This window comes from Mus musculus, chromosome 2 (genome assembly GCF_000001635.26).
Source record: "Mus musculus strain C57BL/6J chromosome 2, GRCm38.p6 C57BL/6J".
Lineage (NCBI taxonomy): Eukaryota > Metazoa > Chordata > Mammalia > Rodentia > Muridae > Mus > Mus musculus.
In genome coordinates this window covers 51,618,544-51,762,722 of record NC_000068.7, presented here as the reverse complement: position 1 = coordinate 51,762,722, position 144,179 = coordinate 51,618,544, and the positions used below count along the sequence as shown (strand labels likewise).

Below are 144,179 nucleotides of genomic sequence, written 5' to 3'. Positions count from 1 at the left end.
TCTCGCCATCTACCCCTAGTTCACCTGCAAAATTTATCCTATATCCTCTTACCAGGGTGGTTCATACATCCCACATTCCAGTCCTCCTCTCTAACCAAGCTCTCTGTTTCTGTAGACTGTAGCTTGATTATCATTTACTTAACAGCTAATATCCACTTCTAAGTGACTACATACCATATTTTATCTTTCTCTGTCTGAGTTACCTTACTAAGGTTGCTTTTTTTTTCTAGTTTCATTTATTTGCCTGCAAATTTCATGTTTTTTTTAACAGCTGAGTCATACTCCATTGTGTAAATGTGCCACATTTTGTTTATCCATTCTTTAGTTGAAGGACATGCAGGTTGTTTCCAGTTTCTGGTTGTTATGAAAAAAGCTGCTATGAACATAGTTGAGCAAGTATCCTTGTGGTTGGATAGAGGAGTGGGCTTTGGGCATATACCCAAGAGTGATATAGTTGAGTCTTGAGGAAGTTTAATTCCAAATTTTCTGAGAAACTGCCATATTGATTTCCAACATGGTGGTACAAGCTTACACTCCCATAAGCAGTACAGGAGTGTTCCCCTTGCTCCTTATCCTCACCACTGTGAGTTGGCACTTGTGTAATTGATTTTAGCCATTCTGACAGGTGTGAGATAGACTCTCAAAGTAGTTTTGATTTGCACTTAGGGAGCCCATGCCCTACACTGCCTTCATAGTCAGGAACCAAAGACTGGATCATTCAGAGACCTAGAGTAGGGCCAAACACAATTGGAAAAACAACAATGAAATGATTCCCAATGAAATTCTGCTATCTTCATAGACTGGTGCCTTGTCCAGTCATCATCAGAGAGGCTTCCTCCAGCAGAAGATGGGAGCAGGTGCTGAGACCCACACTCATACATCATGTAGAGAAATAGCATTAATTGGAGGTCTCCTTTGGAGTACTTTCCCTTGGAGATTGGGAAATCCCATGAGAGAGGGGGAGGAAATATCATAGGAGTCAGAGGGTGTTGGAGGACACCAGGAGATCATGGCCCACTGAGTCAACCAAGTAGGGCTCACATGGGCTGAGACTGAAGCAGCAAGCACAGGGCCTGTGTGACTCCTCACTGGGTCCTCTGCATATATGTTATGCCTGTTAGATTGGTGTGTTTGTGAGACTCCTACCAAGGGGAATGAGTATATCTCTGACCATTTTGCCTGTTTTGGGGAGTCTTTTCTTCCTGTTGGGTTGGGTTGTCCATCCTTGATATGAGAATTTTTGCCTTGTCTTATTGGATCTTGTTTTGTCCTATTTTGAGGTTGTCTCTATGAGGCCCGCTCTTTTCTCTTTTCTGAAGAGGAAATGGAGGGGGAATGGGTGTGTGTGTATGTGAAAGAGAGAGAGAGAGAGAGAGAGAGAGAGAGAGAGAGAGAGAGAGAGAGAGAGAGAGAGAGAGAGAGAGAGAGAGAGAGAAGAGGTACAGGGGAGCTGGAAGACACGGAGGGAGGAGACACTGTGGTTGGAATGTATTGTATTACAGAAAAATCTATTTAAAAATTAATGAAAAACAAAAAGCAAACCTAACCAAGCCAACCACACACACAATTTTTGTGTTTTAAATTTTCTTCATTTAACTCTCAAATGACTTAAAATGACCAGAGCCATGGATGACACCAAGGAAACAGTGTCCTTCAGATACAATGGGACAGAGGCATATCTGAACTCACAGAGACTGATGGATCGTAGCATGCACAGGGGCCTGCACTGGTCCAAGGCAGATGTTGTTCCAGCACTGAGAAGGAAGTGGGCAGGAGCCACCATTTCTAACCAAGAGGTATCTCCAAAACACAACTGCTTGCAAAGAGTAGGTTTCCACCAATGAAATCTCAGTGGGTATATTAACCTAGAGTAAATATGCAACAAAACCCCCAAATCTCAAATGTAGTTTTGGAGATTATTTTTTTGTCTGGTGTTGCTCTGTTTGGGCTTTTGACCTTACTAATCCTTTGCTTGTATCAATATACAAACTTTGTATATTGATACAAACTTTGGTTTCTAATTTTGTGGGTGTTTGCTTTTCTTCTTTTTTTGGTATGTGCATGTGTGTGTGTCTGTGTGTATGTATTTTCTATGCTTTTTCTTTTGTAAATTCTGGTTTGCTTGGTTTATATTTATTTTTTATTTACCTGTTTATTTTTTAAAGAGGGAGAGAAAGAAGGCAAGGAGTTGGATGGGCGGGCAAGTGGGGAGGATCTGGAGGAGACAAGGGAGTGAAACTGTGATCAGAATCTATTGCCTGGTAAAATATTCTCAATAAAAACTACTCTAAATATATGATTTTAAATATTCTTTTGTCTCTTTCTAACTACTTCCAGACATGAGGAAAGTAAGGTATCCAAAATGTCAAAATGAAGATAATTTCATCTTTTCAGATATCGAACTTCTAATTCCCAAAGAATTAATTATTTTGCTCAGATATGAGGAATCAGCTTAGACCCCCATGGGCAACCAAGGGGATCCTGTTCACATTGTCTTGAATATCAGCTCTGAGACAGTTGTCTTCCTCGAAGCTTCGTGGGGTTTTTGTTATTGTTGTTGTTTTATGTTTTTTTAAATTTCTGTTAGTCTCTACAATGTTTTCTGTACCTTGTAGGATAAACTTTTGCACAACAATCTGCTTTAAAAAGTTTGATGAAGACATTCCCACCCTAAATCTATCAGTGTTGCTCTCCTTTGTAGAGGTTTCTTATTTGAGGATGGAATCATTTTTATTTTTTCAGACAATACCTTTTAAATTTAGAATTCTGCACTCAGTTGCATTAAAACAAAATATGAGGACGCAATAAATGTATTTAAAGACCTACATATGCTGTGTTTCACCAACGAATGTGGTTCAAAGAAAGTATGTGGAACTGTGATATGTAGACAGATCTTTAAAAATACAAACACAGACTCTTTAAGACACAAACCAGATGAAATATATATATTCCTGTGGCATTAAGCACGTTCACATCGTCACATGGTCATGACCACTGTCTATCCCCACAACCCTGCTCGCCTTTCAGTCCGGAGAATACACCTACTAAGCCATCACTCAGTGTTACTCGGCTTTCCAATGTGAAACTCTCTTTCTGTCTCATGCAGGTGACAGCTCTAGGAGCCTCAGTAGGTGTCGTCACACAGTATTTGTCTTCCTGCAACTGTCTTATTTTACTAGCTCTGTACCTATAAGGCTCATTCATGTTATAGAATGCATCAGAGTTTCCTTTTGGAGGCAGGATAATATCCTCTCACACAAATATAACATCTTCTGTTTACCATCTATCCATTGGCAAGCATCTGGCTTGCTTCTCTCTTCTGATGTGTGTGAATAATAGAGCATGTTAATATATATATATATATATATGGTACAAACTTCATACGATCTAGTTTTAAACCAAAGCATCTGACTAATTTATTTAAATATTTTCCAGAGACTTAATTATTTTTATTTGAACATTTATACATGTTTTACTACTGTGTATATATTTGTACCAGGTGCACACAGTGTCTGAAGAGGCAACATGTCTCCAGGCCAACATCTGAATAATTTAGAAACATGGATAGTAGGATGTACCTGTTCATGTGTTGACCAGAGTGTTGTCAACTGTGTATTCCTAACCATATGAAGAAATTTAAGTGATGCACTTTTAGTAGTTTTTTTTTTTTTAAATGTTGTCATTGAAAACCACTTCATTACATTTCTCTGGAGAAAGCCAGTTTCCATGTGCTGAGAAAGCCCTCGTGGCCCCGTGGAAAGTCTGTGATGCAAGTGCCCCGTAGCCAGTTTTAATTAGCAAACAAGACAAGTTAGAATTGAACCTGCAGGTCTGGGATGGGCCCAGGATGGATGTTGCAATAGACCTCATTCTAGTGTTTCACAAGACACTCCACATCAGAATCTCTCAGGTGAGCTGAATTCCTGCCCCTCCATTGCCGTTCTAAGCTGTGAAGCTTTGAGTATATTGTTGTTACTCAGAAATGGGTAAGTTAGATATATTTTAGAAGGAACTGAAGTTCAGAAAGACAAAAAGGCTGTGGCTGGGGGCATCCCTTAGTGGTAATGTACAAGCCTACTATGTTTGAAAAACGAGGAGGACCTGCCAACGGGCTCTTCGCTTAGTAAGTTTGGAGGCGAGCATTGAGTCATGTTTTCTGATTCCAGATTCAAAGCTCTGTTCATTTACAGTGCCAGCGTAACTGCCCCACCCCACGTAAAGTGTGATGATCGCTTTATAGTTTTACTTTGGCAAGTCAGTCTTGATATTGGGAAGTTCATTTTCGAAGTACGTGCCGTTAGAAATCCCAGTGTCCAACCCAGATAGAAACTGCCAACCCAGATAGGAATTGCCCAACTCTCAAGCACTTAGGCTGCTGTTCATGGAGGGCTGTCACCTAAGAAAGACCCTCAGGGGAGGAGTGCTTACACAGTTAAAACAGGAAGAAGTTAAGTACCCTGCGCATGCGCCCACTTGGATCTGACTCACATGCTTGAGTCATTTCTTTCTCGTATTCCTTCATGCACTACTTTCTTATTGATCTGTGCCTTTAAGTGAGAAGCACGTTAAAAATAGCACTCACATTATAGCACTGTAGAGAACATGTCAGAACTAGGCCCCCTCCCCATTCCCGTGCGCTGAGCAGAGATACAACCAACTTCTTGCTGCCTTCATATCATATCTGAATAACTATTTCAATTTGCCTTTCTCTTCATTTCACAGGTTTTTAATTTTCTGTTTCATTTAAGGTCATTAAAGAATATTACTTAAGATGGGAAAAAAGGGCTAGTGTTTAGTCGTTTCTAATTTACTGTGACACACACGTTGCTGATTTGCTGAATGAGTTAAGGTTATAATAATGTGTCGCCTGTGTCCCTTGATGCTTTTGGATTGGGTTTCTGCATGGATGCCTCTTCCAAGCAGGAGGATCTCCTACTCACAGATTCACGACTGTACAACCGCCATGAAGACTTAGTAGCCTGATGTTTGGGAGCCACGAGAGCAGACTTTCATTAGTAATTTAGGGTTCTCCCTGACAAAGGTCAGAATCCATGTCTTGCTCTCAGCTTCTGCACCACCTTTCCTAGTGTCCTAACTCTTGCTAGGAGTTTCCCTCAGCACTTTAAAAATTCTTGAACCATAGTAGGAAAACCTGGATTTGTGGGCCTGGTTTGGATTTGAACTTGAGCCAGGAGAATGTTAACCACCAAAATGTCCAGCAGGGACAGGGAAAGGAGGAGGGTGGCTTTTCATTCCACTTAACAAAAGCATGAGTGTGGATTTGGAAAACATCTGCCTGTCATATTTTTTTTCTTTTGCAGTCATTGCATGGGCCAGTGACAAGTGGGGTCAGCCTAAAGCAAGGAAGCCTCTGCAGGGTTGAGCTACCAGCAACAGTGTCTAACCTCTCACCATTTTTTTTTAACTGCAGATACCAGGGAAGCTAAGTGCGTGTACTCCTAGTTTCTCTTGGTTCTTGGGATGCTGAAGTGGAGAAGCTGTGGCCAGTGACACTCCAGGATCAGTCTTCTCAGATGGTTTGGAATGACCCTGGCTTTCCAAAAAGATAGATTTGGGGTGAATGGCTCAGCCCTGTGCCTTTTTCTTTGTCCTGCCTGTGTGTATGGCTGGAGAAACAGCACGGGTTTTGTGGTCCCATTATGAGCTGACCTACAAAAATGGCTGCATTGACGACAGGATGGCCCCGAGGACATCTTTCAGCCACTATATCTGCCTGCCTGTTGTAAGGCTAAGGGGAATCTAATAGACAAAGTTGGTGTTCTTTATATTGTTGATACTAGGGTAACCTCTCCACCGGATATATCAGTTCTAATTAGCACACCATTCAGCTGGCTCATTTTTGCGGTTAGAGTTGAACAGGATTTCTCAGCCTTGGCAACTGTTGCCATGTGGTGCCAAACCATTACATATCATGGGCAGTTCTGTTCATTACATGATATTTGGTCACATTTCTGGCCTCTACACCTAGGTACCATTAGCATCCCTCCTAAAATATCTTTAGTCATCAGCAAACGTCCTTCGGGGAACAAGTCAACACCTGTCATAGAGAGGGGGACAAAGATATGGGCTTGCACAGGTGCAGGGAGTTGTCTGAGAAATGCAAATCATCAGCCAGGATAGCCTGCCCACCTTACACTCATAAAGGATCTCAGATTTCAGTGACCCACAGTCACCGACATTTGCTTTTTTGCTCAGTGTCCTATCTTCACAAGAACTCGGCTGAGCTTCCACTCCATGTCATTTGCAGTTGGAGACAAGGGATGATAGGGCAGACTCTATTTAAATACTTCTGTAGCTCAGCGGAAGAAGAACATCCCCACTCATTTGCATATTTCCGGGGCAAATCCCAGTTGTATTAATCTGATCACAGTTACTTTTCTCCACTGCTTCTTCTCTGAGCTGTAGTTAGTCTTCGTTGTTTGAGCTGCTATAACAAAACACTAAAGGACTGTGTGAGTTAATCAATGCACACCTGTCCTCATGGCCTGGAGACAGGGAAATTCAAGATCAAAGTACCGGCTGATTCGATTGATGAGAACATCCTTGCTGGCTTATGGACAGCTAGCTACCTTCCTGCTATATTCTTATACTACCTCTTCTTAGTTCATGCTTTCTGGTGTGTGTGTGTGTGTGTGTGTGTGTGTGTATGTATGTGTTTCTATTTTTTTTCATTTTTAATATTTTTATTATGAATTTTCCTCAATTACATTTCCAATGCTATCCCAAAAGTCCCCCATACCCCCCCCCCACTTCCCTACCCACCCATTCCCATTTTTTTGGCCCTGGTGTTCCCCTGTACTGGGGCATATACAGTTTGTGTGTCCAATGGGCCTCTCTTTCCAGTGATGGCCAACTAGGCCATCTTTTGATACATATGCAGCTAGAGTCAAGAGCTCCGGGGTACTGGTTAGTTCATATTGTTGTTCCACCTATAGGGTTGCAGATCCCTTTAGCTCCTTGGGTACTTTCTCTAGCTTCTCCATTGGGAGCCCTGTGATCCATCCAATAGCTGACTGTGAGCATCCACTTCTGTGTTTGCTAGGCCCCGGCATAGCCTCACAAGAGACAGCTATATCTGGGTCCTTTCAGCAAAATCTTGCTAGTGTATGCAATGGTGTCAGCGTTTGGAAGCTGATTATGGGGTGGATCCCCGGATATGGCAGTCTCTAGATGGTCCATCCTTTCGTCACAGCTCCAAACTTTGTCTCTGTAACTCCTTCCATGGGTGTTTTGTTCCCAATTCTAAGAAGGGGCACAGTGTCCAGACTTTGGTCTTCATTCTTCTTGAGTTTCATGCGTTTAGCAAATTGTATCTTATATCTTGGGTATCCTAAGTTTTGGGCTAATATCCACTTATCAGTGAGTACATATTGTGTGAGTTCCTTTGTGATTGTGTTACCTCACTCAGGATGATGCCCTCCAGGTCCATCCATTTGGCTAGGAATTTCATAAATTCATTCTTTTTAATAGCTGAGTAGTACTCCATTGTGTAAATGTACCACATTTTCTGTATCCATTCCTCTGTTGAGTGGCATCTGGGTTCTTTCCAGCTTCTGGCTATTATAAATAAGGCTGCTATGAGCATAGTGGAGCATGTGTCCTTCTTACCGGTTGGGACATCTTCTGGATATATGCCCAGGAGAGGTATTGCTGGATCCTCTGGTAGTACTATGTCCAATTTTCTAAGGAACCGCCAGACTGATTTCCAGAGTGGTTGTACAAGCTTGCAATCCCACCAACAATGGAGGAGTGTTCCTCTTTCTCCACATCCTTGCCAGCATCTGCTGTTACAAAAGTGTTTCTATTTTTTATAAGGGCACTAATTTTATCATGAGGAAGTCACCTAACTAAACCTAATTGCAGAGGTACTATTATTGATTTACTGATTGACCCCGTATGGAGGTCTGGAGTTGCAACATGAATCGCAAGAGGACATATTATATCTGTATCACTGACGCTTATGGCATTTCTTCAGTGTGTGTCCTGGGATTCAAGACCTATCGGCCTTGGTAGCAAGGCATACCTGTGAGTAGAAAGGAGGGACGTATGGTGAGAGAGAGCCGGGGACTGTCTCATGTCCTCCCCTTACTTTCAGAAGCACCATTGGATTCCGCTGCAAACGGTTTGCTAGGGATCACGGAAAGGGTGAAGTGTCACTAAAGACCACGAAAGGCATTGAAAACTTCCCAAAGCAACAGGACGCAGAGGGAAGTCCTTCCAGAAGTTAGATCCTCCCTGAATGCTCCTCTTAGGAGTGTATGGAATCCCTGCTTCTGCCCGCCCGATTGATTTAGGCGTCTATCTCTGAGAATTTCTCTTCAAAGTTCCACAGACAAATCTGTTCTCACACAGTGGGAAAACACTCCACACCCAGGACTCTGCGGTTGAGACAGAAGCGCTTCCATGCTCCAAACCTTTGGGTTTCAAAAGGAAATCTGTGGAGCCTATATTTCCCACAGAGGTCAGAACAGGGTGTCAGATCTCTCAGAAGTGCCCTTTCAGATGGTTGTGAGCTGCCATATGGGTGCTGGAAATTGATCCCTGGTCACCTGGTCTCCTGGAGGAGCAGCGAGCACTCTCAGACACGGAGCCACCTCCATAACACTAGTAGTAGAATCACATTTAGTAGCTTTTGACTTCCTAACCCCTGGCAGAAATTTCTGAAGGCACTCTGAGGAAGAGTCTGGGTATTACATGTCCGGTCCTGCCCTCATCCAGCCCTTTCCTGGGGCATGGTCCAAATGCAATTGTTTTGAATCTTCCTGCGAGTAACAGTGATTATTGGCACACACTGGTGCGTGCAGGACACACCCCTTCCACCCCACCCTGTCTGCACCTGCCTCTGCCACCAGTAAACCACAATTCTTATGGGGAAATGGAGGTGTTGAGACATTCCTACAACTCCCTCGTGGGGTTGTTGGCAAGGTTCTTCTCTGCCAGTGGACTCTGCATGCTCAATTATTATGTTAAATAGAAGCAATTAACTCTCTGCTTTTCAAACAAAGGTCCTTCCCAAATGACAGGAAAAAGAGGGAGGGGAAAACTCAAACCAAGCCCAAATGGGTGCACTTCTGACTTAGACACATCTGTAGCTGTTTCCGTGGGCTGAGAAACGAGCTGTTTGGATCTGCACTCGTCTTAGACAGATCTGTTTCTTCCCTAGCCTCTGGCCTGAATAGAGATGAGTTAGCTGGAGTTTGTTTTTTTCAGTACCGTTGTTACTGACTCCCAAGATGCCACGCTAGTGTGTCATCTATTTCTAACACGTTTGGATATTCCTTACTTCTTAGTTTACATTTAAAAAAGATCATTCGGTGGAACCCTGGGAGACAGTGCAGATGTCAAATAATATTGCCTGACTTTGCATGACAATATCTCATTTTATTCTCTAATTTAGTTTAATTCAAAGCAAGGCTAATGTCTGTGAAATAGCCAAGGCAGAGACCAGCTGGGAAACTGACTGGCATCGCAAGCCTCACTCGGATTAACATTTCAAAAGTGACGCCATATGGTGTAGGACTGTGGGTTTTATGGCAAGGACACTGAATGCTGGATATGGCAAAGGAGCACTGACCACCCTGCGGCACCTGCTGGAGGGGAAAGGAGCAGAAGCCAGCATGGTAGAAATGTGGCTTTCACTCCAGGCTGGCTTTCATGCAGCGCTAGAGCAGACGTCCTTGCCATTTTACGTGCAGGACAAGTGGAGTCTGACGTCAGGGTCCTGTTTTCAGATTGTTTTGAGTGCTGAAACCATCCCCCAGAAACCAAAGTAAGTACCCTGAAAAGGTTCTGGCTGGAAAGATCCAGGCACATTTCAATGTCATTCATGCACCAAAGCATCGAAAAGGTGTCATAAATTGTGCTGAGCATCTCTTCAGTTTTATACTTGTATAAACTAGAAACGTAAGTGTGATCAATACGTTTCCACTCATTTGCTGTTACTTTTTCTCAAGTGTTATTTGTCATAAAGCACAAGATCCACCCAGGGGCCATTTCAGCCGTTTTTGTCAATCTGGTACAGCAGTCTCCCTTCCCAAGCCCAACTTCTTCTTGGTGGGTGGAGCCAGACTATTGTGAAAACTGTGTTAGATCATGCCGAACAAGGGAAGAGCAGGTCTGGAGAGCAGGAGGAGGAAAAGGAAGAGGAAGAGGAGGAGGAAGAGGAGGAAGAGGAGGAGGAGGAAGAGGATGAGGAAGAGGAGGATGAGGAAGAGGAGGAGGAAGAGGAGCAAGAGGGAAAGGAGGAGAGAGCAATTTGGGGAATTAGATATCATGAAGCTTATAAATGAGCTTTTCAATTATCAAGTGAGTTTTGAATTTACTCTAAAGTTCATAGGATTTTAGTTTGTTACTTTATAAAAACCACATTTAATTTACTTATTTAACGTGTGTGGGGTGTGCACATACCACGATGCTGGTGGGAACACTTGTGGGGATCTGTTCTTTCCTTCCCCCTCGTGGGCGGTTGACTGTAGACACTTTAACCTCCTGAGGCATTCTCTCTTATCTGGTTAGATTTGTAATGAACCGCTCAGTTGGAGTGTTGTCTTTTGGTGATTTATTTTCTTCTTAGGTTTGACTTTGTTGTTAATGGAATTTGGTTTCCCTGGCATCTAAATGATGGGAAATGTTACAGTTCCTTAAGGGAGGAGAATTCAGTATATGGTGAACTTTGCATCTATTCTAAGCCTCTGTGGGGAGTATTCTGCTCAAAGAAGGATACACACTCTGTGTCTGTGTTTGTCTCTGTCTTTCTGTTTCTGTTTCTGCTTCTCTCTGTGTCTTTCTGTCTGTCTTTCTGTCTGTCTTTCTGTCTGTCTTTCTGTCTGTCTGTCTCTTTAAAAATCTAGGTAGTCTTTTTTCCTTTGTTTTCCCAAGGGCAATTTGCTTTTTATAAATACTTAATAATTAAGCTGGGTTTTGTAGCACACAACAGCTGTGAGTCCAGCACTCCAAGAGGCAGAGGCAGGAAGATCAGGAGTTGAAGTCCAGCTTGGGCTACATGGACACCTTGTTTGAAAGCCCCGAAAACAAATGAACAAACCAGCAAAAAAACATCAAATGAATACATAAATAAAAAAATGGAACTCCCAATCTCTTGAATGTAGTGTTTTCTTTTAATATTTGTTTTGAAATTATTTCTAATTTGGCCTGATGTGCGTACAGGGAAGCCCCAAATACCCTTCACCCCCCTTTTGTCAATGTTAACATCTTAAGTGTAATACAATATCAAAACCAGGAAACTGACATTAGCATCATGTACACAATGCACACACACACACACACACACACACACACACACACACACACACAAACACACACTCATGCAACAATCACCATAATCCAGATACAAGCTGGCTAGCCACTGAAAGGACTCTCATGTTGCCCTTTGTGGAATATGTACAGCCTTTATTCCCATCTCTAACTGCTGTCAATCATACAAGCGTTCAACACCACAGTACTTTTTTATTCCACCAATGTCATAGAAATGAAATCATACTGTGTGTTACTTTTTGAGGTTGGAATCTTTAAATATGGTTTAGACAATGGCTCCTCATGGGGCATATGCTCTGAAGGTTTGGTTCCAGCCCATGGTGCTGTTAGGTGAGCGGCATTGAAGGTGTATCCTAGAGGAACATGGTAAGATCCCAGCCCCTTCGCTTCTCCTTTTGCTTCTCAGTCACTACGAGAAGTTCTTCCCCAGCTACATGTTCCCACAGCAGTGTTATTACCTCATCATGGACCCCAAAGTAATTGGACAGCTGACCATGGCCTGAAACTGCAAAGATATGATCCCAGGAGCTGCCTCATCCCAGTTTATTTTGTGCAGTGTTGGAACTGGAGCTGACTTGAGCACTGAAGGATATTGGGATGATTTCTATCTACTATTAATAGGTTGCTGTGAGCACTCATTAATTCATTTATGTGGCAGACATATTTTCATTTCTTTTGGGGGTTCTATTCAAGAATGTAGTTGCTGGGTCATATGGTGCATGCATTTTTAATTTTTAAATATTTTATTTTATGTGTATGAGTGTTTTGCCTCCATGCACGTCAGTGCATTGTGTGCATGTGTGGTGCCTGTGGGCACCAGAAGAAGAAATTAGATTTCCTGGAACCAGAGTTACATATAGCTGTGAGCTGCTATGTGGGTCCCGGGAATCGAGCCTGGGTCTTCTGGAAACGCAGCAAGTGCTCTTAACCACTGAGGCATATTTTCAGCTCTGCATATTTAATTTTTAACATTGTAGGAAGCCAGCAAACATTTTCAGAAAGTGCCTGTATTATTTTATATTCCCACCCGAAGTGCAAGAGTCATCAAGTTTCTCTGCATTCTCACTAGCATCTGTATCCTTGCTCTTTAATTCCAACCATTCTGATGGGTATGGTAGGTAGTGATGCCTCGTTCTGGTGCTGGTTCACATTTCCTGAATTGTCAATGCTGCTGAGCATATTCACGTGCCTATTTGCCATCTGCATGTGTTTCTTAATGAATTGCTCTCCATATTCTTTGCTCATTTCCCAACCGGATTGTATGTTTGTTTGGATTTAACTGTTGATTCAGAGTTCTTTCTATATTCTATATACTAGACTTTTGTCTAATGCAGAGTTTGCAAATATCTTATCTCCGTCTGTTGCTACTATTTTTAGTCTCTTAATTTTTGCAGGGTAAACAATTTCAATTTTGGTGAGGTTAGACATGAAGATTTCCTTTTGTGGAATGCACTGCAGACGTCAAATTTGACAATTCTTGCCTAGCTTTATGCTGGAAGATACCTCCTCCTGTCTTTCTGGAAAACATTATAGCTTTACATTTTGGTTATAAGACAATTAATACCAATGTTTGTAAAGGATGGCATTTGGACAGCTTGCCTCTCTTCACTTGCTCACTTGCTCACACTTCTCCTCCACTTTTTCCTTCCTTCCTTCCTTCCTTCCTTCCTTCCTTCCTTCCTTCCTTCCTTCCTTCCTTCCTTCCTTCCTTCCTTCCTTCTTCCCTTCCCCCCTCTCCTCCTTCCTTCCCCTTCCTCCTTACTTCCTTCTTCCCCACTTCCTCCCTTCCTTCACTTCCTCCCTCTGGCATTCCCCCAGCAGTCACAAAGCTGTCATTTCTCCACTGCTTTGCTTCTGTACTTTTGACAGAAGTTAGTTGCACAGAGTTTTACGGGTTATTTCGTTCCTTATTGTTCCACTGACCCGTGTCATCCCCTCCTCCTGTGCCACATGTCTTGATTGCTGTGGCTATTCAGTAAGCTTCAGCACTGGACAGGGACTTCCTTCACATTTTTTTTTTTTTACTATTTCCAAACTTGTTTTTAGCAGTTCTATATAGTTTTGCCTTTCCAGATGGATTTTTAAAATTAGCAATCTACATTTTCATAGAAATTCTGGTAACATTGACTTCAGATTGATATCTTTACAATGTTTAGGTTTTCAGTGAATGAACAATGTGTTTACTAAGTTTTCTTTGGTTTTGTTTTTATCAGCATTTTCTAATTTTCAGCATTTGGATCTTACACATGTTGTGTAAGCTCACCTGTCTTTGAGCCAGATAAAATAGAAATCTATGGACACTGAAACCACGTGGACATGCCATTTGATTGGCAGTCATTTTTTTAATAGTTAAAATAAGTTGTAATAAACCTTGACAAGGGTGTTTAACCAGTATATTTTAGTTTTGTAATTTATTAACTCTATAATCCCAGGTAATCTCTCTAAGGAGATTCTTCAGAAAAAATAGAGGTAATAGTGGTGTCTATCTTCTAGAATTATATAAGGATTAATAAATTAACATGTGAAAAATGCTTGCTACACTGTCTCAAGAATTAGTATATAAAACTATGCATTACTCTATTACTATAATATAATATCATGTGCTAGTGTAATAGTATGATTCAAATTTTACTGAAATTCAAGCATGTCTCAACAATAAGCTCAACTCAAGGACAAAGGAAAGCAGTGGCATGGTACTAGTGATGCCACTTAACAGGCTGGCACTGGGAATCTTGGCCTGCTTGAGATGATATCTGATGCTATAAAGTAACAAAGTAGGAGTGTCTTGAGAGGAGATTTTAATGCAATGCAAGTTCAGCATGTCTGTGAATCCAGCTGTATATGGCTCAGAAGGTAAAAGACATGCAAATAGTTTAATAGGAAGAAATGTGTCACAAAACCAAAGAGAGGGCTATTATGTGGAATGCTTCATAAATTCCAACCCTCCTAACTTGAATAGGCACATCTTGGATTATGGCTCTAATATAGATCACTTTACTTGGTGCTTATAAAATGAATCTGGGGCTTTAAATATCCCCATCTCCTCTCATTGTTACTTTTGAATTATGGCTCTCTAGTGTAGTTACTAGCTCCCTTGGCAGTGCTATCTAATAAAAATACTGAATTCAGTGAACTGTGTGTGCTTCACTGAGGCATGCGCAAATGAATGTCTTCTCTTCCCTTTCTTAAATCTAGGCTTGAAGTCCCAAGTGATTTCTCTCCCATCAACAGCAGAGTTGGGACTTCCCCAATCTTCACACCCTGATTTATTTTTTTTAAGTCTTCATTGTCCAGCCGACATAGCACCTACCCAGTGTGCAGAATAGCTTTCTTAGTGTCTCCTATATACTTTAATCCATTAATTTATCATCTCTTTAATACTCAGAAAAGATAAACACTTAATTCTCCATGGTTTGGTTTTCCTCCTTAACATTCATTATTGCAAACTACCCCATGGTCTGCCAGAAAGGCTTAAATTGATTCCTGCCCGTACCTCCCAGCTGGGGCTCCTGGCTTTGCGTCAGTCCCCAGGCCCACAGAGGAGATGGATATATTCTGAATGCAGCTGTAGACCTTTGTCAAGAGCATAAGCCAGAATGAGTTCGTAATCCCTGGGATGTATGCTCTGTGTAGGCTTTTCATTAGTTGCTGGAGAAATCCCAGAGCTGGCAATTTCAGATAGCGTTTCACTGGCCTCGGCCCTACTGCATCTGGGGAGGAGGGCATTTCTCCTCTGCCCATCTGTTGCCTCTGTGATATTTCAGTTATAGTTCTAATTATTACAGAAAGAGTGAATTCTAGGTTGAAGGTCTTTAGATTCAGAATAGACACATCCAATGCACGGTGATAGAAGCGGAGCATGTATCTGTGAGTTTCATGTTTGTTCATGACTGAGCTTTCAGAGGAGCACGAAACAAAGAATCACCAGAAGTAAGCTAGCCTGCTTTATAAGATATCGGTGAGGCTGTTTGTAGGTTTGCTGCTATGGAACACTCCTCATAGCCCGTGTCAATGCATAATATGTAACAATACATATTAATAAGCCAATATAGTAAATGTTTTAAATTTCATACGTGTGATAAGGATTCTAAAGTGTATTTTCAAGCATTATAAAGAGTTGTAAATGGAAGCTATGTGTAATGCATCAACAAGAGCCTCAACAGATAGTAATTATTACAAAACACACTTTATCTTTATAGACATCTTTCTTTTTCATTGATTGGAATTCTAACATTACAGAATTGTTGAAGCAAGAAATTATTCACCTTACACAATTCGGGTTATGGCTTCCAGGAGGCTATATAACTAACATATTCTATCTTTCCTTTCTCTACCACAAAGAGTTAAGGAAATAAGGAAAAGGTGATGATAAGGTAGCCTTTGAAATCGTAACTAAAAGTCAGTGTCTGTGGATAGAGGAGGCGGACAAGAGGAGGAAGGAACTGAGAACAAAGTGGTCCCATGAGACAAAGAATTTAAAACGGGAAATTGATCTTGGTGTGGACAGGAACCACCAACCTCATTGGGGGACAGCAGCCATTCTCAGTGTACCCCCAAGCTGTTTCCTTTGGCAAGCCCAAGCTAGCATTGGGTGAACTGGCCTTGCGGATCTCCCTTGAGGATCGTTTCTTAAGATGGCAGCATTGTGATTCTGACATGTCTTCTTGACCTCCTGCCACCTTAGCTTCTCATGGGAACTCTTGGTATGTGGGAAGAGAGGGTCCGATAGGAATTGTCTGACCCTATGGTCCCCTTAGGAGTTGCACTGTTTGCTGTCAATCCTTGAGTTTTACTTATGATTTCCTTTATCCCATTTATTATAGATAAATATTGCTCACTTGTCACATGCTCTGGATGTGTGTAGAGCTTCCCATTATGAGGTAGGAAGTGGGCATTGCAGTGGGCGTGTGCTTGAGTGCTTTTGTGTTTCCTGTAACAAAGAGTCTTTGTTGACAGGAATGAGACAGCAACCACAGCTTTCCAAGCTCATAAATTGATTTCAACAAAGTACAGCTTCCATTTTCATTCACGGGAGCAGCCAGTAGGTGGTTTTGCCTAGACCTAGACCTACTATGCACATGAGGACACAGCTGAGGTTTTGGTGGGTAGACAATAGAGGATGGAGGCTCTATCCTCTGCTCGCAGTCCTGCCATAGCCTCAGACACAAGGATGGCAGAGGGTTTCTTGCTTGATTAAAGGATACAAACCACATGAATAACTTCCAACCATGTGAGGTGACAGGAGAAGAGAACCCTTTGCAAACTTCCTCCAGATTCCGTTTTTCCTAAAGTTGAAGGATTGTTTATTGTCTATCATGATGATATTCACTCTTTAAAAGAAAAAAAGAAAGAAAAAAGGGGAGTCAGTTTCTTCTACATTAACTGCCTGCATTGGGTTGCTGACACCTTCAAGTGGTCCACATGTGCTCTCACAGGAGAGTCAGAAGAAAGCATGCTTGGCTCACCTGTGCTGAGACCTTACTGGAAGATTTAGTGCAGCTTGAAAACCACTAAGCTAGGTGGTCTCTGCTGTTCTGTCCACACATAAAACAGAAGATTCTATTCATGATAATGCTTTGCTTTCATTTTCCAGATAGCATGTAAGATCTATCAACTATGTATGTATTTATGTATCTACATAATTTTCCTTGAATCTATGAATCTCCTATCTATCTATCTATCTACCTACCTATCTTTCTATCTATCATCTATCTATCTAAAATCTTTTAATCTATCATCTTTCTATACATTCATCTCTGTTAACATCCCTTTTCTATTTCTTCTGTATTTGTGATCTATAATCAGAATACCTAGATTTAAGCTCACTTCTGTCATTGTTCTGGCTGTGTGATGAAGGGTAGATTCATTACCTTCCCTGTGCGTCCAACCTTATGAAAAGGTTGGAGAGAATACTTTCCAACTCTGTAGGTTGGTGTATGGATTACAGATGTTAGTGTGTGGTGAAGCATATAAGACCTAAAGAAATGTTAGCCATTGTTCTGATTAGAATCTGAATTAACTCTTGAAGTTTAGAACAGACTTAAAATGTATATGAAGTTTGTATGGCAGAACCCAAATACAGACTCAATGAAGATATCCATCAGTGGATGGATGAATAAGAAAAATGAGGATTCTCTATTCTCAGTAGACTCTCACTCAAGGAAAACGAAAGCTTGCATTTGCGGAAACATATGTGAAGCTGGAAGTCATTATATTAATACTAAAAAGGCGAGTGTCACATGCTCCCATTCATTTGTAGAAACTGAAAAGTTGGTCTTGTAGAAGACTGGAGTGCGTCAGTCAGTGACTTCTCGAGTTTGGAAAGGGCAGGGGAGGGAGGAATGGAAAGAAGTTGGAACAGGCTTTCAGATTGTTCTGACTCTCTGTAGAGCGGAGGGCAACTACTGGATGTAGCACTGTTTGGTTTCAGAATAACTGGGAAAGAGGAGTTCAAATACCACCCACATGTAGAGCTGATCGATGCGGGGGTGGGGGGTGGGGGTGGGGTGGGAGTGGAGGGTGGGGGGTTGGAGGGTTGGGTGGTGGAGGAAGGGGAAGGGGGAGAGTGCTAATTATGCAGATTGTTCATTATGTGGTGAGTGAAGCTCAGACTGTGCCCCACAGGATGCACACACAATAGGCCTTAATTAAAGTATGAGTGTAAAGCCTTATACAAAAATCTATATTAAACGAATAGACTGTAGGAGATGATGTGGTTGACAACTGAGCTGCTTCAGGGAGGTAGAAGACAGATCCAGGAAAAAGGTGCAACTCAGGGAAAGGCTGGCAACAGGCACTTGTTTTTGAGCCGCCGAGCTACTGATCAAGTTATAAAGAAGACTTTGCCTCATGTCAAGGTAATGCAGAACTCTAGATAAAGATAATAACACCCTGGACCTTATCCCTAGCTGGCATTGCTAAACATCAGGCCTCATGGATGTATAATTTTTTTTTACATCCATGTTTAATTTTTAAATAAGTACAATATTCAGGAAATTTGGCTCATAAGAACTTGTGAATACCAGTGTTTATTTTACCCTCTGCTTCCCTGTATCCTAGGTGGTTGGCTAAACACCACTGTGTTCTCTGAGTGCTGTGCCACTGGTATAGCTAGCTCTGAGGCCACCATTATTCTGTCCTCTGTGTGTTGGGACACTATCTGCCTGGGGCACTGGAACCTTCAAGGTAAAGATGTAGTTAACTAATTTCTAGGAGAAGGAGGTCACAACTTCTCTTTCCATCTCTGTTATGCTCCAGCATAGCATAACATAGAATTTGGAGGGCCAAATCCAAATGAGCACATTGTCACAGAATCCTGAGTGCGTGACCTGAGGGCCCTTGCTACATCTACACATTTCTCATCTTTTCATAGAACCCAATACCATCTTGGCAGAGGAAGGGAGAAATGAGCATTTGATGAAAAGAGAATGGGCAGAATGAGATCGGCTTTAAGTTGGCAAAGTTCAGAGACGAACTCGCACCTTCCCTTTCATGTCACCAGTGTCTGAGCCAGTCTCTTGTTTAGGAGACTTATGAGACTCAGAGACTACAGAGGGTAGACTATCTGCACAAGAGATTGTAGTTATAAAAGGGAGCGATGCTTGACTTTGTATCCAGGTTTGTGATTTTGTTTTTCCTCCTTCCCTCCCTCCCTCCCTCCCTCCCTCCCTCCCTCCCTCCTTCCATTCTTCCCTCCTTTCTCCTTTGCTTTCTTTCCCTTTTCCTTTTCATGACTTCCTTCTTTCCTTCTTCCCCTCCTTTATCCTCCTCTCTTTCTTTTTGCTTTCTTTTCTTTTGGTCACGTGGCTAGTCTGGATGTCTTGGTTAGTCCCTAGGATGGCCTCAAACTCATAGCTGTGCTGTTGCCTTTACTTCTTGAGCACTGGAATTAAAAATGTGTGTATCCATACCCTGGCTTGAGTATTTTTTAAAATCCCCGCATGCATAGTGAGACCTGGCTATGCAGAAGCAAGCACTTCCGGGGATTGTTGCCAACTTGGTTGTCACCTCGTTGTGCTGTTTGGATCTGACTTAATCAATGGGCCAGTATCTTGCTCGCTTCTCAATATGATGGCTTTATCAGGGATTGGTGGGAGGGGGGTGGGATAGTTGGAGGAAGTGGGTCACAGGGGCTGTACCCTACCTTGGCCCTTCCCCTCTCTGCTTCCTGTCTGCTGTGTTCTGAGTTATCATGCCCTTTTTCCTCTGTGATAGCCACACCCCCCCACCCCAACAAGAGCCTAACTAAATGATTCCATTTAGTTGTTTACATCAGAAGTCATGTCACAGTGGTGAGAAAGCTATCACACTGTCCAAAGGAGAGCTTGGCCCTGGGTCAGCTTCTGTTTGCAGACTTCAGCTTCAGGATGAGTTGCAGACATTGTGAGGAACCCTGGGGGGGGCATTCTTTTGAGCCCATATAGAGGGAGTTCAGAGCACATTTATTTTTTTGTTGATAGAGTCTCTGTTTTAATTCATTTCTAGCTTGTCTGTCTGAGCTTGGAGTCGCAGTGTGGCAGTATTCCTTGCCCCTCTCCAGTCCTGAAATCCTCTGGGGCAGCTCTTGATGATCTTTGATTCCTCCCCTCTTCTCCATATCTCTGCATCTTTGTGTTATGAATGCTCCCCCAGTCATCACTCTGAAATGACCTCCAGCTTCCTCCCTGACTTTATGCAATCCTACCCCAATTCATTGCTTACAATTTGCAAATTTTATCTCTCATGCCAATATTCCCCCAATGTTAAGGTTATCTAACCCAGTCTCCCATCCTGCCTCCGCTTCAGGATTGCACTCAGCAACCAAATAAGAGCTGAATAATTTAAAATATGGCACATTCCATCTAATGAATGTCCCATTGGGAACTTCCAATGGCTGGAAATGTACATTGCAAACTCACACTAGGCTCATCTGCCTAGATCATGGTTGTGTTTATTTATGCTGTAACACTTGAGCTCAGGTTTAAGTCTGACACATGGCTCCTGGCCATTTCACCTCACTTCTACAGACAGTGTGGTGTATTTACTGCCCATGTTATTAGTGAGATACCCCTGTGATGCTTTACTTGGCAATTCCTGGCCTTCCTATCTATTCACATCAGTTTATATTCTTCTTCATTCTTGATACTATTCCCTACATTTCAAAAGGCTTTTTAGACATTTCTGTCAAATATGCATTTTTTATATATGATAGCAAGGGTACAGACTAATTAAAAGGCACTTCCATGCTTCATTCCATAGTAAAGGCACTTCCATGTTTCAGTCTATAGTAAAGGCAGTCTTGTTTCCTTGTACATTTCGTGGACACACACATTAATTTCCCTAGATATCAGTGACAGCCTGAACGCCAGGGGCAGACATTTATTCCATTCTTTCTTTGCATCTGTGGTTTCTAACATTTTTCTCTTGCGTAGGTTGGATGCAAGACAAATAGGTTAATTCTAGGACATAGGCAAGCTTAACACGATATCATCACCTGAGACACAAAATCCAGAATTTCAAGCCATTGAGAAATAACTATTAACATAAAATGTATGACACATTTCAGAGACAAAGACATTACACTGGTGGGTATTGATAACTGCTAATGTTTGTAGAGTGCCTAATAAGCATGTATTTCTTACCACTGTTCTAAATGTGTACAGTAGGTACCACTACCATCTCCCTGACTTTTATGATGTAAAGGCATAGATGTTACTCATTGTAGACTAAGATTCTGAACCACTAGAACCACTAAATTTACCTTTTATTGACTTCTGGTCATTGGAATATCCATGATTTATGACAATCCAAAAATGCTTAGAAATGTCTTTAATAAGTCTGAACACTCCTCTGTTGATAGACTTCTGAGTGATTGACTAAGCCAGGGATCGATGCTCATAAGTCCTATGTCCCCATGTGTGCAAGCCTGGAACATTATTCTTTGTAACCACTGGTGAGTCCTTAAGGGCACAGCTGTGGCAACTTCAAATGACAAGGACAACTGAAACTAAAGATTTGTTGACGAATACTTTCTGAGATCTTGTTTTTGCCCATGTTAATAACACATAAGGAACATATTTTTGAGTATTTTTATGGTGAAGGGTTACTGATATTGAACATGTGAGTCTGGAGGGTCTCTGTTATGTCCTCTCCTTGGACCGCTCAGGGTAATCACAATCAGGAGCAGTGTGTAAATGAACTGGCATGGCAGTATTCTAGTCAAATCTTATTAAGAAAAAAGAGGTAGTGGGCAGGGTTGGCCTAAGGGCTGGGATTTCCTGACCTCTAGTTTAGAGAAGGAATTTGTGCACTGACAGGGTAGGACTGGAGATGTGGAATGTCAGAGTCACAGTTTTCAATCTGTTCCCTCTGTACTTCTGCTAAGAACCACTGAGTGATAAAACTATTCTCTCAACATCTCTGTCAGGCTCTCATTACTCTTCCCATGTATGGATTTTTACAGAATGCTTCCCAGTCTAGGGCTCTCGGAGGGACAGCACATCTCAAGGCCTGTGCATTGCTTCTGTGCATTGACAATGAAGGACCTGGGAAGTCACAAACATTCCATTTGATGTTCCAGGGGTCTAGAATGAGTTGATATTGGCACTTCAGAATTGCTTCTAACACTTGGTTCTCAAATACCCAAGTGGGAAAAGACAAGGGCATAAAACAGAAGAGCTAGCGGTGGTATAGGAAGGCTAGAGGAGGAGCAGGTGGTTGTATACGCCACATAAAAATGTCTGCCTCATTCTTCAGGTGAGAGCTACTCTAGTAGAGAGCAATCATTGAGGTAGCAGTAGTGGAAAGCACATAGGTGAGACAGCCCTCTCTAACTAGCATTACTAAGTAGTAATTTCGCTACTGTTATGGCTTGGGATGTAAATATGTCATATGTCATGGCCCCCAGTTGTAAATCACTCTAAGGGTGGCTGTAGAGGCACTGATCTGAAGATCTGAGGAAAATGGTTCTCAGAAGGGAAAAGAGGAAGGAAGGAAAGGGACATGGAAGGACTCCAACGGCAGTCACCTCAGGGTATCTTTCCTTTACCTGTTTTTTTTTTTTTCCCATGAACTCTGAGAATAACTATTTTAACAAATGTTTTAACATTGTTTTGATTTGGCTAACCTCAACTCTTGGTAAGGTGACTTCTTCACGCATCTCGTGGTATGAGGGCTTCTTGGAACTAGAGATCTAGTGAGATCCCGTGCAGCAGGATGACTATGAAAACCATGAGGGTGGGTGGAGGCATGCTTGGAGCTGACACTCATTGGTGGGTGGGAAGCCAAGAGACACAAGGGGCTAACAGCCTAATGGCCCTGAAGCAGATACACTGATCTCCAAACAAGTTCCTCGAGATAAAAACAAGCACTACTCTCAAAATCTTAGTCAACGTCGTGCACCTACAGACTATAGGCTATAAAACCTCTTAAAAACCAAATGTCCTAAAAAGTTATCTGATGCATTTGATGATAATGCAAGTCTTATTTCTACAGATTGAGCCTCTAAGATGTTTTCGATATTTGCTAAAACTAGCCATGTAAGCAGTCATCTTCCACCTGGTATTGAAATTCAACGTCTCAGTGAACTTCAGAGGATTGCTGGAGTTGGCTGCTTCAAGCATAGAATGGAATGTTAGGATTGGGGTTATCTCCTTTGTACACAGGCAGGCAAGTCGATGCCAGGCCACAACACTTCTCCTCTTGCTTCTGTATTTCTTTCCTGCATCAGTTTCTCCACACCTTAAAGGAAATGGAGTTAGTCTTCAAGTGCTCTTGTTTTTGGAGCATGGGAGTTGGAACGGGTAAGTGGAGGTGAAAGGTGGGTGCCAATGACTTAAACACTTTAATTAACATCGAGCAGGTGTGCATGGCTTTCAGAATCAGATGGCACCATTACTTAGGGGTATTAGACAAGCTGCTTTATCGTTCATCTCCACTCACTTTTTTTTGTTATCAGCCAAAGAGATGATATATACTGGCACCTTCTTATTATGAGTGTTGTAAAAATGTATGAAAATGCATTAAAAATCCCAAGATGGTGCCTGGGTCACAGCAAACACTTGATAAGTGCTCTTTATTCATTAGATAGTTCTCGAATTAATATCCCAATATTAAAGCTGATCAACATAACAATTTGAAAGATCCTATCACTGTTTCCAATGGGAATCATTTGAATTCTGATTTCCGGTGTCTGAGACTGGATAAGTGAGAGAACCATCTCTCCTCTGCTCCCCATTAGCATCTATATGAGTGAGGCTTATGTAAATGAACATTGCACTCCTGGCTATGGGAGCACTGAGCTCAATCATGAGGGTGGCCTGGCACTCTAGTGTGTTGTGAGCATCACACAAATGCTTGCTTCCAGTGCACCTGGGCCTTCTTGTATGCCTCAGCTGAAGTCATTAAACAAATATGTGAACTGCCTCTTTTCAGATTAGTGACATATGCTCCTACTCTTTATGTTTTGGATAAATGATCAAAAATTTCCAGTGCTGATCTTGGCAGTTCATGTTGTAAGTGAAATCGCTATGCCTAAAAACTCACCTATTCAAACTGCCAGGCCACAAGGGGGAGGGTCAAAGGAAATTAAGTTACCCATGCTGGCAAGAGATTTTTTTTCATTTCAGCAAAATTATGAGTAAAAATATTTTCTGAGGGTTTTTATTTATGTTTTACTCCTTACTATTATGACAATGGCCACAAGAACATTGACATTAGTGGATATTCTGAGGCTAAATATTATCTCAAGTTCTTGAAGTTGCTTTAGCTAAATTTGACCTTAGCACTTCCTTGATGTGGCAAACACTGTTTAATCCTACTTATACAAGTGGGACAATTTAAGCTCAGTGATGCTGAGAAACCCAGTCAAGGCCACACAGCTAGTAAGAAGCCAAGCTGGGACTAGAAGAGCGGTTACTCTTAAAAATGATGACATGCTGTTTATTTAATTGAGTCCCAAGTTGCCTTGTAGCTCAGCCTATTGTCACATGAATCTCATCCACCTCCTCTGCCCAGCAGCAATCTCTCTTCCTCTAGTTCCTGGGTCATTCATTGTCATTTAGGGAATTCTTCCCACCCTTGTAAATAAATTGTTTCTAAGTCCTATCTGTTTGAAAAGGGTTTTGGCTTCACATATATATCCTAGGGTGAAATGCCTTTCTTGGTAAATCTAGAGATGACTGGAATAGCCACACTCTGTCAATTCATAGAGAAGACTTGTCCTAGATGGGGGGGAAGCCCAAGCAAAGACTCATCGCTGCAGATGTGAACTGAGAACAGAAGCATCAAGGCAAGGTTAAGCCACCTATTTACAGATGTGTGCGTTAGAAACCAGGCCGAGCTAGTAAGTAAGGAAACTGAACATTCGTGGTTTGAGAACTCAGTGTTCTGCTGCCTGTGTGTGAACATTCATCTTGAGTCCATACGTCTGGAGAGTTTATTTTGCTCCAGCCAACATTTTACTCTAGAGTTCCCCTTATTAACGTTAACAAGAATCGTGGGGCTAGTGCCTCAAGCCTCACATGGAAAGTTTATACCTGCTGAGCCCAGAACAAGACAATTAACACTCATGTTTTGGGGTTGATTGATGGGAACCCTCTGAGAAAAAGACAGCCTGCCAAAACAGCTAGCACTACGGAAATGGAATTTTGTTGCAGATAGACATCCATAGGGACAAACAGCCCATAACCAGAATTTTTCAAAATATACCTTAGGCTCCATTCTGTCCAAAGTGCATGGCATCCTTTTTATTCCTTCTGGGAGAGAAGATGTGTTTTGAAAATGAGACACCACATCTCTTGCGAACACCCACGAGGAAGAAGAGTAGATATGGTTGAAGTTGCTGACTGATGTCTGACCATCCTCTATTGGGTGACTTAGGTGGCCAGCGGGACAAGAAAATGCTCAATAGGATTCCACTGTTATATGTTCATTTTCTCCAAACCATGAACAAGATCTGGGAATGCAATTGCTAATCTGACATCACTATAAAAACTCTGATCCTTTCCAGCTTTAGAACGCTTAAAGGCAGGAGACAGCAGCAAAGCATGGGGCATGTTATTAAAACCTGGGGCATGCAGGGTAAGCGAGCAAGCAGAGCACCATTCGTGCTGGGGCTGTGTGAGTGGAGCAGTCTTTCTTTGGTAATCTAGAAGAGCCACTGAGTTCTTGGGGCTTTGGGGGTGGTGGTGGTGGTGCTCACGTTGCCTTAAGCTGCATTTCCTCTCATTCATAGTTGCATCTGTTGATGAAAGTCATCTGGTGACAGCGATCCTTTGAGCAGAGTGTAGGCGGTTAGCAATGACATTTTTGATGCACTCACAAGTGTGATCTGTCCTTGCACCTGGTATACATTCAGATTTACAAAGAGTCCGCTTGTTATTCCGGCCTTTTGTATAGCCAGCCACACAAGGGAACTAGAACACAAAGTGTAGATTTTCACCTTGGCTTTTATAAGGGACATTATTAGCTGTACACCTGCTTAGAAGGGGCCTGGCAAGCCTAGTTTGTAGGCAGGAATGTTTTGCAACTGGACAGAAGAAATAGAGACGTTAATTGCTAGCAATTAGCGGTTCACAGAGGTAAGTTTTCACTTTGAATCAATAATCAATCCTCTGTGGAAAGTGAGAGCAAGAAAAGCGAACAAGCCCAGCCCTTCAAGTTTCCTGTCACACCTTCAAGTTTCCTGTGACTCAGTGGGATTTCATTGTGGAGTTCATGGAGTTTTAGGTCACCATCACTTTTAAGTTTCACATTCATCGATGTTATATGTGTCTGCTGTTTATGTTCTCTGGTTGGCAGGATGCCCAGTAACTGAGCTCCTCATGGAAGCTGCTTCTATAGGCAAGTGCTGGGAGCTCAGGAGAACCCTCCCTGCATCTGAGGTGGTCCAAAGCCACCAGTGCACTGAAGGATGGGATTTTCAGGCCCTCAACACCAGGGCCTCATCTACAACTGTACTCGCCACTTTGGGAAGGTTCTTACTGCCTCACGTTTGAGATAGCATCCCTGGGTCACGAGGCTTCTCCTTTCTCATGGGCCTCGTGTATCTGGGTTGAGAACAATGCCATCTAGCAGTTAATCAAAGAGGGAGGCCTAGGACACAGTTCTGGTTCCCTGGTTTGGTCAGGCATAGATTTCCAAGACCAGAGTTTACGTTGCTGCGCGCCTTCAGAAGGCTGTAGGCGTGGTCTTGGGGCTTTGAATGCTGATGCTGAGAAATCTAGGAATCTGGCCGCACTGATTCCTGATATTTTGGACTCTTTATTTAGGGAACTCTTTTCAATGTTGCTGAAAACCTGAAATTTGCCAGTGAACTATCTTGTATTTTCATTCATAACAAATAAATGGTTATAACTGCCATCTTTCAATTTGAAGAAAATTTCTTTATACATTAGACAAAACCTCCATCCCTTCTGTTTTACCTACTTTAAAAATTTATTTATTTACTTACTTCCTAATTTGGCCTCTCGACACTGATTGTCTCTGCAACCAGGTGACTTACATCCTTGTTACAGCCCCTTAGTGCTAGGTTCCAGGTCTGGCTCCACCTCACTGGGCTTATCCCCACTTCTCTCCTAATGGTCTTAGAATTCTGTGTTGGATCCCTTGGGCTGGTTCTATTCTTTTCTCCTTTTTCTTCTCCTGCATTTCACTAGTGTCTGCTTTGATTCTGATTTTTTTTTTTTGGAGAGATTTACTCAGTATTTTCCTCAAATTCTTTCATTGACATTTTAACCTTGCTCTTTTCATGCAAAAACACTTTGTGTTTTGTTTCTGGAATCTTCTTTCCACTGTGCTTTCTTATTTTTTTCCCCAGACATGGCAGGATTCACGCTTTCTAAGTGTGCTAAGTTTGATCACATGCTTGTAGTCACCCCTCCCGCAGCACCACCTCTGGTCCTTTCAGGACAGAACAGGTTTGTTGCTTGTTAACAGTGGCCTGACTGCTTGCTGCTACTGTGTACCTCAACAAGTTAGAGATTTAGAACACCTTAATGCAATCTCACCCCCTTTTAGTGTTTGAACAATTATCGCTGTCAATGTTTGAAAGCTAACCACTCTTTGAATCACATGACAAGGATCCTGTCTTGTGCAGCCCACACCCCCCTGTGTTAGTATTCATTCCCTGCACCCACTGTCTAGCTCTCCGTTTACGTCCTCACTTCCACCCTGCATCTTGAATCATAGTCCTTCTGTCCGAAGAAGGTTCTGGATTATTTGTCTTGAGTCACCTGCACTGGCAACAAATTCTCAAAGGTTTGTCCTCTGAAAAGTATTCCATCTTAATTTTGAAGTATTTTCAGTGAGTACAGAATTATTGACTGTCTGTCTTTAAAGACAGACGTTTATTGTCTTTCGTCCACCCATATTTCCTTTTTTTTTCTTTTGATTTTAAAAAGATAATGCACCTTTTCCCCCTCTGTATTTATTTATTTATTTATTTATTTATTTATTTATTTATTTATTTATTTGTCTTTGCTGTTGGCTATCGGGAGTTTTACTGTCTCCGCATAGGAATGGCTGCCTGTCTTTCTTTTTAAAATATTTTTTTCCATTCCAAATAAATCTTATGGAAAGAATAAATCCATGGAAAGAGACCCCATCTTACCACCAATTTTGTTATTTCATTCACTAGAAGAGTGCCTGCAAAAAATGTTCTACACTGTCAGCCAGTTGCCGCTAACATCTGGGTGTCCTGGAGAAGCACCCAGGTGGTACCCTAATCCTTTCACCTTAAATTCAGTAGGAGGTTGGTGAGTTGTGTGAAAACTCTGGTCCTTAGAAAACCCTCACTTAGCAACCCACTCACTTCCTTCATTACAGTTTCAGAGAATCTCTGTGATCCTAAAAAGCGAAGAAATTGTATACAGCGATAGCAGACTTACCAGGTAGACACCCTCACTAAGCACTGATTCAGGACCCAGTGGAGAATATTTCATATGATTGTAGGGCAATAGAATGCTCATTCCGAAGAGAATGCAGGGGTTGGGAAGGCAAGATAAGAAAGGGCACTGGGAGCACCAAGATCAGTCCATCTGGAAAGAGGACAGCCATTCCTATTCCCACTTGAAGTTTCTGACCTAAAAGTCCAGATGTGGCTTGGAAAGGGATGCCAGAAACATGGATTTGTGGATAGTCACTGAATGTTGGTATTTCTAAACAGCATTTTACAAACACACACACACACACACACACACACACACACACACACACACACACACACACAGAGAGAGAGAGAGAGACAGACAGACAGACAGACAGACAGACAGAGACAGAGAGACACTTTGGCACACAGGCACATAGGCACAGAGAGAAGGACAGACTATAGGTGTGGGTCGGTGTTGCTGTGTTTCTGCTGTGGTCTTTTAACCTTGCTGTGATGGAAATGGAGGCCTCAAGGGGAGAAGTGGCTGAACCAAGGGCCTGTAAAAAACCATTCTCCTAAAACTCCCTGTGAAATGGCAACAGATCACTAACTTAAAAAAAAAAAAAAGAAGTGCCATAGAATAAAACTAGAACCAGCTAGTCTAGAAGGCAGGAATTTTGAGTACAGTGCTTGTCAGTTAGGTCTGATCTGTGGCATCCAGCGGATGCACCCAGGCAGCAACCGACTCTGGCAGTAAGGAACTGGTGGCAGAAGCTTGATGCACAAGTAGTGTTTGTTGATGATAGATATTCTCTCCCAAATTCATATTCGATGGATGATGACAGCTGGTACTTGATACCTCTAGCTTGTAATTCATGATTTGTCAGTTATCTAAGTTATTTATAGATATGATCTCCTTCTGCAGTCCAAAATGTTCTGGGATTTATATTGCAGCCCCGACTGGCCTCAACCTCAGCAATCCTTTTGTGTACTGGGACCACAGGCCTGAGCTAGTAGATTAGTTCTCTTTGCTCCACATTGCTTTGGCTGCTTGCAGTCCTTCATGGTGCAGAGCAGATTTTAAAATCTTAGTTTTCCATTTCAATGAAGAGGTCATTGTCGTGTCAAGGGATTGTACTGGGTATGCAGAACAACCTTGGTGGCACTGTCATTTGCACAGAGCTAATTCTTCTAATCCACAAATCCTGGCATTCATTTTCCGGTCTGCTTAAGACACCCTCAGAGAGCCTGTAACCCAGAGCTGCTTGTATCCATGGGGATAAAGTGAAAGATGGGGGCTAACTGTCCAGGTGACAGTCAACACTCTTGTCATTTTCCTTATTGTTTGTACACCGACCCCTCTTTTGGCTGTTTAGATTTCACAATAATATGAATATTAGGAATTAGCTAAATCTGTTCAGGTTATTTTACTTGACAACTCAGATTTCTGGCTGTTTAGGACCTTTTTTAAAGTTTATTTTTATTTGTATACATGAGTGCCTGCACATGTGTCACATGTATGTCTGATGCTGTGTGGTGTTGTAGAAAAAAATGAATCCCAGTCCAAGGCTTCCACCCTACCTTTGACTGTTTAATTCCTGGAAAAGAGACATACAACTTTTATTACTTACAATAAGCCTCAATCAGCACTAGAGCTGGGTAGATATCAAACCTTTATGCTATTAGAATCTACTTTCCTATCGGTAACTGAGTTATTACTTATTATGTTTCATCTGGGCTGCCCTTAATTGGCCAACCCTCCTGGCCATTCTTTCTTGATTCCCAACCCATGCTGTCTTACTCCTCTCCACTTTCTTCTTCTTCTTCATCCTTTGGGGCTCTTCTGACTCTAAGCTCTGGAACACCAAGCCCTCCTGTCTCAATTCTGTAGGCATCTTTATTCACCAATCAGAAATAACCTGGAGGCAAGGTCACACATAGTGTCACTTGGGTCTGAATGCAGACTCTTGTCTCTGGGGCAACCAGGTCGCATTACAATACATAGCAACAGACCAAATGTCAACACCTTGGAGACCAAAAGAGGTGTCAGATTCCCTGGAACTGGAGTTACAAACCTTGCCACATGGGTGTTGCAAACCAAATCCCAGTCCTCTGCAAGGAGCAAGTGCTCTTAACCTCTGCAGCCTAAATGTGCACAGTAGATCGGATATACTGAGATTGTAGTTTCAGTTTGTACCTAAATCTGGAGATGTTTGTGATACAATATTTGCTTGTAGCACTATTTCTGTGCAGTTCAGTGTCTCATCACACTTTACACATTTATTAGACTTAAGAGGAGCTATTCTTAGAGGTAGTTTTCAAAAAACCACTGGCACTAGTGAACAATGGAGGGGCAAGTTATTTGAATTTCTGCAAGCCTCCAACACTGGTGCCTTTTCGGAGTTGATACCTGGGCCACAGCAGGGAACAAATGCTTTCTGTCATGAGCCAGCCACTAGAGGGATTGTGGTAACACAGAGAAGCAATTCCCCATCCTACTGGGGAGCGGGGGGGGGGGGGGGGGCTCCCTGCAACTCCCTACCCCCTTTTTTACAATTCCACCCAGTGAGCTAGCTGTCTGGAAAGCATTTGTCTTCTTTCCTGAAGAAGTGGTGGAGGTAGGTGGCGGGAGACCTGCTCTCTTAGCACTGCCAGGTGGTGGTGGGCTCCAGCGATGTCTGATGTCTCTGGAGTGTGTGGTAGGCATTCTTATTCTCTTTGAAGCCTTGTTATTTGCACTCCAAAGAAGTTTGGATCCTCAGGACTGTCTAGGCTGAATGTGGTTATAATCCAAGAGTTTCCTTTACTATTCAAAGCTTCCCGTCTTTGAGGCAGTTTCCAGTAAACCCACTGCCTAGGAGACTTATAATGAAAACCCAACCCACCAATTGTGTATTTAAATTGCCTTACAGTTAAAATGTGTTTATTTAGGTGGTATCTGGTGTCTGAAAGAATTTAATGTAGCAAGTTGACACTTGAAAGTGAGGCTTATTATGAGCTATTTTTTTAAAAAAAATAATCATGGAAATGTTTTAATGTCTCTAGAATTAAACATAAGGTTCACTTAATTGACAAGAAATGAATGTGAACCAAATACTGACACGTTCAATCAATTAACCAGTTAATGATTCAAACATAAAAACACTGAAAAATTTCCTTTAAGATAGTTTAATGACATCTACATTAGTGCTGCTTTGTAACTTTATAATTAGAATTTAATTAATAAATAACATGAATTTCACAAATGATAGCACTACATGGTTCAAATTCTTAGGTAAATGAAAGAAAACCCAATAATTCTGCAATGACTGACATTTTTCTCATGGGGAGTCTCTCTTCTGTTTCCTAGGTCCTCAAGAAATAGAAATCACAATGACCTGTGTATTCTGGGTCATTTCCAATAACACAACGATTTCATATATGTCAAATCCATATGTACCCTGTTAGGCAGAATACAAACACATATTTTTGTCATTTCGTTTTGCAGCTCATGCTTGCACTAAAGTACATGTGTTATTGTAGAGTTAATTGGTCACACAGGGCTCAGACACCGCTGAGACACATTGGCTTGTTATAATGCCACATAGCAGCTGCAAGGGAACTCTTGCTGCATGATTATACTCTGGAATGCTGGAGTTCCTTTTCCAAGGAAATTCCAAACACTGAATGTAATATATTATTTATTCACTGTATATAAATCTCTGCTCTGTCCTCAACATTATTTCTTATTGGTATGTGTGTATGCACAATAGTGGTAGAGGGATCAGTAGATGGTGGCAGGTATGTAATAGAGACAGTAGATTTTAGTGTTGTGGTCTTCTGTCTACAGGGTTTTCTTTTGTGTGTTTGTGTATGTGTGAACATGTGTGTGAAGTGCTTATGTACTTGTGTTCCTGTGGAGGTCAGAGGCTGGGATGAGTGTCTACTTCAATTGCTATTTATTTATTTACACTTATATGTGTGTGATACACATGTGTGTATGAATGTGTGTGTGTAGGTGCATGCGTATGTGGACCGTGTACATGTGGGAAGCCTGAAATTGGTGTAAATGTCTTTCTTGACCCTTCTCTACCTTACATGTTGAGGCTGGCTATCTATCTAAACCTAGAAGTACTCTGGGTTCCTTCTAGTCTGGGTAGCTAGCCTGCTTGAGGAATTCCCTGTTTCTGTCTCCTGGGAATTGGAATTACTACTCTCACCCAGATTTCATGTGGGTCTTGGGTATATGAACTCCTGTCTGTGGCCGGATATTTTATCACACTGGGAACCCTGAGATTGTGTTGTTTCCTGGGGGGGGGGGGACACACACCATGTTTTTAGTGGTGGTGTGACTCAGCCATAGCACAGACATTTTAATCCAAAAGCTTTCTGCTTTAATATTGTAAATAGTATTAATTAAAGTCAACAATAGGTCAAGAGGTAGAACAAGCAACCAGTTGTACAGGAAATTATACAGGAACAGGAAGTAAACATAAGATTATTAAAAAATATAGAGAGTAAGAGGAGTCAGGAGGATGGATAGAGAGACCCACAGGAAGTAAAAGGGAGGAATATTTTAGTTTGAAGGAAGATTTTTCTTTTTGTGATTCCTTGTGGCACATCGGCTGAGGAGGAAGGTCAGCTGGGTGCTTTCTCTGGTTCTCTGAGCTAGCAGTCTATCACCCCAGAATCTGGCTCCCAAGAAAAAACCCAGATAGCCAAAACAATCCCAAACAACAAGAGAAACTTCAGGAGGAATCATCATCCCTTTCGTCAAGCTATAGTACAGAGCAATAGTGATAAAACCTGCATGGTATGTGACAGGAACACACATGTTGATCAATGGAATCTAATTGAAGACCAGAAATAAACCCAAGCACTTATGGACACTTGATTTTGATAACAAAGCCAAAACCATACAATGGGGGAAAGACATGATCTTCAACAAATGGTGCTGGTCTAGCTGGATGTCTACATTTACAAGAATGTTAATAGATCCATGTGTGTCACCCTGCACAAAACTCAAGCCCAAGTAAATCAAGGACCTTAACATAAAACTGGATGCGCTAAATTTCACAGAAGAAAAAGTAGGAAATAGCCTTGAATGGATTGGTACAGGAGATAATTTCCTAAACAGAATACCAATGGCTCAGGCTCTAAGATCAACAATTGATAAATGGTACCTCATGAAACTGCAAAGCTTCTGTAAGTCAAAGGACACTGTCAACAGGACAAAATGGGAACCTAGAGATTGGAAAACGATCTCACCAACCCTACATCTGACAGAGGATCATTATCCAAAACATATATATACACATATATATATATATACTTAAAGAAATGTTCAAAGTCTTTAGTCATCAGGGAGATGCAAATCAAAACAACTCCAGGGTTCCATTTTATATCCATCAGAATGGCTAAGATAAATAAACTTATCAAAAACTCAAGTGATAGCACATGCTGGCTAGGATGTCCAGCAAGGGGAACACTTCCATTGCTGGTGGGAGTGCAAACTTAACCAGTTTGGAAATCAATTTGGCAGTTTCTCAGAAACCTGGGAATAGTTCTACCTCAAGAACCAGCTATACCACTCCTGGGCATATACCCAAAAGATGCTCTAACATCCCACAAAAGAACTTGCTCAACTATGTTCACATCAGCTTTCTTTGTAATAGCCAGAAACTGAAAACAATCTAGATATCCCTCAGCTAAAGAGTGGATACAGAAAATGTGGTTCATTTACACAATGGAATACTATTTAGCTATTAAAACAAAGACATCATGAGTTTTACAGGCAAATGGAAGGACATGGGTAAAATGGCATGATGGAAATTTTGTTTAAAAGCAACACCTGTCTTCTCACACTTGTGTGGAAAGCACATTATACATTAAGGCATCTCTCCAGCCTTCTCAGATTGTATTTGGAAAGAGGATAGGGACTTCGTAATTTAGCTTGCTTGGCTAACCAGCAAGCCCCAGAGATTCTCCTTTCTCTATATACTGTAAGATGGCAGGTGCCATCTGTTTGCCCATCTTTTATGTAAGTTTGAAGTATAGAACTCAGGTCCTTACTTGTTTAGCAAGCAGTTTACCAACTAAGCTATCTTTTCAGCCTCTGAGATTTCTTTTTTGTTGCCTGTCTATTTGTCTGTCTTTCCATTCAGCTCTCTGATTATTATAATTGTTTCAATCGCAAAGTTTCAATAGCATCTCGATTGGATTGAGAATCACCAAAGTAGGATCTTTGGTGATTCTTCTTGGCCTGACTCCTTCTTTTCATGGCTGCTGTCTGACTCCTGGTGGCTATGATGTGGGCTTCTCTGCTCTGCCATGTCCTTCCTCTTATGTTAAGATGAACTAAACTTCAAACCAAATGAATCCTTTTCCTTTTAAATTCTTCATTGGAGCATCTAGTAATAGGAATGAAGAAAAACTGGCTAATAGATTGTGTTGTTGCTGAAACTGCCTTGGGTCTCATGTTTGGGAGAGCTGGAGAGTTTCCACTTCCCAACTCTCTTTACCAGCTCTCTTCTGTGACCCTCTGATCTGCTTCAACCTTTCCAGATGGGGTTCTTATCTAGTTGCCAGGAGACAGTGTAGATTTCAGCTCTGACTTTGTTACTCCCTCCAGGACTCAAGGAAAGGGCCCAAGGACTCCTGCCTTCAAGAAGAGGACCTCTCAAGTGCATGCTCCTGGCCTCTCATTTCTTTTCTCCTCTAGCTTCAGAGCAGCTTCTCAAGGCCCCTTCATCAGGGTACCACTTCTCCATCCCTCAGCCCTAGCCACCAAGACCTCTAGGACATGGAGGCTTCAGATTCTTTGCAATGGGAAGAAACCCATCTACAACCTTTGCTATGTTTTTGTCTGAGTCTTACAAACATGAGACCTTACAGTTTGGGTGCCTTGGGGAGTCTCCTCTGCTCATAAATGGCAACTAGGCTAACTCAGTAACTATGTCTGAGGATGGAGCAGGCACCCCCTGTGTCTCCCACATTCTATTTTATGGTGTGGGAACTGACTGAAAATCCACTCGTTTTCTAAGGAACTAAGCATTCTGCACCATAGAGTGATTTTTGCATCACCAATTTTGTATGGGGAAAAGGCTATGCTATAGTTTTTCTGTGACTTTAACCTCTCCCCTAGAAAATAATATGTTCTCTATTACTGAGTAAAGGAATAATTGCCCTGGTCATTCCCTAAGATTATTTTCTTGTCTCTGATCATTTGTCATTCATTAGAATATAAACTATGTCAGGACCAAGGACAACTCTCTTGTTCCTAGCTCTGAGCCTACATGTAGAACAATGTTTCATACTTAACTTGTGATTACATGTATTTGATAAATAAGGAGTATCCAGGGGTTACATCCCACCCTAAATACTTTGCTCTTTTCCATACAAGAGCTGAAGATGTACAAAGAGAATGCTAACTCAATCAGTTGCCATCTAGTTATTATTTTCACTTGTATAGTCCAAAGAAGGGCACTGTCTAATTTATTTCCTACTTCAATACTGACAGGCAAAGAAGCTGAAGGTTAGAAAGAATTTATGCTACCGATAAACAGACTGGAACAGGACTTTATATCTGACTGAATCATTTTGCCCATTCAAATGGGGCTTGACCCTTAAAGCTAATGAGGGATGCAAGAAGTGTTCAAATCAATAGCACACACACATCATGATGGAACCGTGCTTTCAAGTTAAAGCTTACAAGGCACTGAAGGATATTCTATGTCTGACTTTCTGTCATTTAAATAGTTTTCCATTGTATATGTGCATTGTATACAGGACACAAGGATACATGAGGATAATTTCCTGGAAGTCTAAGATATGTGCTGAATATGCTTTCTCAAACACTCCACCCTCATTGCCCCTCCTTTCAGCCCCACCGTGTTTCTTGAAACAGTTTCACTTTTCCAGTCAGAACTAGGTGACATGACATAAGTAGATGTGTATCTAAGTAAAATCTGGAGACTATGTATGGCAGAACATGAGTGAGTGATTTTATGTGTGTGTGTGTGTGTGTGTGTGTGTGTGTGTTTTGAGACTGGCTTAACTCAATGTGATTATATTCAGTTTTATCCATTTGCCTGCAAATGATATAGTTTCTTTCTTCTTTAGAACTAAATTAAAAAAAAACAAAAAACAAAAATGAAAACACAAGTCTATCTCAGTAGAATAGAGCAGTAATAAAGAAGGTGCTGGCCCTGGGCTTAGAATCAAGCAGAGGTCAGTTATGTTAGCAGTCTGAGCCTTCGCCTTCACCTGGGTGTGGGATCTATGGTCCTGGGAGCATATCAAAGGAAATGAGAGCACTTCACAGAGAAGGTCTGCGTGAGTACTGGGCTCTCTATGAGGACTGGGTTAATTTATCTTTCAGGTAATAAATACGGTTGCATATGGCAGTAAGAGAGGGAGAGGACCATTGTAAATGACTACAAAGACTTTTGCTAAGATCCTGGAGCCAGTAATTGATCTTAATGGAACTTAATTCTTTTATTACCGTAATCAGTCACCTCTTACCTCGAGTTCCCTTTAGCTCTACTTTGAGAACCTATTAACTCCGGTTACCTAACTACGACAAGGAGAGGCTGCTTGAAAACAAGTTTTAATGATTTGGCAAACTCATCTGTCAGCAGAGGAAGGAAACGGTAATCTAAGCTAGGTCGGGAGATTGTCCAGTGCTCCCATCTCTGTTTCTCTTTGCTCTCAGTGTCCTGTGTTAGAACTCTGCAATCTCAAGCCGCGTTCATGTACCTGCATCGCCAGCATCCCATACAGTGTTCGTTTCAGAGCAGAGCGCTGACACTTACTTCAGAACCTCACATAAAAATATCTAGCGAGATTTGAAATGTCTAGTGTAATTTCTCAGAGGTTGAGATCTTTCTGTACTTTAACAAACCAAATAACTTCTTTATTCTTTGTCAGTTGGTAGCGCAGGTTCTGGCAGAGCCTCCTCCCCTGCCCATGCCATTTGCTAGGGTGCTATGCAGCATCTAATTCATGGACAGATGGACATTGGCTTTATGCCATTATTAAAGCTCCTATTTGTTTGTTTTACTTTGCTTACTAACCATGTAGTGTAGGTTGGGCCTGTCCCTGAACTTTCTCTCTTTCTGCCCCAGTCTCTCTGATGCTGGTAGTACAGGTACAAGATTCTGCACCCTGTGAAAACTCTTTGATGACATCATTTTAGATTTAAGAATTGGACATTGTTGAAATAAACTTTGGGGGACAATTATAATATTCTGATCTGATCATTGTTCGAAGAATAATTCTGAATAGCTAGCTCTTATTTTCTCACACACTTACACATTTGATGTTGTTATTTATTTATTATTATTATTATTATTATTATTATTATTATTATTATTATTATTATCATCATCATTATAGGTTTCGAAGTAGCATTCTGCATCCAGAGTACTCCTGGAAGTTTCTACAGTATGTTTCACCCAGCTTCTCCTAATCGTGTATTCTTATAAAACCTCAGTGCACAGTCAAAACTAAGGAGTGGATCTTGGTGCCCTATGAACTGAAACACAGACCGCATTCCTGTTTCCCAGTTTTTACATGTCTTTCTTTTGGCATAAATTCTACAAAGTTTCAGTGCATACATAGATGCAAAGAATAAATGCCATATTCATGATGTAAGCCTATGCTATCACTACTGAGAAACTCCTTGTGCCACATTTTTATAAGAATACACGATTAGGAGAAGCTGGGTGAAACATACTGTAGAAACTTCCAGGAGTACTCTGGATGCAGAATGCTACTTCGAACCCTATAATGATAATAATAATAATAATAATAATAATAATAATAATAATAAATAACAACATCAAATGTGTAAGTGTGTGAGAAAATAAGAGCTAGCTATATTTGCCACATGCTTCCTCTAAACCCAGCTCCTACCAGCACACTCTGTGTGGTATCATTGAACAGCACCATTTGGAGATTCTTTTATAAACAAGAGAACCATGCTGATGCTACTTGATCCAATCCTTTGAGAGTGACGTTTTCTCTCCCACCTCCCCCAGCTTCTCTTTTTCCCTCCCCTTCTCCTCCTCCCTTCCCCCTCCCCTTCCTCTTCCTCTTCCTCCTCCTCTTCTCCCTCCTCTGAATTCAGTAGGATGCCTGTAAAGTCTGTTCAAAGGTGTATTCAACTGATTCCCCCCCCCCCTCCATGGTTTGTTTTTATTTGTTACTTAATTAACTTACTTACCGTAGTCCTAAAATGTTTTCTCTTTTGATAACGAAGCACAGGATTCACATTCATAACACCTTAAGTTATATTACAAAAATGTTCCCCAGGTCACCCCAAGTCAGGAGGGATGAAGGAGGCATCCTTCCTCAATTTTTGCCAGTGCTCCAGTATTCTTACAGCTACCATCATTCCATCACTTTGTGAGGCTTCTTTATAGTCCCCCCCCAACCCCCCGAGAAACTAGGAAACTTCATTCCAAAGCAAAGTGTTAGGACAAATCAGAAAATTTCACTCTCAGCAGTGATAGCGGGCCACACGAATAAGAGCATCCGGTGTCCTCATTTTGTAATTTCGGAACAAAGGAAGAACTGCTTACTAAAAGGGATAACTTGGGTAGCTCTTTATTTTGATTGATGGATTTGAGACATGAAAGCTTTTGCTCACCGCACATGTACCGTCCCAGAATGCACCTGATTTTAACCATGTGCGTGCCCAATGGTGCAGAGGTATAAGTTGGTAAAAATTCCTTCAGAGTACACAGAGTACACAGTCTGCCTTACTGCCCATGAACCCCCAAACAGTTCAGGTCAGATCAGCTCCTTGTTCTTATATCTGAGCAGAACTGCAAATAAACTGCTCAAGTTTGATGGTTGCCAAGAGGAAGAGAAATGTGTTCTACTGTGAGTGGGGCATGCAGGCAGTCTAATGCAAGTGTGGGCCCTGAGTTGCTAGATACAGTGTTAGGAGAAGATTGCCTGTGCATAGTGCCTGCAGATAAGAGGCTCAGCCTGCCAAGTGGTTTGTTAGAAGGTGTGTGTATGAAGAGCCCAAACCAAGCCGAGTACCAGGCTATTCCTTATACTCACGTGCCTTAAGTCTATCATGGACTGAAACCTCTGACTAGGAAGCAGGCCCTTCCTCTCTTCGGTTGTTTCCCTTGTGTGTGTGTGTTTTGTTGTTTTGTTTTGTTTTTTTACCGTGACAGAAAGCATGAGATTGTATTTCGTGAGGTTTTGGTTTGTTTTGCCTTCCAGTGATGGCACTTGAGGATTTCCAATTACTTTCCTCAAACTCAGTTGCTTGGCATAGATTTATTTTTTTGAGAAGCTAGCTTTCTTTCTCATCTGTCAAATGCAAATTTAGCGATGCCTTCAGCTTAAGTAAGCCTCTATTTGTTGCCCTAAGAAACGAAACAGGCTGCAAAAAAAAAAAAAAAACAACAAAAAAAAAAACAAACAGTTTGACTAGTGGCCAGCCTGTAAGCATCTACTGGTAAACTCCACACTCACTGAAGGTGCGAGATGAGACACAGAGCATTCCTTGTTACTCAGTATACAGAGATTTTAGCTGGACTTTAACATTGTAGCATGTCAGTACTTTCGAGTCCATTCTCCTATCTTTCCTTGAGTATATGACTTCTGATATTTTCTTAGCTGTATGATATAACTAGTTACCTTACCTGTTTTATCCTATTCTTTCTCTATCCCACAACTCCTCCTGAGTATGAATGGTGGTTGCTTGGGGTACTCGTGAAACCACTGATAAAATTGTTGGTGAGAATGTACCCATCTAAAACTTTATACCATAGTCTGTAAATGCACTTAAGCTAGAAATAGACTTTTAAAAAAAATCAAAGAGTTCTGTTTTAAATGGGAATACCTGATATCCTAAGTCTATTGACTTTCTGTTGGAAATAAAAAGTCCTTGAACATCAGAAATGTTAATATTTAGTTTCAGTTTAACATACACCATCACTGTCTTCATAGGGTTGTTAACAGTTGTTCAAACTATTCTTAATTTTTGGCGTGTGTGTGTGAGCGTGTGTGTGTGAGTGTGTGTAAGTGTGTGTGTGTATGTGTGAGAGAGTGTGTGTGTGTGAGTGTGTGTGTGTGAGTGTGTATGTGTGAGAGAGTGTGTGAGTGTGTGTGTGTGTGTGAGAGAGTGTGTGTGTGTGTGTGTGTGTGTGTGAGAGAGAGTGTGTGTGTGTGTGTGTGTGTGTTTTCATAGAGAAGCAAAGAGCAGTGTGGCATGAACTAACATCTCCACAAAAAAATGAAAAATGTGATACTATAGTATTTATTAATGTGTGTGTTTCTTAGCTTTGTGCCTGGGCCCTGAGAATCTCAAGATTGGACATCAAAAGTAATAGTTTTTTTTAATCACTGTCTGCTCATGCCTGCCATTTCTGATTTAGAATGCTGGAGTTGACATATACCCATCATTTTTTGGGGGGAGACTTAATAACTGTCTGAGTTTTGTTAGCAGTAACTATGGTACCAGAATTGTTTTACCAGCCAAGCTTGTGCACTTCTGGTATCCCAGCACCCAAGATGTTCAGGTTATGGGTTTGAAACCAGCTTGAGTTACACAGTGAGTTTGAGACAAGCCTGAACTGCAACGTGAGAGCTTGTCTCAAAGTTTGGTTGTAGTCATGTTAGAGTGTTGGATGTAATGCTGTTGGCTAGGAGCCTCTGGTCTGGGAAGAAACAGCATGAAGAGTAGACTTGATGGTACTCAGTAGCAGGTCATTGCATTGCTTTTCAGATGACTTATATGGACTTTTTTGCTTGAAAAAAAATTACAATATCTACCTCTTGATCTATTCATGGTTTCTACAACTTTTCTATAACATCTCTTAATTTCCTCTATTAGAAAGTATTTTGTTCTTGTTTAAAAAGACCCTAAAAGCATTGATCATAAGAAATAGAGACAATGTATTAGGAACAGTCTGTATTAGTGTGTCCTGAACAGAAACAGAATAATCCATCATTGATATTTTAATAAATAAAGTTTCCAAATTAGAAAAAAGGAAAGAAAATCCACCTAAGAGTGATGTGCTGAAATCTCCAGCAATCCACCTCTGAGAAGAACATTATACCTGGTATTCACAGTCAACTTTTGCAGGAGGACTTACAGTAAAAGACTTTGAAGAACAAAGTAATATTGTTTTCACTTCTTAAGGATATTGTGCACGGAATACAGTGCCTGTGTGTCAGAAGCACTGTCCAGATAGGCAGTGGTGCTGGAATAGCATGGGCAGTGGAGACGTCACTATCGATGCCCGCAGTGATCTAAGTGCCCTTGGTGGGTTTTCTGCCACAGCTCTAGACTTGGGACAAGTCCTCCTGGCAGTGGCACCAACACCCTGGTGTTTTGGTAATGTCTGGCAGATATGTGTTAGCTCTGTCAGCTAACTCTGCTTCTCCAGGCCACTAGACACCACTTTAGCATGTGTAGAATAGTGTGTGTGTGTGTGTGTGTGTGTGTGTGTGTGTGTGTGCAAGTGTGTGTGTCTGTGTATGTGCGACTATGAGTGTGTGTATGTGTTATATCTGTGTATGTATGTTTCTGTGTGTGTGTGGGTGTGTGTGTCTCTGTGTGTTTCTGTGTGTATGTGAGTGTGTGTCTTCTATATATGTGTGTGTGCACACACATGCGTGCGTGAATACCTGCATTCATTCTTCAGTCTCCTAGGCCTTTGCAGTCCAGAAAGATCACAAGTTTTCAAGCTGTTTCCTATGTTGACTTCACAAGAGAAAAGTACAGTTCAATACTTTGTCTCACTTAGAAAACTGAGAAAAGAAATTAAAACATTTTTTGAGAGAGACTCTTCGTCTGTGACTTGGGCTGGCTTAGAACATGTGTCCCTCTTTCCTCATCCTTAGTGCTGGTGGTCTGAGAGTTCCTTAAAGAATCTTTTAGTCTCAAAAGCTCCACTGGAGGTTACTGTGACAACAGGCAGACATTCACAAAAACAAACAAACCAACGCCCCCCTAAAATAGTGTTTTGTTATTGGATAAGTGGTATCTTTTTTCTTCCTTTGTTTTAATGTGACAGGGTTTTTTTTTTTGAGACAAAATTGATCTGGAAATCATGATTCTCCTGCCTCGGCTTTTGAAGGCTGCTGTTACAGATGTGCACCACCACAGTTGACATAATACAGTATTTTCTCAATGTGAGGGAATAAAAAGACAAAATGATACTATTCACATTGATTTCAAATATGGGCGTTAACAGTAATTGTATAAAAGTGGACGGCAAAAAATGTCCCCCTCAAGGTGTCTTTAAACTCTGAAGCATAAAAGGCAAGTGCCTTTGTTATTTTTCTGAGCTGTAACCAAAGACTCAAGCTTCAAGGGAAGAAGGGTTTGTTTTAGCTTACGGGTTCAGAGTTCAGTCCATCGCTGTGCCTCTCGTGTTGGGGCAGAACATCACGTCAGTAGGAGTTGGGTGGCCACATAAACATTAGAAAACCTAGAAAAGGATGAATACAGGAGAGGACTGTGATGAGGTAGATCCCCAAGGAGATACCCCAGTGACATACTGTCTTCAATGAGACCCTGCCTCTGCACTTGATACGCACATCCGCACATCCTGCTACCGTATGGTGTTGTAGCAGTGTCACCTTTACAGCATCCCATACAGACATAGCCATCTTTTACTGTTTCAATGCTTGCTATAATAAGGAACTAATAAGATCAAAAGCTCTCAGGTTTGTGCTATAGCTACAAATACTAGTTATTTTGCAGCTCATTTTAAAATTATTGATTAGAAGCTAAAACAAATTGGATTCAATTTTCTTCAAAAGGTAAGTGGAATTTCATCTGTCATAGAATTCACATTTGTTCTAACACAGACAGCAGACCACAGTGACCTACTCTGGGCTCTGATCTTGGACAGCAATTTCTTGGTATAAAAGCAGCTTTCTGCACACCCTCTCCATAGCATTATTTTAACGGCGACATTATTATCATAATGGTTATAAGGGGCTCTTGCTGTTGCCTGCCTCCTTTTCAAGGAGCAAAATGTGATGTCAGCAAGTCACTGACATACTAGATATGTATCTCTAGAGGTTGCTATGGTGAATCTGGAACCAGAGCCTTAGCTCTAGCTCCTGACAGATGAAGCACTCTCCGACATTTCCTGTTAGACTCTGTGTTGGCCTCAGTTTAGGAAGTACTTCCTTTCATTGCTGGCATAGATTATCAGTGTGGGGTGGGAGTGGGGGTGAAGTCCTATCCATGCATGAAGTGTCATTCATCTGGCAGAGGCTTTTCTGGGGCGGGAACTACATCAGGAGCAATGGAGTACTAAGGAAAGGTGCAAAGACACCGGGATTCTGGCAGTTTTGTGATGTATCCTTTTGCTCCCACTTTGAAAAAAAATACGAGCATCTTCCAAGTTAAGAGAGTGTTTCATTTTAATATGAATAATTATGCTAAAAAAGAGTAAAGATTGTTTTAGCCCAAGAAAATGGATTTCTGAAGCTTTCGTATATTTATTGGAAGATTAGCTTTCATAGAGAAAACAACATATATACTTCTGTTTTGATGGGCAGTGAACGAGGCAAGGCACACCCCAGTGATGGCTGCCCAGCCAACAGAGGTCTGGTGCGTTGGTTAATATCCTGTTACTTAACACAACCCCACAGGCCATGTTAGTTAATAGTAAATGCTATTTATTTTAGCCTGTGGACCTGATCCATGACACTTCTGGATTATGCCAGCATTTTGAGACAGGACAGAGCACCAAATGTCAAGCATAGAATGCCTGGGGTGTACCTAACCAAACCAGCTCTCAGAGCAGACCCGTTGTTGAGATAACGAGTGTATTAACTGACCACAAGAGTAATCCACTGTGATTCTAGAGCCCCAATCACTTCGTAGCATTTCCCCTTCATCTACTTCTTAATGCCTCCTAATGAAGATTACATCTCAACATGACTTGTGGAACTAGTGAATCATATTCAAAGCATAGCTGACAGCAGACACTGCCCTTCTTTATGCTGTTAGAATGGAAGAATTTGACAATTTACAAGGCTCAGAACCTGGGGCAATATCTTTTCTAGCTGGTACAGAACAGACATGACCATCTAAGGGCAGAAAAGAATAATTACCACTTAGTTTTAAGAAAGCAGTGTGTGGAGTAATCCTATTAGAGTCTTTTATTGGTTTCTCTTATTTATAGTGACATGATTAAATTATTTGGGTGTTCAACAGTAAGAGAAGTAGGTAGGGGTTCAAGAGAGTGAGATTTGGGAAGTTGTGGGGGAGATTTGGGAATACTTAATCGTAAGTCTCATGCATGGAGAAGTAGGTAACACTGTGAACTATCAGGTGTGGTTTTCTGGTGAAGACCATAAAAAGCAAAAAGGTCTCTATGGTTTTTGTTTTTGTTTTGTTTTGTTTTGTTTTTGTTTTTGTTTTTTTTTTTTGAGAAACCTGGGAAGTATAAAATGTTCTAGGAGATGAAGAAGCAGATGGGTCATGCTGTCAGTGACACTGGAGATTCCTGTGTGGCCAGCTACCCTGTGGCCCTCCCTTTAGAGGCTATTGCAAGGACAGAGAACAGAGGCAGGGAGCAGGGTTCAGATGGTGGCCGTGAATGTGGTGGATCTCCAGAGGCCGTTGAAGTGACACAAGTCTAGTTTATTGTTCCAGGGATAGGGTATTGAAGGGCTTTTTTAGAGTACAGGTGGAAAGGGCTAATTGGTCATAGCATCCTGTGGGTGGGAAGGGTTGATTGGTTATAGTACAGCACCTTGTTATTATGTGGGTGGGAAGCCGGAGCGAGACTTGTGTGCCGAGTTATGCAGCCTTGCAGAAAGCTCGGTACAAGATCATTGTTTAGACAAGGGCAGCCACCTGTATTAGAGATGCTTTCCAGACAGTCAGGCAGAGACAGGGAAGCCCCACTGAGAAAGGGAGTTCGCCATTTTGTGCCAAACTCAGAAAGCTGTCTGGTTATGGGAGACTGAGACCTTAAGAGTAGGGTTCTCCTACACTACCCCTTCTGATTCCATTAGGTTTGGGTAGAGCAAACATTATAAGACATTGATAAGATGGTCACTCATTGAAAAACTGTTACCCCAAAGCACTGTCTTAAATTCACAAGATGAAAGGGACAGTGGAAGTTTTGTTACAAACAGTGGCCCTGTTGACAGATACTATAGTTTCTCTGTATCACACAAATGAGGCCTTTCCTGAAGATCCAGTCAGACACAATGCCCTTGTTCTTATAAGGAAATACAGTTTCTCCTATCTTAGAGGAACTGGGTGCTTAAACTTCCTAATAGAAATAGGAGAATTTCACTATCTTAGTGTCCCTTAAAAGGAAGCAATTGGCAATTTTGGGAGAGGGCAGTTTCAGATTCCTAAAGATGAGTGTGAAAGGTTCTTAGAGTTCCAAGAACATCCCCCATAGTGTGTGAACATGGGCAATCCAAACAGCCATTCAAGCTCAAGAACTTGCTGAGTTTTGGGCATTGTGTGGGGGTAAAGATCAGTTCTGCATTCTTTGGTGCCACCAGCCTTCTGTGTCTTCTAAAATAGTCAACCAATGGGTTGAGGTTGTCTAATGTTCATGGCTGACAGAGCTTAATGTAACAGAACCTATGAGCAAAAGAGCACTCACAGAGCCTCATTGGGCAAATATAGTGACTATTTTTAGAATAGCCTTGCAAATAGAAGTTTCCTAATGTCAATAGGATCACTCAAATATTAAAGGTCCCTTTCCCTAATGGTCACAAAACTTTCTGTTCTACCTTCCTTAGATGTCACAATTCATCAGAGACAGTCATTGGTTTGGGAGATACATGAGGGAAATCTTAATTTTTCTTTTTAAATGAGCCAGAATGATAGATTTTTGTAAAGCAACTCGTTCTTTTGGATTCTGATACAGTGTCGCTTCTATAGCAGCACGAAGGGACAAATAAAAACCATCCTGGTTTACTGGAAGAAAATTGAGTCAGAGGAGCTGAAAAGGCAGCCCACACTATCTGCCTTTGTCAAGGACGAACGCATTTTCAACACAATCCTTAAGGGAGAAAGAGGTTACAATAGAACGAACGATTCTCCGGAGGGCAGAGCTGTACGATGAGAAAGGTTCAGCCTTGTATCCACAGTGGTGTTTCCTTGAATACAGATACCGATCTGCTAAGGGTATGCTAGAAGTAAGAGGGGGAAACCACTCAGATTTGTCCAAGAGATTAACCAAACAAGGGGATTTTAGCATCCCCAGGTAATTCGTCAGATGGTGGCAATTTCCAGTAGCAACAAAACATAGACCATGGGTAACAGATTTGAAATGGTTATCTAGAGGTGAAGGGCTCCCAAGGCCCTCGTTTCCTTGTGGATCCGGCTTTCGACGGATCCTTTTTGTGCTTCCGGTCCCGTTTCTCCACTGCCCTCGCTCCCTTTCTTGTCTTTTACAGAACCCTAGCCTTATCTTTTAAGCTGATTTATTTCCAGCTTTATGGCTCAGAGAGCAGCTAAAAGTAACAGAATAAAGAGTGAACCTGAGTTATTTTCCCATTGTCAAAGAGCAGATGCGGTGGCAGGTGCCCCTAGTAAGATATGATAATCAAAAAGGGAAAGAAATGTAGAATCTTATTCTCCCATCTTAAGACAGGACTACCAATGTGCTGATTCATTCACTGGTTTGGGGCAAATATGTATCTCAGAACTTTCTATACAGTTTGCAAGAGAGTGCCATGCGACCCAATATCACACGAACCCCCACGACACAGCTTCAACTGGAGTGCGGTTTATAGTCACTTTCTAATTCTTGATACATTATATTTCGTGCCGTGGTGAAACAGAAACTTCTCCCAGTTCTCAGAGAGGAAGGCATATTTAATGATACAAATGATTTCAGTAGCTGAGCATGGCTGGCTTTTGCTACCCTCCTTTTCTGATGCTAAGTGGAAATGGCCAGCTTGGGGCTTGTTCTTTTGACTTATGTTGATCTGGTTGGGAACAAAAAGGTTCTACCAGCTCCCTTATAATGGCCCTTTTGGCTGTTTTTCTCTTAATTGTTCATATTCTAACACACTGTTCTGAGGGAATGTAATCTAATTATTTTGGCTAAAAAATCAGAAATCAGCCTTGTACCAGGTCTTGGTTTGTGTGGGCTTCTCACCTTCGATTCCTCTACGTGGGCTGGCACGTATTCAGCTGTGTTTTGGAGCTAACACCAAACTTTTCTGACCTTTGGTAGAAAAGAATATTTGCTTTTTTTGTGTGTAATCATGGCTATTTTTTTAAAAAGGAAAATTGTTATTAAAACATGCTTTCAACTATGTATCTATACAACTGGTAAGAATGTTGGGTATTTTGTTGGTACTGTGTGCTTACTGCCTAGTTTATCTCGCTATGTGTGTTTAAGAGCACACTTTTCAGACAGGCTATGCTATTGTTTTTAAGAATTAAATGATCTGAGAAGGGCTGGAGAGATGGCTCTGTGGTTAAGGGTATGGCAGCTCTTCCAGGGAACTTGGGTTCAATTCCCAGCACTTGCAAGGTAACTCACCTCCCTCTGTGACTCCAGCTTCAGAGATGCAATGATTTGTTCTGACCTCCATTGACACCAGGTAGGTACAGGGACACATGGGTGACAGATTTGAATTGGTTATCTAGCCGTGAAGGGCTCCGACGCCCTCGTTTCCTTGTGGATCTATCAAAAGCTGGATACAATGATGTAGATACGCATGTTGTTAAAACACTCTTATGCATAAAATAGAATAAAATGAAAAAAAAAATAAATAAAAGGTTTCCATGATTGCACTTCATACTGCTTCCATTGTTCCAGATAACACTGGCAGTGTTTCTGGTCCAAGAACACTCTGATGATTTTGGGTTCTGTTTTATGTTTTCTTTCTCCCAGCCTGCCTTGGGCCGATGAAGAGGCTCAGGGAGCCACTTCATAAGCAGTTTTCTTGGGAGAAATCAAAATCTCTTGAAGGTTAGGATAGTCAGTCACTTTCACTGCTCCATTCACTGATGAGATGAAGAAAGCTCTGAGAAAAACTGATCCAAGAAGCTCTTCTGTGATGGGAGAACACATGGCCCATAGTCAAGGCAACCTTGATGCCTAGGCCGATTTGAGACTTAGGGTTTCTCTGACTGAGTTTCTCTCTTGTAGAAAGACGACCTATCAGAGATAATTGTAAATATAAGATCAGTGGTAGACAGCAGCTCTGGCATGCTAACAAGTGGGGTTCTTCTTCCTGTTCTCTGAATCTCAGTTTCCTCATTGGTAGAACAGAGAAAGTAAGCATTACCCATTGTGGGGACCGTGAGAAAATCAGGTATGGACCTAGGGCGATGGGTAGTTATTCAATAGAGAAGTGTATTTGGACAGTGTGACTAACATGTACTTAAGGACAGCCTGAAGACGTAACGACATTTTGGCTCACAGTTTCAGAGTACTTAATACATGGCTGCCTAGTCCCATGGTCTTAGGAAGAATACCATAGCCTAAGAAGTCTGTGGCAAAGGGGCTTCTTCATCGCACTGAGGATAAGAGTCTCAAACAGGAATAGAGAAAAGGGGGCTGGGGTCCTGAATCAACTTTCAAAGCCATAACCCTAGTGACTTGCTTCCCCCAGCTAGGCCCCACCTCTCGAAGTTTTCACAGCCTTCCAAAAATAGTTCCTCCATCTGAAGACGAGTATTCAAAGCATATGCCTGTTGGGGATATTTTGTGCTAACACAGTGAGTCCTCAGAAGAAAACAAAGATTTCTACCATCCAAATCAATTGCAGCTTGCTGAGAGCATGGGTAGTTGTAAGCCCAGTCTCACATTTCGGCCCGTGAACTTTTACCTGAACCATCATTGACTAGTTAAACCTTACTATCATTGACTAGTTAAACCTTGTTGGAGTCCTGGCTTGAGGAATTGGAGAGCCAGGTGAACACGGCACATATGAGACTAGACATGCGCAGTGTTAACTCTCGGGTTCACCAGCAGAAAATCAGTGGGGCCGCAGATAGAAGTCTCGATTTACCTTTAAAGAAATGGCTTTCGATCCAACTGAGAGGCTGCTTCCAGTTAAACAAGACCGTTCCTATTGTTCTCCCGTGTTTCTTCTCGTGTCATCAGTGTTAGTTAATATAACAATTTGTCTTTGTGAGTGCTTTTCTAGGTGTCTCTTTACCCTGAAAAGCCAAATAATACCCTCCTTCTATATGACACCGGCACCAACGTCAGATAAAAGGGGTTTCATTGCAAGGCCAAGAAAGAGCTAATTTTCTAAAATTGGAACATTATCTGTCATGTGTTCTTACTCTGTAATTATGACTATTATTCTCATTGGGGAAAAAAAGAGATATTTCAGGAGGGGAAAGATTTTTGTAAGAGGCTTTTAATATAAATGGGCAATTATATGAAAATACCGACTTTCATGCTTAGACACTATGTTGTAGATACATTATATTTGATGTACATTTAGTAAATTATATGCACATGAAAACTGAAAGATATATATGAGTACTTCATCTTTTTCAAAAGGCATGAATAATCCTGTGAGATAAATTTTTGAAAAGCGAATTCACCATCTTTACGTATATAGAGATTTGATTGTTAATGTGCAGGGCCGTGTTCTTTTTTTTTTCTCAAGAATGAATCATTTTCATGTGGCAATGAGTCTGAATTTTTTTTTACAAGAATGATTCTGTTTTTTAAATAATTTGTGGGACAGAACAAAGGACGGTGGCAAAATAAAAATGGTAGCCGTGATTCATCTTTTTGTAGAAGACGGAGGCAGTGGTACAAATGGTGAAGGGTGTTTCAGTTCTACCTTAAGCCGTTCATTACGGAGGAGGTGAGAAGCAGATGAAGAGTTTGGAAATGGGAAGAAATGGAAGCATGTGGTCATTACTGAGTTTGAGAACTGCCCACGGAAGGGCTGGGAGAACAGAGTTCTTACAGCACCATTCATCGCAAACTTCACTGCTTACAAAAGAAAACCCAGACACCATAACTCCCTGATGAATTTTGGGACCTTGAAGAAAAATAATACATTAAAAGTGCATAATAAGAATCAAGAATGCCATTAACTTGTACAAGATGGAAATTTAAATAAGTTAAAAATAACCTAATGAGTATTAAAAACATATTATTAAACAATTAAATATTTATATATTTATATTAAGTAAATGTTATTAAAAATAATATATAACTGACTGATACATTTTAATAATATTTATGTTCACATGTTTAGCAGCTGTTTTTAAGTGAATCTTGTTTCTATTTTTATTTTATTTTTTCTGAGATAAGGTCTTGTGTAGCCTCAGCCTCGAACTCCTGATCATGCTGCCTCCCTCTCCTAAGTGGGGGGTGGGGGTGGTGATCCAGACATGTGTTACCACCACTCCCAGCAGTTTTGTACTTTTCATAGTTGGAATTCCTAAGTATGGCTGCATACAACTAGATGGCTGTGTTGTATTGCTACCAGATGTGTGCCCTTTAACAAGGGACTCTTGATATATCCAACTTCATATAATTCATAGAAAAATAGAGTTTATTCATATCTTTGCATGTACTGCCTTGTGGAATCACTCGCACCGGACAAGAGCTGTTTCCATAAGGATGATGGATGAATTCTATTTAGATTTTCCCATATTATGGTCAGAAGTATTCTCTAGAGACTGGCTTTTGGTTTTATGCAATTTATAACTAGTTTTGGGGTTTTAAAAATTTCTATTTCCCACATACCCTTAGTTCAAAGTGCTATTTCCTTTCCAAAGACCATAGAGAAGGTTGGTGTAGGGGCAGATAAGTAGCTTTAGGACACAAGTCTCTTAGTATTTCCTTTACTATAGACTTGTCTGAGCACCTACATGTTTTTGTCCTGTGCCAAGAGAAGTGTATATGCCTATGAAGAGCGACCTGGAATAACATAGAAAGATTTATCCTAAATTATCTTTTTGCCAAGATTAATGGTCACCATTAGCAATTCAGTTTTTTCCTCTTCACCTAACACCTTTCCTTTGTAGAATCCTCCATTTAAAATGGTACATCCTGGAGCTGGAGAGATGTCTCAGGGACTAAAAGCATTTACTGTAGTTACAGAAGACCCCAGTTCTGTTTCTAGCATTGATACTGGGGACATCATGTGCTCAGCAATACGTGTACTTATAGCTCTAGGGCATCTGCCACTCTCTTCTTGTCCATTTGGAATTCTGCATGTATATATAGAGCACAGAAACTCACTTGAATATACACCTGCATATGCACACAGTAAAACATTTAAAATTTTATCTCTTCCTTGATCTTTGTTTCCAAGAGTGTTGTCTTCTCTGCCTCCTCCTCTCTCTCTCTCTTTTTTTCTCCTCCTCCCTCATCTTTCTAAGGAAAAAAACCCATAGGGATCTAAAGGAGATTTGGACCTGGGACAGGACTCAGCAGTGGAGTTCAATAGCAGAGCAAATAGACAGATAGGTTTTCCCACTGGCTGGTGCAGTGTTTTACAGGCTCTAGAACTTTCTGGACCATGGTTGTGATGTATAGATCATCACCTTATGTTATCTGTATTTGTGTACTTTGCTATGTGGCAGTCCCATGTTCTCAATGGGTTACATAGTCATCGAAAAGAGGAAGGGAATTTCCTGTGTCTTTATTACTTTGTGATGACTGATCATTGACTTGGTGGTAGCTCACAGAAATGCTATCTGTAGTGGACTGGATATTGAATAACTCCAAATGCACTGGTGTCTTAGCCTGCTTTGCCTTCTTACAACCCACCAACCCTTCAGTATTCTTACTACTCTCATGGCCTTTTCAGGATAGCTTCAAGAGTTCAGATAACACACACACACACACACACACCATACACACACACACACACACATATATATGTATATATATATACATATATTAAGGTTTTATTTATTTTATGCATAAGGACATATGAATTCACTGTTCTTATGCACACCAAAAAAGGGTATCAAATCCCATTAAAGATGGTTGTGAGGCACCTTGTGGTAGCTGAGAATTAAACCCAGGACCTCTGGAAGAGCAATCCAGTGCTCTTAACTGCTGAACCATCTCTCTAGCCTGTAACATGTATATTTTTAAGCAAAGAATTAAACTGAAGGTTGAACAGAAAGCTTGTTGATTAACTGGATAGACATAGATCTGGTCTGGTAGGGGCAGGAACTATATCATGGAGCCCTGACCACTTTTTCCCTTGTGGCTGGTCCCTGAATAGGTCCTAGGACCCTAGAGTTCCCACCGAGTAACAGCTCCTGGTATAGAAAGATGGCTGATGGGCACAGGATCAGAAAGCCTGAATGTTTTCCTTTCTGAGTCTTTCTCTCCCTTTATTTCTTTCTCTTCGGGGTTCTATCACGTAGTCCAGCCTGACATCAAACTTCTGATCCTCTTGAGTACAGGGGTTACAAGTTTATGCCACGACACAGTGCCGAAAGCCTGTATTTCTACTGTGACTTCCATTTGTACTTGTGTCATAATAGGCAAATCGTAAATTGCCCTTTACCTTTGTTTTGGCATCTGTGAAAAGAGGATAATAATATACTGTCTCAGCCCATGCACAGCGAAACAACCGGAAGTCAGGAGGTCAGGCCTGTGAAGGCCTCCAATGTGTTCTGTCGTTTTGAATAATTATAATATAGTTCCCTTAACCTTTCTAGCAAAATTACCTTCTAGGTGATTTAAGTGAAAAATCTACAAATAATTATGTCTGAAAGGATTCTGTCCATTGCCCTATACCCATGATAGCATCCCAGGCTGCTGGTATGCCATCCTTTCCCATCTCCCTGCTCACTGACAAGGAAGCCATGAGTATGGATGTGGCCTTTCCAGCATGCAGTTCGACAAGACGCTCCAAATGCAAATCTTGTCTGGCCTGCTTTAACCCAAAAAGCATTTTGCTCTGTAGAGAGGTGAGGGCTAAGATAGTGTGACAGAAATAAAATGTCACAATGGAAGGCAAGCTCACCTCATGTTGGTAAATTTCTTCTGTAGCTTACTAAGTAACAATGACACTGTAGCTAGGCAGAAATGACATATTTGGAAGTGACAAATTAATCTTACTTTTGGTTTGTGCTGAAGGGTATCTGTCTGCAGAACACCTACTATATAATGAATAATAGGCCACAAAATGACCTGAAGGGAAGCAGAGAAAACAGAAAGGTAAGGACGAGTGCACATAAGCCCATATATGAACATGTGCTCATACCACCTGGGTTAAAGAAAAAAGAGGGTGAAGAGTGACGGAACAATTGGCTTTTAGGAAACAAGGAGGTTTATTGTATAAGGCAGAGTGTAGAAGTGGCTCTCCAAGAGGATGCCACGTTGTACAGCTCAGAGACTCTGGTCTTCCAGAAGAGATGTAGAAGACTGACTAAGGGCAGTACCTCATGTAGAAACTGGATCCTCTCTGCTATCAGGTCCTCTTGACATCTAAATCACCTCAAAGAGATGAAAACACCTCTCATTATTAGAGGCATCCTTGCTCCTAGACTGGATTAATAAAATGACACGGAGGACCTGAGTCTGTCACAGGACTTCAGAGGTGATAACAGACACCAAGGAAATTTCAGCCAGAAGGCAGGGAACAATGTCTTCTTAGAAGCCTTTATGCCTTCAGAGTTGACAGTAGCTTCTGTAGTTACCAAGACATAGGTCCCTGCAATAGATGGATAAATACCAGAACTTCTGTAATAAGCAGCTTGACCTAATTGGCATGCGGGATGGAGCTGGCAGACAGACAAGCTCAGTCTAGAAGATAAGCCAGTGTCCTGGTCATACTTAAGGCCTGTCTTAAGTTGTTTCAACTTAATAGAAAAGCATTTTAGACTGGGGGAACAGAAACAGAATAGAGCAGTCGTTCTCAACATGGGGGTCATGACCCCCTTGGGGTCATATATCAGATATCCTGTATATCAGATATTTGCATTATAACTCATAACAGCAGAAAAATTATATGCATGAAGTAGTAATGAAATAGTTTTGTGGTTTGGGGTGACCACAGCATGGGGATCTGTATTAAAGTGTCACAACATTAGGAAGGATGAGAGCCACTGGCAGAGAACACCAAGTTCTACTATAGTTTTGGTGATTATCATATATAAATGCAAAGAATCCCCAAGTCTATGAAGTTAGTACCTATAAGATGAGTGTCAGTACTGTCTAAGGTCAGAGTCCTGTGAGCCATTCACACAAACCCCATAGACTGAGTAGCAGGGTGCACATTGATGGCTTTTGGTGGGGGTGGTGTGAGGGCTGGGAAAGGACTATTTTCTTTAAGGGGCTGGCCACTGGGAATTTGACAATGCTCCAGTGAGTGTATGGTCAGTGCAAATTTGACTGTGTGGATTGTTGGTGTGTGTGTGTGTGGGGGGAGGGGGGGCTTGCAAGGGTGTGAGGGTGGACCTGGAAAGAATGGGAAGTGAGTGTGATTGGGGTGCATTGTGCAAAATTCCCAAATATTAGTACAATATTATGTTGGGAAAAAAGTGATAAGACCTGAGCACACCTGTAACATACCTGAGGCTACTAAACACCAGGTGGCCTTTGTCTTTGTGCATGTAATACAGGGAAAGATGGTGATTCAATTGGACTTGCATATTAAACAGCTAGTGGACAATACTGTTTGATTTATTTACTTGTTATAAACATACAAGCTATGCTGGCATCAAAGACTCAAAAACCCCAATGCCAATATTGCAAGAGAGAAGCAGCAAACAGCTGGTCAGGGTAATAATGTCCTTGTTGTGATGATAATATGCCCAGTGTTATTCATTTAGGATTATTTTTAACCTCAGGTATTCAATAGCTACAGAAATTAAGAGCCTCATAATTTTATTAAAATAAGAGAAAGAATTCTTTAAAATTAAAGATCTGAATGACTTTAAGGATGATCATTTGTGTTATATTAGCAAAACCTGAATGACAGGAAGCAAGTCTGATATTAATTTCTAATACTTAGCTGAAGCAAGCAAGCAGCTCAGTAAAAGAAGAAAAAAAAACCCGTTTATTCTGAACTAATCTTTTTGTTCTACTCTGAACTGTTAGGTTCTAGGGATTTCAGGATGATAGAGTAAGGAAATGTATATCTTCAATTCTTGTTTACTCTTAATTCAAATAGGCTCATGTAATGAAGGTCAGATTAATAGAAGAACTGGAGAAGTTTACTTCCCTAGCATACATGAATGCACAGGAGAGGGCCAGGAGAAAGGACATTATCCAAGCTGTGGCTTCAGATTCTGTCATCCACATGGCATTTCATCAGAGGACAGCAGGTGTATAGAGATGTCACGGGGACAGAACGAAAAGGATCTTGACTGTCTAGGGGCAACAACCTGGAGAAAAGCTAATAACAAAGAGCAGATGATAAATAATTTAGCAGGTCCTACTCTGCAGGTTCTGCTGGCAGCATGTTGAGGCTGGCATGTCTACTGGAACCCTTTATTCAGTGGTTGATCTTTGTCCTCTCTTGTAAGGAGGTTCAGCAAGATTCCATTGGCTTTTATAAATCTATTTCTTACTTTCAGGAAGAGAGAGAGAGGGGAGAGAGAGAGAGAGAGAGAGAGAGAGAGAGAGAGAGAGAGAGAGAGAGAGAGAGAGAGAGAGAGAGAGAGGGAGAGAGAGAGAGAGAGAGAGAGAGGAGAGGAGAAGAGAGAGAAGAGAGAAGAGAAGAGAGAGAGAGAAGAGCTCTGTCTGCCTTCATGATTTGCCCTCTGCTTAACAGTTCATCATGTATCTGGTGACATATTTTTCCAGGGGCTAGTACTCTTACATGTTTATGCTGCAGATGCCATGCTCTTGAAGCAGGAGTCCTCTGCTTCCTGCAATGCCTCTCAGGAAAACTTCTGCTGCTTTTAAAATGGGCTTGAATATGCTTCCTCTTTCCTTACTGTGGCTGGCTGTGTGTCTGCTTGGAGTAGGCTGTCAGACTACTCTCACAACGAATGCCTGTAGGGGGGAGAGAGAGAGAGAGAGAGAGAGAGAGAGAGAGAGAGAGAGAGAGAGAGAGAAATAGTTGAAACTTTGTTTCTTTTGGCAGAACTTCTAGAAGTTGCTGGTAATGGCTGACGACTGATACCTCATTAACAGAAAGAAGTGTGGGTGTCTCATTTCGCTCATCAGCACATGAACAGAATCCATAGATGGGCTCAGGAAAGATCTCTAGTAATTGGGACCAATGCTTCTAATGGGCTCTTAGGCTTGCTTTGTTCTGAATTTTCATCACAGTCTTAATAACCTGTATGACTTGAGATTGTGTGTTTTTCCATTTTTTTGTTGACTTCTTGACCCCAATGTGATGACACGCAGAGGTGGAGCTTTGGAAAGTCATTTGGAAGGCTCGGATGAGGTCACCACGCTCATGTTCTCACTTTGCTCGCTTCTCCCAGTCTTTCCTTCTCACGTCCTTCTCTGACATTTCAGTTTCATGACACAAAGAGAAGGTTGCTGTCTCAAGTGAGGAAGAATCCTGTCAAGATACTGCATAATCTGGTGTCTTGATTCTGGGCATCCCAGCCTCCAAAACTGTCCAAGATAAATCTATCATTATTATATTCAGACCATAATATCTTGTTTTAGCAGCATGAGAGGATACAGCAACCATCATGCCATGGTACTACTTTAAGAGGTGGGGAGTGTATTTCAAAACTCATGAAGGCAAATGTCAGATTCTCTGACTAAGGATCTAGGCATCCCACTGCACGTAGAACCACCAGTCAGGAACTAAGCACCTTAGTAGTTTAATTTTACACAAGTACCAAACACAATAATATGTCTTTGCGTGTCTCAGCTGGGCACAAAGTGGGATTGTTGAAGCTGTTCGTGTTGGGAGTGATTCTGAGGGTTGTGGGAAGGTTATCTCATGCTATTATTGGCCAAAGGCTCAGCTCAAATCATTTAACACATATCATGCTTTGTACCCTGCACTGAGAATGATGTTTTCAAACAAAGGCACTAAATAAATAATTTCATGGATATAGATAAAATATTGGGGAAGGACCTTTTAACATGGCTACAATGTCAATTTCATTAGTGGGCATCCTGTATAACTTCAGCGATGAAATAAACATTACATTAGAATACAGTTTTATAGAGCCTTAAAAGAAGAATTGCACCTACATCAAAGCAAATCTGAAAAATATTCCGCAGACAACACTCAATGCTTAATACATAGCCACTGCTCTGCAAAGGCAGGAAGCAGCAAGAAAACCTCCTAGGAAGCAGAGAAGGACAAACAAAGGCTTGCTCACATTCTCCTTGCTATTATCAATCTTTTTTCCCTCGGGCTAATAGCTCTATCCTAGACATGCACATTCATCTACCCCTGACACCTGTGCAGAGCATGGAGCTGCGTATCTCGGTCTGTAATTGCTTGCTACCCTTAGCTGATGAAAATGAACTCCTGATATTTGGGAGGAAACGGACTTTGATTCCTGGGCAAAGTGATGAAATCCATGTTATTTAAAGTCTTAAGTTATTTTGCAGACAATAAGAGGAGACAAACTAAGCATGTTACTGTTAGGGTTCTTATGGGAGCAAAGCCATCGCTTTTCAAAGAGCGTGTTTGTGCGTAAACATGCTTTCAAGGAAGAGCTACAGATACAAGTGTATAAACCTTCAGGATGCCTTCTTAATATTATTCGTCCTGGCACATACAAAACCACTGGCTATCTCAAGATTTTTATTGTCTGCAAAGTGTGTGTGTGTGTGTGAGTGGTTGTGTGTGTGTATGTGTGTGTATGTGGGTTTGTGTGTGTGTGCCTCAATAAGTCTGTCAATGGGGAAAATTATACTGAGCCAGGATAATCAAATCCTCAATCACTGGGGAACTCTGAAGACCTTGAAATCATAAAACACTGTGACCTCAAATTCTTTCTACCATGTCCAAGACAGTCTTGTTTTTGTCCTTGACAGACACACCCATCCTCAGGTAATATATTACACTGGTTTTCTTTGTAGGGCTCCACACCAAATGTTGCTGTGACCATTCAGGAAATGCTGCTTTTTTAAAAAATAAAATTAATGTCCTAACCCTTGTGTGAGCTCAGGAGTCACACTGAACCCTGGTTGTGAGTGACCCCACATGACACGCTCTTGTGGCTCTGCATTTGGAGCTCACAGTCCTGGGTGTGGAGATGTCACTTACATCCATCCATATAGTTCCTGCACTTTAGTGACACACACTCCATCATAAAGACAGATTTTCCAGCTAATGTGAAAGATGAACCGTTTTGATGCCCAGTACCCTAAGAGTCAGGGATCAATCTAGCTAACTTATTGGGTATCCTCAGACTGTCTACAAGAAAATGCATTCAGTAAGAATTTAACAAATATTTGTCAACAGCCACCTTATTTCAGGTACTCTGCATACAGTGGTGAAAGACTCAGAAAGGACTGAATTAATTCATAAAGACACCTGCGTCATGTCTGTGGTTGTGGCTTCTTCTTTTAGGATCACATCCTCCAGGGGTTCTCCAAGTCCCTTCACTTCTCTGTTTAATCCATATCTCACAGTGCCTCATAGTTATTATATGGAGTCTAGCTTTCAGTGTACCAAAGCAAGCTGTGAGACTGATGGATGGTTCAGGTGATGAATGGCCAACGTACTAAAGTGAAAGTTGTCAGAGTAGTTAAGAGTGGCCAGAACAGCTAAGAATGGCCTGTGCATTGGAACCATGTCTTCTTTTGTGTATTTGACTGACAGTTCTTGATGGCTGTCTAACTTAAGATGGGGATGAGATTCTATCTCCTAATAGGGAAGTAGCAAAGTCACTTTGTAGAAGAGCAAGTGTGACAGGAAATGTCTCTTGTCACTTTTCTATACGTCCGAAGAGAAGGACACATGCAACAAAATTCATGAGGCAGAGAGAAAGATGGAGACTTGTTTTGAATAGGATGCCAGCCATGAGGAGTAGAGGCCAGTTATTCCAGTGAGGGTACTGTAAGCTCTGTTGATCAATCATAGAACTGCTCAACTTGTACCAGGGTCTTATTACCTGTTCCAATGGCATGCACTAAATGAGGAGAGGCAAGTTGAACAACTAGTCTTGTCTGTTCATTTTTTGAACATTCTCTTGGGCACACAGTTAATAGTATACACTTTTCTCTTCTGTGTAGTTATTTGGAGACAGATAAATTGCAATGGCGACAGCTCTGACATGGCTGCAGAGCAAGGCTCCTAAAGCTAAGTCAAATGTAGATACATTTCCCAAAGAGATGTTCCCAACCCCACTTCTGAGATGTTCCCCGAGCCTTGGGTTCAGGGCTTGTGTTGTAGTTATAGCAACTGGAGGCAAACACCCAATACTTAGTTGTTCTCTACTTTCTGACCAGCTGTGATTTCTGTGATGGTTTCCCATCTGCTGCAAAAAAAGAGGCTTCTTTCATGAGGGGTGAGATCTGCATTTATCTGTGGGTATAAGTATAAATATATAGAACTCAGTTAGAAGTAATACAGGCTTAGGAAAGTAAGTAATAGGTTTCCCTCAGGGTCTATGATCTGATAAGCCATGGTTCATTGGTTAATTTTACTATACCAGGCATGATTCCTTCCTATTGACTGAGCCAATTAGATATCTGTTGGTTACCTCTAAGATGAATGTATCAGTATGGCATGACAGGATATTTTGCTCAATTGTTCATTGTTGTGACTCAGGTTGCACAGCCTGATAGCACTGTTGGTTCTCTTTTTCCTTTGGCAGCTTGTTTAGCATCTTCAGATACTACAGACACAACAAGGGTTAGTTCTCAGAGAGGAGGCTTTCAGGTCAACAATAATGCAATTCCTCTAGACCTAGATCTGACATGTGTGCTGTCAGCATTAGGATCTCACCTTCAAGTTCTGGGAGGCCAATGTGTGTGTGTGTGTGTGTGTGTGTGTGTGTGTGTGTGTGTGTGTGTGTGTGAGAGAGAGAGAGAGAGAGAGAGAGAGAGAGAGAGAGAGAGAGAGTGAGAGAGAACTAACTCTTGCTGTGTCTGTAGTATCTGAAGATGCTAAGCAAGCTGCCAAAGGAAAAAGAGAACCAACAGTGCTATCTAGCTGTGCAACCTATGAGTCACAACCAAGGACAATGACAATAGCTTATATTATTTTGAGGGTCTCTTGTACTTCTCTGATCAACAACTCATAGGGAAGTTTCCCATGACTGGTATTGGGAATTTTATTAGATAGTTATGGCTCTTAGGAGGAACATTATCATTCCCAAATGATATAACTCCATTTCAAAACTCTCTCTCTCTCTCTCTCTCTCTCTCTCTCTCTCTCTCTCTCTCTCTCTCTCACACACACACACACACACACATACACACACACTTACTCGCCCCAGATTTTTCAAGGTTTCTGTGAAGTTGTGGGTGAGAGAGCCCATCAGCTAGAACATTCCTTTAATTCCCCAACACGAGTCCTATCTGTATTCTCAGCTCTTATTCTACCTAAAGTCTCAGAGCAAATAATCTCAAAAAACATTGATCCACAGCTTGTTTTGTTTTATTTTGTATTTATTCTCTTGGTTCACAAGAATTTCTAGGCTGATTTGGAAAACACAGATAGTCAATATAACTTTGAGAGATTTGGATTCAATGCATTTGGCACGAGGTCTGAAACCAACACAGATAATACAAAGGCAGCTGCTCAAAGAATTTAACACTTGAGATAGTACACACTTGATGGCTGCTGCCTAATGTATTAAAGACTTTAAAGCCATATATTGGTGTAAAATCTAGGGAATACTCAATATAATCAAGGACTGTAATTGCACACCATTTGTGTATATTCACAACTAAACTGAGATTTCATTAATGCTTATCCACTTTGCAGACATTCATTAATGACGTATCATGGATAAGAGACCATGATAGCTACCACATCACAACGACGAGGAAGACAAGCTATTTGTTCTCAAGAAGGCTGCAATTTGGGAGGCTTTCCATTTGCACTATGGGTCACAGCTGCCATCCCAAGGAGGGACAGTCTGGGTGAGTGTACTATGTCCCAGTGGCTGCTGATTTTGCTTTGGTTCTTGCCTCCATCCTGCAGATACTTAATGGAATAACACCTTTGCATGAATCAGTGAGTCAACAGTGCAGAACTGCACAGGAAGATGCTGGTCTTTGCCTTTCAGGGCCCTGTGGTGTAGTCCAGCAGCTGCATTGCAAGGGATCTGAGAAAGGCCAATGGTCAAGGACTGAGGTTGCAGTACCTAAGCAAAGTAAAAGTGAGGTGAGAATGGTCATGTGATGGTGCTTTTGGCGATTGTCAGAAAAGGCTTCCTGAGTTTAGTGTGGCTGTGCTCTCTTGGAATCCCATGGCTATGGGCACTGATTTGTCTCTAATGTTTTGTCTCCTTGAAGAAGAAGTTGCAAAACCTACTCTTCCAGTTTCTTTGGACCACTCAAATTCAGTTCTTGTTGGTTGATGACAGTGTCTGTCCCTGTCTTACCTCCTGCCACTGCCTTTGCCCACATGGTGCTGATTTACACACCTAAAACCCTTAATGACACACTGACATTTAATGAGAGCTGTAAGTAGTTGTCACTATCCCTGCTGTCTGCTCCAACCACAGGCAAAGATCCGTAAGAACACAAAGGCGGATTTCTTTCCAGAGACTCCTAGAGCTGGAGTAATTTCAACTCTTGCGATTTAGTGGCATTAACTTGATATTAGAATCTTCTCTTCTAGATTCTTGACAAACGCTCAAGTAGAGACGCAATCAATCCTTCTGTTCTTCCCACCAGATACTCATCTTCTGGGCCAGCTCAGGCTACTCATAAAGGGCACAAATACAGTATCCAACTTGCTGTCCTCTCACTTGGTCTGAGCCCCAGTTTCAGTAGAATCTTCATCATGTGAAGTTGACAGTGGCCGCTACATTACACCCTATGGTGAAGTCCATTTCTTCCCTCAGCAAAATCCCTGGTCCTATAAACTTCCTCTCTTCAACAGGCATGTGGAACAGGCCTTCTGTGTGTTTCTTTAATATGTTTCTTCTACCTCAGGAAGTGAGTATTTATAGAAGCAGAGCTGGAGGTTCCCAGGCTAACTTGGCTTGGAGTTAGAGCAGCTACATGGAGTACCTCACTCCAGACTTGCTTGCCCTTAGGCTTCTTTCTGAATATACCCGAGCCTCAATTTTTTTCTGTCTGTAAAATGGGCACAGTTGTAATTATGCAGTTGCTGCATGGAATGGATCACACAGGTGGAGCACGTTAAGCTGCTGAGTACCATGATGCCTCTCTTGAGGTACTTGTGGCAATCTGCTGTGAACTAAGCCCTCCCTGGTCTTGGCTCAGATTGTAAAGAGACCAACAAGGAACACAGGCAGATATTTCAGGTGTGGGCAAGTGTTTCTTAACCTGAAATCAGCATCTGTTGTCCTACCGTCTAAACATTATCCTGTCCACGGAGGTGGGGAAAAGGGGGTGAGGGTTGTGTATGGCTGACCGGAAACAATCTCTCCTCTTCCTTGTCTCACATATAGGTACTCATCTAATGCCCACTGCATGTTACTGCCTCCATATTATCCAGCCTGGTTTTCTTTCCTGTCTTGAGTCTTAAGAGTGGGAGAATGAGAGGTTCTACAGGGTTCATGCACCATCTTCCTCTCTTTTTTTCCAGACTCCACTGTAAATACTGGGTTGCTCTTCTCAATTCTTAGCCTCCAGAGCCTGGGCTGTTTGCAACAATGTCAGACAAGGCGAGGATTGATGTGAATTTTTGCATGCCATGCTGCTAATGGCTTGCCTCTTTACCCATATGACTCCCAGCAGGGTTTCCCTTGCTCCTCTGGAAGGGAAATTCCACCTTTATACCTTCAGGGCTGCACTTATTTTGACAGAGGATCTGTGTTTTCCTATATGGGCAGTTAGACCTATTGCCACAAGAAGACAGCAGATGACAGGGTAAGACTCACTTAATATATAGGCACACTGCAGCCGGCAGGTGGGGGGAACAAAACAATTATATGGTTTAGATACATTAGGAATGATAATAGCTGGGAAGGTTTTGTGTCTAAGAGTGAGGCCTCGGGAAGTTTTGCCTTATGACAAAATCAAGAAATGAACCCTTCCATTTATCTTACAGAATGATGGGACAGAAGATGCCTGCCACAACATATAGTTTCTGTCTATACTCACACATAAAACACTTCTGTGACCAATATGTCTCTTCTGTTTTAAAGGATAAAATTACACTTACATTTAAAGATTATAATTGGTTTATTTTCGGTTCTAGGATTGAGTAACATTTTATGCCATAAAATATAAAAAGAATTGTGGCAAGACACACAGAAGAGATTGGTGGTCTACAGAGCAAGGCTAAAGAGTGTAGAGACAAAGGACACAAAGGATGTTGGTCCTTTCCACACTGGATGGGGACCAGAGATGAAACAATAGAAAAAGGAAAAGGAGCAACACCAGGCTGTCTTTTTTCTGTGAGGACCAAGGCTGAGGAACTTCATCATTGTGCTCCTGAATCTGCCATGCCTTATCTCCCTAGTCCCAGTTTCTCAGGTTAAGCAGTTTAGTTTCAGCTCATTGAAGTGGACTTTTGCAAGAGTGACTCCCATTTTGATTTGCCTGGCCTGGAAGAAATCAGTCCACATACTGACGTCATGTAATTTTGTTTATCTTCTCTCCCTTGCAGCCCTGGCTTCTTCTTTCCTTTCTTTTGTCTTCCTAAGTTATGAAGGGTATCTTCTTGTCTTAGGAAAACAAAACAAAACAAAACAAAGCAAAAACCTTCATGAAGCTATATGAAATGAAGCTGACTAGATGCTCAAGTTGTTTGTATCGGCCCCTACACACGAATTCTTTGGTGTCGAGGCCCTCAAGGGGGGCCTTTAGCAGCTTAAAGTGTTCAGATCACTCTGAAGGAGAGAGAAGTATGGGGCTACAGGAAAGATCGTTTTAATGGAGAAAGGAGGTGAGCACAGTAGCAGCAGCCTAGGCTGCCTGGACAAGACCTCTGTCAAGTGTCATGGGCATCAGGGGTTGGGTACCAGGCCAGGTGGAATGAGCAAATGAGCAAGATGAGGCAGGCAGAGAGAGAACCCGAGAGGTTCTGACATGGGTTTAACATGTGTAATGATTTCATGTATAGTCTTACATATTTTTATTTCTAGATTTATATCCCAGCTTACAAAAATATAAAGAGAGTGAAAGAGTCTTGTCAAAAACAAAACAATCCCTTATCTCCCTCAATAGTGACCTGATGGTAAATGGTCACTTAATGTGCCCTCAACAGCACTATAGTGTCCAGTTTAATTCCCAGGAGAGCTTGGCTCATTCTGACTTCAAAGTTCTGGAAACCAAGCAATAGTTTTAGCTTGTAGACAGTATGTATCTTTCTTCCCCTCGCTACCATAAATACCAGTACAGTGATTCAAGCCCAGAATCCAAGGCAATTTTATCTCATTCACGATTACTATTTACACACAGGAATACCCTTCCTGTCAAATTGTACTAAAAGAAAAAGATGACATTGCACAGCTGCATATTCAAGTATTTGTACATAATGTTGGCATAATCTAAAAACACACGGGCTGGGTTGTTAATGAAGCATGGCTGGTGTAAGAAATATTAATAGCATGCCAGACATCTTCTTGTTAATGTTTGAATGTATTTCTGTATCCCATTGTCTCTGGAAAAAAAAAGAGAGATGTCGGGTCTAATGGTCAGGTGATTCGTCTGCCACTGTCATTTCTGCTTCCTGATTATGCTGATGGGTTGTCCCCTTCTTGGCCTTCCCAGATTGCATTGTTCTTCCTTTAGCTGGTTAGTTTCTAGTTTTCACATTACCCCCGAAGGAAAACCAGTTAGCGGTGCTCACATTTCTGCAGCTAATCTCTGGCTTATTAGATCTTTTCCCATAACTGCATTTCAGGGGCTCCACTGAGCTGCCAGGATAGTTGGTTTGTGTCAGGAGTTACTGTAAGCCTTGCGGATGGCAATCCTGGGCTTTACAAGGTAAGACAAATGTGGTATTTGGAGGAAAATAGATTGTTGATGGTGAGGTTTAGTAAGAAACATTTGTTTTCCTTCCAGCTTTGGTTGTTAAATTAAATTATGACTTTGAGGAGCAGGGGTTTTAAATTCTCTCTTCCTGTCTTGAAAGAGTATTCGCTGGATTTTATGCTGGGCCTTCTCCTTCACTTTGTCAGTGGCTGGCACCCCAATGGATGCTGCTGTCAGCTTAAGATAAGTCATATTTCAAGCATATTTTTTTTTCAGATCGGGCAGCCAAAATTAGTGCAAGGAATGTCAGTCTGTTGCCAGATCTGTCAATATAAAGTTTAGATCACAGTTAACTGGTGCCAGTTTAGTTAACTACCTGACAAAAAAGGCTCATAATATGCCGGGAAGAATGATCTCACTCTTAAAGTGATAGATGCTCAAAGCCGGCAGGGATGCTGAAGTTGACGTTGGGCTTCTGCAAACGAACTTGAAAATACTATGGAAAAATGGCAGCATCTGGAAATGGATGGTGGGTGAAAAACCCCATCTTTACATCATAGAGCTTATCTGCTAAAAAGCTCAAAATGCACCCTCAGTGTGAGGCCATGCAGAAATCTGTCACGTGATAAAATAGGCTCTTGAGCTTTCTACTAAATAGATTCTAAATAGTCCAGATTCTAGCAGGAGAGGGCTCAGTTTTGATTGTTCAGGAATAAGTGTTTGAGTGGCATTTCTGGGTATATTCATTGTGTTAACAAATAGGAACAGAAAGATATAAAATCTTATATCTTAGATTAAGTTTATTTCCAAGTCTTTCATGGATCGAAGGCAGATGTTTCTGATCAACAGCTGGCCCTCATACATCTGAGAATTCAGGGATTCATGCTCTTTTTATCTACCAGTTTGAGCATGGTAGTACCAGTGTAGACCAGAGCCTTTCCCATTTTAGTGCGCATCTGAATCAGTGAGTGAGCTTACTAAAATGCATATTATGTTTCCAGCAGTCTAAACAGAACCTCAGCCATGCACTATTAACGAGCTCCAGGTGATGTCTGTACTGTTGGTTTAAGATGGTGCCTGTCTACAGTGGCTTCAATATCATCCAGGTAGTACAGGTGGAAGAGGCAAAAGGATTAAAGCAGCTGGGGGTTCCTGTGGGGTAGACTTTGAAGTGATAGTGCATATACCCACATTTTAATTACAAGAGTTCAGAAGATACTGTGCTCAATTTCTGGGGGTGGGTGTCTTAGTCAGGGTTTCTATTCCTGCACAAACATCATGACCAAGAAGCAAGTTGGGGAGGAAAGGGTTTATTCGGCTTACACTTCCATACTGCTGTTCATCTCCAAGGAAGTCAGGACTGGAACTCAAGCAGGTCAGGAAGCAGGAGCTGATGCAGAGGCCATGGAGGGATGTTCCTTACTGGCTTGCTTCCCCTGGCTTGCTCAGCCTGCTCTCTTATAGAACCAAGACTACCAGCCCAGAGATGGTCCCACCCACAAGGGGCCTTTCCCCCTTGATCACTAATTGAGAAAATGCCTAGCAGTTGGATCTCATGGAGGCATTTCCTCAACTGAAGCTCCTTTCTCTGTGATAACTCCAGCTGTGTCAAGTTGACACAAAACCAGACAGTACAGTGGGGGAGAGGAAATGAGGGCCAGAAGTACATCCGTGAAGATGGGGGAATATATGTTAGAAAGCTGCTAAGACCCTTGCTTCATTACAAGACCTTGGTGCTAAGCACATTATCATTGCTAGGGTGTCATGATACTGTTGTAAGCATTCCTCCTCTGTTTTCAATGCTTAAACACACACACACACACACACACACACACACACACACACACACACACACACACACACCAAAGAGGTCTGTAGAGCTGAGATCAGATGGATGGACTCAGGATTCTACTCCATGAGGTTAGCATTGTCAACACATCAATCTATATGACACCCAGAGGTACACCCTTCATCCCTGAGTGTTCTAAATGGTTTTGAACATAGGCATTTCACTATCTTCTCTGGAAATGGGCACTCCTAGCAACTATAATTCTTCTATTGGGGTGTCTAAAGCTACTTAGCATGGTTTAACTAGTCCTGTGGGTTAAAAATCAGGATCGTAGTGGAGCATGTGTCCTTCTTACCAGTTGGGGCATCTTCTGGATATATGCCCAGGAGAGGTATTGCTGGATCCTCCGGTAGTACTATATCCAGTTTTCTGAGGAACCACCAGACTGATCTCCAGAGTGGTTGTACAAGCCTGCAATCCCACCAACAATGGAGGAGTGTTCCTCTTTCTCCACATCCACGCCAGCATCTGCTGTCACCTGAATTTTTGATCTTAGCCATTCTGACTGGTGTGAGGTGGAATCTCAGGGTTGTTTTGATTTGCATTTCCCTGATGATTAAGGATGTTGAGCATTTTTTCAGGTGCTTCTCTGCCATTCGGTATTCCTCAGGTGAGAATTCTTTGTTCAGTTCTGAGCCCCATTTTTTAATGGGGTTATTTGATTTTCTGAAGTCCACCTTCTTGAGTTCTTTATATATGTTGGATATTAGTCCCCTATCTGATTTAGGATAGGTAAAGATCCTTTCCCAATCTGTTGGTGGTCTTTTTGTCCTATTGACGGTGTCTTTTGCCTTGCCATAATCAGCTTCCAAATGCTGACACCATTGCATACACTAGCAAGATTATGCTGAAAGGACCCTGATATAGCTGTCTCTTGTCAGAGTATGCCTGGGCCTAGCAAACATAGAAGTGGATGCTCACAGTCGGCTATTGGATGGATCACATGGCCCCCAATGAAGGAGCTAGAGAAAGTACCAAAGAAGCTAAAGGGATCTGCAACCCTATAGGTGGAACAACATTATGAACTAACCAGTACCCCGGAGCTCTTGACTCTAGCTGCATATGCATCAAAAGATGGCCTAGTCGGCCATCACTGGAAAGAGAGGCCCATTGGACACGCAAACTTTATATGCCCCAGTACAGGGGAACGCCAGGGCCATAAAAGGGGAGTGGGTGGGTAGGGGAGAGGGGGTGGGTGGCTATGGGGGACTTTTGGTATAGCATTGCAAATGTAAATGAGCGAAATACCTAATAAAAAATGGGAAAAAAAAAAATCAGGATCGGTCACCATTTACAAGTCTTTAGAATATTTCGATATGTAGAGCTCTGGCTGTCACATAGATCCTGACACAGTGCCATGTTGTTACCTCCTGGAGTCTCGACTCCAGCCTTCTAATGTCAAATCGATACCTCTCTTTGTTATTTGTTTTTCTCTTCCTTTCATCCGTCTGTTTTTTCCCTCTAGGGTCTCACTCTGTAGCCCAAGTTAGTGTGGAACCCATTGTGTAGCCCAGGCCTGCTTTGAACTCATAGCAATCCTTCTGCTTCAACTTCCTGAGTGTGTGTGTATGTGTGTGTGTGTGTGTGTGTGTATGAAAGCCATCATGCCCGACTCTTCTTTACCCCACTGCTTGTGGGATTCACTTTATCCTGTAGTGGGCCAGTTTTCTCACAGCTCTTTATTACACTGATATTCACATGGTGCACTTATTCTCAGAGAGCCCAGGATCCCCATCAGCCACAATTCACTTAGAACAGCTTAGTGAAAAGGTGGCTGGCCATGAGCTGTGAAGACAGTTTCACTTGTTGGAACACAAATGCTTTTAGAGTTGGCCCTTTTGACAGCAAGTTTGGGGTCAGTTGTGAGATATTTGTTTGACTGCATGTTGCCTGTGGTCATCACAGTGATACTCATAATTACCTTATGATGTGTAAATCTGTAGATGGGGAATATGGAGTTATATTAGCTATACGATTTTATGCTAGACTGCAGCAGAGGAAAGCCCTAAAGGTTTGATTGCGCTTTTATAGGTTTTTGCAATCACATCTTTGTAAGTTAGATGTGGTTTGCTGCCTCAGTGAGGTTATAGCCTCTGGCAAGTTTTTAACCCTAATACATGTGTTTCGCTTACAAAGCCTGCCTAGTTATATGTGTGTGTGTGTGTGTGTGTGTGTGTGTGTGTTGTGTGTGTGTGTGTGAGAGAGAGAGAGAGAGAGAGAGAGAGAGAGAGAGAGAGAGAGAAGTTTTTTTTCATGTTTTCCCACTTATACACCTGCATGAAATCATTCAGTGAGCCCCCAGGAAATCCACAATAAAGAGAGTTTAATGTTTCATTAGAAAATGGGAAACTCCTTCTCCTTGTTCCCCAAAGACTTCCTCAATTTTTGACACTTCCATACAAATACAGTCTTAGGATGTGTACCACAAAGCTGGCATAGGAGTTTCATTTGATAGCTCAGATGCAAGACCTTCTCCTTCAACCTCTCTAGTCTAATTCTGCCCAATGAGACCTAAAGGTCCAGCAAATACACAGCCATCCCTTCCTGAAGGCTAGTCCCATCTAGCTAGCCAGAGTTCTCTGTAACTCTGCTTACATTGCCTCTAGTTCCTGCTTTGGTCAATCAAAGGATCTCCTCCCCCATCTCCACCAGCAGAAAGGTGACAGACCCAGAAAACCTGTTCATTATTTTTTCTTCTTACATTTTTTTTACCCTACCATGTATATCTTTATTTCCTGTGCCAGTTTCTATCATTCAGTAGAAATCACTTTGAGAATAAGGTCTCAATCAAAAACCTCGGTTCATCGTCTTGATTCTTGGGTTTGTAACGGTCACTGTAAAGACAACCACCTCCTTACCTAAATTCTACAGATTGGCTTCACTTCTAGTGAGGCTCCTTGTTGCCCAAAGGTTATTTTCTTTTCTTCACCTGGTAAATAGGAGTTGGCAGTTTCCAGTAATCTATTCTTTGTGTTTGCTACTTCAAGTCTTCAAATTGGGTGTTTCTCCAGTGGCAGTGACAGTGACAGTGACAGTGACGACAGTGTAGGTTTGTGATCCTTAACAAAGTCAGTAGGCAGGAAGAATCCAGGGTAGGTGTAGAAACCCTTAGTGTATCTTGCTTGGTGTGTCATTGCCACTCAGAAAAAGGAAATGAAGAATTCTGTTTGGTCATCTAGTTGGTGACTATTGGATAGAATATAGCACGTTGCCACAAAATTCACCCATTTCCAAAGCAAATATTACCTCTGGGAAACAGTTTCTAGATCCATAATAATCAGTAATATTTTCCATTAAATGAAACCAAGCCACACAGCTCCATAGATTATATGTGGTCGACAGATGCCTGGTTTGTCTCTGTTTAGCCTTTTATTTTCTAGGTCAATTTAATACCCTGCTTAAGAAAGCTCAGAGAAGTTTAGTCTATTTCACTGAAGACTGTACAAGTACCCAGGAAATTGTTGGAAACTCCTTTCTTTTCAATGTTAGGAAAGATTATATTTCTAATTGGAACAACTTAAGTCCCCACTCTTAAAGGGGAGTGTCTTCAGGTTGAGGAATTAAAGGGCAGGATGCCCTCTTCCAACTGCTGTTTTTATTCTACTCTATTTAGGGAAACATTGTTTGCTTATGTAATTATTGTCCTCCTCATTCCCTCAGGGCAGACAATTTAAAATTAATATACTTCTTATTTCTGGACTTTTCAATTATGGCTAGAATGCATTAGTACCATGGAAGTGCCTAATATGACATAATGTTATGTATATATATACACACAAATATAACTATGGTGAGGGCATTCAACTTGCTTAACAGCAACAAATTAGAAGAGCTTTCAGTTTTTGGACCCCAAATCAATTTTGTTATTATTTTAACATTATATTTTTTTGATGTTAGAAATGAGAAGAGAAACTTGAGGTCCAAGAATGTGCCAATAAAGATTCTGAGTAACCCAGATCTCCAAAGACACATATGGCATAATTTCTCTTATATGCAGTTAGATGATAGTTTTTAGACCTTTGATATGTGTGTTTTAATGTGAATAACCACAATGTTGAGGTAGCTAGTAAGGGACGAGGAGCAGGGAGGTGACAACTGTCCAAAGAAGGAGAAGTAGAACACAGTGTTATAGAGGTAAAAGTGGGGTCTATACAGAAGGATTAGATGGCAGAGGAGAAAACTAATACTAAGGATCTGCTGAAAAGCCAGACGGAAACAGACTGTAGATTCTCTGTAAAATCTATACATACTTAAAAGGAATTTATATAGAACCATTATATAATGGGGGAGGCACTGTCTTCAAACTGATATATAATGCCACCAAGAGAAAACTTCTAATGTCAGGAATGGGCTTTATCTTGTTGTGTCATTGGCCAAGATGGGTCCCATGGACCCTACAATTATAACAGTACATTGCCAAGGCTATTGCTTACTCTCTACTACATGATGGTAAGGTTCCATTGTTGAAGACAGCACTTATTTTTGTTATTGATTATGAGGAAATTTAGTTTGTATCCAACTGGAAGTGTTACCTCTACAGACCAATATTCATGATGATGGGAGGTGCTTTGCATGCTACCAGAGGGAAAAAAGTAACCATCAATATCACCCATCTGCAGATCTAGTGAACTACAACTGTGACTTGCTATCAATATATACTTGTATAATAGACACATAAATGTTATAGGAATAGCCAATCACTTAAAAAAAAAACTGTATATAAGGCCCGTTCTATGAGATGGAACCCATACCTGACACTGCTAAGTGGCTAAGAACCTAAAACTAAATAGGTCATTGGCCCTAGGAGAAAACCTCCTGCTACTTACTTTTCTGCTAAGGAAACATAACGATAGGGGCTGGAGAGATGGCTCAGTGATTAAGAGCACAGATTGCTCTTCCATAAGTCCTGAGTTCAATTCCTAACAACCACATGGTGGCTCACAACCATCTGTAATGGAATCTGATGCTCTCTTCTGGTGTGTCTGAAGACAGAAACAGTGTACTTCATAAAACAAAGAAATAAATCTTAAAAAATTTTTTGTGTGTGACTATGTAATGGAACATGTAAAGATAGATATAAAGTAAACACAGCAATAAAATGATTCTTACTGACATTGCTGTACCAATAAGTCAGTGTCTCACTCAATATTGATTAGAGAAGCTTCGCTTAATAGATGGGAATTAGCATGGATCCACAACTGGACAATGTGCAAAAAGTGAGAGACTTTGGAGAACTCACTCCTAAGTGGAATGCCTTTATAAAAGTCTCAGGGGTCTATGCAGAAGAGAAGGCAGAAAGATTAGAAGAGCCGGAGGGGACAGATGACTCCCAAGGAATAGCATCATTCGGGCATCATAGGATGAACATATGAACTTAGAGACTGGGATGGCACTCGCAAGGCTTTTATAAGACCAAGCGAGACAAAAATCTTAGCACAAAAGGAGGGAAATGGGAAAAATCCCACCCTTAACCAAGAAACTATTTGCAACTGATACTTGCTGGCAAATGGAAAATCAGTTTTCTTCACTGGAGTTTCCACCTAGGTATTAATCATACTTCAGGGCAGGCACCACACTCAGGAGTAATTTTTCAACACAAAATGACTCTAGGTTTCCTTTTATGTGTTTTTTTTTGATATCACTCTTTTCCCCTTGTTTTGACATTTATTTCTTGTTTTCCTTTTTCTGTTTTTGAGAGACAGAGAAAGCATAAAATTGAGTAGGCAGGGAGGTGAAGACACTCTGGAGGAGTAGTTGTGGGAGGGAAATGAAATAAATCAAAATTAATATATTGTATATACTCTTAAAAATTCTGAGGTTTAGATATCTATTTTGAAATTATCTCAAAATGGCAATCAGATTATGGCAAGGAAACCTTAATTAAATGGCTTTAGTACACGTCATTCAAAATGCTTAGTGCATAACAAGAACAGCTTTGTGCCTTGCCCAGTCTGAAGTAATTGGTTGAGGAGAGATGGAGGTGAGTTGATACCACAGGAAATGTGCCCTGACTAGGCTGTACGCAAATGCGAATGAGAGTGAACATTGGTGATATGCCAGGACCACCAGGTCACAGACTGTTGGAGCTGGGTGAGTTAGCTGTGTCACCTGGTTCCTGTCTGTACACCATAGTCTCAGGGCAGCTGTTTGACCTGTCTAGTGTCAAGCTGTTTCCTTTTGGCAGATGTCAGACAGGAATTCCAGGTTTCAGAATCTTCACACAGTGTTCTTCAAATCACTGATATCTAGACATTTATGGAGTTAGTTTCATTAACTTACATAGCTGTGTGCTTTAAATTGTTGATGTTCTAAGATTTTCCTTAAACAAATAAGCTCTTACTGTATTTGGAAAAACAACTGGACCCTTCTTTACAATAGTATCTATAGGCAGGGTTTTCCAGAGGGATAAAATCAGCAGAATATGTATGTGTGCGTGTGTGCGCGTGCGTGTGTGTTTGTGTGTGTGCGTGCGTGCACGCGTGTGTATGTATATACCTATCTACAAGTTGGAATGATTTAGATTGGTTTATAGGATAACAGCATGAAGTCTGCAGGCTAGAGAGTCAAGGAAACTGGTAGACAGTTCAAAAGGCTCATAGACTCAAAACCAAAGAATTAAAACTTCCAACAATGCAGCTGTTGCTCATTGTAGTTGTTTTTCTTCTTTGTTTTTATTTTTATTTTTCTAGGAAGCAGAGCAAAAAGATAAGAAAAGACCAAGACCAAGATGCCCTCACAGGCATGTCCTCAAGTAAGGCCCAAGTCCTAGCATTCTCAAGATCTCTCAAAATAATGGCATCGACTGCTGACCAAACCTTCAACACATGAATCTCTGGAGGACATTTCATATTGAAACCATTAACATTCTGTCCCTGACCCCCAAAGGCTCATGGCCATCTCATAAAACAAAATACATTTGGTTCATTGCCAGAAATCCCTAAGGTCTTATAAGATGTTGCTAAAAAGTCTAAGTGGGGGCTGGGAAGATGGCTCAGTGGGTTAGAATATTTGCTGCCCAAGCGTGAGGACTTGAATTCAAATCTCCAGAAAGAGTGTAAGACAAAACAAAACAAAACAAAACAAAACAAAACAAAACAAAACAAAACAAAACAACAAATGTAGTTGCTTGAGCTTGTAACTTCAGCACTGTAGGGCACAGGCAGAGACAGGAGGATCTCTAATATTTGATAGTTGCCTAGCTTCCTGTTTCAAGGAAATAAGACAGTGAAAAGACAGTGACAGAGGAAGACACCAGATAGCCTCCTCTGGCATCCATGTGCTTTCAGGAGAATGCAGAGCTCCATGCATGTTTGTCAGCATCCCCTAGGCAATAACATGCCTCTGTGGATATGTGGACATGGTGTTAATTTCATAGCCATCTTGCTGTGGTTCAGACACTGCAAGTGGTTTTTCTGTCATCATCTGCAGAAGATAGAGCCCTTTAAGTGGACTGCAAAGCAGAGTTGATAGAAAATAGCATAGAGAATGTGTGAGAGTTCCTTTTTTGGCAAAGCTGTTTAGTATATTTCTTTGAACTTGGGCTCTCATGGTGATACTTCTGGAAGAAGGTACAAGAAAGTAGGAGAGGCAAGCTCACCCAAGTGCTGTTTGCCCTGTGTATATGAAGACAGAACATAAGCATTGTTTATTCTTTATTAGCGAATCTTTTATCCATGAAAGACAAGCCTATATGCTTCTAAATGTCATGAGATCAGAAATTATTAGCTTTTAGTGAAGGGTTATTGTGTTTTTAGCTTCAAGAGGAAACAGAAAATGCATTTATCTAATTCCCCAATGTTTAATCAAGATGTGTATTCATTCCTAAGGACATTTGCATAGCCTACTAACAAATGCATTTTCTCTAAGTGCCAACAGTGGAGCTGGAGAGGGGAAATCTTGACAACTGACAAAACTTAGGCACTAGACTGATGAGATGTTGATAAAGCGTTGATAAAAATGTTATCTTATTAATCTTACTACTTTTGGAGTCAACCCTTAGCACCACCAATGTCAGTACTTGTAAAATTACTCATGGAAACACTTACGGGCTTAGATTTAGAGTTTACATCAATTTAACTTAAGAAACGATTTTGCAACTTCCCTGGTCCATATTCAGGAGGCATATGATCATTTTGAAAATGCTTCAACTTGTTCTCATTTTTAAAGGCAACTTTTTATTTGAGAAGGGAGAGGGTCAGGAGGTTTCCTAATGCAAAATTTAACGTTGAACTCTTGAGGGACCTTACATGATTGAAGACAGGATTTTCACTTTGACAGTTTAATGCATTTTGCATTGTGATGGCATCGCCTGCTTTACAGTTTCTGAGAAAGAACTTGCATTAGGGCTCAAAGTGGCCGTTTCCCTGTAGCTCCTTGCTGTCTCTCTCGCTCATGTCAAGTCCCCAGAGGGACCCATTTGTGCAGGAGAGATAATTTTGCCACTTGGGAAGGAGCCACATGCTTCTTTGCCTTGGATAAGATCAGTTACACAAAGTGTCCTGTACTGAGAGTGTTCTGTCCAGCCACAGAATGACACACATGATTACTCAGTCCCCGAGTGCATTCTGCTCCATTGTTCCTTGTAAAAATTCTATGTGTAGATAATTCTCACCATTCCTAATGCTGGTAGTAAGTAAATAGACAGTAAGACCAGAGTTCAATTCCCTTGTATGCAAAAGGACACAAAGACAGGATCGTAACTCACAGTACAAGGGCATAGAAAATTAGTTTAAATTGTATTTGTAATTTTACACTGGTTTACTTTAGGCTTTGGGATAGATAATCCAACACCCGAGTTACAAGTTTCCTCTGAGCAAGCAATCATAGTACTTTAAAACATTTGTTGTATATATCATATTTTTTCTCTTTAGTTCTTGAGCTTAGTAATATATTTATCTAAGAAATGAATGTCACTGCTACATTGGTGGCAAGACACTAAGGCCTACGAACTTAGTTGAATGGCCCAGGCTTATAGCTATAGCTATAAGCTATAATGGCTTATAGCTAGTGGAGGTCTCAGTTTATTTGTGTATGGTTAGTAGTTGACTTCAACCAATGCTTTTTTACATAGTAGTTTAAAAAGTGACTTCCATGCCTCATGTTATATGGAAGCACTGTTGGGGTAGAACACAATAACGTTAAAACATTTTTAATACTTAATTACTTTTTTTTGTTGTTTTGTTTTTGGTTTTTCAAGACAGGGTCTCTCTGTTTATCCCTGGATGTCCTGGAACTCACTTTGTAGACCAGGCTGGCCTCAAACTCAGAAATCTGCCTGCCTCTGCCTTCCAAGTGCTGGGATTAAAGGCATGTTCCACCATGCCTGGCCAATACTTAATTACTTCTATAATTTTATTATTGGTGATAACACTCTGTCTAATACATCTTTGTACCTGTTTCTAGCATGTTGACTGGCCTTTTAGATAGCTTGAACTCTCAGCTTGGTGCAGCCTAGAGTCTTTTGAGAATGCAGTCTCAATAGAATGGTAGCCCAGATAAGACTGGTCTGTGAGCATGTCTGTGGGGAATTGCCCTGAGTGTTGTTTAATGGAGAAAGGCTCAGCCCACTCCAGGTAGCCCCATCCCCCAATTCATGTAGATACGGAATCTACATGAACATGCGCTGAGTAGGCCAGCAGGCCGAGATCCTCCATGCTTTTTGTTAAGCTCCTACTTGAGTTCCTGCCCTGACTTTCCTGGATTATGGAGTATATATAACTTAGAAGATGGAATAAGGCCATTTCCTGATGTGACTCTGGTCTGAATGTTTTACTGCAGCAACTGAATACAAAAGAGTAATTGGTGACATGGTGGCTGAGAAGTAGTCTACACAATGTCACTAAAAATACAATTTTGGCAAATATAATAGGATGGAGAATAGCAGGCCCCTGTTTGTTTGTTTGTTTGTTTGTTTGTTTGTTTGCTTTTTAGCTTTGCCTGATAACCTCTCCTAGGATGGATCATGATAAATGGTGTCTCTTGTTCCAAGCTAGAGTTTCTGGTAAGTGGTGAAGAAGGATGGACATTGACCACGGCAGCCTTTCTATGCTCTGAAGGAATTATTTAAAACAGCTAGATGAGTATTTCCAGGAAGCTGGGGAGCACTAGTTATGATGTGAAAAGAAAAAGAAAGAGCGTGGCCCCAAGTCCCCAGGTGGTCACGTTAGAGGAACAGAGGTGAAAATGATATTTAAAGAGTTATACAAAAGTAGGATCAAATTTGAATACTGGGATGTTGACAATTCCAACTCTTCCAAACCCTGCATATTTGATATTTTAACTCTGAGTTCTAAATAGCACCTAGAGGAGGAATCAGATTTCTTGTAGTAACTTCTGATGTTTTGATTTGAGACAGCCAAGCCCACTGTAATGGATTGCCTCTGCAGCCAGCCATGCCAGAGAGCTGCAGAATTTGTATTTATGTGCAAAGCTCAGATTATAGTGACACAGCAACTACTCTATCTCTTAGAGTTTCAGATGCCAGGTTCAAGCTAGACTTTCTGCTTGGAAAGAAGGCGACAGGCAACATTCAAAAGGAAGAACATCTTCACCAAGTTCAAATTCCCTCTCCTGGGGGAAGTACTCCCCCATGCTTTTGGACATGGCAATCCCTTTTCTGAACTACAAAGTATGATTGTATACTACACAACCTGTTGTTACTGAGTTTCCTGTCTTGGCCTTCTCAGTGAGATTCTAAGCAACACGGGAGACATTTCCCTCTGTGTTACTCATAATGTCCAGTGATAGCCATCTGTGATTCATGCTTTTACATCTGTTGTTTTGTTATTTAACTCCTTTATATTTTTGTCATAAATCATATATGATCAAATTTGGAAATATATCTTTGATTCTGTAAGCAACACTAGAAACATACATCGTTGGGAAAAGAAATTTTAAAGTAAAATTTTTTGTATATTATTTGTAAAATGTCAGTGACATCTTTTTTGAATTAAATTTATTTGTTTATTTACTTTACAACCCAATATCAGCCCTTCCTCTCCTCCCAGTACCTCCTCACATAAGTCTTTACCCCATTCTCCTTAGAAGGGGAAGCCTTCCTCTGGGTGTCATTACTCTCCTACCAGCCCCATCTTCCCAATTCCTACCCCTACCCCCAACCCATCCCTGCATATCAAGTTGGTGTGGGACTAGGCACATCCTTTCCCACTGAAGCTAGAAAAGGCTGCCCATTTAGGGCTGCAGAATCCACAGGCAGGCAGAAAGGCAACAGGCTCAGGGACAGTTCCTACTCCAGTTTTATGGGGAATCTTCATGAAGACCAAGATGTTCATCTACTACATATGTACAAGGGGCCTAATTCCAGCCCATGCCTACTCGTTGGTTGGTGATTCAGTGTCTGGGAGCCCCAAGGGTCCAGGTCGACTCTGTTGGTCTTCCCGTGGAGGCCATTTTCTCCTCAGTTCTCTCAATCTTTCTCCCAATTCTTCCGTGAGACTCCCTGAGCTCCATCACTTTGGGTGTGACTCTCTGAATCTCTTTCCATTGGCTGTTGGTGGAGCCTCTCAGAAGATAGTTATGCTAGGTTCTTGTCTGTAAGCACAACAGACTATCATTAGTAGTGTAGGGGACTGGTTCTCACTCATAGGATGGCTTAGTGGAGATCTTATAGTAGGCAGAACAAGGATGGTTGCTGGATATGGTGGTAACCTATAAGTTTAGCACTTTGGAGGTATAGGCAGAAGGACTAGATATTTAAAGTCACACAAGCAGGGCTATATAAAAATGCATGTTTCAAAAAACAAACAAACAAAAACCCCAAACTCAAACAGCATATAATGAACGACAACAGCATCTCATTTGTTAAAACTAACAGTTAAGAGTTCAATTTATATCATTTATGAGTAAAGGATTTTGCAGTTAATATACATATTTGAAAATAAATGATTTAATATTTTTAAGATGTTAGAGAAACTTTAGAAAACACAAAAGCATCATTTGTTTACATTAAGGGGAACCCAGGTAGTAAGAAGCAACTATTACAAAGGGAGAACCTTCACGGTCTTTCCCAATGTAATGAGTGGAACTTTGGCTCTTTGTCTGTTGTGGCAGGTGAATGTGGTCTGCAAACACACACACACACACACACACACACACACACACACACACACACACACACACACACACACACTTGGGGGAAGGGAGAGGGAGAGGGAAAGGGAGAGAGGGGAAGGAGGAGGGGGAGGGGGAGAGAGAAAGAGAACATAAATAAGACTGGGTGCACTATTTCTGGTTAGTGGGTAAGAAGATACTATACAAAGAGGAACAGAGAGAGATCTCAAGGAGCTAAATCCAGCCATGTAGATTAACCAGGAGGGAAAAGGGCACCTTTGTCCTCCAGCAGCAAGAGACTGAGTTCAGGTCTGTCTCATAGGAGCTTGGGAGCAGACTCATGACCAGGTCTCCAGAAAGAAGCAAAGAACTGTCACTGTCTCATCTGTCTCCTGGTCATGGCCTAAGCAGGGGAACCAGACAAGCCATGTGGTAACTGCATTTCTGTTCTTCAGAGCTATGAGATAACAAATAGATTTTGTTCAAACAGTGGAACATATAGTAATTTTATACCATGGTAGTGGAAAATTAATATACCCTTCAGGTTGTTCAATGTGCTGGGAAAGTGCAGACCAAGAGTCTTAATATTTCAGATAAGCCCCATCATTTTCGAAGGTATATTATTTAACAAATAAGTATTTATCTTTAATATGCCTATGTTCTTTTGAAATGTGTATACATTGAGGAGTCATGCCTGTAATTTCACAAACCCATCAGGCTTTAGGCCCTGGCATATAGTTCACTTTTGCTATGAGCAGAGCCTTGCTAAGCAAAGCTGAAGCTGGGTGACGACATCGAATCTTGAGAAATTTCACCTCTGTACCTTTAACTAGTCCATCAGTGAGACTACCGTAGTGCGTCTAGGTAAAGCTTGAAAATCAGCTGGAACTAGCCTCATTTATACTTGTCCTCTGTGGGTGTCTACCACAGTGCTTAGGCCTTTTGTAAATGAATGCCACTTAACTACTATTCTGGCTCTTCTTTGGCTTCCAAGGTGACAGAAACTTTGATTTACAGTGAGAGAGCTTTCAGTCAGGGCTAGGAGGATGGGGGAAGCTTTCTGTTCATTGCCTGAGTGACAGTGCAGGCTCTTACAGCACACACCGAAGCCTCCTGCTCAAACTCAGGTCTCACTGAGGAATATCGAAATAGATGACGAGAAGCAGCTTAAAAACATAATGGGGAGAGAATAAAGATAGACCTTCCCTTTAGTAACCCAAGCTTTTGTTCTGTTCCTTTAGAGTTGAATGTTCCGAGGAGGCTTCTGTGCCAGCATCATGCAGCATTTCTGCTGTCATTAAACCGAAGTGGCTGCTGACCTGTCTGTTCACCCACCCATGTGTTGCCGCAGGGCTTATCACTGTAGGTTAGCGCCCTGGTGACTGATGAGCTGGAGTCTGGTCTTTGGACCCTGTTTGCCCTCATTGCAAGAACAGCAACGGTGGATGGTTAGCTACTGCCAAATGACCTCTGAGACTCAGCCAATGCTATTTAAAATATTTTATTTTATTCTTATAATCAGGTGTGTGTATGTGTGTGCCGGTGTGTGCTTGCACAGGTGTGTGTGGGGGGACTAGTTAAAGAATAGAAGAGTAATCAGACACACTCGACTCTGTCCAGTGAACTGGTGAGACAGGCCCATACATACAAAAGTTTGGGAGTCTTTTCATAGAGATTTAAAGCAAGAGAGGAAAGACATAGAGGGGTGGCTTTGACCCTACTGAGCAGGGGGCGTGGAAACCTTCTGACTTTGAAATAAGCGTTGTTTGGTGTGGCAGCGAGGAATTCATTTCTTCAGTGACAATGCCTGATGCACTTTGGGCCACCACATGTCTCCCAATCAGCCTGTCTGCGAATGTCCCAAGTCCCTAGGGAGAAAGGGAAACTTAGGAACTTGGAATGCTTAGTCAGTGCGCAGAGAAAGAGCTGGTGAAATTTGAAATATCAGTGTAACTTTGACCTACAGGTGAGTGAGACCAGAGGAGACTATTAACCACGGTGACACCAAATTCCCACTATGACTCCTATGACCTCTGTGTGCTGCTTCTCCTGCCCAGTGTAGCGTTCTCTCACCTTAAAGCAGACTGATGAAAGCAAGAGAAGGTTGTCTAAAATGATGTTGTGTTACTTCTGAAGACAGGCCATAGGGCATCACGGCTTTCATCTTTCCTCCTTGCTATGGAGACAGCAGATGCCACACTGCGAGGATGCTCTGGCGGCTGTACACAGATGTCCATGTAAGGAACAGAGGCCCCTTTTCCTCAGCCACTGGAGCCAGCCAGCACAGAAGCAAACAGCGCTTCCCTGCTCAGTTCCCTGCTCAGTTCCCTGGTGAGAGACTGGGCTACAACTACATTTGTTATTCAAAATAACAAATGTCTGTTGTTTTAGACTACTAAGTTTTAGGCTATTTGCTATATAGTAGCAAATTCTCACCTGCTTATAGAGCATATGATAGCTGGTATTCCAATCTATTTCGAACTGCGAATTTGGTTAGGACTGACCCTGCATCTTATTAATTTTTTTTCATTCCCGCTAACATGCCTTTAACCTTTAGATTATTTTTAATTAAAAAGTTTTGTGTAAACTTAAATTTCCAAGTCTCTTCTGAATAATGTCTAAAACGTTCAATCACTGCTGCCATTGTTATCAGAGGGATCTTGCCGTTGACACAAAGGTACCCATGAGAGAGTACTGGAGAGATGCAGTGGGCCAAGCCAGCATTAACAAGCTAAACAAAGCGTGGGTCTCACCTTCACATGTGTCTCTATTCTTTCTGTTGTATCTCGTGGTTAGAGCTGTCTTCTCAGGACCACGATAATCATGGGACAGACAAAATAAAGATAGAAATAGATAGATATCCAGTAAAATCACCTTGGTTGCTGCCATGGCATATAGCTAGCTGTCTTTATCAGGAGCACACAGTGGCAGGATGCTTTGAGCTTTCCCTTTAACAATTATTACCATCGATCCGTCACTCAGCCTACACATTCATCTCCCAGTCACACACTCGTCTCTGGCAGTGGCTCCCCACCCCCCCCCAACTGACATTTAACACTGTATTTGTACAATTCCTGGCAAGTAATGAAAGAATAGGAAGGAACATAATTGTTATTTGTGAAGCACTTGCTTTGTTTTGAGGATTGAATGCCAGCGAAATGTTTCTACAAACAGCATTAACATCTTGTATTGACAGGGCCTCCCTCGCATCTGGAGTGGTTTTGAACCTTTCCTAAGGACACACAGTGAGTTGAAGTCTGAAGAACTTAGGTCTTTTAGCCCGTAAGCTAAATGTCTTATGAATAAGCTATTTGGACATGTTTTTTTTTCCTCCTTATATCTTTAACATACAAACTCAACTGTATGCTTAGACAAATAGAACCATTTTGAGGGAAAAGTCATTATATGTTTTTTTTTTCCTCTAGTACTTAATGCTGATTATATTTGTCTTAGAGGAGAAAAATGTTGTGCTAGGCATATTAAATGTTAGACATCTTTTAGGAATGTTTTTGTGTTGGGAAAATGAGACAGAAGAAGAGAATGCACCTAATTTTCTCCAGTTGCGGTGTGATATAGAGCAAGCATTCTTCATAAACTCTGGTTCATCATGGCTGTTATCCTCATCATCATTATGGTGATGAGGATGGTGATGGGATAATAGCCATAATGATAATAGATGTGATGGGAGGAATTTCAGTTGGAGCCTAAACCTCGTCGGTGTTTGTACATGTATTCAGACATGGGAGGAATGTCTGGAAGGCAACTGCTGCGTTCCCTCCTCAAGTGACCGTGGAGCCCTCAGGGACAGATCTAAAGGGTGCTAGACAAGTGGGTGGGCAAAACTGCTTTAAAGATGGTAGGTGATGAGGGAAAAGGACTTTGGATACCACCTAATACTTTACCCCAAAGTTGAGGTAGCTTAAGTGTGGAGTGTACCAATTCCATGTGCAAGCATTTGCTGGCTGGGAGACCCATTAGGACCAGGTGCTTCTATGCTGCAGCTCCCTCAGGAAGAACGTACAGCACTGTCCTTAGACCTTAGTGCTTCGAGGACTGCACTGAAGCCTTTGCAAAGAGGAGAGGGGCGGTGGCATAGGCCCCCTGAGCTATGCCTGCAGCCAGTTACGGTTTCATCGGACATTAGCTGGATCCTGAAGGAAGAGCTTCATTGAGCCAAAAATAAGTAGGGCACTCAACTGATGCTACAGAGAAGTAAGATCACCATCCAGGGCTGGCGGAGACTGAGTGGGAGTAGAGACATTGGCATAGTCAAGTGCTGGTAACGTCAGAGAAACTGATGGATCTCAGGACTTGAAGCCTTTGGTAGGGAGGTTATCGGCGCCATCCTCTCCACACACTTTGCCCAGTTTCCCTTCAGGAATGTGAAGTTGGCTCCTGAAAAGGCAAGCGCCTCAGAAGTCCCCACAGATTAGAATAATTACAGAACTGCTTGTGCAAGTCCTAACAACAGTCTGATCTCACTTCCTGACAGCTGAGTGCGTGCTCTGAGTCTGGTCAAACCAGCGCTTATAACCGGGGAAGAGAATGAATTCCTTGTCATTTGGCATGCTCTCTGGCTCTCTTGCCAGTGCTTGCTCTCTAAGTGAGGCCTGAGTGGATTTCTTGCTCTGGTTAAAAGCAATGGAGACCCAGCTGTGGGGTCTATGTGGCTCCCTTTTCTGGATGAGTGAGGCTAAGAACACTGTGCAGTGTCAAGTTACATCCAATAGGTTTCAGCACATCTACAGTGATGGTCAATGAACAGGGTCCCCCACCCCGGCCCCAGTTGGATGGTCTCTTGTGACTATCGCTGAAGCTTGTCAGCAGCTTATCTTACTCCCATATTGTTGGTGGGGTTTGGGTGGGGTTGGGGGTGGGGGTTTCGGTGTGGGTGTCACAGTGAGCCTCGGCTTAGCCAATTGGATCTGCACTGCCCTTGTCCAGTCGAGGGTGGCTACATTGTGCCTTGCTTGGATTGTTATTGAGATGAAGTTTCTATGAATTTCTGAAGGATAGTGGCCACTCCAACATAGCAATTAAGAACACAGACATTCACCTCTTGCTGGGGGGCTACTGGAAGTTGGTGGCTATTGGCCTAAATTGTGGCTGTGGGCATAGCTTAGTGTGCCTATGACATCACTCATCTTCATTAACTCTTTCTGAAGGCTTCACAAAGAGAGAATCCGGTTTCTTCAGAAATGTGGGCCGTGGTAGGTTAATCATGCTCTAATGGGAAAATCCACACCCATGAGTACATGGACAGTGCTAAGTAGACTCAGAGTGTTAAAAAACTAAAACAGGGAATGAAATGGGAGGAAAAGGAGGGGATGGGGTGGATATGATGAAAACACAGTGTATGTATGTATGTATGTATGTATGTATGTATTATTTCTCTAAATTAATAAAATTTCCAAAAAGAACATGAAGTTTACAGGAAAATTACTCTGGCTCAAATCCCAGCTCTGCTACGTAAGGGATTCATAACCTTGGGCATGAGATGAGAAATCACTTAATTGCTCTGAACTTGAGCTGCTTGCCTCTTAAAACCAAGATGCTTAAATTATCCACTGTACAAGGATTTTATAAAGGCAGAGGGAAATAACAGAGGCCAAGATTTAAGAATGGTGTCCATTTCACTGCAAACACATCCAGTCAAGGTGAGTTTTATTTAAGTCATTATCCATAGACTAGGTCAACTTGGGCTGGTGTTTATGAACACTAGGTCCCAGGGAGGGGGACGGGTTGTCTTAGGATTTGGGTAGTAGGACTGTTTGAGCCTGCTCATGATAGTCAGCAGGGATGTCCCAGTTAATAAGTCAAGTCTAATCCTTTCCAGAACCTGTATCTCTTTATGAAGTTTCTAGGAGAAAGGGTAAAGTGGTCTCAATTGTATCAAACATCTCTCTTTAGTTGCAGGATCTCTGGATGGATTGGCAGAGAGGAGATGCAGATAGGCACATCCTTGTGGAGTCAAACCAGGCAGGCCAGACTTGGAGACAAAGCCATGGTAAGTGTGGCTGCCATATCTGTACCTGCTAAAAGACACCCAGCAGCATATCTAGTGATCTGTTTCCATGAACATGTGCATGCGAATACATATTCATGCCACACATAATATATGGCCACGCATGTATGTGTGAGATGTCTAATAATACACTCAAGCATCTGCAACCTACATGAGCGCCATGTCTGAAGCTGCTTACCACTGTCAACGTGTGTGCAGCCATTTGAAGGGTAATTTTCTAATTCCTAGCAAGAACCTTTAAATTTTACACATAATTTGACCAAATTATTTTTGGCTTAGAAATGTACTGTTAAGAAAATAAGAGACTAAGTATTAGAAAATGCTACTATAAAGATTGCAAGGAGATTATTCACCAGGACATATTTATAACAGAAACTCAAAAAGAAAAATATTAGTCAACGATAAAGGTGGTTGAGTATAGCATCACACGTACAGAGTGATCATTGTCAACAGTCACCAGAGACTTTGCTGAGGACATTCAGAGACATGTAAACATGCTCCTATGGTGAGTAGAAAAAGCTAGTTACATAGTGTTATATGTTTCGGATTTTTTTTCTTTCAAGAATAAAGAGACATGGGCATAAGAACAAAACTAAGAAATACCACAAACCCCATCAACTATCTTGAAGTAGTGAGAATTAACGTGTTTTGTGTTTTTTTCTTATCTGAATTTGCAATTCTACCTTAATAATATTTTTTTCTTTCACAGCATGAAAAGAAAAATGCCTGAACAAACGTGAAAGCCCGTGAGCGGCCTCTCTTGACTGTGTACTTCCCAGCAGCTGACACAGAGGCAGGAACGTCCCAAGGTCCCTGATAAAATGTCCCCATAAAGCAAAGTGGAGTCCGGCTGCCTGGGGGGACATTCAGCTTTTCCTGCCACTACAACCTGTGATAAATTCATCCTAAGGGCCCTCTTAGAGAGGTCACTGGGTAACACAAGAAACGGCTTATTTGATTACATTCTTAGAGTGAGAGTAATTCTGAGTTTATGGATTCTTTTTTATATTGTCCTTCGAACTATGCTGATGAGAAACTTAAAAGCAATTTAAATTGGAAGTCAAGCTAAAGCCACCCACGGCCTAATTAGTTCATCAGTCTTAATCCAGCGAAGGCTCTGAATAGCTAAGGACAAAGTTGGTTTGCAATCTTCAAACTTTCACTGAGGTCACTTACCCTGACAACCATCAGGGCTCCCCACTCAAGTCCTTTCTGCTGCTGTGCTTGTTTTATGCTTCATGCATTGAGCAAGGCCTGTGATGAGCATAGAAACAGTACTGCTGTAGATGTTAGGAGTCTAATGAGGAGACCTGCTTAGCTGAAGATTCTGGGCAAAGCCCGAACAAGGAAAACTACAGGATCTAATTTCCGAACCATTTTTATTAATAGATATATTTTAAAAAGTCAGTCCAAATATTTTTCTCTGATACATGTTCTCTCTCTCTCTCTCTCTCTCTCTCTCTCTCTCTCTCTCTCTCTCCCCCGCCCTGTGTGTGTGTATGTGTGTGTGTGTGTGTCCTCTCCCTCTCTCCCTCCCCATCTCTCTTTTGAAGCAAGTATAATTAAGAACCTCATCTATTGGGACTAATAAAGATACCAGGTAAGAGCTTCATTAAGGCCCAGGTAACATGGACGTGGCCAGTATAATTTCTTGTTGTATACTTCAGGACAGTGTGTACATTTGGTTTCAAAGACATCTGTGTTGAGATAACTGAATGACCCAAATTAGATAATTTGGGTCATTATTTGGTAATAGAGGACATGTATCAAAAAGGACAACCTGTTTCAAAATGGCCCACTTATGGCCCTCCTCCCCGTATTAAATGGATTGTTGCTATGACAACTACTCAGACTCCCAGTTTGTTACCACAGCTCTCTGCAGTGGGAAAACTGGGTCCCACTCCTTCTCAAATCTGCATGGTGATTTGTATTAGGGGGCAGAGACTTTGGGAGGCCTTTGAGTTTCTGAGTGAGGTCCCTCATGAATGGAATTAGAATAATGGTTTTTGCTATTCCTAGGGCTGAGACCCTTTATTACAGCTCCTCATGTTGTGGTAACCCTCAACTATAAAATTATTTTGTTGCTACTTCATAACTGTAATTTTGCTACTGCTATGAATCGTAATGTAAATGTATGCTGTGCAGTCTCTGTGAAAGGGTCATGGGACACTCCTCCCTCCAAAGGGTTTTGAACACAGGTTAAGAAGCCCTGGATTAGCACCTGTAAGTTAAGGATTACAGCTCCATCTCCTCCCTCTACCATGTGAGGAGATGCAAGGGGAAGGCTATTAAACAGGAAGAGGGCCTCGCGGAAATCATTCTGGCACTCTCCTCTTAGACTTCCACCCTCTGGAAGATTCTGTAAGAGAATCATTGCTGTTTCTAAGCCTCCAGCCTATGGTTTTTGATTATTTTAATCAGAATTATGACATGCATATGACTTGGGAAGAAAGTGCTCATCTCTCCGAATTAGCAGTAATGGGGCAGAACTGGTCATGCCATGGGACAGGGTTGGGCGATGCTGTCATCATTAAGGAAGTGTTGTCATTATTATGGATTTCCCAGCTGCCTTCTTCTGCAGTGGCACACAGTTTAGTATTACACAGGGAGACTTTTATTCTTTCTTAACTGACGAGGCAAACTCCCAAGGATCTAGCCTCTAAACTACTTTTAATTTACCCACTAGTTTTAAGGAGGGCAACAACTGGAGGAGCGTGAGGCAGAGGAGATGCTCTGTGTTTGTGCTCCATGCTCATGGACTAAGACAACAATTATGCCTGTTGCAAATGTTAAAATGCTTCTGCAATGATTGTGCTGACTGGTCATCCATGACTTGGGAGCTGCAGTGACATTTGGAAACTCATTGACTTTCCCTACCATGCTTGTGGCTGGAATACTAAAGTGAATCCAGGTGTGCTAAAAATCCAGATGTTGGACGAGACATCCTGGTACAGGACACTCAGAGGCCCCTCAGTCGTATGGTGCAGCTACAGACTTTGTGCCAATTAGATTAGAATGGTGTTCTTCAGGAGAGTGGAGGTTCCTGGGTCTGCATCTGGCTTTGAAGGAGGCGGCTGCATGCCTTATGATATCCAAGAGCCACCCCTTAAGGCTTACCTGCATTGCTGTAACAGACTGTTTTGATTCCTGATGTGGGTCCTCTTCTCTTGCAGACTCATCTCTGTAGCAAAGCCAGTTGCAAATGAAACTCTGGATGACTGCCAGGGACTGGCTGCTGGCTCTAGTTAATATCTGAACCCTTTCACCTTCCTCAGATTCCTTGCCCTACCCTGAATTTTGTTTCTATCTTAGCCCGACCTGGAAGATTTTGGTATTACACTACTCTCTCAAGTTCCCCCCTGCCACCCAGGATACTTTGAAATTAATTGCCTGTCTCACCTCAGCTTTCTCATGACTTTCACCATCAATGGGCATTTGCCACCACCCATTCTCCTCTATAGTCTTTGTTAAAATTTATCTGAGGCCTGGGTTATGGACCCCTTCCAGCCCATGGGCTCTCTGTCCTCTGTGGGATCATAGACTTTGCCATTTTAATCCATTCTTTCCATTCAGGTTGTTTCCTAATGATAGGTTCTGAGTCCACTTCACGCACTAATTAATACCCTCGTGAGTGCCTAGCCTTGATTAGTGACCACCTGCGACTTAATGCATGGATATTTTGCAGGAAATATACAGGAAAACAAGACATTATTACAGCTCCCAGGGACTGAAAGAAGATGTGTGTATGTCAGTGTAGAATGGGACACCGTATCAGTGTGCTTTCATGGTTAGAGGAGAAGCAAGAGACAAGGTCTGGATGGGGTGTGGGGGCAAACGAAGTTTTGGGCTGGATTGTGGATGTCACACATCTTTTGAATCAGGAGGGAAGGTTCTTGGGGACACTGAAACTCCAGCGAAGGCAGAATGCAGGGAAAGCAGCAGCATTTGCTGAGAAATTGATGGTGGTTCAAGGTGAGCAGGAGTGGGGGCTGGCGAAGAGCTTCTCAGAGAGTGTGCTGGAACGTAGGGCTAGCATGTGAGCTTACAGGAAACAGGACTGAGGCAAGAGCTGCTGACTGTGTGTTTCTCCTAAAAGACTCAGTGTTGCCAGGTATGGCGGCGCCTTCCTGCAACTCAAAGGCTTGGGGAATTAAGACAGGAGAGTAAGCAAATTGGAGGCCAGCCTGAGCTACATGCAGACCTTGTCTCAAAATACATACACACGTTCATATACGTACACGTAGATAATAAGGATAAAGTAAGTCTAAAATGAAGACATTGTTCTCCCTCACTCTGCAAACCCCCAAATCATAACTGTTAGGTGTTCTAGGGACCTGTGTAAGTGTAAGCGCCAACTTTGTTATTTTAATAGGCTATAGTTTGTTCACTGGTGTAATGATGGAAGACACAGGAGTTGTTTCTCCTGGAGCTGTGCATGAATACTGTGTGTTTTGGGTGATAATTTCCCAAATCTTCTCTGGAGTGTGTGTGTGTGTGTGGGGGGGATGTAAGCACTAAAGTTCTGCAATCACTCAGCAGCAAAGATGGACACTGGTAGAAAGTTCATTTGGCTATCTTTGATAGTTACTCTCCTTAGTGGTCAGGGCCCAGCTTTCCCTACCCAGCTCCCGAGGCTGGCTGCTTGCTGGAGAAGACTTGCAATGAATTTGAAAGCCTGAGTTTGAGGACAAATGCAGGGTGGAGAGACTGGATACTAGCCAGAGAAAAGAAAAGCAATAAACATGACAGATAGTTTGGAAAACCAGGCCTCTGAGGAACATTTAAGGGCATTGCGAATCTTAATTGATATAAAAACGCTTTGTTGTAGTGAATCACAGGTGACATTTCTTTCTTCGTTGTGACAGTGAGTACAAGGGAAAGAACTGGACTTCACTCAAACAAAGCAAATCCCTGTCAGAGCAAACAGGGGAAATACTCAGGAATATAAACCTTGGCTTAACTGTAACCGGTATAGCCAAAGCCATGGACTGTTCACTCAGAGCAGTGTGGATGGGATGTTTCAGGGAAAGCAATGAAGAGCTTGTATGTTTCCATTTATTCTTTTGCCAGAATATTATTTTAGTTTTTTTGTCAATGTTGTCGGTAACAAACATCTCATAAAGGTTTGCAATGTGTCAAGACACTAGAAATGTAGAATGCTTGTTGGGATGTCAAGCTGTGGAAAAAAAGAACAGGGAGTGAGACTAGGTAGGGTGCTTCCCTCCACTGCACGGCAACTCTCTTCAGCCCAACAGGGCTTCGAACTCAGGAGTGTAGCTTGCCCTGGGTGGGGCCCTGGCATGGGAGGAAATGGTTGGGCCTTGTGTTACCCATTGGTTAGTCAATGGCTGGAGACTGCTGTGAGCCTAGCAGACCTCTGCACCAACTCTTCTTGACAGGGAGTATTGACCACAGGAGTATTGTGCGACTGTGCACTTAGAGAGGATGCTGTAGAAGATTCTGAAGCCCCGAGCTGTACTCTTTTATAACTGCACGCTGAAGCCTTTTCGGAGAAAGGATATGTGTGTGACACCTCAGTGCTTACCCTCATGAATAACAGCCTTCTGTATCAATAATGTCTTTTGTTTATTTATTATTTGATAATTTCAAAATGTATACAGTGGTTTTGATCACATGTACCCTAAATACACACCCCGACCAGACACTCCCAGGATGCTTCCCTCCCACTTTCAGTTTCATGTTTCCAACTCTCTCTCTCTTTGAGAGTCACTTAATACTGCCTTCTAAATATTAACTGATCCTAACTTCCTCCTCCTCCTCCTCCTCCTCCTCCTCCTCCTCCTCCTCCTCCTCCTCCTCCTCCTCCTCCTCCTCCTCCTCTTCTTCTTCTTCTTCTTCTTCTTCTTCTTCTTCTTCTTCTTCTTCTTCTTCTTCTTCTTCTTCCCCTCCTCCTCCTCCTCCTCCTCCTCCTCCTCCTCCTCCTCCTCCTCCTCCTCCTTTTTCTTCTTCTCCTTCTTGACATTATTTCTCTGTGTAGTCTGAAATTCACTCTGTAGACCAGGCTAACCTCAAATTCAGAGATGCACCTGCCTCTGCCTCCTTAGTGCTGGGATTAAAGATGTGCAACACCACCTGGTGAGGCTTCATTTTACACAGATAATTGTAGCTTCAGTGAGTTCACATCCCATCCAGAAAACAATATTTCATAGCTCTCACTGCTGCCCTCTGCTTCTTACATTTGTTCTTTACCCTCTTTTGTGATCCTCCTTGTGACCTGAGGGTATTCATATAGTTGTCCCATTTAGGGATCAACACCCAACAGTGACTTACTCTCAGCACTTTCACCAGTTATGAGTCTCCACATCAACTTATACTGCATAAAGAAACTTCCCTGGCCAAGGTTAGGAACAGCACTAATCAGTGGGTACAAATACAAATATTTAGAAGATGGCTTCACAATACGTCTGTTTAGCAAATCAGCAATGGTAGGTTCCCCTTTAGGATCTATGACCTCTTGACTTACAGGCCTTCGCACATGTTTATAGTACCAGATATACCTGGAGAAGAAGGCCTCAAGTTTCATGAGAAGTAGTTGGCTAGTCCTATAACATTCATTCCATTATTTTGCCAGTAGCCGCATCTTGCCTGATAGATCCACCTTATAGCATTCTGGGCACGGTCCTGAGCAGTGCCATTAATGACTCTTCTCCTTCCATCAAAGCTAGAGGGCAGGGAGGAGTTTCCAAGGAGGGTCCAGTTTCTCTCTTACAGGTGATGGGTCCTGTCTTCTGCAATTGAGTCTTAACCATTTAGTCATAGCAGACAACCAAGAGCAATGGCATAAACTTGAACACATTTGTTTCTAATTATAATTAAGTAATTGTAAAGTGGGCATCTTTCATGCGCAAACTTAAGCTTTTTTTGTTCTGATTTTTGTTTTTTGTTTGTTTGTTTGTTTTTTGATACAGTCCAGTCAAATACACATGTGAGTTTGCAGATTCACCTATTGAGTATTTACGATCTGGGAATAGCAGATACTTTCCTGAGTATTAATGCCCTTCCCAATAACCCAGCATGGTAGAGTCTACACTTCAGTCTTTCCCTTAAGGAAAGTCCAGGTCACATTGTGTAGGAGAATATTTTTTTAAAGTTATGTGATTTGCCAGTATGTGGCAGAGCTGAGGTGATTGAAGGCATTCTACATCACACCAAATTGATGGCTCCAAAAATATTACAGAAAAGAATGGAACTGTCTGGGTTGTATTTGTGAAAATGATTTAATTCTTATGTCCCCTGTTCCAGGTTATGTGGATTTTTGGTATAGTCTTTGTTGTAGTAAAATAAAATATTATGGCTTCTGACATATGTTCAAGCAGGGTGGATTAATTTTTGACTATGTGCTTTGCAGAGCTGGGTAACTTGAGTCTATGCATCTATATTGGTTTGACACATTTGCTGAGAATTACAACTTTCCATAGGACCTTCCATTTTATATCTAGTTTTATATATCATCTACCTAATCTATTTTTTAAAACAAAACAAAGCTGGAGTCAAAAATATGAAATTCATTGAGACTGAGATATCAACGAAAGGGAATTCCTGGATATAATCTTTCCTCTTAGTTGTTTTCCTTCCCTCTAAATTTTATTAAAAATGTGGTAGGCATATCAATATTACATATTTTAAAAAATTAGCCAATGATGTTGATCTGTGTTTCATTTTAAGGTTATTAGAATTGGCACATTATTAAGCATGTTCTTTCTAGGCTGGAAAAGTGATATTGTTTGGATATTTGTTGATGACTAAACTCAGGATCAGAATGTTTTATCAGCTCATACTTAATTCATTAAGGTTTCATAGGAATTAGCCTCAGGCCAGGCTAAGAGCTGGTTTATTAAATAATCGTTTGAACATGGAGAGAGGATTAGGCCAATCTTTTAAAAGAGCAGATTCCTTTGAAGGAACTCACCACGTTAAGTTGCACTGCTAATGATGCAGCCAACAGTTGCTCTCTTCTTCTTAAGATAGAGACTGTATCTGCCTTCTCTTCTTTTCTGTCTTAGGAAGCATCTCACAGCATTGGTTGACACTGAGTTTCCAAAACCCACTACGTGTGTGTGTGTGTTTTTGTGTGTTTGTGTGTGTGTGTGTGTGTGTGTGTACTCTGTGTGTATGTGTTGTGTGTATATACTGTGTGTGTATATTGTATGTGTATATTGTGTGTGGTGTGCATGTGTTGTTGTGTGTCTGTATTGTGTGTGTAGTGTACATATGTTGTGTATGTGTGTGTACTGTGTGTTTTGTGTATGAATGTGTTGTGTGTGTTGTGTCTGTATGTGTGTACTGTGCATGTGTGCTTATTGTGTGTGTGTGCTGTGTGTGTATGTGTTGTGTATATATATATATTGTGTGAATATATTGTATATGTGGTGTGCATGTGGTGTTGTGTGTGCATTGTGTGTGTAGTGTACGTGTGTTGTGTGTGTGTGTGGTGTGTGTATGTGTATGTATACTGTGTGTGCTGTATATGTATGTGCTGTGTGTGTTGTGTGTTGTGTCTGTATGTGTGTACTGTGCATGTGTGCTTATTTTGTGTGTGGTGTGTGTGTGTAAGATGTGTGGTGTGTGTGTGTGTGTGTGTGTGTGGTGTGTGTATGTGAGTGTACGTTTGTGTGAACTGTGTGTGTTGTGTGCGTATATGTTGTGTGTGTATACCGTGTATGTGTCATGTTTGTGTGGGTGTGTTGTATATGTACATGTTGTATGTGTTGTGTGTGCGAATGCACCCACAAGTGCTATTGCAATCTGGTGCGCTGGTATATTGACTTCCTCTCATCTTTAGAGACAGTGAGACCTTCTCATGAAGCCTGTAACAATTCTTTTGGTGTCAACTGTAGCTAATGTGCTTCCTTGCACATTGTGCTTTAGTTAATATTTCTGATGAGGTTAGGTGTTGCTTATGCCAAGAAACTGACCTTATTTGGAAAAAGTATCTATTCAGATGTTATTCAGTTAAGATATTTAAGTTTAGATCATCTTAATTTTAAGATTGGCTCTAATCTATTGACTAATGTTCTAAAGCAGAGGTTCTCAGCCCATGGGTTGTGACCACTTTGGGGGTAGTCATATATTAAATATCCTATATAACAAGTATTTACATTCTGATTCATTACAGTAGCAAAATTACAGTTATAAAGTAGCCATGAAATTAACTTTATGGTTGGAGGTCACGGCAACATAAGGAATTGTATTAAAGGGTCGCAGCATTAGGAAGGTTGTGAGCCACTGTTAAAGAGATATGAGAGGCATAGAGGTGAAGACCATGGGGAGAAAGAGACAGCAAACAAGATGATATTAGTCAGGGAATCCCCAGGATTGCTGATAGTCACCAAAAGCTGGGACAGAGGTATGGTCCATCTAGAAGAAGCTAAGATAGACCATAACCCATGGGCTGAGAACCTCTACTTTAGAAGAACATCTTGCTTCTAGGCTTCTGGCCTCCAGAACTCAGAGAAACAAAATCTCTGTTGTTGCAAGCCAACAAGTGTGCAGGAACTTATTTAAACAGCCCCAGAGAAATAAAGCCATCAGTGCCACTCTGTTCTGAATTGAATGTCCTCAGTCAGAGACTCCCTCAGAGAGAAGGTCCACTGTGGATGCACGAGACCATCACCCATACATGACCATGCTCCTGGCACTGCTCACATTTCACAGGCATAGGAATGGGAAATTACTATGGCTTCTTTTAAAGAGGCATTGAGAGAACTGCCTTTTGGACAAGCAGTTGAAGAATGTTTAATAATGTTTCTTAACATTTTCCCTCCCTCCCTCCCTCCTTCCCTCCCTTCCTCTCTCCCTCCCTTCTTCCCTCCTTTCGGGCTGAACTACACAATCTGAGCACTACTGACTATGAACAGTTAGCATGGCATGAATATAGAAAGCAGGGGGTGTTCATAAAAGCAAGAGCCCGCCCTTCCGGTCCGAGCAGCACCAGGGTAGCTAGGGCGCAGAGTCGGCTGACACCTGCCAGCTACCCACAACACCTGTCACTTGATTTTAAGACTTCTGGTGAGTGGAACACAGACTGAGACTGCATTAGTTAGGGAAGCAGAAAACACGGCCTGAGTAGGGGCACAAGCCCCTTCCGGTCCAAGCAGCACCGGGGTAGCTAGGGCACAGAGTCAGCTGACACCCGCCAGCTACCCACAACACCCTCCACGGGATCTTACCCTTTGCCTGAGCATCAGCAGCAGACATCTCAGTTCAGGGACCCCGCCGAGTGTATTCTGCACAGGCAGGTGGCCATTTTCCCGGTCAGAGGATAGGGATCTTCCCGGTGTGGGAGCACTTTGCCTGAGCATCGGCAGCAGACATCTTGGTTCCTAGACCCTGCCGAATGTATCCTGCACAGACATCTTGGTTCCAGGACCCTGCCGAGTGTATCCTGCACAGCTCCAGAGAATACCAGATGGCGAAAGGCAAACGTAAGAATCCTACTAACAGAAGTCAAGACCACTCACCATCATCAGAATGCAGCACTCCCACCCCACCTAGTCCTGGGCACCCCAACACAACCGAAAAGCTAGACCCGGATTTAAAAGCATATCTCATGATGATGGTAGAGGACATCAAGAAGGACTTTATTAACTCACTTAAAGAAATACAGGAGAACACTGCTAAAGAGTTACAAGTCCTTAAAGAAAAACAGGAAAACACAACCAAACAGGTAGAAGTCCTTAAAGAAAAATAGGAAAACACATCCAAACAGGTGATGGAAATGAACAAAACCATACTACACATAAAAAGGGAAGTAGACACAATAAAGAAAACCCAAAGTGAGGCAACGCTGGAGATAGAAACCCTAGGAAAGAAATCTGGAACCATAAATGCGAGCATCAGCAACAGAATACAAGAGATAGAAGAGAGAATCTCAGGTGCAGAAGATTCCATAGAGAACATCGGCACAACAATCAAAGAAAATACAAAATGCAGAAGGATACTAACTCAAAACATCCAGGAAATACAGGACACAATGAGAAGACCAAACCTACGCATAATAGGAGTGGATGAGAATGAAGATTTTCAACTTAAAGGGCCAGCAAATATATTCAACAAAATTATAGAAGAAAACTTCCCAAACCTAAAGAAAGAAATGCCCATGAACATACAGGAAGCCTACAGAACTCCAAATAGACTGGACCAGAAAAGAAATTCCTCCCGACACATAATAATCAGAACAACAAATGCACTAAATAAAGGTAGAATATTAAAAGCAGTAAGGGAGAAAGGACAAGTAACATATAAAGGAGGGCTATCAGAATTACACCAGACTTTTCACCAGAGACTATGAAAGCCAGAAGAACCTGGACAGATGTTATACGGACACTAAGAGAACACAAATGCCAGCCCAGGCTACTATACCCGGCCAAACTCTCAATTACCATAGATGGAGAAACCATAGTATTCCACGACAAAATCAAATTTACACATTATCTTTCCACGAATCCAGCCCTTCAAAGGATAATAACAGAAAAAACAAAAAAAAACAAAAAACAATACAAGGACGGAAATCACGCCCTAGAAAAAGGAAGAAAGTAATCCCTCGACAAACCAAAAAGAAGACTGCCACAAGAACAGAATGCCAACTCTAACAACAAAAATAAAAGGAAGCAACATTTACTTTTCCTTAATATCTCTTAATATCAATGGACTCAATTCCCCAATAAAAAGATATAGACTAACAGACTGGCTACAAAAACAGGACCCAACATTCTGCTGCTTACAGGAAATCCATCTCAGGGAAAAGGACAAACACTACCTCAGAGTGAAAGGCTGGAAAACAATTTTCCAAGCAAACGGTCTGAAGAAACAAGCTGGAGTAGCCATTCTAATATCGAATAAAATCGACTTCCAACCCAAAGTTATCAAAAAAGACAAGGAGGGACACTTCATATTCATCAAAGGTAAAATCCTCCAAGAGGAACTCTCAATCCTGAATATCTATGCTCCAAATGCAAGGGCAGCCACATTCATTAAAGACATGTTAGTAAGCTCAAAGCACACATTGCACCTCACACAATAATAGTGGGAGACTTCAACACACCACTTTCATCAATGGACAGATCGTGGAAACAGAAACTACACAGGGACACAGTGAAACTAACAGAAGTTATGAAACAAATGTACTTAACAGATATCTACAGAACATTTTATCCTAAAACAAAAGGATTTACCTTCTTCTCAGCACCTCATAGGACCTTCTCCAAAATTGACCATATAATTGGTCACAAAACAGGCCACAACAGATACAAAAATATTGAAATCGCCCCATGCATCCTATCAGACCACCATGGACTAAGGCTGATCTTCAATAACAACATAAATAATGGAAAGCCAACATTCACGTGGAAACTGAACAACACTCTTCTCAATGACACCTTGGTCAAGGAAGGAATAAAGAAAGAAATTAAAAACTTTTTAGAGTTTAATGAAAATGAAGCCACAACATACCCAAACCTATGGGACACAATGAAAGCATTTCTAAGAGGGAAACTCATAGCTCTGAGTGCCTCCAAAAAGAAACTGAAAAGAGCAAACACTAGCAGCTTGACAACACATCTAAAGCTCTAGAAAAAAAGGAAGAAAATTCACCCAAGAGGAGTAGACAGCAGGAAATAATCAAACTCAGGGATGAAATCAACCAAGTGGAAACAAGAAGAACTATTCAAAGAATTAACCAAACGCGGAGTTGGTTCTTTGAGAAAATCAACAAGATAGATAAACCCTTAGCTAGACTCACTAGAGGGCACAGGGACAACATCCTAATTAACAAAATCAGAAATGAAAAGGGAGACATAACAACAGATCCTGAAGAAATCCAAAACACCATCAGATCGTTAGACAAAAGGCTATACTCAACAAAACTGGAAAACCTGGACGAAATGGACAAATTTCTGGACAGATACCAGGTATCAAAGTTAAATCAGGATCAAATTAATGAACTAAACAGTCCCATATCCCCTAAAGAAATAGAAGCAGTCATTAATAGTCTCCCAGCCAAAAAAAGCCCAGGACCAGATGGGTTTAGGGCAGAGTTCTACCAGACCTTCAAAGAAGATCTAATTCCAGTTCTGCACAAATATTCCACAAAATAGAAGTAGATGGAACTCTACCCAACTCATTCTATGAAGCCACAATTACTCTGATACCTAAACCACAGAAAGATCCAACAAAGATAGAGAACTTCAGACCAATTTCCCTTATGAATATAGATGCAAAAATCCTCAATAAAATTCTTGCGTTCCGAATCCAAGAACACATTAAGGCAATCATCCATCCTGACCAAGTAGGTTTTATTCCAGGGATGCAGGGATGGTTTAATATACGGAAATCCATCAATGTAATCCATTATATAAACAAACTCAAATACAAAAGCCACATGATCATCTCGTTAGATGCAGAAAAAGCATTCGACAAGATCCAACACCCATTCATGATAAAAGTCTTGGAAAGATCAGGAATTCAAGGCCCATACCTAACCATGATAAAAGCAATCTACAGCAAACCAGTAGCCAACATCAAAGTAAATGGTGAGAAGCTTGAATCAATCCCACTAAAATCAGGGACTAGACAAGGCTGTCCACTCTCTCCCTACCTATTCAACATTGTACTTGAAGTCCTAGCCAGAGCAATTAGAAAACAAAAGGAGATCAAGGGGATACAAATTGGAAAAGAGGAAGTCAAAATATCACTTTTTGCAGATGATATGATAGTATATATAAGTGACCCTAAAAATTCCACCAGAGAACTCCTAAAACTGAAAACAGCTTCGGTGAAGTAGCAGGATATAAAATTAACTCAAACAAGTCAATGGCCTTTCTCTACACAAAGAATAAACAGGCTGAGAAAGAAATTAGGGAAACAACACTCATCTCAATAGTCACAAATAATATAAAATATCTTGGCATGACTATAACTAAGGAAGTGAAAAATCTGTATGATAAGAACTTCAAGTCTCTGAAGAAAGAAATTAAAGAAGATCTCAGAAGATGGAAAGATCTCTCATGCTCATGGATTGGCAGGATCAACATTGTAAAAATGGCTATCTTGCCAAAAGCAATCTACAGATTCAATGTAATCCCCATCAAAATTCCAAATCAATTCTTCAACGAATTAGAAAGAGCAATCTGCAAATTCATCTGGAATAACAAAATACCTAGGATTACAAAAAGTCTTCTCAAGGATAAAAGAAACTGTGGGGGAATCACCATCCCTGACCTAAAGCTTTACTACAAAGCAATTGTGATAAAAACTGCATGGTACTGGTATAGTGAAAGACAAGTAGACCAATGGAATAGAATTGAAGTCCCAGAAATGAACCCACCCACCTATGGACACTTGATCTTCGACAAGGGAGCTAAAACCATCCAGTGGAAGAAAGACAGCATTTTCAACAAATGGTGCTGGCACAACTGGTTGTTATCATGTAGAAGAATATGAATCGATCCAATCCTATCTCCTTGTACTAAGGTCAAATCTAAGTGGATCAAGGAACTTCACATAAAACCAGAGACACTGAAACTTATAGAGGAGAGAGTGGGAAAAAGCCTAGAAGATATGGGCACAGGGGAAAAATTCCTGAATAGAACAGCAATGGCTTGTGCTGTAAGATTGAGAATTGACAAATGGGACCTCATGAAACTGCAAAGCTTCTGCAAGGCAAAAGACACCATCAATAAGACAAAAAGACCACCAACAGATTGGGAAAGTATCTTTACCTATCCTAAATCAGATAGGGGACTAATATCCAATGTATATAAAGAACTGAAGAGGGTGGACTCCAGAAAATCAAATAACCCCATTAAAAGATGGGGCTCAGAATTGAACAAAGAATTCTCACCTGAGGAATACCGAATGGAAGAGAAGTACCTGAAAAAATGTTCAACATCCTTAATTATCAGGGAAATGCAAATCAAAACAACCCTGAAATTCCACCTCACACCAGTCAGAATGGCTAAGATCAAAATTCAGGTGATAGCAGATGCTGGCGAGGATGTGGAGAGGAATACTCCTCCATTGTTGGTGGGATTGCAAGCTTGTACAACCACTCTGGAAATCAGTCTGGCGGTTTCTTAGAAAATTGGACATAGTACTACCGGAGGATCCAGCAATACCTCTTCTGGGCATATATCCAGAAGATGCCCCAACCGGTAAGAAGGACACATGCTCCACTATGTTCATAGCAGCCTTATTTATAATAGTCAGAAGCTGGAAAGAACCCAGATGCCCCTCAACAGAGGAATGGATACAGAAAATGTGGTAAATTTACACAATGGAGTACTACTCAGCTATTAAAAAGAATGAATTTATGAAATTCCTAGCTAAATGGATGGACCTGGAGGGCATCATCCTGAGCCCCTGAAAAAATGTTCAACATCCTTAATCATCAGGGAAATGCAAATCAAAACAACCCTGAGATTCCACCTCACACCAGTCAGAATGGCTAAGGTCAAAAATTCAGGTGACAGCAGATGCTGGCGTGGATGTGGAGAAAGAGGAACACTCCTCCATTGTTGGTGGGATTGCAGGCTTGTACAACCACTCTGGAAATCAGTCTGGCGGTTCCTCAGAAAATTGGACATAGTACTACCGGAGGATCCAGCAATACCTCTCCTGGGCATATATCCAGAAGATGCCCCAACTGGTAAGAAGGACACATGCTCCACTATGTTCATAGCAGCCTTATTTATAATAGCCAGAAGCTGGAAAGAACCCAGATGCCCCTCAACAGAGGAATGGATACAGAAAATGTGGTACATTTACACAATGGAGCACTACTCAGCTATTAAAAAGAATGAATTTATGAAATTCCTAGCTAAATGGATGGACCTGGAGGGCATCATCCTGAGCGGGGTAACCCAATCACAAAGGAACTCACAAAATATGTACTCACTGATAAGTGGATATTAGCCAAAAACTTAGGATACCCAAGATATAAGATACAATTTGCCAAATGCATGAAACTCTAGAAGAATGAAGACCAAAGTGTGGACACTGTGCCCCTTCTTAGAATTGGGAACAAAACACCCATGGAAGGAGTTACAGAGACAAAGTTTGGAGTTGCGACAAAAGGATGGACCATCTAGAGACTGCCATATCTAGGGATTCACCCCATAATCAGCTTCCAAACGCTGATACCATTGCATACACTAGCAAGATTTTGCTGAAAGGACCCAGATATAGCTGTCTCTTTTGAGACTAGGCCGGGGCCTAGCAAACACATAAGTGGATGCTCACAGTCAGCTATTGGATGTATCACAGGGCCTCCAATGGAGGAGCTAGAGAAAGTATCCAAGGAGGTAAAGAGATCTGCAACCCTGTAGGTGCAACAACATTATGAACTAACCAGTACCCAGGAGCTCTTGACCCTAGCTACATATGTATCAAAAGATGGCCTGGTCGGCCATCACTGGAAAGGGAGGCCCATTGGATACACAAACTTTATATGCCCCATTACAGGGGAACGCCAGGGCCAAAAAAATGGGAATGGGTGGGGAGTGAAGTGGCGGGGAGGGTATGGGGGACTTTTGGGATAGCATTGGAAATGTAAATTTGAGGAAAATACGTAATAAATTTAAAAGAAAAGAAAAGAATAAATTAAAAAAAAGCAAGAGCCCTCTTGTGTGTCATTTCTTGGGCACAAAGAAGCTTGTGTAACCCACAAAGCCAAGGGTGCTGAGATAGCATTGAAACTATGTTCACTTTGATTGGGAGAATGTAGCTGAGAGTGTCCCACAATGTGACTTTTTGTCATTTAGGGTGTGGTATATCTGTATCTGTATCTGTATCTGTATCTGTATCTGTATCTGTATCTGTATCTGTATCTGTATCTGTATCTGTATCTGTATCTGTATCATCTGTATCTGTATCTGTATATCTGTATCTGTATCTGTATCTATCTGTATCTGTATCTGTATCTGTATCTGTATCTGTATCTGTATCTGTATCTGTATCTGTATCTGTATCTGTATCTGTATCATCTGTATCATCTGTATCATCTGTATCTGTATCTATATTCAATCTCTATCTATCTATCTATCTATCTATCTATCTATCTATCTATCTATCTATCTATCTATCTATCTATCTACATTCTATAGCCTAAAGTGACTAAGAAAATGTAAATGTACATATGTCCATGCTGGACCAATAACTGGGGGAAAAAAGAAAATAGAAAGCAAAACAAAACCCCCAGAAAGCAGTGTGCTTGAGTATGACGGCAAATTTGAGGTTAGCTTCAGGGACCATTGAAGACAGCTTAAGGAGGTACATGAAGGGCAACCAACCGCAGGGGTGGGCAGGCCTGGAGTGTCAAGGTGGGCAGCTTCCACCTCTGTACAGCACGCAGACATAATATACCACCACAGGAGGCACAGACTTTTTTTTTTTTTAAACAAAACAAAACAAAACAAGCCCAGTGATGTGTTCTGGTCTGAAATGCTCCAATTCTGAGAGCAACAAACAGTTCCTCTTGCTGCAGGCTGGGACAATACTGGGTTTGTCCAGACTCTTCAAGTCCTTTATTTTGATAAGGGAGTTACTACCAGTGTCTGGTTGTATGTCCATTACTACGAATTAAATTAATGTTCCTTCATTTAAATATGATTTCCTATTATTTCAATTACTTTATCATTATTTATTAACAACATTATGCATTCTTTATATATTTTGGATGTTATTTTTAAGTTGTATGTATTATAAATACATTGATCCTGGTTATTACTCAGTCTTTTAGCTGTGTGTTGCTTCCTGTTATTAGAAGTCTTCATTTTAACATACTGAATCCATGTTATCAGCATTTCAGGTATCATTTGCACTTGGCAGGGATTTATTTAAAAGATTGCTGTCCTTAGAGAGGCTCTGTCAGCACCCAAGACAGATGCAGATCCTCACAGCCAACCATTAGGCTGAGCCTGGGTACTGAGAGTTAGGGGAAGGACTGAGGAGCTGAAGGAGATTACAACCCCATTGGAAGAACAACAATATCAACCAACCAGACCCCCCTCCCCCCCAGAGCTCCCAGGGACTAAACCATCAATCATGAGCCAGTCCATGGCTCCCGCTACATATGAAGCAGAGGACTGCCTTATCTGACATCGTGGCAGGGGAGGTGCTTGGTCTTGTGGAGGCTTGATGCCCCAGAGAAGGAGGATGCTAGAGGGGTGAGGTGGAAATGGGTGAAGGGTGAGGAAGCACCCTCATAGAGGCAAAGGGGAGGAGGATGGGGCAGAGGGTTTGTGGAGGGGAGACCAGGAAGGGGGGGGCAACATTTGAAATGTAATCAAATACAATGACTAATTAAAATAATTCTTTCTCTATCTCAACAGGTAGCCCACTTTCCTCTGAAGCATATATTTTTGTTTTCTACATTAGATTAATCTCGCAACCTTTAAAACTAGCAAATATGGAACCAACTGTATCTATATGGTAATCTTATTTTTCATTCTCCTCTCTCCATTAATAAACCATGACCTGGTCATGTGAGAATCATAAGCCTCTTTTGAGCATTTGGCTACCCAAGTCACAGCATGGTCTCCTCACTGTGGCTAATGTTAGGGCTTTATTCCTCTAGTACACTAAGTAGCTGTTACTGGAATAGTATGCACTTCTCCCAGTTTTACTATGATGATCCTGTAAATCTTGCCAAACTCTCTCCTTAGCAACTTTATTATTGACTTGCGTCAGACCCACACGTCACTGAGCCTTTTGTGATTCTGCGAAAGTTGTGTCACCAAGTTGTCTGCGACAACCCAATATATACAACTCAAAAGTGGATTGTGATGCTCAAATAGTGAAGGAACACAGCCCCCATCACCCCCATCATGGGAGGTAGAACCACACCTCCCATCACCACTACCAGATTCTAGTTCCCTTCAAAAAATTTACTTTCCTGAAATTGTCAACAACTAGTACTTAAGCCTTCTCTTTCATTTGCTGTCTCCTTTGAACAATCAATTACAATCCCTTTTATTAAGAAAATCCAAAACATTAGGGCAGCGAAAACTAGTGTGGGAAGATGATGGCTTGGACAGCCCAGAATTCTCTCCTGGCTTCAGGTAAGATAAATCTGCTTTGTCTGACCCATTATAGATATTAAAGACGTCAAGAAAAGAATGGCCATTACAATTATATGACTTTAAAGTATTTTCCAAAAGAGCCCTATCTGTCATCGGTTATGCAAGCTGACCAAATGCTCACGATGACAGACAGACAGCTGGTTCTCATTCATATTAAGTTCCTTCCAAAGCAAAAGGAATGTTAAGGCAATCTGGGCTCCTATTATGTTGATTCCGATGTAATTGCATTTGTTATTTCCTGGCGATGTGGTAAATCAAGCTGTAGCAAGAAGGTGGACATTTCACAGAAGTAATTTTAGAGAACATGAAATTGGATCATGTGTTGTGCTGAACTCTCTTCTGCTTTGAGACAAGTGATGTCCAGTGCAGGCATGAGGCAGGTACTGAGGAGGGAGAGGACAAATTTTACTTCAAAGATAAGAAAGCCATGCTTTTCCACATGTAGATGCAAATATATAAAGAACAAAGAAAGGCAATGAACTAACACATTGTGGGGTCAAAGGCATGGACAAACTGCCTTGGTGCAAGAGGCTTATTTCTCCCCTCCCTCCCTCCCTCCCTCCCTCCCTCCCTCCCTCCCTCCCTCCCTCCCTCCCTCCCTCCCTCCCTCCATCCCTCCTTCTCTCTGTCCTCAGCCCAGAGGCTGCAGAAGCAGCTGCTCCGCAACAGTGTGTCTCCTCCAAGCAAGCCGTGCTCTCCTGATGGTCAGGCTGCCCATTAATTAATGTCTACAGCCAGGGGTTGCTGACCCTTCTGATTTCATTACAGTCAGAAACTCTCTGGTGCTTACTCTCTCATTCATACAAAGGCCAAGTGCTTTTGGAGTCCTTTTATAAACCGACTGCCTAAGGGCCCAAATCAAAAAGGAATCTAATACTGGTGCTAAATGATCATTCTGTGGCCTAAAAATCTGTGTTCAAAATTATTCTTGCCTGTGATATGACCCCTTGTTAATACCAGAAATAAAGAATTATCCCTATGCGAGAGAAAAGCTCAAAGGAATTTGACCTCAAAGGGTATGACGACCTTAACACAGATTTACATACTAAGACTCATAGACTAATATTTTTCCTATAGACAGCAGGGATGCAGCTGTTCCATACATTGCTCTATACATTTTAAAGAAATGGTGAGTGAGAAACCTGGAATAACCAGGACATCCCTAGGACACAAATGTGCCTGGAAGTCCTAGGAAAAGGCAACCCAGCAAGACCGTCACTGCAGCCTGCATGGTTCCTTGAGAGCATGCAGAATGAACACATCCGCAGCACAGGCAGCGGCAGCACTGATGGGAGAACTGAGCTTCTTGGTTCTAGTTGCCATAAACGAGCCAATCCAATGAAAGAGTTCACTTCAAAGCTTTTCAAAGAGATCGGGTCCGTATTTGCTTCTTGTAAGACCATGGTTCTACATGTCCAACGCAGCCCATGTGGTTTAGTTTGAGCCAAAAACTAAGTCTGGGAAACTTGAAATCAGAATTAAAATAAAAGGGAAGAAGACAACGAGCCTGCCAAAACTATAGCTCAGAACTATTCCTCAGAACCCTCCGGTTTTGCATCCTTGCCTGCTGCTCTCGGCAGGACTTGTAGATTGTGTGCATTGATTTCTGTGCATAAAACAAGCTAAGAAATAAGTGATCAATAAACGGAGCTCCTTTTTGAGTTCAAATGTAGACAAGACTTATTATTTTTTTATTTTTAGTTTCTCTTTTGTTTGTTTTTGATTTATTCATTCCCAAATGGGTTTTCTGCATTTGAATATTGGCTGCTTTCATATTGGCTTACAGAGGTCTAGAGAGATGGTTCATGGGTTAAAGAGCAACTCAGGTTTGATTCCCAGAACAAACATGGCTGCTCATAATTTCCCATATCTCCAGTTCCAGGGAATCTGACCCCCTCCCCTGGTTCCTGCAGGTACCACACATGTGTATGGTGCACGTACTTACATGCAGGCATATGATCCGCACACATAAAATCAAAATAAATTTATTAAAAATCTGGGACAGAGACCCTTTCCTTACTAAGGGACATGGGATTCGGCCTTCTTATTTGGGAGAATGGTTGGAATTCTAGAACACGTACAAAATAAAATTACTTCTTAAAAATAATGTAAACAAAGAGAAGATGAACATATACATCTATTCAATGCAATGCATGCATTACCTTGTACAGCCCAAAATATGAAAACAGAAAGTTCCAGGAGAAAAGCAAATCCAGGGAGTTGCCCTCTCAAAGTATCCAGGAGTAACTGGTTATCCTGCTCTTAATTTATTGTTTACGTTCCCCTACTTCATATGAAATTGTCACACACCTCATTCAACTCTGGGGGTGTCAGAATTCTGTTTAGTAGGACACCACATCCCAGCCCTGCTTACAACTGACCCTACTGGGCTTATTTCCAGAACTACCTCCAGGCATGAGCTTTGGCTAGCAGAGCTTCAGATCTTACAGGTGACTTTCCCATTTGTTCCTTGTGTGAACTTGAAAACCCCTCCTGTGCCTTTGCTTCTCTCATTGGCTTGGCCCAAAGTATCTTTATGACCCATGCTCTTTTATTAAATAATGGATGATAAAGCTTGTTGCTGGGGTCTTGGAGATTTAAGGTTCTCTTGTCCTGTTCAACAATTCTCTGTTTTCACACACACACACAAATCAGTATATGTGTGTGTGTGTGTGTTGGCACCAAGATTGTGTATCAACAACAAATAGCTTTTGTTGGTGCCAGCCTTGAGATTTTTAACTTCTGAAATATTAACAAAAATTATTGGTTGTTGTACATATGGCAATTTGGACAGATAACAAAATAATCAAAAACTTGCATTCTCCCCACCCCCACCCCTGAGGACACTGCCTTTCTTCAGATACATGGTTTAGAAAGCAAAGCACCTTAGATTTCAGCCCCACATCCCCCTTCAGTGATATGACACCCTTTAAGGTATGAATGGATTCATATATCAGCCGTATATTGTTTAATGAAGAATGGTCTCACCTTCAAATCACCTTTGATTTGATGGTACAGTTTGATTGGGACCAGTATAGTCCAATGTCTTTCCACTTTAAAGGACCCTGAGGGGCACCCAGAAAGACCTCTAAGGATACAGAAAAAACAATAGCATACAAAGTTTTGACTTCATTAATCTTGAAAATAAAATGTTACTAATGCTTTGGTTCTAACCACTCTGAAGATAATGCATTGGCATCATGTGTATTCATAATGAGGCCAACCCAAATGAGCTTGCCTTTTACAGAGCTTTGCATCACTTTAAAGAGAAGTTCTGTAGTCCTCTTTTTCCATTTGCCGAGTCAAGGTGGTGTCTATACAGCTTTCTATCTGCCTGGATTTGTCTTATTTTTAGGAAACCATGCAGTATTCATCCTTTTATGCCTGGTTTATTTCACTTAGCATAATGTTATCAGGGTTTATCCATGGTACATGGTGCATCAGAATTGAATTTTCATCCTAGAATGGGAGAATATTCGGTTACACGTACAAATCACCTTTCTTTATCCACTTAGCTGTTGGTGGACCTTTGAGCTGCTTCTATGTTTTGTCTATAGTAAACAATTCTATTATGGACACTGGTATTGAAGTATCTGTTTGGATCTCTGCTTTATTACTTTGGATCAATATGCAGAATTGAATTTGCTGGATCAATGATATGATTATTTCTTTTAAAAGCCATTATACTGACCCTATCATGACCATACTATTTCCGGTGGCCATCACTAATGTGTAAGTACTCCAATTTCTCTATATATCTACCGGAACTTACTTTCTGTCTCTATTTATTTTGTCAGATAACCAGCCTAATAGAGGTGAAATAGCACACCACTGTTTTGATTTTCACTTGCTGGTCATTTGCAATGTTGAGTATTCTGTATTTATTGCTCACTCATCTATCTTCTGTGGAGAGATGTCTACAAAACCCTTTGCTTATTTTCAAGTTGGGTTGGTTTTCATATTCTGGATATTGACTCTTCACTACTGTATGATTTGCAAATATTTTGTCTCTTTCCATGAGCTGTGTTTTCCCTCTGGTGATGCACCATCTTCAATGTGAAAAACTTGTTAATTTCATCAAAGTCCTTCTTCAACAAAGATAAACAAAAATTTATCCACTCCGTTCTTTTGTTGCTCTGTACTAGATTATTTTTAAACAATGATGCTCACCCACTACATGTGTGATTGTTATGTGTAATGGATGTGTGTGTGTGCGCTCGCATGCGCGAGCGCGCACATGTGCACACATGCCAGAGGCCAATGTTGAATGTCTTCTTCAATTGTTGACTGCTTTTCTTTTTTGAGAAAGGTTAGCTCTTTGAATGTGCATTAAATTAGACTTGCTGGTCTGCAAGCTGGAAAGATCCTCCTGCTTCTGCCTCTCCAGTGCTGGGATTGTCAGGGCAAACTGGCACATCTGTTTCTAGTTTTATTTATTTAAAACGTAACGTTGATGCTGGGGATCTGGACTTAGGCCTTCAAGCTTGTATGGCAAATACTTTACTGCCTGAACCATTTTGTTGTCCCTGGTTTGTAGCTTTTATAGAAGGAATCTTGGAGGAATGGGAAAAATTCCATCATATAAAGGGAGTTCACACAAGTGTTTCCATGCAATAGAGCACTCTCGGCTCATCATAGGGGTTCACACCAGTGTTCCCATGTGATAGAGCACTCTCAGCTCATTATAGGGGGTTCACACCAGTGTTTCCATGAGATAGAACACTCTCAGCACAGCATAGGGAGTTCACACCAGTGTTTCCATGAGATAGAACACTCTCAGCTCATCATAGGGGTTCACACCAGTGTTCCCATGTGATAGAGCACTCTCAGCTCATTATAGGGGGTTCACACCAGTGTTTCCATACAATAGAGCACTCTCAGTATGCTCCATATGGAGTAGTTCTGTCACTTTGAGTGGATTTTCTAATCCTTTTATTTATGTTTTTATTTTATTTTTACCTACATAGTTACTAAAATAAATCTTCACACTTATCAAGCAAATGGCTGAGGGAATACCTGGTACAGATAATTCAAAGGCAAAGTAGGACTAATACTATACATGACAGTGGTGATAAGAGGATCTGAGAGTCAGCCCTTCAACTCCCAGCTGTGACTGTCAGCTGCATTAGGAAGAGCTGACAAGGAGTCAGCAAAATTCACAAACATCAACGCAAGTGTTTTAAAATGTGGATTTAGCTCTGCTGTTAACAACACAGGGCAGACTGGAGTGCTTGGGTGTCAATAGTCAGAGACAATACCCAAACTCAAAAGTTGTTTATGTTTGTGACAAAATTCTTTTAAATACTGCACCCATAACATTTTAGGGTCAATTTATATTATATACCACACAGGTTGATATTTATAGGTTCACAACTTATAGAAGAACACATCTTGTAATTTTTTTCCTGGTATTTTTAAAAGTTAAGCATTCTGGTTCCCATAAATATAAGTAAGCTTGCAGACATAATTTTCCCTCAGCTTTTTAAGGAGGAAACTGGCACACAACTGTGTCAAGAGACTTTTCTTTCCTTTAAAAAAAAAGTACGAGCAACTTGACTCCAGTGTGTTTGCCATGAGCTCCTCGGTGAATCACAGCAAAGGTAGTGGATACTTAGTCCTCTTGCTGTTTGTGAGAACAAGGGGTCTCTTATCCCCCTGTGTTTGTGTGCACTCAGAGTGTACAGGCTTGCATAATCCTTGTCATAAAACACTATGACCCTGTGAGACTAATTTGATGCCAGAAAAATATTGTAGCTGAGTTGAGCTGTGAAAGGCATTCTGGTCCCGAGATATGCCAATAGAAAGGAGAATTTCCTCAATAGCAAAACTGTAGATCATCCATCACCCTGAATCTCAGCACCTTTGTGCTGTTCCAAGGCAAGTCAGTTATGAAGCTAGCGAGTGAACTCTTTGAATCCATGTTTACACTGATGTTACTCCGTGTGTGACCTTTCTGTCTCAGTGCTCAGATGTACATCCATGAAAGCCTAAACTGACAGGGATGATAATAGTATCTAGTGGTTTTTGTTCCTTTACCACTTATGTGAGCATGGCATCTTTCCATTGTACAGGAATATTCTCTACCCACATTGCCTTTGCCTTCAGAGCCATGCATATCCAATGGCCAATCTAACCTCCTTGAAAAATAATTACCTTAAAACGAGAGGAGCTTTTCTGGTCACACATTTGGTGACCATAGCTATCTATGGTGAAAACTATCTATGAGAAACACTGAATTCTCTGGGTAATTCTGACTTGAGACTAAGGCACTTCTTTAAATCTTGAAGGACGGCAAAGCTTCAGAGCTTCAAGGGCTGCACACCACCCACGTTTTCCTGCAGACAGCTGGAAGGCTAACGCAGACGGTGGCTTGTGTGGATTTGCTCTCCTCTGTAGAACCTCCAAAGTAAGCCAACTGGGCTCACCATGAAAGTAGAAAAGATCTCAATGCACGTAAGAACCCAAGTCTTACCAGGACACTAGGACAAGAGCGAACTTCAAAGGATGCTTCTCGTTCGGGCCAGGTTTTAGGAGGCGATTCATCCAGAAGACGGAATATATGTTAAGGCAAGGAAAAGAGATTAAAAACTCAGCAAAGTAGAGGACAGAGAAAGATAATGCTCATAGAATCAAATCCATATCGGCCTCCATCTGTGAGGGACTGCCTATGGTGGGCAGTACATGGGTGGGATAAGTTGGCGACATGGGTCTATGCCCAGGAGAACGAACAACTCTTGTTCTGAGAAGATGAGGTTGGAAGCTTGAGGAATTACATTTACACTTCCTGCACATATTGGTAGTGGGACGCGTCTGCAGCCTGGACCCCACTGATGTGCCACAGTGCTACATCAGCATCTCTTTGCAGCTCACTTCTCCCGCTCATTTTGACTTGTTTCAATTCTGGTCACCTCCGTGGCTTCTGATCTCTTTATTCATGGCAACCTGGTCTCTTCTCTGAAATCTAAAGAGAAAGCTTCTTTTAGGGGAAAGTGTTAACTGTCTTAATCCAGGGTTGTCCTCAGCATCATCTTAATGAACCTGCCATCCCAGTTGACCACACCTACTTTACAGTTTCATGCTCTGCTTCATGAAGTATGACTGTTCCTCTCTAGAACTGCTATCTGGTGACGGGGACGTTGGCTCTCTCCTTCCCTCAGCTCATGCAGTAGCTCCTCTGATACTCCCCCGCTTTAGTGTCAACCTCTTTGGCGCTGCTGAACCTCTACATGTACATGTACACCCCTTCCATTTTTTCCCACTCTGTGACCCATCTTTGGTTTCTCCTCTTTCTCTGTCCCATCACTGAACACCCCAGCCTCTCTGTTGATGCTCCAGCTTCTCTGGCTCCATTTTTATGCTCATCATGCACTTTTACACTCCAGTCCCTGACTCCCTTGAGCAATTGTGTTCCTAACATCATAGAAACCTCTTCGCTCATAGGACTAACTAAAACACGGCTCTTCTGTGCTAACATGCAGCGGAGCCTCTTGACTGATAACCCTCAAGACCTCTAGCATTTCTGATAGCTTGGACAACTTGTGACATTATTCAAAAATACAGTCTTTAAAAATGTGAGGCATCTAGGGTTTTGGGTTCTGCTCACATGGGAAGAGGTCCGGATGGAGTATCACCACCAGTCTTTAATCAAAAATATAGACAAATTGAAAATTCCTTATTCTTTTTGAGTCCAACAGAGAAGTGTGGCTGGAAAGCAACTTACTGGTGTGGATAGAGGCAACAAGCTTGCTCTTGTTGGGTAAACGGTATCTAACTAGGACCAAGCTGCTAAAGGCTGTGCTCCAGGCTTGGCAGATGCTTCATTCAAAGAGCCAGAGAACAAATTATCTATTCCAGTGCTGTACTTGGAGACTGACCCAAGGGACTTGGATATGTTTGTACTCTATCACTGTGCTATAGGATCAGGCACACATAGGAATCACTTCAGGCCTTGTAGGCTAAGTGGGGTCTTTGCTGCCAATTATTTGTATAGAAAAGATGTAAGCACTTTCTAATGTAAAAACTACTATAAAGTAGTATACTACCACATGCCATGCAAAAATAGACAATGGCTGGATTTTGCCCCTTAGGTAGTAGTTTAGTAATAAGTTCTCTAATAGAGAAAGGGAACAACATGTCAGATCAGATGAGTAATTGAAAAGAGAGAAATTGACACTATAAGAAACAAAAGCTGAGTCTAGCCACAAGTGGTGATACAGCAAAAGAGATGATAAGGACCACCAGGTGACCAGATAAGCTGCCACCCATGACCTTGGTCTATATGCTCTATCACAGCCTTTGTGCTTTTCCTAAAACAGAAAGGGGAAGGGAACGCTTAGGCAGGCTCCCCAGAGCTGAGAAATAAATCTCACACAGTCATAACCAAGGTAGGTTCTGTTTCCTGTTGAGAAGCAGACACCTTGTCAGGATTCTAGGATCCCAAAGACAGGAGCATCTTTGATGGATGGTTAGTGGGGCTTTGACAGAGTCCAGACTCCAGCACTAGCCTCTCTGTAGCCCTGTGCAGTGCTAACCCTGCGCAGTCAGTCCCTGGCAAGAATCCCTCTTCAATGGCTCTTGGACAGGGTCAGCCCAGTCTGCTCTGACCCCACCCCAAGGCATCAGAATCCCACTATGACATATGTTCCAGCCTGCCCAAACCTTCTGCTATCTGATGGCATGTCACTTGTGACTTGTTTTTCTTCATTTTCCTTCCCTGTTCCCCATGGTAGCAACTTTAATCCCTCAACATAATTCAGCTTATTACTTACAGTATCCACTTCACACTTAACGAGTGATCAGGCTTTCTGCATCGCACAAACAGAGACTGTTCAGATAATAGGGCTTATGTGTCACATCTCATACACACAGGTTGTGCTTTTGTTCTTCTTATAAAGCACTCATTAATATTAACACCGTCTTTGTGTGGGCATGTTATTGCCTCCTTTCAAGAAGATGTGAAGCCTTAGAGAGGCTCAGACTTGAGTCTAAGGAGCTGCTTGGCCTTTGCTCTTTTCTATGGCCTTATCTTTCCTCGAGAAGACAAAACTCAAACAGAAATTACTCCAAATCAAATCTACCTTTGGATCTCCTCTATTTATTACTTCATTAAAAAAAAGAAAAGAAAAGAAAAGAAAAGAAAAGAAAAGAAAAGAAAAGAAAAGAAAAGAAAAGAAAAGAAAAGAAAAGAAAGAAAGAAATGATCTTTCAAGTTCTCTTTAAGTAGAAACTGACTCCTCATCCAGACATCTGATGCTTCTGAGGGCAGGTTTTAATGCGGGCGGAGACATGGGGGTGACAGGCAGTTGGGGGCCGTGGGGGGGTTTACAGGAAAATCCCAACACATAGAAGGGGAATGAGAGAGAACCAGATGAACAAACCAGATGAATACAGCTTCATGCTTGACCCTGGTTGCTTCGAACTGACTGTGTAGGACTTTGGGGGGCAGTAGGGGCAGGGGGAGTGAAGAAGAAAGGACCAACACATTTGTCTTTTAAAATATTGACCAAAAATAAGCCAAAAACAAAACAAAACAAACAACCCCCCCCAAAACAAAAACAAAACAAAACCCCACAAAACCTACCTGACTTACTAGAAGTAATTTGGAGAGGTTGCCTTGGCTTTCCTCCCTCCCTCCCTCCCTCCTTTCCTCTAGGCTTCCTTTATTTCTTATCTCTCCCTGCCCCAGGTATGACAACAGCATGTTGCCAGGTTGGCTGAAAAGTTGTGGCCCTCCTGCCCTACCTCCCGAGGGCTGAGTGTATAAGCAGGTCCAACCACCTCCAGCCTCTCTCGGCTCCTCTGAGTAAAGCCTGCCTCTCTCTGCATCTGAGCTGAAGTATTAACTGAGACTTTACTGTACCAACAAAACAAGCAGAATGTGCATCTGTGACTCGTGGGCTTGCTTAGTGCTACCTCAGCTCTGACATGGCAGTTTATCATTTTCAGAAGGAATGGACCTTCTCGCTTTAAATTTATTAGCTAAAAAGCTTACTCTCCAGAGTTTTAAGTAAGAAAAAAAATTACATTTAAGTGAATATTAGGTATTTGTTTTAGCAAACTAGTGTGATCCAGAGTCATTTTAAATATTTACATTTATTGTTTAATGTGTGTGTGTGAGTGTGTGTGTGTGTGTGTGTGTGAGTGTGTGTGTGAGTGTGTGTGTGTGTGTGTGTGTGTGTGTGTGAGTGTGTGTGTGTGTGTGTGAGTGTGTGTGTGTGTGTGTGTGTGTGTGTGTGTGTGTGTGTGTGTGTGTGTGTGTGAAGGTGTCTGGGCAGGGGCGATGAGGTTGGATTCTCCCTAGAGCTGGAGTTCTAGGTGACTGTAGCCACCTCAGGTCCTCTGCAGGAGCAGTTCATATTTGTAACCATGGAACCATCTATCTAGGCCCAACCCAGACTCATTTTTTTTAAATGTCACATTGTCCTAGTGTGGAGCAATTCTTCTGAGGACTAGACAGCAGTCCAGTTTCTCACTTAGTTCTTACACTGAAAGTGGACAGCTTGGGTTTCTTCATCCTCAGGAAATCTATGTTCTCCTTTTATGCAATGTGTCCTTGTTCCTACAAAAATAACAAGCTACTAAGAGAGCCTGGGTGGGAAACGTATGCTAAGTGTGTACTCGAGTATAAAATAATGATAAAGGCTATTATTCATTGAGCTAAATTTCTGGCTAATGTATTGCCAGAGAAGCTTCAGTCCAATGAGAACTTATGGCTATGATTTTTTTAATGTTTAATTTTATGTAAATCAACTGGATATTTATCAGCCTATGCATTATTTGTTTATTCTATCACTTATAACCCCGATTAACAAACATATTAAGTTAACTCATTATGAAACATGGGCTAAATTCATTGCTGATGAATGTGTAACTGGTAGATTTTATAGCGAGGTGACTTAACATCTGTGCTTGCATAGGATCTAGCTTGCTTCGAGTGATTTTTTTCTCCTACTTCTGCAGTTGTATATGTTGGTTTCTAGGAGAGAAAGAAGGGAAGGAAGGAAGGAAGGAAGGAAGGAAGGAAGGAAGGAAGGAAGGAAGGAAGAAGGAAAGGAAGAGGAAAGAGAGAAAAGGAGATAATGGCCTGGAATTAGTGAAGGAACTTACTAAAGCGTCATTTGAAAGGAACCTGAAAAGGTGCCGGCTGAGGTTCAAAGTCACTCTTATGTCCAGGGAACAAATTGGTAATGGTTCTTCTTTGGATTTGAACTCATGATCTATGTAGACATCATTTTATTAAACCCAATCAGTGGATCTCTTTCTGAAGGAACCTGTGTGTGAAACCCTATGTCAAGTTCTAAATCAGTACACAACACATCATCCCAGCACTTCTATTGTTACCATAACTGAAGGGATTCTGGAAACAGGTTCTTCCTGAGAAACTGATAATATACCCCATGAGGAAAACAATTCTTTATGATTCAGCAGCACAGATTTGGCTCTTGTCAAAGTCATAGGGAACAATAATGCTCCATAAATTTCATGAAATTTTTACTGGTACCTTCAAAACAAAGGAGAAATTTCATTATGTCACAATGAAAAAACCCCCACAAGACGTTAAAACTATTTTCATCCTTCACTTCAGAAGGACAGTGTGAGTCGGTTTGCCCTCCTAATAACTTATCACCCTGAGTATGTTTGTCACAATACCTAACACGATTAGTGTGAAGGAGCAAAGGTCTCCTATCCACTTTCTCAGTTTCTGTCCAGTCCATGGCCAATGGCCATGCTACTTTGAGCTTGGGGTGGGGCAGGATATGTCAATGGCAGCATACGGCCCTGCAAAAACCATTCAGTTCATAGCCAGGATCACAAAAAGGAGGACTGGCCTTTGAACTTCCCACAAATCACACCATCACCTCCTAATGACATCACCCAGAGGACCAAGCCTTTAACACAAGCCGGTGGGCTTGGAGGAGACTAACTTCTAACGTATAGCGCCTGCACATTTGCAATGAAATCATTCAGTCGGAAGTGTTGTTGAGCTTCTCGAGATGGCAGGAACTGTTACAGGCCGTGAGGACATAGAGATGATGAAGATGTACCCTGTGTGGCTTCTACAGGGCCCATTTTATAATAAGGATATGCAGTTAACAAAAGCTGTCGCTAAGCTTCCAGACATAACAGGACTGATGCACATATGAACTGACAGAGACTGTGGCAGCCTACACAGCATAAGCCAGTTGGGATCCCAACGTGAGAGAGGAAGTGAGGGTATTAAAGGAGCTTGCAGCCGTGTTCAGATGAGCTTACCTCATTTTTATCAGCACTGTGAACTTGGGCAAGTATTTTAGCTGCTTTGAGCCTTAGCTTCCTGGGGTGGAAAATAACTTGCTACATTACAAAGGGAGCATGTAGTACTTGACAGGCTTAATATTCAAGGACTGCCACATCTCCCTTTTGGTGGAAGGAAAGAGAGACTTCACTGGAGAAAAGTATTGTCCCTTGGCTGTTTCAGCATGTTAGGCCAGGTGGAGCACATTTTGACAGTAGGTATAGAAATGCATCAAGGAATCTGAGCTATGTTTCTCTGTAGAATAATTTTATTAAAATACACATAATTCCTTCAAGATCATTGCTGGTTTTACATGGAAAGGCAGTTCCACCCATCCCAGCTTGGCAGGGGAGAGTGAACCTTTGTCAAATCCTAGTTAGCTCTTCAGAGGTGCTTTCTAACTGGTTTCGCCTGTAGCTATTTTTTTTTTATGAGCTGTAGAATGGAGTTTGCAATAGGTTAAGGGATGCAAGTTTAACATAGAATTCTTCATCTCTGGGCTCTGATGTAAGCATTTCTTCTGGAGGTAGGGGTTCGGTGTTTGAAAAGCAAATTCCTTTGCTTTTCAAAGTTTCCTGGCGCTCTGGGGTTTGGAGCATTTATCATAGTAAACTGCGAGAGCTGAGGCCTGCCCTAGCCTTTGGAGATGGGAAGAATGCTGCGCATGTGATAAGGGGTGAAGGAATGGGGCAATGATTGAGCCTTGGGGAACAGGCTTTCTGGAGGTTTCTGTTCTCCTGTCCCAGCTGTCTCTCTATTAGTAACAGAAGCCTTGTGTTTCTCAGCCTTAGGCATCTGGTTCCAACCCAGATGCTGTAAGGTCACAGTAGAATACAAAGAAAATATCCAGGTGTTTCAGATTCAATAATGTTTGTTAAAGTGGAAGTGATAAGAATAATCACATTAGCTTTGATTATGAGCATATTTTGTTTGCAGAAGTTATCCATGTAAATAACATGAATTGCTATATTAAACATAGTGATTTCTAAAGTAATAAACAGTTACGTCATCATTTTCTTATACTTATTAGGGTCTTCTTGCATAAACTTCTTTAAAACTTGTACTGGCTGGTTTTGTGTGTCAACTTGACACAAGCTGGAGTTACCACAGAGAAAGGAGCCTCCCTTGAGGAGATGCCTCCATGAGATCCAGCTGGAAGGCATTTTCTCATCTAGAGATCAAGGGTGGGAGGGACCATTGTGGGTGGTGTCACCCCTGGGCTGGTAGTCCTGGGCCCTATAAGAAAGCAAGCTGAGCGAGTCAGGGGAAGCAAGCCACTAAGTAACATCCCTCCATGGCCTTTGCATCAGCTCCTGCTTCTGACCTGCTTGAGTTCTAGTCCTGACTTCCTTTGATGATGAACAGCAATGTGGAAGTGTAAGCCGAGTAAATCCTTTCCTCCCCAACTTGCTTCTTGATCATGACATTTTGTGCAGGAATAGAAACCCTGTCTGAGACAAAACTCCAAAGTATTTTGATGCATTTGTGGTGTTGTTTTCTCATTTCACTGAAGAGAAGACTAAAACTCAGCAGAGCTATATAATTGCCTTCAAGTTACCTGACCAGGTACTGGGACTGAGCCTGGCTAATAAAACTCCAACTTCTTGGATGCTCACAGTCATCTATAGGATGGAACACAGAGCCCCCAATGGAGAAGCTAGAGAAAGTACCCAATGAGCTGAAGGGGTCTGCAACCCTATAGGTGGAACAACAATATGAACTAACCAGTACCCCCAGAGCTCGTGTCTCTAGCTTCATATGTAGCAGAAGATGGCCTAGTTGGTCATCATTGGGAAGAGAGGCCCCTTGGTCTTGCAAAGTTTATATGCCCCAGTACAGGGGAACGCCAGGGTCAAGAAGTGGGAGTGGGTGGGTAGGGGAGCAGGGCAGGGGGAAGGTATAGGGAACTTTCGGGATAGCATTTGAAATGTAAATAAAGAAAATATCTAATAAAAAAAGAAAAAAGCCAGGCAGTCGTGGCACACACCTTTAATCCCAGCACTTGGGAGGCAGAGGCAGGCAGACTTCTGAGTTCAAGGCCAGCCTGGTCTACAGAGTGAGTTCCAGGACAGCCAGGGCTACACAGAGAAACCCTGTCTTGAAAAAAAAGAAACCCCCCAAAACAAAACAGAAAAAAAAACCAAAACAAAAACAACAACCCCCAAAACAACAACAGCAACAACACCCCTCCAACTTCCAAGCTACATGTTGCACACATAGAAATTCATTGACATTTGCATTTCTTAGATTTGATCCAGTAACTTGAATGATTAACTTTGTTATCAACTGAAGTTGGTCCCCTGCCAAAGCCCATGTGTCAAAGGCTTGGTCCTTGAGAGGTGGTAGAGCTTTAAGGGAGGGTTGTAGGCTAGTCCTCTCCTCTCCTTTTCTGTTCTCGACATGAACAGATTTGCTTTGCCATGCTATGTGCTGGCATCGTATATGCTGCCTGGCCACAAGCCCAAAACACTGACCATGGCCTGGAATGAAAATATCTCAGCCTTGGATTTCCCTTTGTAAGCAAATTACCCCCATGAATATTTGCTTTTATTCTCATGAACCCAAAACCCAGATACATTTCGACCCAGCCTTCCCAGCCCTTGAATGCCTCTGTGGCTAGTTGTTGATCTTAGCTCTGGACCCTTCCTTCAGCCTCACTTGCTGCCAGACCGAGTTGAGAGCTGTGTCTTCTGAGGTTTGTTACTTTCTTTCAAAATAAAGGAAAGCTATGGCAGGTCACTGTTTGCCTCAAAGGATTCATAGAATGCAAGAGTTTGCCCTCAAAGTCACAGGAGATGATGAATTGTCAGAAGTTCATGTTGCTGGTCACCGACTTGGCAGTCACTTTCAAAGCTGTCACCCAAAGCAAAATAGGCTAAGCTCTATTCTTGTAAATGTAGCGTAGCACTTCTTTTGGCCATGAGGATAAACAGCTCTCATCATTCATTTTCTTTCAACATCTGAGGACTGTAGCCTATTCCACATTCTGTATAAATCAGGAACTTGGAGAACTTAAAGCCCAAATCTCCTTATTGGCTCAATATTTGGGGCTTTTAAGTGAGTCCAGCCTGGCTAATACACAGTGTATTTGCATATTTGTCGTAAAGTGTTATTCTGGAACAATGAGACTAATAAAAGATGAAAAGAGTGCATGACTCTTGTTCAATTTTATAAATGGTATCTATTTATTCATCTAAACATACTGTGTTTACTCACTAGATCATGAGCACTATGCCTCGAGATCCTTCCTCATGGGGCACTGGACAACAAAACAACATACAGCGGCGGAACGGATCCAAACAATGTCATAAAACACTACACAAGTCTCAACAGGCTTTCTTCTAAAACTTAAGAAGTAAACAAAAGAAAGAAAGAAAGAAGAAGAGAAGAGAAGAGAAGAGAAGAGAAGAGAAGAGAAGAGAAGAGAAGAGAAGAGAAGAGAAGAGAACTTAATTTGATCTGAGGATCTAATTTACTATGGATGTTTTCAAAGAGAAGAATTAAAAATATGAGGGAAAGAAATATTTTTCCTTTTCTCTGACCAAGGCTGGAACTCCACAACAAAAAAGATTAAGAAGATAAAAGCGTCTACATTTGTACAGTAGGAGCTCCTTAGGACCCAAGTGCCTTGGAAATGGACCAGAGTGGGTAAAACTGACTGTTTTTTTTTCTTCTTTTCATTAAGTTTGATGGTGTGGGCAGTTACAGAAAAATCTGATTGGAGGATGTGGGGAGGACGCAATGGTAAGAGGCAGACGGACCTGAGTGAGGACTGCACTGTACTGTGTAGAGAGCTCTGCTACGGAGCACTTGATGAGCCCCCACACACTACTTCAGCCGCAGCACTGAAGAAAACAAAACCGAACAGTAAGGTCCTGATGTCCCTAAGCTGTTAAGGCAAGACCAGTTGTCTCTTCTAGTGGTGGGCACCTCTAAACTGAAAGTTTTATGTCCTGCTTCTGCGGATGTAGGAGCGTGTGCTCGTTGTCCGAGTCAGGGAGAAGAGTAGGGAGAAAGGCGAAGACCTTGCTTGTATTCTTTCCTCAAGGCTAAGGTGACATGCTTTGGGGCACTGTGTCATGTCCCCCTTAAAACAACCAAATATTAAAAATATGAGCTGGGTGGGGTCGTACATGATAATATTCCTAGCTCTCATGAGGGTGAAGCAGGGGATTGTCTCAGGCTCAAAGCTAGCCTGGGCTACATTACTCCGCCAGCAGAGGTGACATAGTAAACCTTATCGAAGCAAACAAACAAAAACAAAATCCAAAAAAACACAAAACGCGACGAAATAAAAGCAAGAAAACAAAGCGAAAAGCCAAAAAAGCTGATTAAATGCCGATCTCAGCTGGTAGTTTCACCTAGAACACGGCAAAGCCGGAGCATATTGTTATTTGTAGAAACCAAATAATGGCTTGTTACCCCACAGATTTCTGCGTGGGTGTTGATGCTTCTGGCACACTTCAGCTGGAAATGCAGCAGGTTCCTGGTGTCTGTGGGAAGACCAAAACCAGAAACCTAGACATCTTCACTGACAGGTGGAAAGACCCTAGACTGGGAAACCCCCGCATGCCATATGTGTCATTAGCAGTGAACTCTAGAGTGGCTTACAATAACTGAGTGTCCCTTATGGAGACCCAGCCAAAACCTCCCTTACAAGAGCAAGAAAGTAAAACGCTTTAATCTGGAATATTAATGTTTTCGGGTTTTCTGAGGTTTTCTTTCATCATTTCCTTATAAGTAATCCCCTTTCTTTCATAGTTAACAAATACTGCCTGGAATGGTAGTCACCTCCAGGTAGATGGTTCTGTGAAACAGCTGCAGCAAGAAAGCCACAGGCTAGAGCAAGTGGTGACTTGGATTTGCTAGTATTTGCATGTGGAGAGTCTGTGTTTGTAACTCAAAAGGTCTTTGCTGTCACTGCAAGCAATGGCCACAGATTCTTACTTTAATACCTTGTCGATATGCTGTTTTATCTTTTCTCTCCTGCCCACCCGCACCTTTCCTTTTAATCAATTTCAGTCCCTAGATGTGTCTGGTATGCTCTGGGGGCAGGGTGGCTCTTGCCTTTAACCCAGAGCTCAGGAGGTAGAAGCAGGTGATTCTCTCTGAGTTCTAGGTTAGTCTCATGTCCATAGAGAGTTCAAGGTCACCCAGGGCTATATTATAAAGCTGTCTCAAACCAAAACAAGAACAAGAAAAAAGGAAAACGTCAAATGTAACAAGTCAAGTTTTGAAGATCAAATTGGCTTTTATTTGTAATCCATGAGCTGCACCACGTAGCCTACAAACCAGGTGGGGTTTTCCTTGGAGGTACGGTCGGGTTTTGTTAAGTAGTCGGAGGAGGAGGAGTGAGCAAACAGCACAGTATAAACACAAGTGCGGTGAGATCAGGGTGCTTCTGGTTATTTTCCTCCTCTGGATTACAGCAGTGGGCACACCCTGATCGGTCAGCTTAAATAGACACAGCCACTTTAGAACAGTTGCTATAAGTCAGAATTATTTGCAACCTGTCTCACTCCCTCGTTCTCTTCCTGTCTCTCCCACTTTCTCCTGATCTGTTTTGTGAGGTACTACTACTACTCTCTCTCTCTCTCAGAAAATCATATCATCCACATAAACAGTGAACAGCTTAGATATCCACTGGTGGATCGACACACTATAGGCTCCACTTTGCATAAGAGTGTTGATGCCTAATGTAGTGGCTCAGTCCACAGCAAGGGCTTCTCATTTAGTCAAGCTAAGCTCACCAGAATCAGGAATATAATGAATCTTTCCTTTTCATTTCATTTCTTTTCTTAAAAAATAAGATTTATGTATGTGTGCCCCCCTCTTGTGTGTGTGTGTGTGTGTGTGTGTGCATGTAAATGGGTGCAGGAGGCGGCCAGAAGAGGGTGCTAGGATTTGAGCTCCAGTCTTCTTCGGGAGCAGCAATCACTCTGACCCATCATCTTTCTAGCTCATCATAAAATTTGAAAGTATATTTTCAAGAATTTCATATATTCATATGATGTATTTTGGTCATAATTACCATTATTATTGACCCTAACTTCATTTAGAGTCACCCCTCTCAATGTTGTGTGCTTTTACTATTATTATTTTAATAATCCACTGATTCCAGTTTGTGCTGCCCATTACTCATGTGTAGGTCCATCCATTGGAGCACAGTTGACCTACTACGGTCATACCCTTAAAGGTACAGGTTGATAGAATCCAGATATTCTTTGGTAGCAGAGAGGATTGGTCCAGAAGCTAACCACTCAAATATTAAGGTAGGCTTGGTTTATCCTGGCTCTAATAGTTGAATGTTGGTTTAAGTAATATAATGAGATTCCTCAAGAATATCTACACAAAGAGGATGCTTTCCTGAGCACTACAGAGAGAACTTCCTGCTTGGTGAATCAGCTTTTATATAGTTTACATGTATGATCTTTCTATGAATTACTTACAGACTATTTTGGAATCATTTCCACAAAATTTTTGGATGAAAAATGCAGTGTAGAATCCATGTTTGTCTTGGGAATTGTTTTTTTAAATTTATTTATATTGCATGTACATGTTTTGTATGTATGTATACTATGTGAACACTTGGTGCCTGTGTAGGCCAGAAAGGGCAGCGGCTCCTTTGGAACTGGAGTTAGAGATAGTAGTCAGCTTCCATATGGCTACTGGGTATCAAACAGGCCTCCTCTGCAAGAGTAGCAATCTTAGCTGATAAGACATCTCCAGCCCCCACAAAACTTATCTATCATCTATCTATCTATCTATCTATCTATCTATCTATCTATCTATCTATCTATCTATCTATCTATCTATCTATCTACCTATCATCTAGCTATCATCTATCTATCTATCTATCTATCTATCTATCTATCTATCTATCTATCTATCTATCTATCTATCTATCTATGTGCATCAACACGTGTGTTTAACATCTACAAAGGCCAGGAGAAAGCATCAAATCCCTTAGAGCTGGAGTTACAGGTGGTTGCCAAGTGGGTTTTAGGGACTGAACTCCAATACCCTTCAAGAGCAGCATGTGTTCTTAACCACTGAGCCATCTCTGGAGGTCCCTTGGGTCTTTTGTTTGCTGGTTTGATTTTTAAGAACACATTGCTCTAACTTAGCTGTGGCATGATCCTCATACAACATGGAATCTCATGATAGATGATGTAACAGCTTTCTTACCTTACCATAAGTCTAATAATTCATGCGTCTTAGGACTGAAACTGTTCTTTGTCCTAAAACAGAAGTGTGATTGGCGAAGGTTTGGGAATGTTTTGGTCAAATTTTTGGTAAGGAGCTGAAGATGAGTGTGTTTCTACCTGTTGTTACTCACTGATGATAAGTAGAAAAGAAAAGGAATATCTGTTATCAGACTAATGACTCAAGTATTCATGATAAAAGACAGGTAAAGCATACTAAAATTATTTAGTCAAACATATGTGGGTGGGGAACCTTTATAAATGAAGTCACAGCAGGCAGAGATAACTATGCCATGGTGAGGAAGAGAGACAATGTGTCCATGTATGATTAAGTAAAGGGGCCATGAAGTCAATGTCTCTGCAATTGTCCTGTATTCAGGGTGTCAGATTTCAGAATAGTGCATCCTTGTGGAACTGTGACAGGCAGCCTATTTTGGTTGAATGGGGCTTGCTCTGCTGACCCAATAGAGACATCTACAAGGGACGGAAAGGTGAGCCACGTTCCCAGAATCAGGTGCCTGTCCATAATTCTGTGACTATCAGTCATGCAGACAATGTCCCAAGCTTCTGGCATTCTGGCTATACTCCACCCCCAAGTTACCTGACTATAGCCAGGCATGCTCCTCCCCACAGTTACCTGGCAACAGCAAGATAGCTCAGCTCACTATAAGATGGGCTGCTTGGCCCCTCCTAGCTCTCTTTAGCCCTCACCTTTTTTACTCTCTAACCCTCCTCTCTTTCCCTTCCCTCTCTCTCCACATGGCCATGGCCAGCCTCTCTCTTTCTACCTTCTCTCCTTTCTCCCTGCCTTTCTACAATAAAGCTCTAAAACCATAGACTGTCTCTGATCATCAAGGCCTGCCATGCTTGAATGATGGGATGGGCTTTCTCATAATGAGCTGTGTCTAACCTCCTGCCGCAAGGCCATTCTGTGCTCCAGCCACAGACCTGACCAAGGACTCTTGCCCATGTGGGAACCACACAGCGCCCCCTCTCCCTCTTCCCTCTCCTCCCTTCATCCCTGAGGCCGAGTGCTGCCCCGGGGCCCCTATTCTGTTCTCAGCTCCTCTGCCTTATCCAGCATGAGATGCCCAAGGCTGAGAACCTGATACCTGGGACTGCCCCTTATCCACCACCCGCCCTGTGGGGTCAGTGGCTTAACACAGCCAGATACCACCCAGGGCCACGTGGAAAGCGTATGCAGTCCTCCCGCATCTGCCCACCCAGAGCACCGGAAGTCTGGCAGGATGCGGGTTCTCTCCCACTTCCCTCTTTCCCCGACACCCATGGCCCCACACATCCTGAACCCCGACAAAGGCAAGATCGCTTCCTCAGAAGGCTAAAAGTACAAATGACCTGTTTAAAGTGATCAGCTTGAAAGGCCTCAAATCAGTAACAGTCGGCTTCCCGCACCACACCATAGAGTCAACAGCACAGAGAACAAAGAGGCTCTGCAGAGATGGACTTGCAGAGACTCTGATGCCTAACACCAATGACCAAGTATCCTGTTAAGTAATAATCACATTCCCTCCAAGACTCTTCCCTCCTATTCATGTCTCCTTGGCTACTTGGAAGTTACTGCCCCTGAGCTTTTCAGTGTCATTATCGACATAATAGCGGCTTTTCCGTTATAGGATTTAGCAAATTAGAGGCTCTGAGTAAACTGATTAAAATGAAGAGTATTATTAAAGGTTAGGCCAACCTGTTTCTATATCGATCTTAGGTTTATGATAGTAGAACTGTATGTTAGTTGCTGGGTATTTATCCCATTAAAATTCATAATAAACTACTGCTTCCAAAATAAAATCAGAGTCCACATGGTGCAGAGGAGTTCTCTTTATTTTTGTAAACCTCTGATTCTCTGTAGTTAGCGTTGACATAGACTGGGGCTCATGTGGAAGAAATTTATGCTATAAACAGTTCACAAAGCATTATGATTGCTGATGTTACAGGTACTGCACCAATCACAGGTATGTGCACTGTTCTTGGTCAGGGCGTAGATACGTATTTCTGATTTATGGGACAATATGTTGCTTTCCTCCGGAGAGGAGGAAACGATAGCTGTTTGAACAGAACAACAAATAAGCAAACTAACTGTGTCAAATGGCACCTCATGTTTTATTGTCAGCTGAGCAAATTTGAGAATTCTAGTTTGAGAAGACATATGCTCTGGTGGGTAGTCCCATAAATATCACGAGAAAAATCTCCTGTGTGGAAGCAGTGCCAACTGACTATGATAATGAGTCTACAATTACAAGACTCAGGAGGGTGAGACAAAGGCTTTCATCCATTCCTGGTCTGGGGTAAAAGCTCCTGACCTCTACAAAAGTGCTGTACATTCCCAGATGTGGCATGACAAAGAAGTGAAGCCTCAGGTCTCAAGTCTTGGTCCTGTCTGTTTTAGAGGTCTACTGGTGGGGGTGGGGGTGGGGTCTCTGATGCTGTCTCCAATGGAGTACATTGCGTTTTTGCTGGGGGTAAGTTGCCTATGTTTAAGTGAATAACACCCTCATGCTTATGTGAGTAACACTAGTTAAATGCACTTCCTTCTCCAAAAGACATAAAAATAGGAGGAAGACTGGTGGAGAACAAAAGGTTCACTGGCAAATTGCTGAGACAGGATGATCAGGATATTTGATTGAAGTGTGTGTGTGTGTGTGTCTGTGTGTGTGTGTGTGTGTGTGTGTGTGTGTGTCTGTGTGTAATTATGAAAGAATAAATAAAAATTTAAAAGCCAGGGATGAAGAGATGGCTCAGCAGTTAAGAGCCCTTGATACTCTTTCAAAGAACCCAGGCTTGGGTCCCATTACCCACTAGATGCTCACAACACCTGTAATTCCAGTTCCAGGGCACAAAGCATGCATGTGGCACATATACATATATGTAGGCAGAACATTCACACACATAGGATTTTAAAAAAAAAAGATGAATAAATCTAAAAAAAATGTAAATGAAAAAGCCAGACATAAAAGAATACAGGATAATGTATGGCCCTAATTATATAAAGACCAACAAAAACTACTAGTGTGTGGCCATGGGAATATTGATTATATACCCTTGGGAGACTAACGGTTGAGGATGATAGAGAAGGGACAGAAGGAGTCCTCTAGGCTGTAGGCAACGATCTTTATATTAGTCTAGCTGTTGGTCATGTAGGTTTTTTGATAAAAACTTGCTGAGTTGTAGGATTTATCTCCACTGCATGTATGTCGCTATCCCTCTGCATTCGTGAGGCACTGACTCCAGTGTTCCCACCCATTTCATCCCATGGTTGTTAAAATCCCTTGCATGAGATGATGCCATATTTGCATCATCTCCTTTCATGTGGTCATGCTTATCAAATCATCTCTAGTTACTTAAAATACCTAATATAGTTCTAATTACACATTGATAGCTGTACAGAATAAGGACAGAAGAGATATTCGTAAGATTTTGTATACATTTTTCTGAGTATTTCCTTTCTGGCATTGGTTGAATTTATATATGCGAGACTGTCAGTTATGCAGGTACTACTTCACATGTCAACACCAAAATTCACCAAATATGCGATTTATTCATCTTCCATCATAAAATCAAAACATTTCCAGACATTAGTTTCTTAGACAATTTTGAATGAAAATTTATCTCCAATTTCTAAGTGCTCATGGTTGGTTGTGATACTGACCATACCTGCTACATTTATTACAGGTTGTGAGACGATACGTTTATGGTACAGAAGTAGTCAGACCAGAGATGTGGGAAGAGTATAGTTATTACTTGGGAAACAGGCTGTGATTCCAGTTTTCATCTTGATGATAGCCTTTCAATTTCAAATGATAAGCTACTTATTTTGCTTGAGTTAAAAAAGTGAATTATCTTTGACTTGTTCCACAGACGGTGACTGTAAACACAACACAAGATTAGCCATTAGTTTGCTTCTCTATCAGTTTGCAGCAGGTCTGGATGGGCCGAGGCAGAGCAGAGCAGAGTGGGCTTTACTTGTGTATGGAAGTCGTTATGGCCTGCAAGGACCCACATGCCTTATTTTGGCTATAGGGTATTAAAGGAAGTTTGGTTGAGTTTGGTGTTTTCTTTGTGTATATTTGTATCTCTGTCTCTTTCTCTATCCATGTCTCTGTCTCCCTGTCTCTCTGTTTGTTTGTCTGTCTGTCTCTCTTTGTGTGTGTGTGTGTAATTGTGTGTCACTCATTTTAGATAATAATTGGATAAGTGAAAGTTACATTGTGATTATTTTCAGTCATTTTCCTTTCCTTTCCTTTCCTTTCCTTTCCTTTCCTTTCCTTTCCTTTCCTTTCCTTTCCTTTCCTTTCCTTTCCTTTCTTTCTCTTTCTCCCTTTCCTTCTTGCCCTCCCTACCTCTTTCCTTTCCTTCCTTCATTTCTTTCAAAAATGCCTTCTGCTAGTAAACAACTATAACCCAGATCAAATTTTTGAAATAATGTTCTAAACATATCCCACCTTTCTTCATCATGTGCTTTTTCTCTAGATGGCATGCGGATGTGCCATTCACAGACCTAGTCTCACTGTCTTATTTAGCTTTTCTATTTTTATGATAAAATTCTATGACCAAAAGCAGCTTGAAGAGAAAAGATTTATTTATCCTGGTCATGGTCCCCTGGGGGAAGCCAAGGCAGGAGGAAGCAGGAACGGAGACAGAGGCATTGAAATAGTGCTGCTTACTGGATTAGCTCTCATGGGTGTCTCATCCTGCTTTCTTATAACACCCAAGACCACTGGCCTTCATGTAACGCTGTCACACTGGTCTAAGACAACCCACATCAACCACCAATCAAGAAAATGTACCACAGGATTGCCCACAGGACATCTTAAGGAGGAATTTTCTCAACTGAAAGCCCCCCCTTCAAGTAACTAAGTGGCATCCTGTTGCTCATGAACTAGCCAGATAGTCACTGAGCCCTGAAAATGCCCATGTAGTTTGAGCACGTATTAAGTAGACGCAATCTGATCCTGCCTGCTTTCCCCTTCTCTTTCATCCCCATCCATCCTCAGTCTAATGTCCTTCTTCCTACACTATTCTACCCTTTTGTGAGAGATAAAATGACCCTTTCACAGGGGTCACCTAAGACCATGGAAAAACACAGATATTAACATTATTATTCATAACACTAGCAAAATTATAGTGATGAAGTGAAACAAAAATAATTTTATGGTAGGGGGTCACTGTAACATGAAGGACTGTACTAAGGGTCCCAGCATTCTTATGCTATATATTTGAAGAAAAGAAATTGAGTAGCTTTTCCAAGGCTGCCTTTGTGGAACAACTCTTGCTCAGTTCACTAGTAAGTAATCTAGAGATCTAAAACACACTTTTCAAATTTTTTTGCTCAAATGCAAACCTTAATTCTTATGTACTATATATTATGACCCAAAGAATTTTTACGTATTCTATAAGCAGGATGGACTCAAAATCTAAATTAACAAACATGATTATCTTTGAGACTTCTGCTTGAAAGCTGAAGTACTCGCATGAAGAGTAGCAGCCATGCAGAGGACAGGAGAGCTTGAAGGGAAGGAGATTTGGTGTTTAAGTAACAACTGGGTTGAGAAGTTTCAAAGTGTCACCTGAGATTTGCTTGATAACAAAATGTTTTATTATTGAGATTTCAGTAATCCAACCTTAAGAATACAAGCAAACTGGAGTCCCAGTCAAACCAATTTGATTAAAAGGAAATTGCGTTTCAGAAAAATGACAAGTCTAGCCACAGGAAAGTCATACATATGGTGTAATGCAGAACTCTAGGATAACACTTCTTGGATTGTAACCCTAGCCTGCCCTGTAGGATCTGTAACATTAGGAGAATTACCAAAGTATTCAACACTTCCATTTCCTGTTCTGTAAACCTCATAAAATCACATAAGACTCACAAATTTGTTGTGGCCTTAAATGGATCACATGTCCTGGCTCAGTGCTAGCCACCAGCTTTGCTGTCCCCATCTCCATTACTGTCAGCAAGCTCATCATTTGGGAGAGCAGAAAGCACTTCAGGACTCTGTTTGTCCTACTTCTTGTGAAAATGGCAGGCATATAGGTAACTCAATAGCTTGGTACCCCGGGGTGAAAAAGTCAGTTCTGGTGGAACATCCCTGGGGAAAGCACTAATTGACCCCATAAAGGCTATGTGCATGTCTGCAGTAGTAACCATGGTGATTGGCTCTCCAAGGGCCAAATCTGAATTAAGAGTCCATCTATGGCAGGGAGAGATGGAACTGAGCATAGATAAGGTCAACACACCCTAACTACAAGGCGCCTGTTTCCTCAGGTCATAGAAGATTGTGAAGAGGAAATGGTAGTGAGTTTACAGGCTGGAAAAGCAGAGAGCATCTTCCAGTAACAGAGCTGGAGTACATTTTATTTACTCCTGAATGTCGATGTGGAAGTCTGCAACTCTACTGGCTTCTTAGCAGAACTCACTGAAAGGAAATTTATCTTGTGTCTTTTTCAAGTCCCCATAACAGACACATACAAATGTTCTGCCAACTGTACCACTGAGAAACTTAACCATTATTGGACATGAGGATTACTTAAAATAATTCCAGGTGATAGAATATCATAGAATAGAAAATATCTCAGCCTGCATTACACAATTTCTGATAATTTTTGGGAAAGGCTTTTTGAAATTTCTTATCAATTTTAAACTTTTGTCTTCTTTTAGTGTAAATCATAATATATGTCCACTGCTATAAAAACTATAAAACATAAAAACCTTTCTTTACCCTACTTTCATGATCACTGGCAGTGATTTGGTGCAAATGGCCAATGCAGTATATTATCTATTAATTGCAATAATATTTTATATCATACATAGCAATGTACATCTTGTGAGTGCTTGACAGCAGGTTAAGTTAGCACTGTGTATATTGGTATTCTAAAACAGTTTTGATGGAGATTAAACTTTCACAAACTGAGATAAGTCTCTGTGGTGGATTTGGTTTATTGCTTGTATTATGTTAATTGGGTTCTCAAAAAAATTATGTGGGAATCCCACACATAAGATGGTGTGGGTCCCTGCCTCTAGTTGGTTATAATTGGTAAATATAGTTGCTGTAGGCCAATGGCTGGGCAGAGAGACAGAGGTGGGACGTTAGATTTCCTGTGCAAGGGAACCAAGAGAAGAAGGTTTAGCACTGCCATGCCAAGAAGCAGAAGGATCAGCCTTGAGGCTGCAGAAGAGAATGCATACAATTATGTAAGAGCCAGGGAAGGGCAACCCCATAGCTTGCTTCCTCCCCTCATTGGGACCAGGGTAGCAAAGATGGAATATAGATTTTAGTAAGTAATAATTTAGGAGGATCACAGGGGAGACATTAGCAATTTGGAAGTTTGGGAGTGGTCCAACCATTGAGCCAATTAAGGCATATTAAATGTAAGGCAGGGTGTGTGTGTGTGTGTGTGTGTTTCATTCGAGAATCCAGAGCATTGGGATGGGAAGCAAAGAGCTCACATTGCTGCTGCCACTGGGAAGATTAGAACAACGGTTTAATCCACTACAGCTACAGTATGCACAGTGATGTATGTGTTGTGCTATTTCCTCAATTTGTGGTTTGTTCTGTTATGAAATGACATTTCTGATAACCTTCATTAAGACACAGAATTCTATCAATTTTAAAACTATAGTCAAAGCACTTACTTTTTTTTTTTTTTTTTTTTTTTTTTTTTTGGTAAACACAGGGTTTCTCTGTGTAGCTTTGGCTGTCCTGGAATTCACTCTGCAGACAGTCTGGCCTTGAACTCACAGAGATTCACTTGCCTTTGCCTCCTGGGTGCTGGCACCAAAGGTGTGCCCTGGGTGCTAGCACTAAAGGTATGCATGACCACTGCCTGGCTTTCCTGCTTTTTCTTAACCTCTTACTTTAAAGTACCTAAAAGAATTATAGACATAACAATTTTCATATTCGTAGGAATTTTTGTGATATATTTGCTATTGCAAATTTAACTGACTGTTTACCAAAACGGGTCACAACTATTAGCCAGAATATCGAATAGTGACAGAAACAGGATATATTGAGTGATAATTAAAGGTTGCTCTTTATTTATCCTTCTTTTATAATTCCCACAAAAATGAAAGTATATGGATAAACATGATGAATCCATAATGTCTTTAGGAAGATATATCAAAAACACTTGTAAGAATGATAATGTATAGCCAGCCAGAGACAGGTTATTTATAATTCTGTCTGTGTGTTGTCGGTGGGTTGGAAGCAGATAATAAAAGCTCTAACTGAATTACTCAGGAAACTTATAAATTAAGCTTGAGAGAAAAATAAAACACATTCAGATGTATAATTTCTCAAAAAATTACTCTTATACACAGTTTTAAAAGAGTATGTGTGAGTGTGTGAGATGGCTCTGTGGGAGAGGCATTTGCCACCAAGACTTGGAGGTGGAGGGACAGGTTTTATCAAGACAGAAGATTAAGGAAAACAAAAACAAACTCAACAAAATTATTAAATAATGAGACACAGGGGACACGAGACTTAGCATAGAAGAGAAGCTAACTGCATCCTGGGGTCACCGTTGAAGGGAATTCCCAGGACCACAGTCCTGTAAGGGCTCCATGCAACCCTGGGTCCTGATTGGAATGGAGGGTTACAGTCTCCTGAAGCCACCCTTCAGGAAACTTGAAAGTACTACCTTCGCTGTGTTTCTCCAAGTTGTCAACTCATTTGCATGAAGTTGTTCAAACATCTCCCTGCTCCTAGTTCAGAGACCAGAGTCTGAGTGATATACTCCTCCCGTCCTTGTAGTTAGTGGTTTGCCCCACCCCCATCAATGCAGCTAAAGAATAATTGATCTGAGTTCAAAGAACCGGACTTTGGGTCACTTGTGCTCTGCTTTTCAGCCTTCTGCTTCACTGGTTTCACTCTGGCTTTTGTTAATTACATTTCTTCTGATTTTTCTGCCTTCCTCTTGCTCCCCTATTTCTACTTTGCTGAGGTAAAACATGATTTAAGACATTTCTTTGAGGATACACACTTAGCACTGTTAATTCCCATCACTACATTAGTAGCATCTCACAGATTTGAAAATGTGTCCTTTTCCTTAGCATTCAGCTTATACTTTCTAAACTCCATTTTGACTCCTCTGATCAGAGGGTTATTCATACACCTGTGATTTAAATTCTAAGCCTCTGACGATTTTCTAGACATTTTTCTGTTATGGATTCCTACTTTCATGCTGTTATGACCAGAAAACACACTCTTTTAAGCGTATTGAGGCTTATTTTGAAGTCAGAAGATGATCCATTTTCATAAATCTTCCATGTATACATTAACTAGTGGGTGCATTCTGGTGTTGGGGAAACTATTCATAGGAAGGAGTTAAGTTAGGTTGGCTGACAGAATTATTCAACCTCTCTGTCATTACTGATTCATTGTCTACTTATAAAAGCAGTTCTTCAGGAAAGAGTGTTAAGGGTTAACTGTAATTGTGTGTGTGTGTTTCTATTATTCCCATCCTTTGACAAATTGATTCCTACAGCATTATGAAAGAAAACACACTTTCTTTTGTAGTGCTCCCTGTTTTGATAAACAGTTTAATGAGAACATGAAAACTCCAATGTTGTTCTTTCTTGTATAGCAGCTTGGATGTCCAAGGCATTATTATCATATTCATCTTTATTATTAATTATACACACATCTCATTTTAATATATAAACTGAATACACAGAAAACTAGGAATTTACAGGATAAGATAACGATATACATATATATATATGTATATATATATATATATATATATGTATATATATATATATATATATGAATGGAAGTCCCCAAATTTTTTTCCTACTTCCAGGGGACCATTGTACACAAATTCCATTTGGAGGAGCATAAGCCTAGGCAGCAGCATCTAGGCGTCTCTTTCAGGTAGACAAACAAGAAGGACAGGCTAATTAAAATGAAATATCATTGAAGATATCCTTTGTTTACATCTGCTTTCTATTGGACCAAACAACATTTCCATAACATATGACTCTTTTTATTTCAACTCAAGCAAGCACGAGAAGTCATCGTTAGGACCCGAAATGGAACAAAATTCACATGTGTCTTCAGCTTTGTGTGAGATGAAACTGATAAGACTCCATGGTGGAATTCGTCTTAAGCAATGCTCTACAACAGGAGAATGGTCAAGACTGACAGAGAAAGCAAAGTAGGAAGACATGGGAGAAGGAGCTTGGAAGTGCCTATTATTCGGTGTCAAAAGCACATGGGATGGAAGGGAAGGACTCACAGACAATAGCCAGAATCTGTACCATAGAGAGATTGAACTGAGACCAGAGCTGGAGTGGGGAGCTTGGCTGGTGTACCCTAGAAGGGCAGTGTTGGGGAATCTATGCCACTAAAACCAGACTTCAGATTGCTCAGAAGAGTCAGCTGACAGTGGCTCTAGGTATTCATAAGGAAAGACAAGCCAATGCTTTGAATGCTTGGAGACTATTATTTAAAGACTATGAGCATCTCTTTGAGAGAGGAAATATGACCGTTCAGGTGAGGTCAATGTGACTTGGGACCCAGACCAGAGAAGTAACAGTATCAGACTGAGCAAGAAAGGGAGAAGCCGAAGTGTGGAAAATTAAACAGCGAGGCATGGGATGAGTGAGAAGACCAAGCAGAGAGAGGGAGCCATCAAACCTTATGGGTTCCTCCCATGGGAGGCACTATTCATTAGAGAACAGGTTGTTGATACTGATACCTTGAGATAGAGCCACACTTTAACCACGGTCCTTGTCTTATGATCTGGGAATACAAAGGTCTGGGAACTTTATCTTGAGGGCCTTTCTCATCTTGGTGTTGCTTAGTATCAGAATGGTGGAATGCAGTGAGATGCCCATGTAGGTTACCACTTCCCAGGCCCAGTGCCAGGAACCGTGGACATTTATGACATGTGCAACAGATACCGTAAGGAGCAGGGTATATGATGTATAGAAGATGAGGAAGAAGGCAAGGGACTTCAGAGCCATAATGTGAGCCTGGGTGCTGTAATCATGAGTCCTGGGTCTGTGGTACCTCATCTGTTCCAGATGCCGATACAGTGAGAACATGAGCAAGATGATGGACAGCAGAAACAGGAAGAATGGAATGACCCACATCAGCATCGCATGACAGCGAAAATAATACAGATAGAATGCCATCATTTTATAATAAATTGTGTAGTTTTCACAGGCCGCCATCTGAAGGGCAATTGTGTTTCCAGTGGCTGAGGAGATGGCTGACAGTCCACCAATGATCAGGGATCCCAGCAGTAACCTGGGCACTGACCGAGAAATTCTCCATTTTATCCAGAAGAAGATGGGGTGGGAAAACGAAGAGATCTTTACACAGTAGAAGATAGCAAGCCAGGTGGTAAACCAGAAATTGACAGTGTTGGTGAAGTCCCAGAGGATAGAAAAATAATTCTTTATGGTCCAAAACATAGCAGAGGCCAGAAAGTTGTTTAGGACGGCTATTCCATGCAGACAGAACCTGGAGGCAGCTAAGCAAGCCATAATCATGTCACCTGCAGGGAGGCCCTGGCTTCGTACCCATTCCCTGCCCAGCACGGTGGCCATAAAGCCATTTTGCAGCAAAGCAGCTAGAGACTGCATACAAAAGATGACGATGAAGATGAATGAATGTGAGAAAGACATCTTCTTTGGGGAGAATTTGCTTAGATTGACTTGACTCCTATCCCTAAGTCCTGGGACACATCCACAGAGAGAAAGAGGGTGCACAGCATATTTATTTAGCCAATCACCTTGCTGAATCCTCTTCCTGGATACATGCAAAAGCCCAGGCACCAGGGAGGCTCATGGTTACCAGGGATGGGCATATCTGCTGTCCCCTCCGGCATGGAAATCATTCTCAGTTCAGTGACACTGGTCTGTCTCCTTGCAGACGCTGCATTTGCCTGCTCTTCATCAGAGTGAGGTGCAGGGAAATGTGAACAGGACCCAAGGGAGAGCCAATACACCAACACCCTGCACATTGCTACCTTTCCCATTTTTAGCGTTGTAACAAACAGTGTATATTTATCATGCATATTAAATGGGTTTTGCTGTAACATTTCCCTGTATGCATATATGATGCTTTGACGACATCAGCCCTTCTAGGCTAACTCTAGGTTACCTTACTCTTCCCTTGTAACCTATCGACCAGTTCCAACATAGTCTGCTTTTATTTTAGCTTAAATGGTTGAGCAATAACATGTTATTTTTGGCTTTCTGTATCTTGATTACATTATTGGACCTATAATTTATCTATTTTTTACACAAATAACAGCACTTTATTTTGCTATTATGGTCGAGAGAGAGAGAGAAAGAGAGAGAGAGAGATGTCTTTAAATCTATCTATCTATCTATCTATCTATCTATCTATCTATCTATCTATCTATCTGTCTGTCTGTCTGTCTGTCTGTCTGTCTGTCTGTCTGTCTGTCTGTCTGTCTGTCTGTCTGTCTGTCTATCTGTCTATCTGTCTATCTGTCTATCTGTCTATCTGTCTATCTGTCTATCTGTCTATCTACCTACTTATCTATCTTCCTACAACTCTCATCTCTTTATATATCTATACTTTTTTCTGTATCTGTTTATCTACAGATGAACATTGAGGCAGATTCTGAAATTCAGCTATTGTAAATCATATGTAAATGAATATGTAAGGATCTGTTACCTATGTTGGCTTCATCTTTCTTGATTATAATCTAGGAGTGGAATAGGTTGATACTGTGTTAGTCCTATGTTTTGTTCTTAGAGATGCTACTGGACTGATGTTCATACTAATTAGACTAATTTGCATTTCCCCTGACAGTGTACTAGCTCTCCTTGTATCCTATATTCAGATATCCAGTCTAGCTTTTTATAGTTGTTTATTTTCTCCTGGTAGCCATTATGGGCAGGGTGAGGCGTTTCCATGATGTGTTGATTGACATCTAGTTTTCACTATTGCATAACTAAATGCACTTTCGTTTCCTTTCAGTGGCCACTCTGAGCTTTACCTTACTGCAGACACACTTCAAATGGCTCTGTGTTAACATACGGTATAGGAAACATAAACATTTTCCTTTTCTAATTTTTGTGGACTGACATATTTTACTTCCATATATGTTGAAAATCCCACAATTCTTAATTATTTCTTTTGTATGCAAGTCCCTATACTAAGGTAGGCACAAGTGATCCGGGTGAACATGAACAGTTGGCAAAGACTATAGATCCATCTTCCTCATTTTCTTCCAGCTTTCTGATGCTCCCTGTGAATAAACACTCAGAGTGTCTGAGAATTGTCTGGCATCACTAGGATGGTCACACTTGTCACATGCTTAGTTCTCTTATTGAGAATCGAGTTTCCTTTTGGGGTCATAGTGGCTAAGCCAGCTAAAATATTTCAACTAACGTGAAGTGAATTTTACCAATGATCAATCTACAAAGCTATGAACAGACTATGATGGTACTTGAAGCATTCCAAAGAGAACAATCAAGCAGGTTAACTGGATCAAAAGCAAATCCCAAGGTGCATGGACTTTAAACTTAAGGAAAATAGTGCTGAAAGCCATGGGGAAGAAATGGCACTTTTATCACAATGTATTAGTACTTTTAGCATCTATATTAGGACCTAATAGGCTTCATTCTCCAAAGTTGATTATAATATTATATTTGTAGATGAAAGGCACAGAGCCTTCTGACGAGCAAGATGGGGCATGTATTTACAGTTTCAAAGTATGAAAATATTTCTCAAGACTGAGTGAAAAAATTTAAAAGAAAGTATCAACCATAAAGGAAATAAGTGTGTTACCAAAATAGTTTGCCCAAAGATGTTATGACACACAAAGCATAAGACATGCAGTAGACAAAGTACACAGAGCTGGCGGGTAAGAATACAGGGAGAATTTGTGCAGAACATTCCTGAGAATAGAACAGAGAGTCTGGATTAAAAACAGGCAAAATCATACATGATAAATATATCCAGGAAGGAAAGTGGAAAATTCAAAAGCATATTAAATACTTCCATATTATATACTAATATTATTGATGACACAACATGAGTGAATTATTACTACAGTGGACATCATGTCACAACCACAGAATAGCAAAATTAACTCTCTTTCTCTGTCTTTCTGTCTCTCTCTCTCTCTTTCTCTTTCTCTCTCTCTCTCTCACTCTCTCTCTCTCTCTCTCTGTGTGTGTGTGTGTGTAAAAGTATGTAGTACTGGAAAGATTCATCCTGTTGGCAGGGGCAAAGGAAATCAGTACAGCTGTATTTTAAAACATTTTAGCATTATCAACTAAACTGCATATACACATAAACATGCAAAACTAGACTTTAGTTTTTAAGACAAATAACCAATGTAAAGCCAAACATAAAAGCCCATTATAGGAATAGGTTGTCTATGAGCCAAGAAGAGATTGGGCTGAGGAGTTTTTTTTCTGTATCGCTGAGTCCTGGTCAGGCATGCTTCCAGTGCCTCAGTGTCTCTGTTTCCCTGTATGAGTAGATACTTTACAAATAATTATATAAAAGTATCCAATAGGCAAAAATGTGGTAATGAATAAAATACTTGATTTATCTGATAACACTAAAAAATAAAAATAATAGGGGCTGGAGAGAAGGCTCAGTAGTTAAGAGCACTCACTGGCTGTTCTTGCAGAGGACTCCAACTCCATTTCCAGCATCTACACCATCTGTAACTCCAATTCCAGAAGATCCAATGCCCTCTCCTGGCCTCTGAGGGAGACAGGCACAGTGCACAGACATATATGGAGGCAAATGATTCATAAATACAAAATTGTATTATTAAATACAATAACATATATTTATATTTATTTATATTTATATTTATTTATATTTATATATATTTATATTTATATTTATATTTGAGTTAGGTCATGAAGCTGGAGCCCTTGTGAGTAAGATTGCACAGTTTATAGTTTGCTCTTCCATCCTTGCAGGTTGCAGCTACAAGGTACCACATATGAGAAGGTGGCTCTCATCAGACACTAAACTTGGCAGCACCCCCATCTTGGATTTCTCCACCCCCCAGGAATAGTACAAGTTTTACCAATTATCTATAGACTCAGATGAACTCAAACAAACTAAGATAATTCACTCCATGAGAATGGATAAGTATCCATTCAGCAGAGTAAATACAAGCAACTATTTTTCAGTTTATTAGTACATATGTATACTTTATGAAATTTAAAACCAATTATTATGGACGGTTTTAGAATAAATCAGTATTTTGCTAAGTCATGTTAAGTATGTGTGTGTTTACACACATACTTATAAAACACACACCATAGACATTCATATCTCTGTCTCTGCCCCCCTCCCCCCGTATGTGTCTGTCTCTGTTTTTTTTGTCTCTGTCTCTGTTTCTCTGTCTCTCTGTCTCTCTGTCTCTCTCTCCCTCTCTTTCTCTCTCTCTCTCTCTGTGTGTGTGTGTGTGTATGTCTCTGTCTTTCTCTGTATCTCTGTCTCTCTTCTTTTGAAAAGGAAAGAGTGAGACTGCCTCATTGTATGAATTGTTAGGAATCTTGCTTAATATCATTCAAATTCTGGTTCTGGGTACATGGCTGCTCACAGCTTCCCCCAGAAGGAACACATCACATCCTTATGATCCTTACTGTGTGAGCAAAGCTTCTACCTTCAGTGTTTTTCTCTAAGAAGGCAGCCACACTCTATATTCTTATGCTTTAGAGCTTTCCAAAGGAAGAGTCAAGATGCACATCACCTTCATTTGATATTCTAACACACCTTACTGGCTTTATTTCTGCTACCCATACTGGCCAGAGTCTCAGCTGCTGGTCTTCATGGTCTGGAAGTCACTTTAGAGGTACAACACTGTCCCTCTAGCCAATTGTTCCCCTGGGACCTAAAGGTAGGTGGGTGAGCCAGGGATAGGGTGGGGGTTGGGGCTGGCCCTTCTTAGTGAGGCCTTCTTCTCAGCACTTTTGATGTTTTGTTATATAATGTACATTCCATCTCAACATGCTTATATATGTTACCTGTTTACATTAGTACATAAAGGATCAAAGCTTTCTTTACTGTTTGACTCTTGACACCTATGCTATCAATGTGATTAGCCTTCACCAATATTACTGTCATAATATGTTTTTCAGTATTTAATGCACTTTTCAGTGACTGTACATCTTTTAAAAGAGACTTACTGTACACTTGTGTTTCTTTTATGATCTGTTCTTGATACTCTGTTCTCATATTTCATTGTAATATGAATGTTGAAATAGAAACTTATTATAGATGTTGAACAGCAAAACTCTAATGAAAATATTGCCAATGCTTGGCTTTTTCCTTTCTACTATTTAGTTTTTGTTGTTAGTTCTGTTTTTCAAATAGTTTAAATCTTTTAAATAGTCGATTTGGGTGGTTTTCTTATCCTTTTTGTTTTGGCTTTTAAAAAATACATTTACTAACTCCAAGTTATGATAAAACCATTCAGTATTATTGATACTATTTTGAAATGTGGTTTTAAGGCTTATAGGGCTTTTGGTTATTACTGTTTTTACCACGTGTGTTCCTGATGTTCACTGAGGTCAGCACAGGACATTGGATTCCCTGGAATTGGAGTTCCAAACAGCTGTGAGCTATCCTATTCTGGGTAGAGGGAATTAAACCCAGGTCCTATGGAAGAACAGCCAGTGCTCTCAACAACTGAGCCCTCTTACCAGCCCCGGAGGTTTATAGTTTTATTAACTTGTAATATAAATATTTATATTTTATGTTATCAAGTAAGGGCAATGTCCAGCTACTCAATTTAAGGATTTTTTCTATTGAATAATATATCCTTTCTCTACTGTTGCTTTGAATATTCCTCTATAGTATGCATTAAATTTAGTTCTCTTTTCCTCCCTCTCTCCCCCATCTCCTCCATCCTCTTCCACCCTGCTCTCTCTCTCTCTCTCTCTCTGTTGTATCCCCCGCACACAATATTATGAATATTATATTTTCTAAATAATTTAGTAGTGTTTCTCTGGAGCCAAAAAGGAATGGAAATCACTCAGAAATCATGAGCAGATGGGAGGCAGAAGGTAGGGAGTTGAGCTAAGAGAATGTGATGCATATTGACAACGCTATATTAAAAAAAATAAGCAGAACAGTCAAAAGGTTCCAATATTTATTTTTTCATTTCCTGTCAATGTTGATTTTTATTTTACATTTCTTCTTTATTATTTCAGAGAGTCATTCTTTTGAAATTCCATGCTATGTGTGTATTGATCACACCATGGTTGGCACAAATACACATTTCTGCAAGTCCTTGTTTACACTGGTGAGGCTCACTTATTAGCAATTTTCTAATTTTGCAGATGTGGGCTAGTTGGGGGAGATAAAGTTGGCATAGTTGAGGACGATTATTACTTGAATTATTCCTCAAGGCATTAACTTTCCTTGCATGAGCTCTTCATTTGCATATTGCCTCTGGGGAGTCATGTTTGACCCATCCTGTGTGGACCATCTGGGAGGGAAGCTTCATTAGTCAGTTACTGAGTAGCTGAGAAGTGTGCAGAGACTAAGAGCAAAGGAACGTGGAAATAGATTAACTGTGAGTCTCCACTAACCTGGCCCAGACTGAAGACTATTTCTACATACAGGTACAGTGAGCCTGCTGTTAGAAACATAGTCCCCGAGAGACGCACCTAAAGAAATGGGGTCAGACAGCCGGCCACCTTCCTGGTGAGAGCACGGGGGTCTGCCTGGCCTGAGAGGTTTGTGGCACAGGCGCCGGCGGGAGCCTTCTTGGCTCCGGGACTCCGCGGAGGGCAGGCTGCACGGGTGACCGTGTGGAGTACAGAGTGCCAGCCGTTTCTGGGACGGGCGAGAGAGTCGCCGAGATTCTGGGGCGGCACCATCCTCAGCTCCAGACAACCAGCCACCTTCCCGGCAAGAGCCACAGAGCTTCTGAGGCTGCGACATCTTCGACTCCAGACAACTGGCCACCTTCCTGCCCAAAGCAACACAGCTTCTGGGAAAGATCCTGTTTTGGGCCTTCACCTTCAGCCAGGAGGAGGTCCAAACACCAGATAACTGTACACCTTCCCTGAGAGAGGAGAGCTTGCCTACAGAGACTGCTCTGACCACTGAAACTCAGAGAAGAGAGCTTGTCTCCCACGCCTACTGATAGAGGGTAACAAAATCAACAGAGGAACAATCTTTTAACAAAGACAACTATAACAACTAACTCCAGAGATTGCCAGATGGCGAAAGGTAAACGTAAGAATCCTACTAACAGAAGCCAGGACCACTCACCATCATCAGAACCCAGAACGCCCACTTCGCCCAATCCAGGACACCCTAACACACCTGAAAAGGTAGACCTGGATTTAAAAGCATATCTCATGATGATGGTAGAGGACATAAAGAAGGAATTCAACAACTCACTTAAAGAAATACAGGAGAACACTGCTAAAGAGTTACAAGTCCTTAAAGAAAAACAGGAAAACACTGCTAAAGAGTTACAAGTCCTTAAAGAAAAACAGGAAAACACAACCAAACAGGTAGAAGTCCTTATAGAAAAACAGGAAAACACATCCAAACAGGTGATGGAAATGAACAAAACCATACTACACATAAAAAGGGAAGTAGACACAATAAAGAAAACCCAAAGTGAGGCGACGCTGGAGATAGAAACCCTAGGAAAGAAATCTGGAACCATAGATGCCAGCATCAGCAACAGAATACAAGAGATGGAAGAGAGAATCTCAGGTGCAGAAGACTCCATAGAGAACATCGGCACAACAATCAAAGAAAATGGAAAATGCAAAAAGATCCTAACTCAAAACATCCAGGAAATCCAGGACACAATGAGAAGACCAAACCTACGGATAATAGGAGTGGATGAGAATGAAGATTTTCAACTCAAAGGACCAGCAAACATCTTCAACAAAATTATTGAAGAAAACTTCCCAAATCTAAAGAAAGAGATGCCCATGAACATACAAGAAGCCTACAGAACTCCAAATAGACTGGACCAGAAAAGAAATTCCTCCCGACACATAATAATCAGAACACCAAATGCACTAAATAAAGATAGAATACTAAAAGCAGTAAGGGAAAAAGGTCAAGTAACATATAAAGGCAAGCCTATCAGAATTACACCAGATTTTTCACCAGAGACTATGAAAGCCAGAAGAGCCTGGTCAGATGTTATACAGACACTAAGAGAACATAAATGCCAGCCCAGGCTACTATACCCAGCCAAACTCTCAATTACCATAGATGGAGAAACCAAAGTATTCCACGACAAAACTAAATTCACCCATTATCTCTCCACGAATCCAGCCCTTCAAAGGATAATAACAGAAAAAAAAACAATACAAGGACGGGAACCACGCCCTAGAAAAAACAAGAAGATAATCCATCAACAAACCTAAAAGAAGACAACCACAAGAACAGAATGCCAACTTTAACAACAAAAATAACAGGAAGCAACAATTACCTTTCCTTAATATCTCTTAATATCAATGGACTCAATTCCCCAATAAAAAGACATAGACTAACAGACTGGCTACACAAACAGGACCCAACATTCTGCTGCTTACAGGAAACCCATCTCAGGGAAAAAGACAGACACTACCTCAGAGTGAAAGGCTGGAAAACAATTTTCCAAGCAAATGGTCTGAAGAAACAGGCTGGAGTAGCCATTCTAATATCGGATAAAATCGACTTCCAACCCAAAGTTATCAAAAAAGACAAGGAGGGACACTTCATACTCATCAAAGGTAAAATCCTCCAAGAGGAACTCTCAATTCTGAATATCTACGCTCCAAATGCAAGGGCAGCCACATTCATTAAAGACACTTTAGTAAAGCTCAAAGCACACATTGCACCTCACACAATAATAGTGGGAGACCTCAACACACCACTTTCATCAATGGACAGATCGTGGAAACAGAAACTAAACAGGGACACAGTGAAACTAACAGAAGTTATGAAACAAATGGACCTGACAGATATCTACAGAATATTTAATCCTAAAACAAAAGGATATACCTTCTTCTCAGCACCTCACGGGACCTGCTCCAAAATTGACCATATAATTGGTCACAAAATAAGCCTCAACAGATACAAAAATATTGAAATTGTCCCATGTATCCTATCAGACCACCATAGCCTAAGACTGATCTTCAATAACAACATTAAGAATGGAAAGCCAACATTCACGTGGAAACTGAACAACACTCTTCTCAATGATACCTTGGTCAAGGAAGGAATAAAGAAAGAAATTAAAGACTTTTTAGAGTTTAATGAAAATGAAGCCACAACGTACCCAAACCTTTGGGACACAATGAAAGCATTTCTAAGAGGGAAACTCATAGCTCTGAGTACCTCCAAGAAGAAACGGGAGAGAGCACATACTAGCAGCTTGACAACACATCTAAAAGCTCTAGAAAAAAAGGAAGCAAATTCACCCAAGAGGAGTAGACGGCAGGAAATAATCAAACTCAGGGGTGAAATTAACCAAGTGGAAACAAGAAGAACTATTCAAAGAATTAACCAAACGAGGAGTTGGTTCTTTGAGAAAATCAACAAGATAGATAAACCCTTAGCTAGACTCACTAGAGGGCAAAGGGACAAAATCCTAATCAACAAAATCAGAAATGAAAAGG

At 41.4% G+C, this 144,179-nt stretch overlaps 1 protein-coding gene and 1 long non-coding RNA gene across 2 annotated transcripts; one reads left to right on the top strand and one right to left on the bottom strand.

Annotated features, from left to right (window-relative positions):
• Positions 1–30,713: 30,713 nt before the first annotated feature.
• Gm13490 (predicted gene 13490) lies at positions 30,714–105,757 on the top strand. Its single transcript, NR_040639.1, has 7 exons — positions 30,714–30,759; positions 60,914–61,071; positions 84,875–84,971; positions 85,699–86,589; positions 103,337–103,436; positions 103,985–104,065; positions 104,722–105,757. It is a non-coding gene; the product is annotated as a predicted gene 13490 (long non-coding RNA).
• Positions 105,758–134,315: 28,558 nt separating this feature from the next.
• On the bottom strand, positions 134,316–135,212 carry Tas2r134 (taste receptor, type 2, member 134). Its single transcript, NM_199158.1, has one exon. The coding sequence runs from the start codon at positions 135,210–135,212 to the stop codon at positions 134,316–134,318; it is 897 nt and encodes a 298-aa protein (NP_954609.1).
• Positions 135,213–144,179: the final 8,967 nt, after the last annotated feature.

Excerpts from the sequence above, each read along its gene's own strand:
- Tas2r134 (NM_199158.1), bottom strand. The coding sequence starts at position 135,212 with ATGTCTTTCTCACATTCATTCATCTTCATCGTCATCTTTTGTATGCAG.